Source organism: Cinclus cinclus, chromosome 14 (genome assembly GCF_963662255.1).
Source record: "Cinclus cinclus chromosome 14, bCinCin1.1, whole genome shotgun sequence".
In the NCBI taxonomy this organism is placed as follows: Eukaryota; Metazoa; Chordata; class Aves; order Passeriformes; family Cinclidae; genus Cinclus; species Cinclus cinclus.
The window spans coordinates 12,707,368-12,851,546 of record NC_085059.1 but is presented as its reverse complement, the minus strand read 5'-3'; the positions used below and the strand labels follow the sequence as shown (position 1 = coordinate 12,851,546).

The 144,179-nt window shown below is 40.8% G+C and overlaps 1 protein-coding gene across 1 annotated transcript; it reads left to right on the top strand.

Annotated features, from left to right (window-relative positions):
• The first annotated feature begins 41,479 nt into the window (after positions 1-41,479).
• Positions 41,480-107,050, top strand: TRPC7 (transient receptor potential cation channel subfamily C member 7). The gene is made up of 12 exons (XM_062501912.1): positions 41,480-42,250; positions 61,717-61,899; positions 77,524-77,688; positions 83,692-83,908; positions 88,734-88,967; positions 90,677-90,941; positions 97,044-97,239; positions 100,229-100,450; positions 103,011-103,091; positions 104,755-104,808; positions 106,096-106,171; positions 106,908-107,050. Exons 1-12 carry the CDS (start codon positions 41,498-41,500, stop codon positions 107,048-107,050), a joined length of 2,589 nt encoding a protein of 862 aa, XP_062357896.1. The 5' UTR covers positions 41,480-41,497.
• Positions 107,051-144,179: the final 37,129 nt, after the last annotated feature.

Below are 144,179 nucleotides of genomic sequence, written 5' to 3'. Positions count from 1 at the left end.
TGCATTTATGCAGCACCATGAATTTTTTGGGTTAGATGCCTTATGATGCAAAGCAATTCATTCTTCATTATTCATGAAATTAATTTATACAAGCAGTGCCTAAACTTGCTCTCATAGAAACTGGAGGAATATTCTCCTTGCCTTCAAGGAGAGGACAAGCAGTTGCAATGTTATACATCTGGGAAGCATAGACATTTCTGGAAAACCTTTTATATCTTTATACAATGGAGTAAATGAGGACCAGAAAGACTATATTCAAACTTAAATGAAAAAAACAGTAGAAAAATAGCAATTCAGTTGTCTAAGAAGTGGGTAGTATTTTTTTGTGAAAGATCAGTAAGCAGAATAAATGGAATAAGAGCTGAATAAGTAAAGTTTGTACAGAAAAGAACTCCACGAGGGTATCATACAGCATTGAAGATGTGCTTTGCCAAACAGCTCTGTGGGAAATAAATGTATACTGAAGGGAGCCAATGAAAGGTAGACTGAATACAAAAGAATGTCTATTTTGTGTCCTTACAGACTGAATAAAGCATCCCAAAGCCACCTTCCTGTCCTTACTTCAGATAAATCTACTGTGTCCTAAGTATATTACAGCTGGAGATGCCAACTCACCTGAGCTGGAATGGTAGAAGCCCCACTTGGGGAAAACCTCTGTCACAGTTTCCTACCATAAAATCCTAGACAATTCCAGAGGATATTTGTTTAAATGCTAGATGTGTCCATCGTTGGTCAGTCTGTTTGGGCTGTGAATATGGCTTGTCTCCTTCCAGGGCTCAAACTTTAGGACTTGGAGACTTTAAATGGAACTTAAACAAAAAACTTCAAAAAGTCTTTCCTTGGGTCAGTTATTGGTCCAGTAATAGACCAAACCAGTTTCATGGCATCATTTGCTTGCTGCCTGAAGTCAGATGGGGAAAAACTTGCTTTCCAGCATTGTGGAATTACAATCATTTCATATATTACCTCACCAGAAAGTCATCTATTCTCTCATCCTGCAATTAATCTTGCAAAAGAGCAAACAATGACATAGAATTAATCAACCACTGTGACAAAAAAATTGTGATGGAAAGATGAACCCAGCTAAAATTAATTTTTTGAGTGACAGCTTGAAGCTCAAACAAGTGGAAAACATGGTGCAAATTGTACCTAGCTTCAAGAGAAGGATTTTAATGAGAAATGCAATGGCACAGCAATACTAATCAGCTATAAAAACACAATCCACCTTGGACTGCTGAATGAGTATCATCCCCTTTCCTGCTTTTTCCCTCTCCTGTGCACCACACTGGAGGGAACAAAGAACCCAGGCTGAGAGGAAGTGCTGGTGCATTTGAGAGAGCAGCTGAGTGGGTTTGTGCTCATGTGCAAAATGTCTCTGGGAAAGTCCTTTGACAAATGCTGCAGGAAAATATTGCTGTTACTGAAAACAGGAGATGATTGAACTTTCCATGTATGCTCTGTTCGTTACTAGAACTAAAAATAAATAGAAAGTGCCCTTAAAGCTAATTTATATCTGTCCCACACAGACAATTGCCAGGTAAGGACAGAAAGGTTGGGATCCTGATGCAGGCATCGTTCTGCAGCTGCAGACAGGACAATCATCAGGGAAGTTCCATGAATGCTAGCTCGGGCATTAAACCTTGGTTCCTGCCTGAAATACAGCAGACACCATCACCTTCTTATATTTAGGAATGTTCAGCTTTGTATGTTTTGTTCCTTTGGGTTTTTTGAGGTTTTTTTAGAGCAGAGAATTTCTTATTGATTTTTCAGAGAAAACCAGGCAACTTCTCTCCCCCAAAATACAAGGTTTTGTGCATTGCCAGGGCTGATGGAAGTTGAGGAGGAGCCTGGTTACTCCTCCCATGGGTTCCTTGCTCCAGGTAAATTCATTCTCCCCTACTTTAATTGAACTTCACTTTAGTGAACAAAAGAGGTGTGTAGAACCCAGCCACTTCTCAGGTTCTCACTAGCTATTATTCAGCTGCCTTTACCTGTGCTAATATTTTCTAAGTAACTGAAAAGCTGCTGATTTTATAGCAGCGAATAGCAATTTTTTATACTTTCCTTTGCAAGGGTTTTGAAAATGCCACTGTGGCCTTTTGTCTTCCAGATTTTCGGAGCTTGACTAACATGTACAAGGGTGCAGGTTTTATTCAAGGTAACTGCCTAAATTTTCCATTTTGGAGCTAAAAGGACTGGTTCACCTACAATTTCTTTGGCCCTTAATTTTATTTTACAAGTGGAAGTATAAAGCTACTAAATATTTCTGTATTTGCAGTGGTGATAGTCATTCAACCTCTCTTGGTTTTCAAATACGATTTCAGGATTGGTTTTTAAACAACAAAACCAAGCTCACAGATTCCCTAGGTGTAAGCTGTCTTCTTATTTAAGTGTTGCTGTTAGATTTATTCATTGAAAAAATACTTGAGAAAAAGTACTATGAAATACAATAATTTGAATACTTTGTAGGAATAACACAGTACTTTACTGATGAAGTGATAAAATATGATTGCTTGGCTTGAAGAAGACTTGTTGTATGTCTGTCTCAAGTGGAAGGTGTATCTTCAGTTGATTAATGATCATATATTCCTCTATGATTCCTTAGAATGGCAAACAATGTACTAAAAATATACTTTATACAGAGGTGAAGATGACCAGATGTGCATGAGATACCGATTAACAGTGAATATATGGAATCTTAGTTCTCCTTTTTTGCTTCCATCTTCCAAGTCCTTACTAAAAATAATGTCAATTGAATAGATAACAAAAAAATAGTGACATGTTGAGTGCTAGGCCTGACTCCCATGTAACACCCTACTTACGTTAGTGAGATTTTACTCACTTCTAAAGAGGTACAGTTAGGTATCACTAGAACAGGGCTCACAATAATCTCTGGGCTTCTGCAGCTTATTCCCTTCACTTCTTAACATTCTGTCACTTCCATTGAACTTTTGCAGCCTTTTTGAGTGATGTTTCATGCATACAATTAAGTGACAAAATCTATCCCTTCCCCACCTAAGGTGAAATGAGTTGTTAGGAAATAATTTTCAGACAAATGTGTCAACATTGTGCTGTATGCAGCTTCTGATTCTTAAGTCCAGATATTTGGGAGAAAATCAGATACAATTAATCAATTTCCTCCCCTCTTCCCTCCCAAATGGTAGTTTTCTTATTTTAATAAAAGTCACTGAAATCATACATAAAAAATGTTTGTCAAAGCAACACATATATTATGGCTGTGGAGCATGTCATGGTGTATAATTTGCTTTCTTTATCTTAGAGATATTATTGTTTTCCTTCGAATCTCTTATATTCAAGGCTAGATGATTTCAATTACTTCAGATCTTCTGCAGGTCATGTTTTCTGCTCCTACAGTCCATCCACCCTTTTCATTTTAATTTTAAAGAACTCAGAAATATGAAACAATAATTTCCGAACAACTGCAACTTTAACTCCTGGTTAAAACAGTGAAATGGAACAGTTACTTCTTTTTTCTGCTAAGGAAAAAAGTTTTTATGTTTTTTGATTATTTCTGCAAACAGCTCTCAGAATTAGATCTCAGGTTTACGTTGAAGCTATAGCTTTTCAGACCTATCTAGAATTCATCAATAATCATACAGGAGAATATGTGTAGTGTATGGGCTCACAGCTCTGTACAGGCACTGGAAGTGTATCCAGTCTTTCTGAAAACTGTAATGGCTACAAATGGCTCAGGAATAACCAGCACCTTCAGACAATCCTGACAGGGTCAGCACCCTTGGCAGAACATAACTGGAGAAAAGGATGGTCAGAACGAGGTGACCAATTGAGTTTGGAGGAAAAAGTCAATTAATGTTGATTGTCCAAACCACAAACTACAGGACAACACGCAGCTGTAGATTTCTGTCTCTCCAGCAGTGTCAGTACTTTGGAAGGGAGAAGAGAAAGAAGGACAGGGAGGTCCCAAAGGAGCATGGGAAACATCTGCTGCTCCCGTCCCCTGTGACTCTGGCATATGGACCCCCTGAGAACTGAACATTTTGGTCTGCTTTTCAACACTTATTTAAGACCTCTGGGGATCTCCTTGCTCCAGTGTGCTGCAGACACCCAGCTGTTCCTGTCTTCTGCAACAGATGTGCTCTCCAGATGTCTTTGAGACTCAGAAGTACATGTGGTGCAGCATCCAGCTTTGCTCAGCTCCAGGGGAAGAGGGTGTTGATAAAAAAATAAAAAAATGTTCCAGGAATTTGACCTGGTTCTGGCTTCAACTCAGTGTTTTTTTGCTCTCATTGGAACACTCTGGAAGGTCCTGTGAAAGGAGAGACTTTTCTCTGCAGTGTCCTTAGGAGCCTAAACACATCCTACACACTGATCACCACTAAGCTGTGCTAGTGCAAAATAGAGGTCTCAGAGCTAGTTATACAGCTAGTTATGGGCTGATGGGACAGTGATTGAGCACCACATAATCCTTCAGTCCTTGTTGATTTCCCCAAAAAAGTATTTTTGAGGGAAATTTTCTAGGGGTTAATCATACATGGAACTATAAAAGGTAATTTTGCCTCCTAAAATGAAGGTATTCCTTGGCAAGCCTATTGAAATCTGTAGTGAATCCATCCAAATGTTTATTTATTAGTAAAAAAGCAAACATAGCTTGAATGGAGTGAGTGCAAGGGTCAGCTCCCCAGGCAGCAGACTGCAGGCCCTTTATCTGGTGTGTAATTCTGTGCATGCTACTGCTGCACTGCACCCAAACTCTTCTTGAAGAGACTTTTTCGGAGCCTCTTGTCCAGCCTGTTGGTATTAACACCTCCTGACTTCTTTGGTTTATTTTTTCACCTATTTTCCATCTCTATTACTCAGTGCTTTTCCACCCACCATACTCTGGTTCAGTATGCATGCAGAATATAAATGTTTTGAGGAACGATTGAGTAGAGAAAGAACAATGATAATTAATGGGAGAATTTGAGTGACATTTATTGCTTCTTCTCTGATCAATATATTTATAGTTGGTGAACAATGATGCAGAAAAATTAAAAAGCAACTAGCATATGTCCATTCTCTCTAGGCAAGGAACTTAATCATGCATCTTAGCTCTACATCTGTCATGAGATTGTAGGTGCTGACAACTTTGAGTTGTTACTTTGCTCTATAATTTGCTGAGTATTAAATCATCCCTTAGCAAAAAATATTAATCTAAAACATTGTTCTTGGACTTTTACATACAAATCTTATAAGCATATTCCTGAATAAGGCAACATTCAAGAAATTATAAATGCTAATCCCAAGCATATCGTTATTTTTGTTGTCCTTTTTACATTCCTCTAACTTATTTTCTTTTAAGAACAAGTAAACTTGATTCTATTAAGAGAGGGGAAATACCACCACACAACCCACATAACTCACACACCACAACTCAGAACGTCCACACTACAGACAGAGGATGGGTGAAGCAAGGAGCTGGCTAATTTTTTTCTTTTTTTTAGGATGCAATTTCATGTGAGATGGTCTACATTCCTGCTGTGTCTAAATGCACCAATACTTATAACAAAATACAGACAAAGAAAACACAGTTCTAGCCCAGAAAGAGTTTAGTGGAGTAATTTTGATTTATGATTGCTACTTTATTTTTCATTGTTGTAAGTCCCCATCAGCCAATACGACCAATCCTCCTACTGGAGCATTTTTCTTGTCAATTATCTGCTAAGAGTTTCAGACTCCAATTTTAAAAAGTGGATCTTTTGTTATCAGAAATCAGCTTTATCTTGTAAACTCTTATTTCTTAAATTGCCATCAAGGGGGGGTGGACTGGAGAAGGTTTATTTTCCAAATTTTTTCTCCAAGAGCTTGGCTTTTATGCACAAAGCCTATGGAGGAAAAGACATCGTTAACATAGCATCAAAGAATCCAAAGAAAGAATAACCTTTTCTCAAAGCAGGGGCGACTATCAAATGAACAGTTAATTTAATTTTTAGTCACCTTCTGCTTTCAGATGAAAAGCAATAGAAAAACATGTCAAAGAAACCAATAATGGTAAAAATCTCTGCAATAGGCAGACTCTAATAGAAAGAGATGATGGTACAAAGGACTGAGAAAAGCAGCTCTTCTTTCTTCTTCTGTCTTTTGTTGTGAACACCGAGGTAAGTGCTTGCAATCAGATGACTGTAATGAACAATCCAGTTGTTTGGTCTGGATGGTGTATTTCCAGATGCAATCTGTAGAAGATATTTGAATATGAATAGGTTCCTTCCCAAACGTTCACTCCCCTGGCAGGAGCTGTCAGGGCAGCCCTATTTCAGTGGATGTGCCTTCTCCAGAGGGTGCAGGCAAAGGGGTGGGAGACAGCCCTTGCAGGAAAAATGGTTTTCAGTTCTTCCTGGCTCCCCCCTCCACACACACACTGTGCAAGGGGTCAGTTCTACAACGTTTCACAGGACCTGTCTGATTTAAGTGAGAAGTTCCACCTGCACTGAATAGAATGCCTGTGGTGATTATAAAAATCCCTAAGATCTGGGGCTAAACATTCTGCTGCGTGCAATCAAACTAATACACAAATATAAAGGCACAAGGTGAACTTCTTTGTTGCAATTCTTAGCTTGTTTTGGGAATGTCTGTGTGGGAGGCCAGATGTAGAAGTGGGAGACAGGTCACTGGTAGGAGTAATTGAGCATCATGTTACCAGGAGATTAAACTGGTAAGTACACAGAAAGTCTTCAATATTCAGTGAAACTACCTGGCAGCAAGATGCTTGGAGAAATCATATGAGGGGTGTTTTACCGGTGACATTAACAAGTCTCTTAAGATTCCAGGTAAGTTTTGAGCAGTCCAGGATTTGTGGACAGCATTTGACACTAGTCATGGGCCTCTTTCCCCCACATTTTGTTACCACAGTCTTTGTGATGATATATTTAAAAGATCAGGCCTCAAGCTGTGCTTTTTCCCAGGAGGGCCTGCCTTTTCCTGCTTTTCATTTCTTCAAAATCCTAAGTATTTGCAAGACCTGAACATTACATCTATGCAATCAAGTCGATATTTTCTCAAAAGCAAAGTATAAAAAGTAGCTCTCTTTGCAGAGAAGTTGAGAGGACTCCTGTATGTGAAGAGCACCTATATTGTAAACAATAATTACAATGTTGCTTTTCTTTCACTAATAGTTCTATTACTTGTATTATTACTTCTTTTGTTGTAGAATTAATTATGTCTCTGCAGCTTTGTGAAGGGATTCATATCTAATATCTAGACCTGGGGAGGAGAAGAAAAATTAATATTCACTTAAATCTCATAGTGAAATATGGAAATAGTAACTAGTTGGAAAATTCAAGTGATTTCCATGATTAGTATTTTGTGTGTAGTTTTGACTGTGACTACTAATGGCTCATGTTGGATCTAAATATATAGCTTTACTGCTTTATGCCTAAATGAAAAATATTAAATATAGGTGTTAGAGGTCTCCTGGACGATTAAGCAGTTGTGCTTAGCTCTCATCTACTGAAAAAAAGATGTATTTTCAGCACACAGTTTCAGTAATTTAGTAGTGAGTGTGCCTTTCTCTGCAGGACTGTCATGAAGAGCACAAAGAGCACTCTAAGTTTCATAAAGTAAAGTTTTCTCACTCTCACAGCTGGCTGTATGGAGGAATTGCATTTGGAAAAAACTGACATCTCACTGTGTTATTGTACTACTTAACATTACAATGTACAGGTTTAGCTCTGCAGCCTGTACCTGATGGTGACTTCCTATGAGTTTACAGAGATGGAAAATCCTTGGAGGTTTAGGAAATGTCTCCTAGGAAATTGCTGCTAAAGGAAGCTAAGATTTGTATTATTATTTCTGTTCTTTTGGGAATACATATTTATCTGCCCCTTTACAATCAGGGTTCTTGTTTGATGGTTTTTCTTCAGCATGAATCTTGAACACAGCGTAGTACAGCAAATGTGGATTTCTATTCTTTGCCTTTAGGGACATGCCCTCAGATTTCTAGCTGGAAGACTCTAGGGACTGATTTATGACATTTTCTTGAGATAGTAATCCAAAGTAATTAAAAAACACAAGTCACAAATAAAAACAAAACTGAAACAAAACCCAGAATTGAAATACATATTTTATCCCCTTTTTAATCTGGCCTTCTTATCAAAATGATAGTGCTTTGTCTAGCCTGAAATGTTAATTGCATACTATAGGTAAAGGACCAAGGGAAAGCGTGCTCATGAAACTGTAGCTTTGCAGGTTATGCCTGATCTGTATTTCCTTACTGTGAGTTGCACTGAGCCCACACCAGACTTCCTGGTACAAGAGCAATCCTTGCCCCTCAGCTCTAAACTAGACCATGCTCCTCCACCTTCCATGGAATCACAGCATGGTTTGGGTTGGAATGGGCTGAAAGCTCACCCAGTTTCACCCCCCTGCCATGGGCAGGGACACCTTCCTCTAGATCAGGTTGCTCTAAGCCCTGTCCAGCTTGGCCATCTTTTCTTTTTCAACCTGAACAAATGCATTTTGCTTACAGATGATAAAATAAATTGATATTTAACATAAATAGCTTTCAATTTATCTTGCTTTTTTCTTATCCCTGTTTCTGTAGTTCTCAGTTGGGAAGATCTTGCATTAAAACTCCTTGGTTCCTTTCCTAATGAGAGAAATTAAATTCAATTTATGTGACCTACTGTGAACTCACCCAGCTCTTTTGGGAAGGGGAAGAACATCTAAAATTCACAGCTGTACTGGTCTCTTGAACAGAAAAAGACAATACCTGCAAAAAATATAATTTTTCCAAGAATATGAGTGCTGGATATGATGGATGTTGACAGATGATAGTAAACAAGGTAATAGGAAGATATTGTCAGTATGACAGGGGCTGATCTTCACATGCTCGAAGGCAGACTCCTGTCAAGAGCAAAAAATCTTGAATCTCAGTGAATGGTAAAAATGGAGGGGTCGAGAATAAACAATGAGATGATCTAGCAAAGTTTTGGGGAGCTCACTAAGGAAGAAGGATGATAAGCAAGATGGTGACGTGTCTTTTGAAATCTGCCATGCAGAAGGGAGGGCGTGTGGATGGTTCAGAGCTGTGCCAAGTGTTCTGTGCTGGAGGGATGAGCTGGCCTGGAAGGGACCAGGAAGGCTGGACACTCAGGTTATGCCAGCAGAGACTGTAGTGGGGAAGGCAGTAAAACCTGTGGAAACAGAATTGTCACACTAAGGCCATGCAAGGAAAATGATCTTGCAGCAGAATTCAGAGTGAACAAAGGGGGAAAAAAAACTGAGAGAAAAGTAAAGAGATGAAAACTTGAAAAAGAGCTTTTTGCCTTGGGAAATCTAGGAAAAGTTCTATTTTCTGGAAAACTTTTAGTTTTGGAATTAAGGTGCATAATAATCTCTGTGACCTGGAAGGGAAAATGAAATTACTGCCTGAGAAGTAGGTCTGGATGACTGTTGTCTACAGTGAGAGAAAACAAGATTTGGGAAGAGTATGGACATTCCTGGGCTTAGCTATACTGGCCTTGAAGCAGTGGAAAAAGCCATCAAAGGAAGACTCCATAAAGGTCACTATGATGTTTTAGAGAAATAGCAATTAGTTAAATAGCTAAATTTTCTCATTTTTGGGAACTGTATCAACTTTCTGTCTACAAGTTCCTACTTCATATGTACAATGTGCTGCCTTGCTTGATGAACGGGAAAATACATTTGTGTTTCTGCTTTTAGTACCTGAAAGTTATTTTACATTTGTCTTATTATTAAAAGCTAAATGTTGTTTATGTATGTAAATGGCAAACCTAAGGATAACTCATATTTTCTTGTCCTTTCATTCCTCTGTTCCACAGCTCTCTCTCCTTTAATTCCATGGTCCTTTCTCTCCCTACATTTACCTATGCACAATAATTTCCCAAACTATTCAAACTCGCTAGGATATTTAAGGCAAATGCCTACAAGCCATCTCAATGAATTTTTCTTTCAGCATAAAACAATGTGTGTGTTTCCCTGTCCCAAAACAACATCACTGGGCTTTGCAGCAGGGATCTCATGGTGTTAGAGAAGGGATGAGAAATTAATAGCAACTTATTGACTCTATTTTTGTTTTTTGTAGAATGAACTCTTTGTCTCCATCTCAGGAAGACATTGTGTGTTTACATTAAGAGGTCTATGAGGACAGATCTCTATAGTGAAGCGGCTCTTGCTGAGGACTCAAGCCATGCACTTCAAATTGTTCAGGAGCTAAAAGCTTTGATATCCTTGAGAAAGACCAGCTCAGTCAGCTAAAGAGCACTCTACTAATGTGGGGATTATATGTAAAGTGTGACTTTTATTTCTGCCTTTTCCAGAGCTGGGTGGTGACTTTAGAAGTGTCTCTTTGTCATGTTAGTCAGATGTCAAAAATACTTCAAGTAACCTTTTGTACTAATAGAAGTCTTAAAGAAAGAGAGATGTGTGTGACATCTTAAACATTCATAAATTATAGGTGGAGACTACACAATGCTGTGGTGTTCTCCCACGTATGGCATAGAGCTGTTCTTACATCAGTGGTTTGGATGAGTCAGTCTTGCATTTGTCTCACAGGGACTGCAATGTTTTGTTTTGGATCTAGACATCGTCATTCAGGAATGTTTATATAGTGAGGTTTTCTAATTTAAGTCAGTTTCTATTTCCTTCCTGGCTATATTTAAAGAATATTTATTACTACAGTCCATTTCCCCAGAGTAACTGGATGAATATAGTTTTTATAGCATTCCATAAATTAGAAGTATCTTGTTCTTTATTATTTAGTGCATGCAGCTGTTCCATTTATTACCTTTTGTTGGGGAGAAAAATACTTTGGGTCTTTTATTTGCAAGTAATTTACTGCACATTGGTTTATTTTGTTTTATTCAGCATTAGCTTCCAACATGGCAGCAGAAAGAATTAAAAATTTAAGGAGACACATCTTGGCATTGCATAAAAATACTGGGTTTGTCTTGGCTCCTAATTTCAGTTTCAGCTCTTACTGTTGCTACTGTATGATAACTAGATCAGAATTGTCAGAATTTCTTCTTTATTAGAGGTCATGGACAGGGTAAACAATTGCTGATGTATTTCTAAATTACAAAGTTTGCCTAAAAGGGGTAGTCATTCAGGCCTACTCTGATCAAAATATAAGCAGTGTCCTTGTAGCAGATCTCTCAGGTCATTTGAGACACCTTGGGAGAACTGAGAGATCCCCTGTGCCTTTTCTGTCTCTGATTCCCAGCAAGCAGGAGAACAGAAATACGACATAACCTCATGCTTTAATTTAGATCAACTCATTTTGCACAGGGGCCAAGTCCTTCTAAAAAAGATGCAAGATGCTGATATTTGAACTTATTCTAACATCTCAAAATATTTGTCTGAGTGATCTTGGTTTCTGTGTTCCTGCTGGCGTCCCAGCAGTGACAGAGGCAGCCAGCAGCAGCACTTGTCTTTCATCCCTCTCCCAGGGTTTCGATCCCACCTTGGCTCTTCCAGGCAACTGCTCCTTCTGTGCCCTTTGCAGGACATTCTACTGAGCCAAATATCAAGGGCAGATATTTGAAACAGAATCTTCTGGATCACTGTGGTCTGGAGTCCCGAGTCCCAAATCCCAAATCATTGCTTCCACCTGCTCCTTCAACTCTCAGACAGTGATGGACTTAGAACTGGAGTCCAAAGAAAAACCTGGCTTTATTAGTCAGGAAAGGTCTGTTGCTGACTTGTATAGAGCTTGAACTATGAAGTTCTTTTCTTATGGAGTCAATGAATATCTGACTGGGCCACACTTACTAAGAAGTTTAAACTTTTTTCTCTTAGAAAAAAAGGTGCAGGAATGCTTAACTTCCAGTTTGAGAACATTTGGTTGCAAAGTCAAGCAACAAGTTTAGTAAATGCCATAAGACAAAGCCATATTCTGTGCAAGCTCAGGGATTTTTGAGGGATGCTACTATGTCCTTTCATGTACAGGCCGAATAGTAATGAAGGCAGAAATTTTTTGAAAAGGAAAACAAAGCCTTCTCTCAAAGCAGAGCCCAAAAGGGTGTTCCCATGCTGGCTGTGTCAGTACAGCACTGGGGTGCTGTGAGGAGTGTAGAAGTGTCTGAGCCTGGGGAGGCTGAAGCGAGATTGCAGGAACAGCTTCTTGCAACTTTTTTGCGTGTCTGTCTTTAAATAAAGTATTTCTGTATGCAATTTCCTATATTGGTTTAAAAGGAACAGTTTTCATGTCTGCTGCACTGCAAACTCCTCCATCTATCTGTAACTCATCTGGCAGCGCAGCACAAAGAAACAGCCCAGATTAAAAATGCTTTCATACATGGAGCTGATGGAGATTTGTCAAAGTCTGAAACTTTCCCTTCACAGAAGATTTTTTTTTTCTCTTTTCTTTGGCTGCCACTGGCTTACATTATCATTCCTAATATTTTAAGACTCAAAAAAAAAAAAAAATCCCAAAGAAGATAATTAAAGGTTTTTTAGTGTAAAAGGAATGAAGGAAAGTTACCATCACAGTCTGTCCTTACATGGTTCCTTGATTTTCCTGCTCTCTTTAAACAATATGAATTGAACCCGTAGTTTGATTTCTTTCCATAGACTCGTTTGTGGCTGTTATCTGTTTCACAAGGAAAAGCCATCAATTCTGACATAATTTAATTTACTTTTATTGGAATACAATAGTAGAAACAGATGCTTATGTGTGGATTTGATTATACAGAAAATAAATCTTTTTTTATGCTTACAATAAATATGAATGGTTGCCAAATACTTCTCATTTGATTGCTGCGTTTTCAAGCTCCCTTTGAAATTACTTGAATTTTGTTTTTTATCTCAAGGTGACAAGTAAGCCTGGAAATCCTCTGAGGGTTTTTTGTTCTTTTGCTTAAGGAAGGCTACATGAGTCTCAGGGATGTAGCTAACACAGAAACCACAATCTTACAGATAATTTCTTAAAGTACAATTCTATTGTGTACATCCTATTACACAATGGAAACCAAACCCTTGTTGTTAGAACCTTTCACAGTTCATTTTTCAACTTAATACACTATGAACTCATGTTCTTCAAGTGTTATTAAGTTGTCTCTTTAAAACTTCTTTCCAGTGATCACACACAAACACAGAATGACAGAATATCCTGAGCTGGAAAGGATCCTCAAGGATCACTGATGTCCAACCCCTGCACAAGAGCCTGCACAGGACCACCCCAAGAATCACACCATGTGCCTGAGAGCCCATAATAGCAAAAAGATCACTAATAGTACTAAATTAGAAAGTAACTGGTCACTCTGCAAACCTTCTAAAGGCACTTTTTACTACAGGATAGTAATTATAGCTCGTTTCTTGCAGATTCTCATCCACTGTGCACAGGGTATTAAAACTGACCTGTTGTGGATATCAGGAGTGGACATTTCTGTTTACCAGGGGACGGCTGCCACTCACCTCTATTCTAATCAAAGCATGACCAGAAAACCTAAATTGCAAAGTGGTTAATATATTTTAAAAGTAGAAATATTATGCTTAGAGGCCTAAGCAGATATTTATCCTTTTAAATTTGTATTCCCTCTGCAAAGGATAGTTGAGGCTGCATGATGACATTTTAGAAACTTCTGTTTTAGCACAGGAAGCACCACTGGGTATTACGGTGTAACCTATTTCAGTTATTTTGACAGTGTGAAGATTCTGTAGTTCCACTGCGTGGTAACACACTTCTGTCAAGCACCAAATGTCACCATTACAGACTCTAAACCTACAGCCTGCTTTTCTGTTGTGACTAGACTGACACACAGCAGACAGTGTGGTTGGGGCATTCTGAGCTCACTGAATGGCAAAATGAACAGTGCACATGATTTGCAAAAATCGTGTGGGCAAGAGCAGCAAAAATGACACATCAGGTCTATTAAAGCTGATGTTGGTGGCAAACTGTATTTAAATCCTGTCAGGGAGAAGCTATATAAATTGCAATGCCAGGTGTTGGTCTCTTTTACTGTGCTAAAACTTCCTGTGGCTCATGAGTTTTGGGCTAGGATTCAGCAGGAATCAGGCTGTTTGTCCTTTTACATCCTCAGAGAGCCACCCATTATTCAAAAAACACCATAACGATGATGTAGCCCTGTGTCAGGGAGGTGTCATCTTCTGTCTCTTATCAGCCAGAGCCTGCAGATCCTCAGCTTACAGAGGAGGGATCAGCTGGGAGAAAACCTCCTATAAAATCACAAACTTCTTGCAGGGATGCATCACTTTTGACTGGAATTCCCATGTAAATTTTCTCAAAGCAGGGAGGTGTGGCTTACAGTTGCCTACAATAAACCTCCAGAGTTGTGAGAGATTCAAACTCTTGGGGTTGGATTTGTGACCTGATGAGCTGCTGACCCTCAGCCCTTTCCTCAGCAGCACACCCAAATCCCAACACAGCCTGGCATGGGTCTAACAGGAGGTACATCTCCTCTTTCTTGCCTGTCAGAAGCTCAACAGGGCTGCTGTACACATTCAGCAAGGAGCTGGGGAGGATAGGAAATTATCCCTAGTGGTTTGGGAAAAGCCAAGGAGATTACTGGTCTCCTTTCTATTATGTTATTCACTACAAACTTCCCTTCTGCAGGAAGAGATTTAATAAGGTAACTTTTTAAGTCCATGAGAGAAATTAAATAACACTGGAAAATATAGAGTTCAAGCCTTCCTAAAACTTTAGATGTGATACCTGGTATTTATTCAGTAATAACCTAATTAAGTACAGCACACAAAAACCCCATAAGAACAACAAAAAAAGACCACAAAATACCCCTTAGTTCAGAAATTGCTTAGATTTTTCTGTTCATTTTTGTGGGGTTTTTTAATAGCAAAAATCTGCAATCAAGCATTATTTTGAATACTCCTATTGCTCTGGTGGTGCTCAGCGTGATGGGAAAATGGTTTGATAGGAAATGAACTGCTAGTTGTACCTAAAAAAGGCAGCATCTCTTCCATCTGCATAACATGATTTGTATGGTTAGAATAACACAACAATCCTCTAAACAGACAGTAAACATAGTGTTTATGAAAACAATCTTGCCTTGAAATTGTGAATAGAGCAGGACTTTTTGGTTCTGAACAGAATTTTTACCTTGGAGTAGCTGATCCCTTTGCTGGGAACCAGGATGGAAGTGGAGCTGGAATTGCTTAAATGAGATGGGGAAAGGAAAAAAACCTTTGTTAGTGACTAAGAAGTGTGTATTGCACTGGAAACTGTTCAAACTTCATCTTACATAAAGTGTATTGTCAATTACAGATAATCCTTGGTAATTAAGTATTGATCTCCTTTGATTTTCATGTATGGCAGCAGGAACAAAGCCTGTCCCCATGTAGCTGCTCCAGCTCCTTTGGCACTTTAAAAGGCACAGTCCATTTGAGTAGCACTCCCCCTGTGTTGGTAGGTTAGATGCAACTCCCTGTGGGTCAGCTCTACCTCTCCAGCTGTGAATGTAGGTCAGCTGCCTGCCGTGAGTCTGTTCCTGATCTGTAAAAGCACAGGTCCTCACACGCAACTTCCCAGCATGCTGCGTTTGTCTGTCCTGTAAGAAAGCTCATTTTTCTGGAGCAGAGAGCTGATTTTGTGCCATTAGCAGTGCTAGCAGCCTCCTTATATCTGCCCTGGCCCATCTCTGTCACCAGCCCCCTGTGACACAGCCACTGCCAACATCCTGCCTGCTTTGGCACAGCCAGGATGTCCTCAAGGCCAGTGCCCATCATTTGTGCTGCATCACTGTGATGTGGATGTTTTCTTCCACAATTCAAAAGAGAACAACTAAGTTACAATAAACCCCCAAACAGCAACTCATTAAAAAAATTTAAAAAGGCCAAAACATGCAAGAAAAATAAAATCCCACCAACTGGTAATGCTGGAGAGGCCAATTAAGTAACACCAGTTTAAAGGAAGCAGCTCAGCAAAGGTTAAAAGACTGTTAAAAGCAGTAGGTCCTGTACCCAAATTTCAATCTGTATGCAGGACTTGCTGTTGAGATTTACAGGTGTGAAAACTCTGTTCTGAAGGAAAATGCATGGTGAGTTGATTGAAAGTAATATTTCACACCACTGGAATTAAAGACATGTCCACTGCCAAGCCATCTACAAGGGCTGGTAACGCACAAGGAAATGAATTTTTGCTGTGAAGGTGACTGAGAACTGGCACAGGTTGCACAGAGAAGCCGTGGGCTCTGCAGCCTTAGGGACACTGGAAAGCTGTCTGGACACAGTCCTGGGCACAGCTGGCTCTGGGTGGCCCTGCTTGAGCAGGGGCTTGGACCATATGAGCTCCAGATGTCCCTTCTAACCTCAACCAGCCTTTTACTCTGTGAATTCAAAAAAGCATAACCTAACAAGCACGGTAGTCCTTGTTAAATTTTTTTTCATTAATCGCATAGCTGTTGTGACCAGACTCTCTTGGGTTTGTGTCTTGCCTCATTTTTTGTACAGCCAAGAATTTGTTTTTTTTCCATTCAGGCTGGTGCTAAAACATTTCTGTGATTTTTCTGCCCTGGGAAACCTCGGGGTTTTCAAACCTGAAGCCAGCTTGGTTTTGTCCTCAGCATGACTGCCTGACTCGTGCACTTCTGACCACCTCCAGAGCAGACCATAGGGGAGCATGTCCTAGAAAAAGCCCTCTTGTCACTGTAATCACAGTTTAAGAGGAATCTGATTTTCATATTCTTTCCAATCTCTGCATGTTTTCAAGTGGATTTTTTCTTTTTGTTTTGCTGTTGCTTTTTTTTTTCTTAGTTTCAAGCATCATAAAGAAGCCCCCTGTAGTTTTGCCTCATCTCTCTGTGTCTGCTGCTGTTGCTTTATAGAGACAACAGTGATCTTCTATGATCCATGTATTTATCTACCTAAAGATGATTTAGGAAACTATTTTTTCTCTTAAAGCATTTAAGTTTCTCTCCTTAAGAAATATGTTTACTCTCCTGTATCACTCTAAATCCCTCTAATTGGCAAATTGCTTTCTCTTTCATTAAATAACTGCTTCACAAACTCCAGAATACCTGTTTTAACATGAAAAAAGCCATATTTCCTGCCCATACCAGGGGGGTTGGAAGTCCCTTCTAACTCAAAATATTGTATGATTCTATGAAATTCATTAGCGTATTTTCTTGCTCCTGTATACAAACCCCTGTGTAGCTTCTTCTTCCCAGTTTCCTCTGTTCCCATCATTTTGCCTCAATAGAAATCCACCAGCAGTACCTAAGTTCAAATACAAAATATGCTCTAGGAGGGAACAGTTTTCTTTTTCTTAGGCAACACATAATAATCCACCCCTCAGTTCATATGGAACTTGTGTTCCCACTAGGCTTACAAGGGACTGCAGCTGTGTATTTCCCTTCAATGTCCCAGAAAAAACACTCAAAAAACCCTTAGTGTTGGATTTGTTTTCTGGTCATTTTAGAAAATATTTTCAAAGCAAAACATCACCAAGTTACCATATCTGGAAACTGCATTCTGATGTTTATGTGCCTACAGAAGTGGCTCCAGTCTTGTGGCAAATATTGTGTTGTTCTTGTGATGCCTTAAGATTTTAGCCTTTATATTTTTCAAATCCTGTACTGCATTAGTGCATAACTCTAAACTCCATATAGAGTGCTAGTTAATGGTCTTTGTACTAGATTTTAGTCAGAGGAAACAATTCCTCTAGGCCTGAAATTCAAGGACACTCTATTGTCTCAGGCCCTGAAAAGTATAAACAAAAGTGAATTGGGGGAAGCAGACTGGGAGAATATGACTTCATTACCTGAAGTTTTAACTGGAGGATTAAGCCCTGCTATGTAAATAGACCAAATTTATTTCTGTCTGAAAAACTTGTGACCATTGTCCATCTTGGGTATAGCCTCTGTGAGGCATTTAACTGCTCAAGGTATGCCTATTGAAGGCCTTCAATAAATACCTATTTTATTCTCTTTACCTTGTCCAGCCTCTGTTCTAGGTAGCCACTCCAAGGCATCACTTGCTGTAGTGGAAGAGAGGGTTCTGTACCCAACATGGTGAGCATCACAGTGCTCTGGTCTTGTCCCCAGGAATAACGAAGCTGCAGTAGTGATGTGTTAGATTCCTTGTTCTGTGTAACAAAATGAAGTATACAGACAAGCTTGTTTGCTCAGGATTTCTGCTTAAAGGCAGGAACTGGCTTGGCAGCCACCTTACAACTAACAGACTCAGATTTGATGTAACAAGGATTTTGCCCGTGCTGCAAAAACATTTATCTTTAAAACTTTTTTATTTTAGGTTTTGACAAACTAAAACAATCTTATGGTCTCTGCATTTGTATAAAGAAAAATTACTCTTCTGTTCTTTATTTCTGCAGTCCAAACAGTGATGTTTGAAAGATTTTTTTGTGAACAAAGCAGGGAGATCTTCCTTGTTTAATTAAGTATTCAAAGTGAGTTGGGGCAGAAGTTTCTCACCCTTCTCATGGTTAAAGCAGCAGACTGGAGTAGCAGGTGGTGTGCACGGTTTCTCAAAACTGAAATAAATCTGAGAGCATAAAGTTGCTTCAGTGACCTCTGTCTATACAAATTACTCAGGTTGGTTTAGCTAAAAAATGCTCCCATTTCCTGAAAGAAAACCCTTTAGAAAAGGGTTTTGAAAACCCATTTCCTCAATGTGAGCCTAAGCATGACCTTCTGTGCTACCTTCTAAATCTTTCCATGGAAACCTTTCAGAAGAGGAAGTATTAGGCTCTGAACATGGTTAGCCTTTTTCAAAATAAACATGAAAAAACACTTTAAAAAATTTGAGCATGTTGTAAATATGAACAAAAATAGATAACTCTGTCTCCAGTTATCAACTCAGTATCTTTATTTATGAGAAAAAGATGGAAAGGAAAGCTTCAGGAGGAGCATCATTCACAATATCTGGATGTGCTGTAGGTAATCAGCCTCAAGGGAAGCCCTGTAAACTCAGTGCTCTTTCTGCTTACTGGGTTTAGTTTTACTTTAGACCTTTGGTCATTTACTGGTGCCACTGAGCCAGAGATTCTGCTAACTAGTCCCCTGGGTTCCTATTTACTGTGTGCACTGCACAGATGGACAAAGCCACTGGTCATACCTTGAGTATTCTCTTAAAATTCTGAACTGGTAGAGGAAGTGGTGCTGAATTTCCATTAGAACTTTGAAAAAAAAAGATTTCTCTCTTCTCCCAATGTCACCCTGGTAAATCTTTGTAAGATGCACCTTCTCACCCTTCCAAGTTTCTCTGAAGAACAGCATAAGGCAAATGGCTTTCATAAATCATCTCTTATTGACAAGACTGTCTACCTGTGTTTTGGGGAGATAAGGGGTTTTTATCTGGCTATCAAAGTTGGTTGTGGACAGAATGCATATGGCAAAAGTATACAGAAGATTCTTTTTCCACTGTTTTAAGATGCACAGATGTTAACAAATAAAACTGATCGTAGAATTATGATCATAATTCATTATTTAATAATAAATTTTACGATTCTTGGCCACAAGCTTTGTCTTAGTACAATGAAGCACTTCCTGAAGATTAAGATGAGTTGAAAATTACGACTGATGAAATCAGCATTTTGTAGTGGTGTTGCTGACATGGTTGACACTGTTTTCCAGTAATGGTTTGGTCCAGCTCTATGAAGATGACTCCAAGAACAACAAAGAATCATTTTGTTTCCTCCAGGAAGCATTGGTTCTTGTCTCTACAGTGGCATGTTAGGGTGCGACAGGCTGAAGCTGTGTTATACCATCAGGTTATGATGCTGCCCCAATAATGCTCAGTTGGTGTGTGATTATCAGATGATTAAAAAAAAATAAACTGGCTTCATTTGAAACTTTACTGATCTCAGAGATTTTGTCACAAAACTCCTGCTGAATCCAGACAAAGCACAAACAAGCCTTGTAAAGATCAAGAAAATCTGACCTCCCTATTTGTTTAAATGATCATTATAAAAAGGATTTTCATTTAATAATCTTTATTACAATCACCACTGTGAAATCATGATAATAGATAAAGCATCAGCCATCATGTGTTATTCATTAAGCTGTGCAAGCTCAACTGCAAGTGCAGAATCCACAGTAATTACATTTGGGTAATTTTTTCAGGAAATATTTTTGCACAGCAGACATCTACCCAGACAATTTATTTGCAAAATACTGACTTGTTGCTGGTTGGCATAAAAGGAGAGTTAGAGCAATTAGGTTTCGTGCTCACACAGTTTGGTCTCACTTTTCTAGAGCTGAGACTGCAATTTCTTTGGCTGAGCTTGAAAGAAGAATTTAAAAGTGATGGGTCATTGACTTCTGGCTCCAACAACAAGGACTGAAATCAGTTTGAGGTTCAAGGTGCAGTATCAGGACTGAGAAAGATTTAGGGTGATAATATTTTTAAGGAAAGTCTTCTAAACAAATCTAAGGTTTTGGGAAAAAAGCCAAGGCAAAAAGGAGCTTGATTTGGATCTCCAAATCCAAATTTCGGTCAGGCTTGATTTGGGGCAAGAAGACAACAGGCTAGGTGGACTGTAAATTATCCAGCCCTTTGTTTGAACAAAATTTAGAAATTAGGCAAAACCCCTAAATACTGAGTTCTGAAGTTAAGGAAGATGAAAGACGTGCTCATCTGGTAAATAAATTTATTTCTGAAGTTAGTCAGCTGTTAACCCTCCAAATTCAGGATTATTTTGCTGGATGGATGCATGCAAGAATCACCTTGTGGCAAGTGTTAAGTCTGAGCCTTATCTACTACAGGTTAGTAACTAATTAATAGTAACTAGATTCTTTAAAAGTGGAATTTGTCCTTTTTTACTCAGATGTCTGTAACTTTATCTTAAATTATTGTCTACATTAATGTCTTGTCAGGAGGAGAAGAGGTATGTTGGGAATAGATTTAAGGCATCTAAACAAAACACATCTCACCCTAGGAGTGATTATTTTTTTCCTTTGACAGCAAAGAGAATGTATGTCCAGTTCAGACTCCCATTACATCCTCTCCCTCTAAACCCCTAATGCCAGGTAAGATGAATCCCACCCCCAGGAGGTAAAGAAAGGAGGCAGAGATTTGCTACAGCAGCAAGCTTCTCATGTAGAAGGGAATGTGTGGAAAAGCAAAGCTCAAGCTGAGTTGTGGGGAATCAATGGAAGCTCCCTTCATTGGGTGGAAATGACAGAAGGAAGGATGACCTGCTGCAGGTGAGTAATTGCTGGGTAATTCCTGGGGGATCTCAGTTAATGGAGTTGCAGCTTAATTAAACCTCATCATTCATAGCTTCCCTTGATTGCTTCTCTTGAACAGTAAATAAAGGAGGGGGTGCAAATAGTACAAACTCCGACAGGTAAGTGGGCTGTTCACATTAATGAGTGTGAATTTTGCAGTAACTGCAGTCAGTAGTGGCATCAGGCTGGGGAGGAAAGGGGATTCTTACCATGACTGTTCTCCCCAACAATTAGGAAAGGCCTCTTCAGGAGAGATTTTGTTTTTAAGCACAAAGTGAAAACAAAAATTATGCCTAAATTGTGATCGGAAGGGTTTTAAAAATAATACAGAATAAGAATGCTCCCAGATTGGCATACCAATATTTGGGAAGAGCACTGTGCATAAGAAGCACGTGTGATGCTATTTATTCCACTCTTAGAGCTTTGCTTTAATTTGAGGAAAAATTAAATCCTGAGGTCTAATGTGAAAGCTCATATATAATCAAAACAAGGTAGGTTAGAAGATGGATCCATATGTGGTAAGAGCAGGAAAAAGTGGAAGAAGATTCCTTTTACACAAACACAGGTTGGGCAGATGACAGTCTGATAAAGTATGCATCAGTTTTTCAGTGAAAACTTCAGAAATTATGAGGTTTATTTAATGCCAGTCATTGCTTTTAGACAGTTTGGCTTACATTCCTCTAACCTACTTGGGTGGTTGTGGCACTGTTTGAAGAATAAATAGTTATCTGATACCCGAGTCCAAGCTGAACAGCATGAGAAAGGAGAAAAGAATGAACCTACTTTCCACCTGTATTTCAATGATCACATTTTTCCTTCTAAATAAATCTCTAATCAAAAACAGAAGAGAATGTTCTCCTACCAAAGTCTTTTAGCTGGTACCATCCCTTTCTGAAGGGCAGACAAGGTTATGTGGAGCAGAGATATTAAATAACCATAGATGTGTTCCAGAAAGAAACTAGCTCTGTGGGTTCAGTGCATACTGTTTTATATTTCATTGTATGCAGAGTGCAGTACGCTTTAGTAATGATGTCTGACAAAAAAACCAGCATCACAGCTGATCTTGTTTTGCTGGAATATTGGTATAATTTTTATCTATCAACAATGGAGACAAAATTACTCATAACTTAGTCACCTCATGCAAATTTCTTAAATGTCACCATTGATTATTACATAGATTAAAATCAGAATATAAACATAGGGTATTTATCATACCACTCAGATTCACAAAGATATGACATGAAATTCAGAATGTAAAAGGCAGGAGAGATTTCCAAGCTTTTCAACATTGTTTAAAAGGCATGTTAAGATTTTACTGCTTTCTTGTGTCATGTATCTGTTGCTCATAAATCCTGTTTTCTTGCAACCTTCCTTGCAAAATAGGAGCATATCAAGTGTAACTTTAAATGACTTACAGATATATTCAACAAGGTGGAATGAAAGACCTATTTCCCTGCCTTTCAAAGATGACACTATTGACATTTTATTTACATCATGAAACAGGTATGTGGTTTCAAGAATGCTCAAATGCTGCTGCCTTTAAAAAGAAGTGCATATCAAATGCTCTGAGGGAGTGATTCAAAAAACTCATTTTCCAGTGTAGTAAAGATCAAGATATACGTGCTCTAGGCACATGAAGAAAACAAAGTAGATCAGGGTATAATATAATATAATAATATGTAATATAATATAATACAGTACAGTATAGTATGTAGTAGTATAATGCAATGGAATAGAAAGGTATTTGAAGACAATTGGCACACACTGATTTGCTGCAATAGTACTTGGGTTACATCTGTCTTCTTCTGGACTGATGTTGAAGGAATTTTCAGCATTGAACCCCTCAGTCACATAGATGCAGAGAGGCTGTTACGTCTTTGATTTGTTTGGGTACCAAGCAACAATCCCAGTGAAAATATCAGTGTGTAGCTGATCCTGACTCTTTAGAATTGTAAAGTGCCACGCCTAATATTCCTGATTAGAGAAGTTCCATGTAGTTTTTGAATTGTTATGTTATATGTTATGTTATGTTATGGTCAAGTTAAATAACTCCCCTTGCTGAATCTGATACTTCACATCTCCTGTGTCATACTGGAATTTATGTTCCAAGTTCATCCTACACATTGCCTGTGATGAATCCACCCATGATGAGAAATGGAGTTGGTAATATGAGTACTGCAGGGCATGGCATTGCTGGGTGCAGGCCTGGTTTGGAAAGGCTGGAGAAAAGATGTTCTGATTAGGACTGCAACCTAATCCAAATATCAAACCTCACGGTCAGTTTAAAACTCCTATCTCTGAGCTCACTTCATATGTCAGGGACTGCACCGAGAGTGATAAGAGAAATCTCATATAATTGAAGTATTGGTGTACAGTACGAAAGATGAGGTAGAGGAATAAAAGAAGTTTTTTCTTGAGCTTTTCTTATCCAAGAGGAAGCAAAGGCAGTGGCCAAACTGGTAATAGGCATTTAAGGCAAGTAATTGACTGTTAGCTTTCAAGAAGGATCTGATGTGGGTTTATTATCTGCCGTATTATTCTTACAGCATATCATAGAATTTAATGTTGAAAACCAGGTATCATGTATTGAATGCTGGTAACTTTCAATTAGTCTCCACATGAATGTTAATGTAATACCTTCATTCTTTGAATGTGGGGTGTTTTTTGAACAGATAAAAGGTTATCTTACTGAACAAATAAACCTGTCCTCGGAAGAAAAACAGACTTTGCCGAATTAGAGAATATGCTCAGAAAGATACCTATCAATATAATGTGTCGCTCAGGCTGATTTTTTATCACTGAAAGTAAGAACTTTGTTAGGCACATCTGAAGCTCACAGTCTGGCTGGCATGACATGGATAATCTTTATTAATGTATTTCTGAAGGCTTAGCAACTGTCTCTTTTCTGAAAACAATTTCTGATCATTGGTTACTTGGAAGACACTCCTCTGTCTTTACTGGGATTCATCCACAGGCAGGTTCCATTTTGGCATCTGCTTTCTACTATTATGTTCGTTTAACACAAGTATTTAATACAAGTTTAGGGCACTCTTTGAAATGCTGTTGAGATCTAGTTTTAGTTTCTTGGGTTTGTTTTTTTATTTTAATTCTACTATGCCAATCATATTTCATAGCACAACAAAGATGACATTAACACAGATTTTACTAAAACACACTTAAGTCACACACACAAAAAGTATTTGTTTCAGACACTTTTTCTTCATCTTTTCTTCTGTGTTAAAAGGCACAGAATATGAGAAGAAGGATATGGGGTACACACAAATCTAAGCTTCACGACGAACACAGTACAATGTTATGCAGAGTAGCTTTCTCTTGTGGATTTTATTTAAGGAAAGAAAAACTGTTAGGGATTAAAGTGTTAGGGATGGAAGATCAAAGAAGGAACAAATTAAATAAATGCAATGTGTGGAGTATGTTGATTTCATTTAATATCCTGTGGACAAGGAATTTATTTGTGGTTTTGTGAACTAAGCTGTCATCTCTGTTAATTTTCTCATTTGTTCAATATTTGACATATTATGTCAAACAAATGCATGGGATTCCTCCAGGCTAAATTTGGTGCAGTTAATAAACGTTTCACTCATCAGCTTTCAGTCATTAATCTGGATTGTTTTGCCTCCTCCTGTTGACTCTAGAGGCTGCTGAGAGGGACTTTATTCTCCTGTGTAAAACTGTGTTATTTCAGGACTTGTTTTCTTCAGATAGAGAGATTGATCTGTGCTTGAGCCAATCCTTCATCTCCATCACTGTCTCAAAGCCAAAAGAAAGGCCATTGTGTGGCCTTACTCTGAAATGCTGCTGATCACACTGTGCTAGTTCCAGGAGCAACTGCTTGTGAATGGTTTCTAACAATGGTTTTGGTTTTGAAATATCTTAAATGGCTTTTTTTTTTTATTTTGAGATTTAAAGTTTTCAAAGTACTGCTGGAAGGTTCACCTTCAGCCAGTTGGCTTTAGTAGATCTCTACAAGAACATTGGCATCACATCAGCATCCCTAAGCAGATGGGCTTTAGACAAGCTTGGTCTGGTGATAACACTGTTTACAGAATTGCTTCAGACAGGAAGGAGGGCCAAAACCAAGCCAGATTCAGAACAATGTTGTGAGATGCTGACTTTCAGGCCCAGGACATATAGTGGGATGCTTTAGGACAGACTGGCTGCTAGCTACAAAAATTCACAGCATTGGTGCTGTACCAATGTTGCTGCCATCCACACAGTCTGAGCTCTCCGTGTTTGCAAGGGCTCAAGTACAAATTTAATGGAAACCCTGATTTCAAAGACTAAGCTTTTCATTTTGTAGCTTGCATTTCAGGCCCTTCTCAACTAGACTAAAATTGAATGAAGCAGATCATCATCTGTCCCATGTTATGGTTTGCAGTGCAAAAACATTTAGGCAGAAAATCTTTATACAAACACAGTTAATCTGGGTTCTGCTTCTTGGCTTCTTCAAATGCTTGAAAGAATTGAAAAGTTATCCTAAAGTGTTATCTAATTTCTGCTGTGAAAGAGAGGAGTTGGGAAGTGTAGCTGGCCTCTTGGGACCTTGTTGATGCTCAAGAGGCTCATCAGGACCACACCTGTCAGAAGGCCTTGGTGATAGTTCTGAGATGCTCTTGAGTATCCCACAGCACTAAACTGCTCTAAATGAACCCTGATGAGAAGTGGGTGAGAGAACACCAGCATTGATATTATCACTGATAATATTATTAATCTGACTGTTCTGGAAACCTACAGGATATGCATGGCACAGCTGAGGGTATGGATTGTCATTGGTACAGTTTCTGTTCATTCCCTAAGATGTATCAAAAGCACAGTTTTGAAAGGGCCAGGAGCATTGCATATTTCTGGGGAGTGAAAAGTGAAAAAGGTTTTTGTGTTTAGAATTTGTACTAGAACTGAGATCTTAGTGCTAACATAAGATTTTACATTAAGTGTCCATTTCTCTAATATGTGCTTGAGCACTTGCTTTAAAAACATATTAAAACATCAATATTTTGCATTTTTTATTTAAAATGATGCCATATTTACAGATTATACTCTAGAATCAGATCGTGAAATTAGGCATAAAATATCTTACCTTGAAAAAGTAAAAATATCTCTTACTTTAAATTAATATAATAAAAAATTAATTTATTATTTTGCACTTTTCCAGATTTGTTTTGCCTCCTACTCCCTCCCCCCCCCCAAAAAAAAAATTGAAAAGGGAATTCCTTATTGTGTTCTGATCCTTAAATGGAATATTTTGGTTTATTTTATGCCTTTCCCACATTCTCAAGTATTTGTTACATAGAGATTTTTTAAATTCCAAACAAAACAAAAAAAAATTCATCTTTTTGGGCCTCTTGTTTCAGATGTTCATGTGCATTGATTCCCATGAAAATGAATTAACAATAAGCCCTATGCTGTGTTTTCTTTAGGTACAATGTTTTAGTGAAGAGCTTTATCAATAATTTTGCCTTTGGGAATACTTTTAAAGAAATGAAAATATTGAACAATCATAATTCTGCGAATTCTCTCTAGCAATCACAAAATTGTATGCAATTTGGTACCTTGTGGGTTTCTTTTCCCTTAAGTAGTTATTTCATTTCAGCACAGAGGAAGATTTGGCATTAACCGATGTAAATATTCTGTACTATGCAATTAGAATAAAATTCAATTTCCTTGAAATTCTGCCAGTCTACAATATTGTGAACAGAGGAACAAACAAAAATAAACTATGTGAAAATTATAAAAAATCCTGAGAATGTTTGAGAGAGTAAAAAAGTTAATGAATCACATAATAAACTCTGCCTGTACACATAATTTATTTTTCAAAAATTACTGGTGAGAGATACCATATTTCTCCTCAGTTTCTATATCTTTCTTCTTCCAGAAAAACTTCACTGGTCGAAATCCTTCCAGATCTGTTCTGTTCTATGATACTTCAGGAGGGAGTGGCATTTAATTGAACTATAAGTAATACAGACCACATCAGTAGAAACGTTGAGAGTGGATGGACAACACCGTGAGAGCAATATGTATGATCTGACTGACATCTAAATACAATTGGAATGGGATTCAGAAAGTGAAAGTATCCTGGGGGAAATTGGCCATGAGGTCTGCAACCAAATGTGTTTGGGAAATGTGCAGGAAGTGTCACATAAAATCTGATTACAAAAGACAGCAGAGGGAAAGGATTCAGAAGGGAAATGGGGAGAGTTTAGGGCTAATTAATATATGCTCAAGTGTAAGCATGGCCATCTGGCAACTCATCCCTTACCTGTATCCTCAGGAGAAAGGAAACTATAATGAGTAGAAAAGCTGAGCAAAAACAATTAAACACTTGAGAGAAGTGGGATAAAGAAAATCATAAAAGTTCTAGAAAGCTTTGGCAAGGGTTGTGAAGCAGTAAAGCTTGAGGAGAGTAGAAAGACTACTTGAAGCTTTTTTAAAAAATAAATATCTGAGGTTGGCAATCGTTCATTATACCATCATCCCACCAATGGTTTGGTGGGAAACAGCAGCAAAACAGCAGCAAAACTTCAAACACCTCAAACACAGTGTGCATTCACTTCTATAAACAACAATGAATACACAGCCAGTAAAGTCCCACACAGAAAATAAAGAACTGTCACCACTGTTAAAATGTGCATCAAAAAATACATCTACAATGGCCTCTGCAGCCAAAATATGCACAGAAAACATGATTAGAAACGTCACTGGTTTTGGCCCTGACAAATCCTCATAACTTTTAGAGGGAAGGCAGTCTTTAATATAAGGAAAGAAGTGGTTATGTTTATTAAAAGAAAGGGGCAGATTTTCTATTTCCAATTTAAACTTCTCCAGATTTTATCTTGTAAATTATTTTTTTCTGTATTTGTAACTTTATAATGACAATGAGGTTCTATAGGAAATTAAACATTTACGTGTATTCCAGCATTTCTTCTGATTCAAGTGTTAACTGTCCAATTTATTAATTGAAGAACTTTTTTTATATATGTAAGGGTCATGCCATTATAATGAGAAAAAATTGATCCAGATCTGATTATCATAGAAATAGTTCTTGAAGTAAAATGGGTTAAAAAGAAATAAGTTCTTGTCAGACTGATCATATTACTGTTAGTATCTTAATTGAACCCATCACATTTGTTCTCTTTGAAGCTTTTTTTGTCTGGGGCTTATCACTTTTTTGTGATCAATTTTTCCATTTTTAGGGGTAGACTGCTGCTAGTCTTAGTAGTTATCCTGAAGCATTTAGGTCAGTAAAAGAAATTTCAAGAGAAAAAAGGCACTAAAGTGAATAAAACTGTCTTCAATATAAAGGTTCACAGCTAGACAGAGTGAGTAATAAAAATGTATTCTGGTTATTATGTTTTCTAATGTGAGGAGACTTTGGCATTTATTTCATTTTTTATGTGGAAGGATATTAGATGAGATTGTACAGCCAACAGGGTTACTATTCATAGATACCCTTGTAAGCTGCCAGTCATCACAGCCAGTAGCTCTGGAGAGTGGAAAATTGATGAGATGGTGGAAGTATTATAAAGATGTAAAGCAATATTTTTGTCCTTCAATCCTGGGTCAAAGCTGGTTCAGGTGGGTACCATTTCAGAAATAATTAGGATGTCATATAAGTTGGAATTATCTTCTTGAATTTTAAAAGCTTATGCAAGATAGGTCTATGCAGTAACATCTAGAGGAGTATTAGTCGTAGGATGTTGGTACAGCTGGTTCTGGGTGGGCTTGGAAGGAAATTCAATGTGCTTTTGGTTGCCCATGTCTTTAATGAGTTAAAAGTACTGACGAGTTTGAGCCCTTCCTCCTCCCCCTCCTTTCTTCATTGGCTTCTCCAAAAGCTCAGCAGAACTCTGCTGCTTCTCTCCTTCGGTTGTTTTTTCAGGTCTGGGGATAGGAGAACTGAGCAATGCAAAAAGGGGAGGGGAAAGAGATGGAGTCTGACCAATCTGGTTCATACTCTTAGTGTTTTTATCTTTATTATTTATATTTTAGCTGAAGTGGTTTGAAATGTTGGTGCTTAATACATGCATGTGTTTGAAGGAAGGACCAAATCAACTTTTTCAGTGACTAAATGATACAGTAGTGTCTAGACAAAATGATTTATCAATAGTAATGACAATATGTTTATCAACAGAAGCAGAAGTTCTTCCAACAAATCATTGAACTTCCATTTGTCTTCTTATTTTGTCTGGTTGCGACAGCAATAAAGTGGTGGAAATTTTTAAAAGACAAGAGAAATTACTCTGATGAGTAACTGGGCAGTTAACTACTCCTACATCAACAGAAAGTTTAATATTATGATTTCTAAACATTTTTTTCCCATTTAATTTAAGCCTTCTCCCCAAAAATCTTTTTTCAGTCATTTTGTGGTGGTGCACATAAAACTGCTGGAAACACCAGACATAAGAAAAAACAAAAAAAATTACTTTTGTTTAACATGAATATATTAGGAAGTTGCAATTCTCTTCCTTCAATATGTCTGTGAATACAATAATATTTGAGGATTAGAAACACTGAACCCAATAGCAACTGAAAACCTTTCAAAACTACAAACCTTGAGAGAAAATTTGAAGTCTCAATATTCATTCAATGTCATGACTTAACTATACAATTCTGTGACTTCTGAAATTGCCTAATTGTGTCCATGTTTTTGATTCTGCAGAGAAATGTGCACTTGCTTGGTTTTTGTAGGATGCAACAAATACCATCTGCTTTCTTTAGTTAAAGGCACAGGTGAGATGAAAAAAGTAACAACTTGATTCTTTTATAAAAGAATTGTTCTCACCTCCAGTGAGGTAAGAACATTTTTGTTACACTCTACAAGAGTGCAAATATTTGATGATTTTTAGGAAAAAACCCGCAAGTCTTCCATGATTTTTTAGTCAATACTACTTTAGTCAGAAGAGTTTTGTATAATATTAGAAATAGATTCCTCAGCACACTCTTTTCATATGAAACTGTTGCAATAGCAAAATGCAAAGTTAATCATGATGAAAGGCAAGTTGCAGAAGTTCCGAACCTTCTGCTAAATGCTGTTTTAAAGAACCAAATATAAGATTTCTTGGTTCTGAAGCTGTGGGTTTCTACTGACTCTGAGCTGGGCTTACCAGAGACCTACAACAGTACTTTGTACACTTTTAATATGCATTGATAATAACAGACTATGTACCCCCCCTTTTTGCCTCTCAGGTTTTTTTTTTCTTTGCTTGTTAATCAGGCATAATTAATTGCAATTGGGAGTGCTGTCAGTATTTTATCAGCTGCAGATTTATGAAGTAGATAAGATGTTGATCATTGAGATTATTTAGAAGGTCCTCCTGATAACTCAGTGCTAGGCATTGCTGGGGCTTTAGGAGTTTATGGTTGGGTTTTGGGGTTTTTTTAATAAAACGGAGGGGGGTAGATACGAGCACAAAAATAAAAATGGTGAATGTTTTCCAGTGAAGTTACAACTCGAAAAGATCAGGAGATGTAATTCCCATTGTACAGACACATGGAGCTGAAATGCAGTACATTGATTCCATACCTCAGTATTTTCCAGGATATATGTGGGAGAAGGACTGCATATATTTAGTCAAATTAATTCCATGCTCAATCCTAAAATTAATATTTTTCAGATTACCTGGAAAAACTGGGTATGAATAAGATAAATGAAAATAAGCTGGATTTGTCTAACCCCCATTTCCCAACTACCCAATTAAAACCCCCCAAAAGTGAATAAATAGACCTTTTGTAGGCATTCCCAAACCTTAGAAATGAAATATAAAGGAATACTTTAAAGGTAAGAGCCTATAAACACATTTGATTTTTAATTACCTTGTTATGGTGACAGACAAGTCAATGGCAGAAAAAGAAAACCCGAAGGAGAAAGAGTTTCACTACTATGGTTAAATCCTGGGTGACAACTCATCCCTGCTGCTGCTCATTCACTCCCTTCCAGTGGGATGGAGGAGAGAATCAGGAGGGGAAAAGAGAGAAAATTCACGGGAGCAAATAAAGACAGTTTAATAGGTCAAGCAAGAACCATGCATGCAAACAACCCCTCAAAAAGGGAATTTAATCAGCACTTCCCATGGGCAGCTAGCTCCTCAGCCATGTCCAGGAAAGCAGAGCTCCATCCTACATTACAGTGACTTGGGAAGACAACCTCCACTACAACCCACCCCCCCCTCAATCCTTCCCCCAGCTTTATATGCTGAGAATGATGCCATATGGCATGGAATGTCCCTTGGATCAGCTGGGGTCACCTGTGCTGATTGTTCCCCTTCCCAGCTTCTTATGCACCCCCAGCCCCCTCTCTGGGGGGAGCACAGTGGGAAGCTGCAAGCACAGCTTGCTGACTCTGTAAGCACAGCTCAGAAGTAATTAACACATCCCCAAATTATCAACAGTTTTGATAACAGCCCAAACACAAAACACAGCCTCATACTATGTACTATATATATATATATATATACTTTATATTAGTATACTAGATATTATATACATATTCACTATATACTACATCTATACTATATATACTATATACTGGGAAGAAAATTACCCCAGCAAGACACAGCACCCAGACAATGATGAAATATATGCAATATATGAGGGTTATATTTTTGCTTAGCCAAAGAATAGTCCAAAAGCAACAGAGGCATGTACTCCAAGGTATATTTGTTACCTAAAGCAGAGATTTGAGTCTTTGCAGTATCATATAATTTCAAAATTATCTCAACAACATCCATGAGTATGTAGTTGTGGAGTCTTTATTTTGTTTTCTTTCATTTTATTTTCCAATCTGCACAGGTTGTCTCTTCCCACACAATGCTGTCCTCCCATGAGCCTGGTAACATCCACAGCCCTCTTGTACATTTGCCAATTCAGGCCCTCATTAATTTCTAAGTGAACTTCAAGAAGCCCTAAATGGGGTAAGACCAAAGCAATGGGTGTGTTTTACAGAACAGGAGGTGCTGACACTGTCAAAACAGAGTGCAGTGAATCCTGCAGGCCTTGCTGCTACCCATGATCATTAGAGGCTAACACTCTCTCCCCCTTATTCAAGACAAAACCTCTCAGTAGGAAAAGATTTCACCTCCTCGCAGTTCTAAGTACAGCTCAGGCTGGTGAAACTAACTCAATTGACCAAAGATGTGGGATTAAAGTCCTGCATCAGCCACCTTTAAAGGTTTCTGAAAGGCACTGTCTGAGATGCTTTTCTAGTGCCACTGCAGAAGTCACACCAGGTTCTCTGTGGTCCTTGCCAAAATGGTCAGTGCCCTCAGGTGTTTCAATCAAATAACATCCTCAGCTAATTACACAGATTTGAGACTGCAAGATGGTTAAAAAATTCTCCTAATCAGTGCTCTCACTTCATGCAGTGCTGTGAGGGGGTGGCAGAAGGAGAACTTGGGGCAAATCATCACTGTGCCGTTTTCCTATGTGTGCTGTTTGGAGAGCCCTGGTCTGCCTCCCACGGTCATCTCTCCAGGCAGAGAAATTCTTCCAGGATTAAACCCCCAGATACATAGCAGGTGAGGTGGGGTGGCATTATTTGGTTATTGCAATGGGGGGCATGATTAGATGGGGATCCCTGCATCCAGGTAAGGCAAAGCAAGTGGGCAGGGGAGTTGCATCAGTGGGGAATGACATGGAAGGTCATGGTCTTGGAGAGTCTTGTGTGACTGGAGCTGTGTGGAAAGCAGTGGGAGAATCCTGGGGGGTGACTGGGAGAAGAACACCTGTTCTTACCACTAAGAATGGGGTGCAGAATGTTGCCCCAGTGCTCCTGGATGCATCTTGAAGTTGTTCTGGCAGCTCTCCTCTGCCACACAAGGGAGGGGATTGATTGAATTGACTGATTATTTTGCATGCCGGTTTCACTCTCCCTCCACTCCTAGCATATGCATACACAGCTCTTCTCTGCTGCTTCCTATAAGACAAATCTCCCAGCTAAGGGATCAAACAATCTCAGCTTGGCCATGGCAGATGGGGAGAAGCGGCTCCAACCACTCCCAGCAGTGGGGCGGCACAGCCGGGTGAGGCAGGAATGTGGCATGTGAGGGGGAAAGCCCCCGACGGAGCCCCCCACCCGCTGGGCAGCCTGCAGGCAGCCCTGCCCTCTCCAGGAAGGTTCTTTCGCCACGCCTGCTCCGGGACAGCCCCTGGGAGGGCTCCGGGGTACTCGCCCACCTCCGGCTGAGAAGGGGGCGAGCCCAAAACAGCATCGAATCCACACGTACGGGAGGACAACGAAGTGGGAAGAGGGGGAGGGAAGACAGGGAAGACAACGCAACTCTCATGCCAACCTTGCAACCGGCTCTTCCTCCAGAAAGCGAATCCCGGGCGCTCCCGGGCAGCTCTGTCCCAGCAGCGCCGTGGGGATAAGGATGAGACGCGTCCTCGGCCGCGCCGGCGGCGGCTGCAGCACCGCGGACAGAGCCCGGCCCGCCCGGCGGGGCTGAGCGCTCCGGTACCGCGGACAGAGCCCGGCCCGCCCGGCAGGGCTGAGCGCTCCGGTACCGCGGACAGAGCCCGGCCCGCCCGGCGGGGCTGAGCGCTCCGGTACCGCGGACAGAGCCCGGCCCGCCCGGCAGGGCTGAGCGCTCCGGTACCGCGGACAGAGCCCGGCCCGCCCGGCGGGGCTGAGCGCTCCGGTACCGCGGACAGAGCCCGGCCCGCCCGGCGGGGCTGAGCGCTCCGGTACCGCGGACAGAGCCCGGCCCGCCCGGCGGGGCTGAGCGCTCCGGTACCGCGGACAGAACCCGGCCCGCCCGGCAGGGCTGAGCGCTCCGGTACCGCGGACAGAGCCCGGCCCGCCCGGCGGGGCTGAGCGCTCCGGTACCGCGGACAGCGGCTCCGTGGACATGGGCAGCCGGCACTGAAGCGGAGCCAGCCCCGACGCGCACATGTAAGATACTGACCGGGGGATGGTGCCCCTGCCCGAGCCCTTCTCGTCTCAGCTCCTCCGAGAAGTGCCCTGGCTCTAATGCCGCTCCTTACTCAGGCACTGGGAAGCTTTGTGGGGGTTGGAGACGTCTCGGGGCGACTCGGTCTCCTGCAAGCCTGAGGATGGGCTGGTGAGAGTGAGGCGGGTTGGCTGCATGTGAAAGTGGTTTGGCTTTTTACCCTTGGAATTTGCGCTTGCTTTTGGTGTAACGCAAGGGGTTTGTTGTTTGCTACCAACCACATGGTTTGGAGCCACGCTGTTGTCTTTTGTAGCTGGATGAAATGTTTAAGGGTTTGGGCTTTTTGTGAAAGCAGTGTGGACAAGGAGAAATTAAAATTATAAATTTAAAGAAGTGAAAGGGGGACACTGTATCATGCCTGTTGCAGCTTGCAAGGTCTAATGTTTTTCAGGAGTCCTCTCCACGTTGTTTCCTGTCTTGAGATAACTATGAAGTGAGCGTTGAAAAGGGTGCATCAGTAGGGGAAAATTAAATACAGCCAGAACAGAGATTACCAGTTCTTTTCAAAGCTTTTCTCTCTTTTTTTTAATAGAACTGTTTGTTGAAGATCAGCGTTACACTGCCCCCTGCTTGAACAATTAGAGATATTTTGTTGCTCTCATCACTAGTAAAAAAAATTATGAATGAACAGGTTCTCTGCTGTATTCTCTGGTATGATCCAGGCCTGATTTTTGAAGTGCTTCAACAGGGTGAATGAGGGTGATTCCTGGTTCCCAAAGCCAGATTGAAAAAAAAAAAAAAAAAAAAAAAAAAGAAAATTAGAACTCATTTTTCTTGTGACAATTCATTTGGTGGTCAAACATATTAATGAATGAACAATGGGATAGAATGTAAAAATAGCCTTAATTTTGGTGCATCTATCTCATGTGTTCTGTGATATATTTGCAATAATTAGTCAACTTCACAACCAAAGATTGAGGGAAAACAAGGAAGGAAGGGGGAAAGAAAGTAACCTAGTACTTATTTTATAACACATGAAGAATTTGAATAAAAGAACAAAGGTGATTATTTTTCAGTCTCTCCTGCTGTAAAAGTCTTGTATTGGTGTATGACATTTTATGGGATGGGAAAGAGAATGATAATGATTAGTTTATAGGAAAGGAGGGTGAGACAGCTGAAAATCAGTGTTGTGTTGTTTTGTTTTGTTTTGTTTTGTTTTGTTTTGTTTTGTTTTGTTTTTTTCTCTGCAAGATAGCTGGTAGAAAGCCAAATTCCATTTCGTTTTTTGTTTGTTTTTTTCCTAAACCACAAAGACAGAGCTGCCTCCTTTCTAGCACAGACCAGGGAGGATTTGAAAATATGTATGCTGTTAATGATCTGGTGGTCTGTAGTAAATGTTTCTAGGCTATTATCCTCAGATCTTATGCTTCATGTCATGAAGATGTTAGAAGTGCTAGTGTGTGTCACTGATCAGCGTTTTTTAATGGCACCAGAGGCCCTCTTGAACATTCTCATGCTGCCATTCCCTAAAAAGATTTGAAAAGGTGTGGTTTTGCTGACTTTTCTTGTAATTCCACAAGGAGAGAGACCTCTTTCTAAATTTATCTTTTATATGTATGAGCAATGGGAATGATGGGGAGGAGATATTACTTCCTGCATCTGGTTTGTAGGGCTACTCTGCAAATTAATGAATATCTGCCTGCAGAGGCTAAAAATTTCTATTCATAACCTCTAAAAATCTATTAACAAAAAATCTAATAGTACATCCTACACATGTACTCAACTTTTCATGTAGGAGAATGACCACATTGCTGACAGTATTGAATTGGGGTTTTCAGTGTTGGTCACAATCCAAGAATAAATGAAGTGGTAGTTCAGCTGTTCAAAGCACAGAAAACTTCAGAATAAGCTGCTGTCAATCAAGGCAGCCATCCCAAATTATACTCAGTCTGTTTACATAGTAAACCAGCAATATGTGAAAAAGGATATTTAAAAGTCTTGTCTTACAGGTTAAAAAAGGCTTGATTTAAGGTAAGATTTAGAATGCTGATTAAGATATTGGAGGGAAAAGGGCTATCAGAGGACTCTGGCAGTATGAGCCTGTGCAGCATTTGGAATGGCAGAGTAGCCTATTGTATACAGGATAATAAATGTATGCTGTTGTGTTCAGTCTGTGCTCCTTGCCTGAAGTCTGGAGTGTACTTCAAAATAAGTTGCCTTTTTTAATTATAAGATTAAACATCCTAGTATTTTTACTCTGAACAATTTGAATTATTTTTTTAATTGATTGACTTCTATATCAGTTTGTGTTTACTTTTAGAACCCAATTTCCTTCTTTTTTGTTCATGTTTATAGCATGTCTTGTCTGGCCAGGTTTTCTGTGTGGAACCGAGGGTTAACAGAGAAAAATGGTCCTTTGATATATGAGAGCTGTGTTAATTCCAAAGAGGCCTCAGGAAGTCTGCAGATTCTTTTCAGAAGTATTGATGTAAGTAGAAAGAAAAAAATAAGTGTCAATTTGACAGTTTCTGAGGCTCTGCAGGAACTGAGGGCAGTACTTTCAAAATGGCTTTCAGAAACTGAAATTTTCTTTTCAACAAGGCAGAGTCAATGTCTCATCAAAGCCTTCTCTGATGGGTTCTTATAGAGCTTATAGAACATAGTAATGGTTGTATATCCAAAGTCTCTTCTGTACTTTCTGGACAAAGGGGGCCTTTGAAAGGGCACAGGGAAACACCTGCCAACCTCTCCCCACATAGTGAAAGCAAATCCAAAGTGTAGTCAGAGGCCATACATTGCTAACACTGCCTCTGCAAATGTTCTGCTCAATTTTAAGCTTAAAGACAAGTAAAGGTCGACATAACCTGACAATTCCAAAATTGCTGCAGTTCCTAATACCTATTGATTTCATTATCTTTTATAGACTTTAGATGTTTTAAAAGCTCGGGCAGGTACTATTCAGCCTCTTCTTTTAAAGTTCTGTTTCAAAGCCATGTGTAAAAACTCCAACTTTTTAAGGCACTTGAGTCTTTGAACATTTTCTCCAAGCCCCAGCTCCAGGTGGTAACACTGCCCTTCCATAGGTTTTGGTGGGGACTAGAGAGGCACCAGAAGGTCTTGAATGGCAGAGTCTGGAGCACTGTGGAAAGGAAGGTCAAGGAGAGGCTATTTGCTGGAATAAGCTCAAAGTGAAGCAGCTCAACTTCATTCTTATGTCCACCCTGTCCTACATGTCGGCACTCAGATCAGTTAAGAGTGTGGTTGTGAAAAAAAGGGAGTTTCAGCTTCAATGTGTTTCTAATGCCACCACATTAAGAACAAATCTCATGTTATGCCATGTTCCCCTCTCTGATGCTGAGTGTCTCAGCACCATTAGAGCCAATTGCAAGGGCCTGCTCTTCATCACTTTAATTAGAAACTAAAATGCTCCCAGAGGAAGATTTTTTATGAGCTGTATCACCTTTCAGAAAGAGCGATTCTTCTCCATTCCCTCAGGAGTCAAGACATCTTGTGGCTCCCTCAGCCATGGAAAGCTGGATGTGCTTTGCTGCAAGCAGTACTCAGGCTCTGAAATTTTAAATTTTCTTTTCCTGGACCATTTTGTCTCCACAAGCATTGCATGCATTGGCATCCTTTCATAGAAAAACACAGTATTTAACTGCAGTGCCTGATGACTTAGATCACTAGCTGTCTCAGTAAAATATGCAAATAAAGAGTAATTTCAATCCCAAGCACCTTTGAAGAAAAAATGGTAAGATAAATGCAATCAAGTCACAATTTCTTTTATTAAGTGAGTACATTACACATGCTCAATAAATACAGTTAGTTCTAAATCTGCCTGCGTATAACTGAAAAGCAGAATGGAACAAGGTGTTGAATACAGTCGTGACATTGTGGTAGGGTCCAGTTTCCAAGAGTTTCAGCTACTGCATACCTTGCTCTTTGCACTACTCTCTTGTCATAATTCAGCGCTCAGGTCAAGCATAATTGCAACTTTTATTTCAGAAGGGGGTTTGACAGCTGAGCATGTCTAATGAAATTATTCAGAGTTAAAAGTGTATTTTTAAATTTATCTCTACATCTCTATGAAGATGATAAAGTGTGATAGCTGAGATATCGATCTTCTCTGCTGATGAGCAAGAGGGGGGGTCATAATTCATCTCAGGTGAAGCCCTCTGAATGATGCTTTTGCACCTACCTGCAGGGAGTGGAGATCATCTCTGTGCTGTAGAGATCCTGCAGAACATTTATTGCAAGATAAATATTGGATAGCCATGATCTCTTTGAAGGGCAGGTGTTCTTTCCTGTTTCCTCTCCTTCGGATGCAATTTCTCTTGTTAGAAACTGTGTATGAAACCAGTGTTCTCTTTGAATTGAAGAAAGTGAAATGAAGGTCCTTTTTTCTGGCATGTTATTACATCTACAACAAACAGGTGTGAATTAGCTCTAGGCCAAATTCTAACCTCTTTTTCAGGCAAAAATCTTAACTAGGCCAACAGTAATATTTTATGTGGGTTTATGTTCACTTTGGGTATGATTATAAGGCTATCAGTCCTATCTGTCTGGGTTGTCCTTTAGAGGAAATAACATACCTGAAAAGTTTGTCTAACAAAAAAAAAAAAAAAGGTGTACTTCTGCATCAGGAAAAATATCTAATCGATTCCTCACTGTTGGAAATTATAGGTATTTCTGAGTTGCTTCCAGTATTGACACTTAAATACAACAACAAAATAAGATTGCCAAATGTCTTAGCCTACATGGGTTTTGAATATCAAAAAAGCCCAGTGTAATTCCTCCAGCTTGAAATGGCGAATAAAATTACCTGTCCTAAAATATTCAGGCATGTGCAATCCTACTGCACTCATGGGTGATTACTGAGCACCTGACCTGACCTGGTTTCCACTTGATCTCAGTAATGGTGGCTTAAGTCATCACCAGTTCGTCTTTTCAAGTTGCTTAACATTTTAAGAGATTTAGTTCAACACTCAGGAACTCCCAAGCCTGTAAATTTTTAAAATGTTTTCTGGTTCTATAACTCCCCACTTAACAAAGTCACAGTTCGGAAGTGTTTATTTGCATGTGTAGTCCTTGCTTGAACTCAGCAAGGTTTCACTGCATGTTTAAAACGTAAATGCTGTCCTGAATAGCTAAGGACAGGAGCTCCAGTTTAGGAAAAGATTTGTGCAAATGGTTAAATGCTTCATTTTAACCAATGTTACTTGTCCTGGCCTTGCTGAAACTGCTTCTGAGATGAAAGCTAATTGCTGACGAAAAATGTATGTGTGTATGCATATATGTTTCCAAAATTTAGACTCCACTGAAATCAATGAAACCTATAATGTTGACTTCAAAGGGCCCCCAATTTTACCCCAGGCATTTTTTGACTTTAGAGGACTCTATACCCCTGTCAGATATGTTAATTGCATACTTTATTTATTTAACTGTTATTGTTTCCTCTTAGAGTAAACTTTATGCAGTCTAGGGAATTAACTCACTTAACCATATCTCCTTCATTATTCTTTTATCCCTCATGTCTATGTGCTTCTTCAACTTCAAACCATACTGGAAGGAAATAGTTTTAAGATTCATACAGCACTTTGTCTCTCAGTGGAGTCTGGGATGATATGTTGAGTTCCTACTGGCTTTTAAGTTTTTTACAGTAATATGTCAAAGCTTAGGGGGAGAGGTTCTTGATTATGAACCTCTGTTTCAACCTTGTGTGGTCACAGAGCTGATTTCTTAGGATTTGTTTAAATTTTAATACAACTTTTTAAAAATTGATGTAAAATTTGTTTGAAACCCTTCAGTCCAAATCAGCACAAAAGTGATGAATTAAAATGATAGATACATATGTATATGTTAGTTCCTTAAGAACTGCTGCCTTGAGAATTTGGGTGTCCTGGATCTTTAGGTATTTTGAGTTTCTGATAACCCTGTGTTTTACCTCTTTCTTGCTGATTCCTTTACTCCTTTGTTACTTATTCTTGAAGGAAATGCACCTACTCCACTTTGTTTCCTGGCACAGTTCCCTCTCGTCATTCACTGCAGCACTTTCCAACTTCAGTAGTATTTTTTTCATAGCAACTTTCATTGACTGAAGGTCATAACTGACTTGGAGAACAGATGGAGTGTGGAAGGATGAACCTTTGCCACCTACCGAGTACTAACGAATGCTTACTTGTTACATCTGTCCACTGCAGCGTAGAAGCTCCTGAAGATTTTACCCAAGTGATTTAGGACTTGCTATTGGGCTGAGTGCAAATGCTGTCTGTGAAAGAGGTTCGGGCTGCACATTCTGTGGTCTTTGTATGGCACTTAGACTCTACTTGCTTAGACTCCACATGCTTAGACTCTAAAAGGCACAATGAATGTGTTGAAATGCTGCTGCAATAATTTTTTTTAAAGAGCAACATTGAGACAGTGCTGAATGCAAAATGTTTTAAAGGAACAGATGCATTTAGAATAAAACTCCATTTTCTCACCCATGAGACCAACTAAATATAGCATAACTTTCTTTGGGACTTCCAGAGAAAGTGGAATAAGAACAGTTTGCCTTCATCTCACCAGCTCCAAGTGAAGGGCATTTCAGCCACATAATCAGTGGGGAAATTTATGACCCTTTTTCTCCTGCCCTCTGTGGTGAGAGACCTGTGTCTTGTCTTTCTGCAGGAGCTCTCTGAAAGATACTTACTGGAGACTGACGTGACACTATATCAGGACTTATTCCTGTGTTTTTCTAAACTCTGCCCTGGATTTGGGCACTTGTATTTTGAGTAGCAGCCAACTATATTTCAGAAAGAAACTAGACAGATCATTATTAAACTCCTCTAGATCAGAAAACAGAAAAATGGTATTATGCACCTTGAAAAAAGCAGGGAATGAATAGGTGGTTTCCTTGTACCAGCTGAATCTTAGCAGAATATGCAACATCATTATCCTTGTTAATATGTGTTTAAAATTAGACACATGGGTTCTAACTTTATGGAACATAGTTTATTGGCCTGATCCAAGATCTATTGACAAGGGAGAGTCCTGCTAACTTTCTTTAGGGCATGCGCCCTTAAGAACAAATTTCAAGTCTCAAGAGAAATATTGTCTTGTCTATATTAGTCCTAAAAGTGGTGTAATGATATTCTAAACAATACAAATGAAAAATTATGCACATGCATTTCTTTTTCTATTTATCAAGTCAAGAATGTGCTGAGCATCCTTGTTACAATCAGGAAGTGTGAACAAATCACAGGAGGGCTTGTCTTTTGTTCAGAAGCTAATCTTTGTTCCATGTGTCCTAAATGATTTTAAGCAATTGCTCAAACCGTATAAAGCTAGCCAGATCTGGTCAAAATGACACATTTCCAACCTTATTTCAGTTCCTGTGAAATGATAACTCTGCTAGGATGTAACCAACGTTCCTGTCTGGTTTTCTGCAGGTTGAGGCACAGCAATTCTAAAGACATGCATCGGAGGCATGCGACCCTTCGGGAGAAGGGCCGGCGCCAGGCCATCCGGGGCCCTGCCTACATGTTCAACGAGAAAGGCACCAACCTCACTGCAGAGGAGGAACATTTTCTCGATTCTGCAGAATATGGCAACATTCCTGTTGTGCGAAAAATGCTGGAGGAATCCAAAACCTTGAACTTCAATTGTGTCGATTATATGGGACAAAATGCCCTCCAGTTAGCGGTAGGGAATGAGCACCTGGAAGTGACAGAGCTGCTCCTCAAGAAGGAGAATCTCGCTCGAGTAGGGGATGCACTTTTGTTAGCCATCAGTAAAGGATACGTGCGCATTGTAGAAGCAATATTGAACCACCCAGCCTTTGCGCAAGGGCAGCGTCTCACACTCAGCCCTCTCGAGCAGGAACTGAGGGATGATGATTTTTATGCTTATGATGAAGATGGAACTCGGTTCTCCCATGACATTACACCCATCATACTTGCTGCCCACTGCCAGGAATATGAAATTGTTCACATCTTACTTCTAAAAGGTGCTCGGATTGAAAGGCCACATGACTATTTTTGCAAGTGCAATGAATGTATGGAAAAGCAGAGGAAGGACTCCTTTAGTCACTCTCGCTCAAGAATGAATGCTTACAAAGGATTAGCCAGTGCTGCTTATTTGTCTCTGTCCAGTGAAGACCCTGTCCTTACTGCTCTAGAGCTTAGCAATGAATTGGCCAGGCTAGCCAACATTGAAACTGAATTTAAGGTAACTCATCACTGTGTCTTTTTCTTTGGGCTGAGAGTGTTCAGGCTACTGTGTAGTTTACATGTTTGATCAAATTTTGGGTTGCTGTTTGGGGGGTGGGGGAGTAAGACTGGCAGAGGCTGCCAGATGTGTTAGCTATGCATAGATTCATATCGCTGTCATTCTCTAGGTAATAAATGCTTGGAGCTGAACATTGCATATTACAGCAGAAGCTTAAGTTTCTGTGTTGCACACTGTGATTGCTTAGAATCTCTATTTTGCAGCAGGAATAAAAATTAGAATATTAAATAAATGAAGACTCATTTTTTGTAAGAAAGGTAAGTCTTGTAATTGAGCAATCTATTTCAGAAGCAGAGTTCTAGAGGTTGTTTTAAGAATCCAGTACATCTAGTTCTGCTACAATGATAAAAAGTATAAATTAAGAAATTTTAGTTCTCTGTAAAATAATTTAAACTGCATAGCATCTTATTGGTTTGGTGCTGCATCTAGACATGATGAAGTTCGTGAAAAAGGAAAAGAGAAACAGCCACTAAATTTTTTTGAAGTTTATCATCAAGCCAAATATAAGAGTAGAGCATGTGGAACTCTCTTCTAAGTTATTTGAGATTTCCATTATCATAATGAGTTTGTAAATGCCCAATGCCATTTGCAGTATTTCTCTAAGTCATTTACATGACATAAAGAGTATTGTCTCCCTTTCTAATATAAATTAGTCATTAAACCCCTCATTTTTAGTGGCTCAGCCATCAACATAAGACTTGTTTCTGACTTATGGCTATTGTGCAGCTACAATCATGATCAGTGACTCGGGTAATAAAGTCCATGTTGTGAGTACACTGAGGTAGGATTCTCACCAGGAATCCATTATTTTTGATTTAGAACACTATTCACAAGCTAAAGCATCTGTTTCAGGATTTGTAGCTCTATACTACAAAGGACTAGGGAGGATATCATCTCCCTGCACCAGGCACTGGAGAGGTCGCCTTGAATCTCAGGTTCAGTTTTGTGCCATTCACTCCAAGAAAGACATTGAGGTTCTAGAACAGGTCCAGAGAAGGGCAACAGAGCTGAGGAAGGGTCTGGAACAGAAATATGATGAGGAGCAGCTGAGGGAGATGTGAGGGCTGAGCTTTGAGAAAAGAAGTCTCAGGGGGCACCTTCTCACTCTCTACAACTCCCTGAGGGGAATTCATAACCGGGGTTGGTCTTTTATCCCAGATAACAATCAGTAGGAAAAAAAGCCTCAAGTTGTGCCGGGGGGGTTTAGGTTGGATAACACCAAAAATCTCTTCACAGAGAAGGAGGTCAAGCCCAGGAAGACGTTCCCCAGTGAAGTGGCTGTGTCACTGTCCTGAAGGGATTTAAGAGATGTGTAGATGTGTCACCTGCGGACATGGTTTAGTGGTGGCCTTAGAGGGCTTTTCTGACTTAAATGGTTCTATGAATCTATCCTCTCCAATTTAAAAGTAAGAAGAAAACATATTCTCAAGTTTTGCAACTGTTTAGCAACTAACAGGAAAAAAATTCGAAAACCACTGAGATCTTTTGGTCAATAAAATCAGGATAAAATGTTGCAAACTCTTCTCCCCCATGTGCATCAGAATGCAAGAACACAATAATTTGAAGGGGAAGTTTTATTTGGATTTATTCTGACTGAAGCAACCTGCCTGGGCTCAGTGAATCCAACTGCTTGAGTGAGGGTTGCTCCAGTGTGAAAGCACTGGAGGCTCATGCCCACTCTTAACATTAATCTCTCATTAATGCTCCAGCTTCTTTGCATATAAAACTGTATATTGAGAGGAGCGTCAGCACTGCATGCCTGTCAGTCCTTGTAAGTGTCTTACTGCAGAAGAGTAAATATATTTCTACCAGAATTCTCCCTTTTGTTCCTGGAGCTGCCAGCAGGGTCTACACTGGCACTGGAAGGTACATGAAACCTCCAGGAGCAAACCAACAATCAAATATTGCAAAGTTTAATGGTAGCTATATCTCTTCACTGGCAAATGGATGGGAATAAATCAATACCGGAAAAAAAACCAAAACATTAGAAACCACTTGACAAATGACTGAATTTCCAAGTTTTCCAAGTTCATTGCCTTATTGGAAGGGTCTGTGCAGCATACATCCATATATGTTAGTGAACCACCTACCCATGCCATTAGTTTGTTTCAGATTTCTCATTCCTTTAGTATGTTAATTCTTCCAGAAATAAGAAATTTCTCAAGATACTAATGTATTCTCACTATAGCAAAAAAACCCCAGAGGTATGTATTTATGTAAAAATATTTATTCTTATTGACATAATCAGTGTGATGTGAAATAGGGTATTAATAAAACAGTGTTTTTTGTGGGTTTTTTTCACAGAACATGACTATTTCAGAATTTATTTTGAGGAAAGAACACAATTTCTGAAAATGTACTTAAGAAGCCCACAAATGAAGAAATTTTATTAAATTAGACAAGTTCTAGAGAGCTTTTTTTGTGACTAAAATAGTACTTTCCCAGAATTGTAATATGTTTGATTCCTGAAGTTCTATAATTAAAACTGACACTCAACAGATTTATAAAATTATCACTTGGGATTATTTAAAAACATTATTTAAAAAGTATGTGCTATTGCAGAAATACAGTTCTCAGGAGGTTTTCAGGGGGTACAAAGAGTCCTTGAAAGGGAAAGACACAAAATTTTAATAATGTAGGTGGACAGATAATAATTTAGTAACCTCTGAAGAAACTGCTAGCATGAGCTAATTAAAATATAAATGCAGTGCCTATTGCCTGCTGCTTGCTGCCCCAAATCTCTTATGCAACAGCACCTTTCAGCACATCAAAAGGAGAAGCCAATATGTGTGCTATTTTTTTAGAGAACATGAAATTTTTCAAGCAAGTTGCCTCTTCGTACAGAGAAATGTGAAAAAAACAGCCACATGGACCACTTTAAAGAAAAAATCTTGTGTTACCTGTGGTTGGCCAATTTACCCATTCTTTTGTTTTTTTATTGCGGCAGAAGCTGAATAGATTTTTTATCACCCTAAATTTCTAAGATTCAGTAATATGCTGCAAATGTGAGGAAACAGCTTTTCAAAATGTTGCCCAAAATTTTTTTCTCTTATTATAAAAAAAATTGCTATGAAATGTGTAGTCTGCTGCTCTAGAAATAAAAACAAAAAGGTTCCTTCCCGAAAGTAAAATAAAAATATGGAACCTATGAAAAAACATGTAGAAATGGGGTAAGTGGGAAATCCCTGAGATGGGTTTCAGAAAAGAGAAGTAAACATCAGAGTTCCTGTGTATTTTTCCAGGTCTTTATGCAATGATATTCTCCTACAGTGGAGGCATCCCAAGTTGAAAGAAAATAATCTTAATGAAGTGCTTTGTCATTTTTGTATATCTCACTAGAAAGCTCTAAATTAAGACCTGTTCATGACTTTCTCACTCCTCCTAGTTTTAATTTTGTTTTAAAATCCAAACCAACATCCTCTGAAGTAAAGGCCATACAGTTTGGGGGCCTCATTTAGTCTGCTGGATGAGTCCTTTCTTCTGTATTGCTCTTGGAAACGCAGAGAAAGAGAAGATCCTGTGTAGATTGAAGGGCTCCAAGTCACCATGCCTCTGCGGAATGTAGGAAAAGCCGAGTAGAAAACTGAGGGACTCATCAATTAAAAAATCAAAAGTACAATTAAAATAGAAATATAGGACAAAGTTAATGTGTTGTGTAGTTTTCCATAAAGGGTGGAAAATGGACATTAGGCTAATGATTAATATGTGAAGCTGTTTTAAGGGAGAAAGCATTTATTGTCAACCTAGCAGAGCTAGGAACCCTCTAGTCCACACAGGAAGAATTATCCCCTCTCATTCTCCCTTTTTTACTCAAAAAAACCCCATCTCTGTACATTCCAATTTCTTTAAAATCTTGCAGATCTTGGGTCTCAGTAATAAAGCAAATAATCCTTCTACCATCTACCTGAGGATTCTGTTTGCTTTGCTCATATAAATGAGTCTGATGTTACTTGCAGTATGAATAACATGGCCAGGATTTGTCCATCTGAACCAGTCCTCACCCCTGAGCCAGGCTGAGAATTGCTCTCTTTGGTCCAGAGAAATCGATCTCCCTCATGGCAGCTTGGTGTGAAAGCATATGCAGATGTCTGCACAGTTACCAGCTGTTCACAGCCAGGTAACTCATTTCCAAGACTGGAATATTAAAAGCAGAGTCAACAGAATTGTCTTTACATGTCCATCGAAAACCTTAGGAGATTGAATTGCTAGCAAACAGCCGGCAGGAAATGCCTTTGCAACTGTCTTTAATAGCAGCATCATCTTAATTTTACTGTCCACATAGTGGAAACTGAGTGAAAACCCAGAATAATACTTTTCCTAAAGCAGTGACTGGGTACTCCTTTTTCTGGTGAGATCCCACTCCACAGCCAGGACTGTTTTACAGCCTTGCATGCTCTCAAATTAGACCGCACGCCTGTGTATGTCAGGAAGCATCCTTGTGATGAAGTAAATCGGGTAAATAATTTAGCAATCCAGACAAATCAAATTAGAGACTCGCAAAGGAGGCTTAGAAAAGATCTCACCAACCATAAGTAGTAAATCAGATCTCATCAACTCTTGATTAAAATGCTACTAAAAGCAAGATCAAAATCACCGCCTGGAAGACATATGGTGTGTAGTCTTTGTTTACTGCTCCCACCAACATTGTCAGTGCATTTACTACAATGCAACATGTTTTGTTCCTCTCTTACGTTTCTTAGTGTCTCTTTTCCCATTAAACACTTTGTCTAAAAGCTGCTGGGATCCAAAAGCAGGTCCTGGCAGTCAGGCTGCGCTCAGGTGCAGGTGAGCCTTGTGTCCAGGCTGCTGTGGGGCAGCAAGCCAAGTGTGTGGATGCTAGCAGGCATGAGCCTGCTGGAACTGCCTCTTGTTCCATTGGGGCTGCAGTGATGCAAAGCAGCTAAGGCTCAAATTCCTCCTTTCTCATAATGTTGAAGGAGTAACAAAACAGCCCTTGAAATTCAATGACTTGTAGCTCTTAGGGATGATCTGGCATTCTTCTTGCCTCCGTAAGTCACCTCCAACTTTTATTCTACCTAACTAACTAACTTCACAGAATACACTTAAGTTAAACTTTTTAAGCGGAATGACTTTGTCCATTTTCCCTGTATTTCTGGCTCCATGCTGCAGGGAATGGAAAATTTCATTATTAGACTCTTGCTATTTTGAAATGAGTGATTAAAAGATAGAAAATGGCATGAAATGTTTAAGAGTAAAATACAAGGGAAGGGAAATACTTTGAGAGAACAGAGGATAGCAATGAACTTGGAAAGAGAAAAATACTTAAAACCGCTCAGACTGTAAACCAGCAAGTCTGCACTTAAAATCTCTGCTTCCTACCCAGGCTGAACAGACTCTTGGATTTGTTTCCTCTCAGGACTGACTGATGGAGCTGGTGCCTGCAACTCATCTCCCACTGAAACCAGAATCTGGCATGGGAACCTCCCTAATTAGCCTCATGAACATTCTTGTAAATCCATGACTTAATATTTCCTCTCTGAACCATTCTTCCTTGACTGATCTTTTAATCTTTCTTAACCTCTGCCCTCAACACATTATCTGGCAGACATCTTGCTTCTGTTACGTTTGTGAATACTTATGACTCATTTATTATTTCAGCAAGCTTCCTTAAAGGCTTTTGTGTGTTTATATGGCATTTGTTTAAGTTTTCATTTATTTTTTTCAAACATTCTGTTTTCTTTATTTTTCTTCCAGACAGCATTTGCATATCTGAAAGAGATGTATTTTTTTACTTATGCAGCTTTCATTTTTTCCTCAAGTTTCACTTTGCTGGATTTTAAGAAGAAAAGGCAGAAGGGAACTTCAGAAATTTGGTCTGGTAGGCAGAATGTATTCATTGCCTTTTGCTACTGTTTTTATTTTCTCTTGCACAGCTCTCGATCTTACCAAGTGCCTGTTTTGAATATTAAGCATCACCAATACAAATACTTATGAATACATGAACAGTCACTTCTCCAAGTGTTTGTTTTTTAGATATAATTTTTTCCAGGTCAATCTTTAGTGAGAATATTATTTTTTATTAGGGATGGAGTCAGGGATGTGGTATGGTGGTTTTTAACCTTTAAAAAGAACTGTTCTTTTTTACCCTCTCTCACCTATAAGTAAATTTTCTCCACTGCCAAGAAAACACATTTAGAACCTACAATTCTTTTATTTTAATTTTCACTTGTTCAAAGCAAGTGCACAAACAGGTACAACCAATTACCCAACTCATAATAGAGGAAAGAATCAAGTCCCAGTAAAGCAGCAAAACAAATTTCCATTGTTAGAAATTTAACTTCTTGTTGGAACAAATTAGGTATTAAAATAAGAGAGGAAATTAAAAGCAATAATGGAAATAGCCTGGGAGAAGGAAAATGTATTTAAGCCTCGTAGTGAAATTAGTTTTTGGCTCACTGAGTGGGACTTACTCTGTGCAGAAGGAAGTCATTCTCTATGCTGTTCTTTTTCAGAGACAAATTCACTAATAATAGATGCTACACCAGCTTTGTCTTGAGAGCTAAATTAATTAATTGCAGTTACATTTTAGCATGGATATATAGCAGAGACTGTGGAAAAAGGATATACATATAGTCTTTCTGCCCTGAAAATCTACCAAATTTGTGACTTTTGTGTTGCTTTCTTTAAATATTTGTAAATTAAGAAATATCCTTTATATTTTGAGAGCTGTTATGGTAAGTGCTCTTTTTAGGTTCTGTGATTAAATAATTTTCTGTCTGGCATATTGCCCAAGAAAAATGGTTTTAAAATGTTGCACGAGAAGAAAATCTTCAAGCTTTTCAGAGGGGTGTAGAACCACTGCCAAAGCTGTGATGTCTGGAGCTGTCTCGAGAAATCCAGATTTGTATCTCTGTGTGTGAAGGTGTGTTAGCATCTGTCTGTGTCTGTTCACAGTCAAGCAAAGTAGTAGGTGCTATGATTCATAGTGAAGGGTATAACTCAGTCTACTACAACCCACACCTGGAAAAATTAAGACCATTTTTCATGGAAGTTGTGACTGTTGGCAGCACAAGCCACTGAGCAGTCACATAAAATTGGATAACATCCACTGCCCACAAGGTTATTTCACCTGCCTTAGGAGTGACATTGTTAAAATCTCCCAGCTAAAAGTAAACCTCTTCAAAGTTATCAAAATACTTTATATGCAAAAAAATATTTTTATTGCTTTCCTGGGGAGCCAACCCATTCTTTGTTTTGAAAGAGTGAAAGGGGACCTTTCACTGCGAAAAGTGAAAAGACCCTTACTACACATCAAAGCATGGACAATTCACCAGTGTAAAAAACTGTAAAATTTGAATTAATGCCTCAAGCTTTTCAAACAACCCTGGAGATGCTAATTCAAATATTACATTTTAACAACCTAAAGCAACTTCCAAAAATTAAAGGCAACTTTCAACATTTGAGGAAGGGAAGACAGATGCAACCCTGGAAATACCTGACTGTCCCAGAGAGTACAGCTGGGATACTTTTGTTTCCTGTGACGCTACTGCAAGTGAGACTTTTGGCAATGCCAGTGTGCATACCATCAGTGCAATGTTTATTACCCTTTACAGCTCCCTGGGAAGTCATTTTAGTCCTACTCAGTTAAGGATGAGCAAAATTTCAACAGCAGCACTTAACATCTTACTGCTTCCAGCTTGATTGAACACGTCCCTGGAGCAGGATTTTAGTTTAGGTGAGCAACAGACATGACCATAAAAACATAAAATAACATGGAATCCTCTTATAATCATTAATGGGAGAAAACATCTGAGAAGTAGAGAGCAATAGAAAAGTGTCACATAAGGGAATAGCACAGCAGTTGCCTCACCACTTCCGAGAAATTTAGAAGCATTTTTACATATAAAGCTTTTGAGCCAGTCACTGTGATATTTTAGCCAGGTAGAGAAATAAGTGTAAAGTCTGGAACCAGTTGAAATTGTTTTAAGGTAATTTTCCTGGGATATCAGTGTTTCCTTACAAATAAGCAGCCCATCCTCCACCAAGAGCGCATTTCTGAGGAGCTGGAAAATCCCTATAAATATTTTTAAGGCACCTGAAATGCAGCAGCTGGTAAGGGTGGTGAGCAGAGTGAAGTCCCTTACACATAAATAATCCTGGGATAAAAGTGTAACAGAATAAAAGGGGGGGGAATCCAGCAATATAAATGTGTTTGTTTCTCCCCTGCCAGAAACATCTGATATCAAACTTCTGTATCTGAAGCTTCAACCTTCCAGTAAATGGGTTGGACTGGGACTGTCAGTATGCTTCTCTTTGAATACATGGCTGGTGACTTTTACTTTTTCCTTTTGTAGCCTGGTGAAACAATTATATTAAGTCCAGATTTTCCATATAGTTCTTAAATTCTGGACGAGGAATTTGGAAGTTACTTTTTGTTATGTGAGATGACTTTTGTAAACCATTCTGAGGACCTTGTGGCAACTAATTTTATGGAACCGTGATTTTCACGAAATATATTCGTGTATGTGACATCTCATATACAGTAACATGGAGCATATTGAATATATTTAGAAGAAGTTTAGAGCTGAGGGATCTCCTTTTCATCCTTGTTAAACCTAAACTTCTGTTAGTGAATACCAGAGTCATTTACCTTTGATACAGGCAGTTGCTGGATATTCTGTAGTTAGGGTGATTTACAACAAAGCTTGTAACATGTTACTTGGGAATGTAAAGGATTTTTAGTAAACAGAAGGAAAGTAAACACCTGTCATTTTGAGATAATTTGTTGTGTTTAGAGGGGACTAGTGTGAAGGTAAGGTTAAATACAGTTATATTAATTAGTGTTACTATGATATAAGGGAAGATAAATAAGAACAAATTAAATTAATATAATGTCCCTGTGTGCTGTGGGGTCATGTATACCACATATGGCTGAGCAAAGGACAGCAGGTCACTGCTGTGAAGATTTAAGTGGCATTTAACTGGCTAATGGGAGCTCTTGTAGCAGAAGTGATGCTGATACCTGCTCCTCAGCCAGCTTCTGCTTCTCAGCCACAAGGAGTTAATAAAATTATTTGGTTTTAGAGATTATTTTGAGTTTAGGAATGAAGATGATCTGCCCGTACTGTCTTTTGTGTGCGAGCACTACTCTGCAACAACTTTTTTGAGTACAGATGCTTAGAAGGTTGTCTCTAACAGATACAACTGTCACAAAAGCAGCAGAGAAGCAACAAAAAGTTTAGAAATAATTTCAAAATTTAAACATAAAAAGTTCAGCTTACCACAATCTTATTGTCACATTTTGATCTCTATAGCAGCTTTAACATGGGAGAAAAACTCAGTAGCTGGCAAAATTATGACCCATTTGACCATAGAGTCATCTTCAGATTTTTTGAAGCCAAACATCCTCACCCTTTGAAAGAATGATGTGCAGTGGAGCAGTGGGCTGACCAGTGGGTCTGATCCCTGTTCGTGGATTCCTCTCTTTATGCAAATGAGGAATAACATACCATATCTTGGATCCATCACAGCAAGGTATGATCAGCTGGTGTATCAGTAGGTGGGATTTATTCCTACCTCGATCTCTCCCAGTGATCTGGATTCTCCCACAGAATGAACCGTTGTGTCTCCAGTCTCTAAGCAATAAAGGTGAGACAAACTCCTCTGTGCCACCTCCAGCTGTCCCTTTGGCTGCCCTGTCCCAGTGCCAGGGTATTTCTGTGGTGCTTGGCCAGAGCCCTCACTGCAGCTCCAGACTGGAGCATCCCACATTTCCCTGCCACGTCTGCTTCCAGCTGCTCAGAGAGCTCTGATCGGGAGGGAGAACGATTTGGCCTGTTGCCTGTGTTTAGTTAACAGTGACGGAGTGTTTTCCTTTCTTGCCCACTGAGTGTGGAAAACGAGTCCTGGTGCTCAAATTGGTGCATGCACTCGATGGCAGTGCAGCAAGGAGAGGTCCTGCTGCCCTGAGCTGGCTGTTGAAAAGGAAAGAATTATTGGGCCTTTCCATCCTGGTCACTGGGTCCTCTGCAGGGAGTACAGAGTTCATCGGACTTCGAACTTGCCCTTACATGCTTACATTCATCTAAGAGAATTTTCTCAGCGCACTTACTGATATAAAATGACACAGCAACACAATTCCCCTTCTTCCTTCCCTCAGCAATGAGAGGTACCAAGAAGGGTCCACCTTAAAGCACCAAAGATGAAGATATTCTTCAGAAAGCCAAAATCCAATTCTTGTTGAGGAAAACAGTCAGAAAAGGCTGTGATCACTACTGTGATATCAGCCCAACACAACGCTGGTAAGCTTTGCATTTAATTAGCACCACCAAATGGCCAACCATTCAGCTGGTATCAGCACTGGAGTTTTGGGAATAGTTAGGAGCTGGGAGGTTTATTATGAGCAAGATGACTGCTTTCCAAAGAGTGCTGCTCATCATTCACGTTGGGAAGGGATATCTACTGGAACTACAAATGAGCATAATTAGGATGATTGCTCCGAATAGAATAATGATGTTAGATCAGCAGATGGGAGAATGGAGTCAGGTACGTTTATCCAAGGCACTGTAGGGAATCAATATCGTATTAATGAATGTAAATTAAGTAACACATTTTGAGGATCTCAAGTCTGACATCAAATAGGATGCAGATGGGAAGTGATTAAGTTTATCCCTCATTATGTTGTTAATTGTTGTTATTGTAGATAATTATGATGAACTTATCCTCACTGAGTCCAGGCAGACTATTAAGAGAATTGTGGATAAACAGTAGTGGTATACAAACACTTCCATATTTCTTTTAAATGGTGCTAGGTACTGTAGTGTCTATGTTTTTCTGGCATTTACATGATCAAAAATGGCAATTTTCTGGAATGTAATTTGTTGCAGGGAAATAGTCACCAGTGCAGCATGGAAACAGCTCATTGCCCACTGGGTATCTTTTCATTCTCACTGTCCAAACCCCAGGATCTGAACTCATTTCGGAACTAAGAAATATAATTACGCACTTTTAATATTCATATTCCTGTTCAGGAAGGGTCTGCAGCACGACTTCAAAGTCTGCTCTTCATAGAGAGAGGACAATTTCCATATGGTCAAAAGTGCTCTATGCCAGGGCTCAGCAGCTGGATGTTTCCAAAGTGACTGGTTGCTGCTTATGTGCTGTGGGAACCAGAATTTCACCCACTCTGATGCTTGTGACCAGTTTTATTAGAAGCTCTCCTTTCTGGACATTAAGAACTGTGGTGGTTGGCTGTTTGAGACCTGGAAAACATAAGGTTATTTTAATTATTAATATCACTTGCATTGTGGCTCACAGTTAAGCCAACGTTCACCTGCAGGATGGATTTAGGAGTCTTTTTTTTTTTTTTTTTTTTTTTTTTTGATACACATGTGCTTCTTGTAGCCAAAATTCCTATGAGACAAGGAACTCATAGCACCTTTGAACATATAAGTGTGTTGCTTAAACAAGTTGAAGGTGCCAAATTTACCTCAGCCTAAGGGATAAATGAAGGTATCTTGAGCAAAGAATTACTTTGAATTTAAATACATTATTTTCTCCTGGTTTTTTCCATTTGATTTTCAGGAAGCACAGAGATTTCTCACCTGAGCTAAAGAGAGAAATGAAATTGAGGTAGAGCAGCTAATTCTTTTAGTGCAAGGAAACTATTTATTCTCAAACTGTATAGAAAACAGAAATCTTTCCCAGTGAAGCTTCCAACAAAGAGATCAGGAATGTGATATACGTGGGAAAATGTCAGAGAGAAAAAGTAGGGGTGGCATGAGGAATTAGAAGCTTGGCCCAGAGGTAACTTTGTGCTTGGTAAATCTCTCACATCAGAGCTGCAGAATGACCTAAAAGAAGGTCGTGGTGAAGTGGGGCTTGGCTTTTTCTCCCAGGTAACCAGTGATTCTCAGTGTCATAGCCCCAAACAAGGAGCAAACACATGTTTGAATGTCATGGAGAGGGATTTGGAGCATTGCATGCATCATCATGAGTTTGATTTTACTGCTGATGTGAGCAGATCCTAAACTCTTCTTCAATCAGAAAATTATCAGAGTATTATTTTGAAATGCATGATTTGCATTTAAAGAGAAGGAGGACACAGGAGACAGACCCTCTCCTTGGCCGAATTTGTGCATTCCCACATTTGGCATGCACATTTTGTTAATAGCTCTGTCTAGGCTGTCCTGTTTATGTGACATCCAGGGACTTGATAGTTTATCTTCTGCAAACAGGTGTTTCAGCATAAACATTCAAATGAGCTAGGGAAAATCTGCAAGAAAAGAAACACGGTTCACTTAGTTGAGGGATCAAGAGCTGTGGCTTATTTGTGATGTGTGTTTGAAAATGAGCTGAGGTGATAGGAAAGAGAAATACATCAAATGCCATCTTATGTTGAAAAGCTGCTATGCCAACCTTAAGACTTTAAATACTCTCATTAGGAAAAAAAGTAAGCTAATATAATTTCTGTTCTAAGTTAATTAAATATTTTCAGAGACTTGGAATGAGGTGGTAGCTCTCTGCTGAATAGCACTGATATTCCTGCACAGGGGTGCTCAGTAATGGCACCAGTCGGGCTGGAGGTGACTTTGGGGGAAAGGAGTAGAGGAGATGGAGGTGTTTTTCTGGCACCTCATTAGGTATGTAAAGAATTATTGTATTCTGTTCAGGGTGAGAACTTTGGATAAGTTAAGGCATCCATTAATTTCAGTGTAGAGGGAGATCACGTGTACAATAGAAGTATTAAAAAAGGTTGAGAATAGACTGATTCTGGAATTTCTTATACTAGGGAATCTAAAACTTTGGCTGAAGAGTCAGGAATTGTGCTCAGTCTCAGTCCTGAACTTTCTTTAATGATTATGTTTGATTCCTGCCTTTGCTTCCCCAAATAATCCATCCTTTAACTTTAGATTAAAAAACCACCCAGACACCTTATAAAGGACTTGTTCCAAGGGGAAGTCAAAGTAAAGTATTTTAACTTTTCTAATGTTTTTATTGATGGAAGAAATGCTTCCAAAATTTATTCATTAGTTTTGGTCCCACAGAAGCTACATTTATCAAAAATATGAGTAATTTCCCAGAAAAAAAAATATTGGTAGAGTTGGTAAATTTGTAAGAGCTAGAACAGAAAAGAGCTAAAGTGCAAAATGTAGAAACAAAACAGGCAGGTGCCAACCTGTCCTTTCTGTTGCTTTTGACAGTGTGGACTGCCAAAACTTCCATCTTAACATTTTTGCAATGTTATTGCTGAAGATTAAACCAAAACCTGGGCCTGCAAATGACGCTGCAAAAGCATGGTAACAAATCCTAAAGGATTTTCAACTCCACAGCGAGAATCATTACCACTGTCTTGTCGAGCTTCTTTATGAATTTGGTGTATTTACCAGTCAATAGGCATAAGGTGAAATCCAAAGTCAGTGGTTTGACTGATTCCTTACTGCTCTATCCCCTTGGTGGAGGGATATACTCTCTTAGAGATGAGCTTCTGTAGGGAATATGAAGAGATGAATTGAAGCTAGAAAGCCGAGGAGAATAAAGATACACCAAAAAAAACAAATTAGTCTTACTCTAAATTGGTCAGTGCAGCTGCCATTGAAATCCTTGCAATAATGTAAGGGATGGCTTCATGGGATATTTCCATTGCGTGTTGGAAATCAGAAAATTTTTGGTCCTCAATCAAATGATCCTGTTGTTTTCTGGGCTTCTTTGGAGAAGAATATGTCAACACAGACAGCACTCTGGTTTGTCCTTGGGCTCTTATATTGGCCACATCTCTTAGTGTCTCCTGACAGAAACTAAAATCCCCTTTTGCCTGGAGGCCCCTCTGCTCTGCCACGCTGCAGCCTGGAACTGCTCAGAGGAAAAATCATGGGCATGTTTATCTTGGCTCCGTTTAGAAGGGTCCAAATTGCTTGGAAAGCAACAGAGTCACACTTCTGAAACGTCAAACTCTTGTATGTTAACAGATGGCTTATTATATTACGCTCGCTGGCGATTAAGAAGTCAAGGTCTGGATAATTTTAAAAATGAACAGGGGCATCTGTTCCTACCTCTAGAAACATTTAGCAACTTGCACCTGAATAGGGAAATGTTTTTATCAAGCGCTGGGCTTTAAATTCTGAGACATGCCCACAGGTATGGCACAATATACCCAGAGCTCCAATAATTCTCTGATGTTCTGCCACTTAAGAAGCACGAGAACACAAACTAACTGGGTGTGCTTTCTGGAAAATTAACTGTACAGCCTTGGCATAGACTGTGGATGTAGGCATGTAGCCTAGAAACGATAAGAATGTACTCAACTGTATTCAAAAGTGTCAGCAGTTGGAAAAGCTCTTTGGGAGGGGTGCTCAGAGCATTTCAGAGGTTGACAAAGTTACAAGGTCAGAATCAGTGCAGGGCCCTTCCTCAGCATCTTCTCTCATCACTTTCCCTCCCACAGGCCCTGTTCTTTTCACTCCCAAACATACAGCCAGCCAAAGACACTGAATGCCCAGAAGGAAATCTGTCCCACAGCTTTTCTATACAGGCTCGTGCATATTTCATGTGATAACTAATTGGTAAATATTTATAAGCATTTTGAATATTTGGCATGATAGTTTATTTGACAATTTCATTTCAAATCTTGCATGAAATATTTCTGCTTTCCCCCTCCCTCTCCCCCACTCCTTTCTCTCAGCTTTTTTTTCTTTCTACAAGAATTTTTACCTGGGGGAGTTTTCTGTTCATATATACAGAACTACCTCTCCATTTTTTTTCTGCTGTCTCCTCTCAAAATGCTAATCTAAGCAATACAATATTTCTCTCCTTGATATATGTGTTTATGTGATGTAGATTAAATACAAAGAGCCAAGAGCTCAAAGAAACATAAAAAGAGACTCTGTGTAATGCATCTACAGCTTTCATTTGCACAGCAAATTTAATGCTACCCAGAAATGCCAGATAAGTTCCTGGTCTTAGTTTTTTCTAATTTCACTTAACTTTTTACTCAAACTCCATCCCTCTGACCTGAAACAGCTCTTTTTTGAAAAAATCTGGTTGGTTTTGAGCAGATGTGGAGACATGACAGAGTTCATTTAGAACATAATCAACAGATAATAATAGGGTACTCAGAGAAATTGCAGTGAATGACAAGTACCATCAGCCTTTTCAAAACATCAAAATTAGACATTTTTAACTCCACATGCACAACAGTGTTAGAAGAAGCAGGAAATGACTAATTTGGAGTCCTTTTATTATGTTCTAGTTTTTAAAAATTATATTGTAATATTCTCAGGCATTATCCTGATCTTTCTCTACTCACTGCCTCTATTGGAAATAAAGTTCTCTTCCATGTGCTGTTTGAAACAGACTGGATTTCTTGCCTATTTAGTTGTATCCCTCATCTTCCTCCCTGAGGCTTGACAGTGCTCAGCCTGTCAAAATGAGACCCCAGCATCTCTCATGTGTGATTTGCAATTTTCATTACTGTAAAAATCCATCTGGTTTATGAGCCTCATAATCCTCAGACTTCCATAATATGGCACCTAATTGGGGTGCTTGGAAAAGTTTGGGTTATTGTCATTGCCTGTGTCTGCTTCTGCTGCACTGCCAGGAGAACTGGGCTGGATTTTGTGTCTCCAGCCCTGAGTTTCTTGTTGTGGTACAAATCTACACCCCACTTACCACCCAGGCTTGCCACCAGGATAATTCTCCCCAAAAATTATTTAGTCAGGAGGGCCATGAAGTGCCTGGTTTAGGAGTCAAAGCTGGTTGGCAAGGCAGTGGTGAAGCAGGGACCGTCACTTTGCACCCCAAGACACAGTTGCCATCTGCTCCTCTGTTTTCTGGCAGAGGGCTATGATCTTCAAAAACCTTGATGTAGCAAGAATTACAGGGAGTCACAGAATCACAGAATATTCTGAGTTTGAAGGGACCCACACAGATCATCTAAGTCCAGCTCCTGGCCCTGCACAGAATAGCCCCAAGAAAGCCATCACATTCCTGAGAGTGTTGAGCTCCTTGAGCTCTGTCAGGCTTGGTGCAGTGACCACTGCCCTGGGGAGCCTTTTCCAGTGCCCAACCACCTTCTGGGTGGAAAATATTTTTCTAATATCCAACCTAAATCTCTCCCGACACAGCTTCAGGTAATTTCCTCAAGTTGTGTAACTGCTCACCAGTGTCTGGAAGTATCTGGAAATGTGTCCTTGTTCTTCTTCACCTCTTCCTACCATTCCTTGCTAATCTCTGCCTGGGGGTGCAGCCTTCCATCCGCTGTCCCAGCACCCCTTCCTGCAGGGAAAGCACCACCTTGGATCCTTCCAAATGTGTGAAATTCCTGCAAGTGTGTGAAATACACAGTGCTGGCACAAACACCGGCAGAGCTTGAATGCTTCTTGTAAATAAATCTTCTTGGCTTCCTTGGTATTTTTCCCGTGTTTCAGAGTGCACAAATCAGGATTTTAGATGCAGGTACAGAATTTCTGCTTGTATCACCAGAACTGTGCTTTGCAAGCCAGGACCAGGAGAAGATTAGCTCTCAGACCTTTGTTAAGCTCCATCTTTAAGTAAAGAATAATGTGTGCTTGAGAGAAATACCCTGACATGAGGAGAGTCATTGAGTGTGCTCTCACCATCAGGGTGATCAGGATTTTCTATGATGACTGTGAGCATTAAGGAAACCAGAAAAAGATGACAAATGGTTTTGTAAAAGGAATAATCAGGAGACAAAGCAGGTTTAGTGATCTGTGAGACTTGTATTAACAGATGAACAATCTCCTGAGAGATGTACTCTGCCTTCCTGCCTGTCTGCAGAATTGCTAGAGGGAAGTTTTGGTTTTTTTTTTATTTCATTCTTCCTACATCCTGTATCTTGGATAGGATGTATGGCTGTTTGTGTCTACTTAAAAATCACAGTAAAAAACTTTGAATGAGGAAATCATCCATAGTTTCTACAAAGGTTCAGAACCGGCAAAAACATTAAGCTTGGAGATGTGCATAAAGATGGGTCTTGATAGAGTTTGCCAGATGGGAACCTGCCATTTGCAGATGCTTTGGAAGAACTTTCCTAGTTCCTACTAAATGTCTTTCCTTAAAGAAAGGAGAAGAGGGAATATAATCCAATTTTATACAAACTAGTTGCTCAGATGATGTGGAAGTGGTGATGAGAATTACCTAAAATGTGCTGGTTAAGAGATAAGGTTGTGAACATTGCAAACAGTACATAGAGAATGGTATTAAAACTCAGCAGAGTTATCATCCTTGTTTTTTTAATGCTGCTGGGCTAATTAAGCATCTCCATTACCTGTGGCAGCAAGGCATTTCATTCCTACCCAACACATGTTTTCAGATCTATCTATATTTGCTGTCCTTCTACTGTCCTTCTACTCCTTCTACTGCTGTCCTACTACTATTCCTGTAGTTATTTTGAGGCTGGTATTTTTGTTTAGCCATCTATTCTCTCAGTGAAGAGGCAAATTTTCAATTTATTGAAATTCACCTTGGTGTGGGGAAGATTAAAGCATGGAATTGATATGAGAGGAGTGCTTTGAAGCCATTAAGTACAATCGGTCTTTCATTTACACTTCAGACTTTACCTCACCCTATATTTCAAAATATTACTCCACAAATCCTATCTATCTCCACAAAATGCTCAGGTACTAGATTTAGATGTAAGTGGACCATCATTTTCTGCCTGACCCATCTTAAATCTTAGTGCTCTATCTTGGCACATTTATGGAAGTCTTGGTGCCTCAGCTTCTGTAATGGGGCATTCACCCCAATAAAGATCTGCTTGTTGTACTCTTATGTCTCCTCTTAATGAAGATTTGAAGTTCTTGCTCCTCTCCATTAACAACCCAATTAGAACACCTGGTCTGATTACAGCACTCAAGGACAAAAAGAGGAACTGAGATCTAAACTTTTTTGATACATAAGAGGATGTAAACATGCAAGTTTCATCTTGCAGAAGGTGTCAGCAGTAAAATCCCTGCTATTCCCTAGCTGACTTCAGCCCCTTCTACTAAACACAGATCAGAAATGGCTTCTTCCCTTTCCTGTGGGAATGCCACACTTACCCCCCTTAGGGGCTTTCTGGTTCCCTGGGATTATTCTGTGCTCTTCCCAGCTCTTCCATGCATGAAAAGCAAAGCTGGGACATGCACACACATTCAAGGTAGAAGTAACCTCAAACCCATGACAAAGTCATTAAACCAACTGATTTAAAAATTCATTATCATCTCAGTTCTGAAGAGGAAAAACTGACCAGAGAAGTTAAGCCATCTCTAATTACAAATTTTAGACAGTGCTGTTCAAACTAATTAATGAATGTTTGTACAGTTCTTAGAGATCTTTGTGTAACAAGGAAGGCTAATATGTTGCTATGCGTAAATGATAGAATTGATAACTCAGAAAATATAGAAGCACAAAAACAGGCTGCCCTTATCATTTCATCAAAGCCAGGTTTAACTTCTTCTTTTGGCTGCTGACTTAATTAGATAATTTACTAAATTTAATTAACTCATCAAACCTAATTTGAAAAGACCTCTCAAATCATTAGAACTTTTCATATGCTTATTATTCCTATTTGTTGCATTGAGCCTTTAATATCACCATTTTGTCATGATGTTAATGGTAGCCTTAATTGTGTTCTAATTTACAACATTTACTCAGATGGTGGCACTTTCCTCACTTTTAAGTGTCAGCATGTGAAAATTAATCACAATATAATTTAAGTCAGGGAACTTGCTCTTCTAGCCCTCTGTCCAGTCAGGTAGAGGTTATCTCCTTCCTCACAAGTGTAATTTGGGTTTGTAAAGTGCAGTTATTTCACAGGGAATCATGTTGAGTTTCTGAAGTTCCATTTCCTGGAGAGATGTTGTGACAATGATCATCTGGATGCTGTTTCAGGAATGTTTAACTTAATTCTAAGGTTTGAGGCTGAGGCTGGCATTGCAACTATATAATTCATTTGAACACATCTGTGTGTGATGCTCTAGCTTGTTGTACTGGTCTGAAACTGAAAGTTAGGAAAGAAAGAATTACTAGGAAAGTAATTGAAAAAAACTGAAAAATTTGCTGTATATTTTAACCAGTTACCAGGACCTTTTTTTTGGCCACATTTTTACATTTCTAGAGATAGGCCACAAAGAAAGCAAAGATCAACTAATTGCTTAAAATCATAATTTCCCTAGGAATTATTTACTTGTTCTGTAGAACTTGTTCTGTTCTCATGCAAACTACACTGCTGATAGAGACATTGGTAATTAAGTCTGGAGGAGCTCCTATACTTCTGTGAAAAGCCATCCACATGCTGTGTAAATCAAATGCTTTCTTACTCTTCCAGGCAGTAGTTTTGAAGAAGTAACCTTGCTCACAATTGCTCTCTCATCCTTTTTTCATTTGCCTATCTGCAGCCCAGCTTTCCAGTGCACAATTAAATACCATTTTTTTCTGTTTTCCCTCAGAATGACTATCGGAAGTTATCTATGCAATGCAAGGACTTTGTGGTGGGGGTGCTGGACCTGTGCAGAGACACTGAAGAAGTGGAGGCTATTCTGAATGGAGATGTGAACATCCATTTGTGCCCTGAGCACCACCGGCCAAGTTTGAGCAGGATTAAACTTGCTATTAAGTACGAGGTCAAAAAGGTAAGCTCTTTCTTTGGTTCTCTGGGGAATATGTCTTCACACTTAATTGTGCTTCCTTGATGCCACCTGAAAAATAAACAAAAGATAGATTTCAGTGGGACCTGGACTATCCCTAGAACTTAAGCAAATTGTGGGTTGATTTGCATTTTCTCACATCCTTTAATATGGAGAAGGTTTTCTGCAAAGTGAAAAATAAATTCTTCTAGAAATATTTGAAACAACTATTCAGCCCTACAGAAGTGTGTTGTGTGAATGGAAAATGTTATTCTGGCAAATTCTAGGCCTGGGTGGTCCCAATTAATTGCTCCTACAATATGCGTTGATGGAAACTGGGCTCCTGCTGCAGGACTCAAAGAGCATTCCAAATTTTCAAGCTAACATCTGCTCTTTTTCCCCTCCCAAACCCACCACCTGCTTCATTTTGCCTCTTGATTGTGCTGCTGTGCTGGCTGGAGAAGGTCTTTTCCTGTTACCAAAGCCATTAATTAAAGAGAATCTTAAAACATATTTGAAATTAAATGCTTTCATTCAGGAACACATAGTATGGAGCCAAATATTTTCTTCTAGGATATTCTGTCTCTGCTTTCTTCCATCACTAAAACCAAGCTGAACATCTCAGTTCACTCTCAGTCAGATGTTCAACAAGCTGGGTCAAGTTTAGTTATTGAAACTGTTGCTGTGGTAATTGGGAGGCCAAACTTGCTCTGGCGCTCTTTCAGAAAATGAGCTAATCTAAAAGACACAGATAGTACTTCATCATGGAGCAGTGCCCAGAGATCCATGGCCTGGGAATCATCAGTCACAGAATCACAGAACGTTCTCAGTTGCAAGGGACCTTTGTCAGAACCTTGAGCCTTTTCAATGTGTGAATTCTCCTGTGCTACTTTACTCACTTATCCTTCTAAAAATTCGTATCACCCTTTTGATACCTAGACCACAAGCTGGAGCTGCTGTGCTGCTCTGAGCACTTCCACCCTGGCTTACCTGGTTGCAGAGGGACATTCCCCCATTTCTTACCTTGTCTAAATGTGCAACTTTTCACAATGCATGAACGTTGACCTAAAGCACCCATAGGAGGTCATGTACAGTTGATCTTTTAATGAATAAATATCTTCCTAAGTCCAGGAAAGCTGAGCATCCTTTCTGGATCAGAGCAACTTGTTGCATACTGGTAATAACTGTTAAATTAATTACAAGATATGAACATGAGCATTCAGAAGTCTCATGAGGACTCTCAGGTCAGCACTTTTTAGCACATTCTTTTCAGCAGCTGCTGTGTGTTTCTATATGTAAGATGAGTATTTAGTGCTAACTTGAAAATAAGATAGTTCCATCTGTGGGAGACAGAGACACACTCAGATAAATGGCTTTGGGTTTTGGCAGTGACATGGTAATAGACCAATACTGGTCACACTTGCCATAACAAAGGTTGTGGTAACACATTAATTAATTCCTTAAGAGGCAATGCATTTCAGGTGCAAGCTTTTTATTCAGTTGAGAGATATTTAGGTTTATGTGTACAAATCCTGTGCTCTGAAATCCATTTTCATTTTAAGGAAATCCTTTAATAGAGAGGGGTCAGAGGGAGGGTGAAGTAATATGCACATTTAATAAACCAGTTCTTGGACAGATTCTGTAAGTTTCAAGTCACTTTTTCAAGGCTAATGGCTCATCCTGACTAGACCTTGCCCAGTTCTGGGCTCCTCAGAGCAGGAGAGATGTGCAGCTCCTGTAACAGGTCCAGGAGAGAACAAAGGTAAATTAGGAAACTGGTGCATCTTTCTTATGAGGAAAGGCTGAGGGAGCTGGGCCTGTCCATACCTGGGAAGGGAGACCTGAGAGGAGACCTCATCAATGTCTGTCAGTGTCTGCAGGGAGTGTGTCAAGGGGATGGACCAGGCTCTGCTCAGCACTCCAAGTAACAGGACAAGAGACATCACGGAGGAACAGATGCCCGGGAAGTTCCACTTGGATATGAGAAAGAATTTCTTTGCTGTTCAGGTGACCAAGTACTGGAACAGATTGCCCAGAGAGCGTGGAGTCTCCCTCACTGGGGATATTCAAGAGCTGACCGAACATAAACCCTGTGCCATGTGCTCTGGGATGACCTTGCTTGTGCAGGAGTTTTATACAAAATAACTTAAGGGACTTCAGAATGGTTTGACAAAGAAAAAAAAAAAGGTGATAGTGGTTATGAGTTATTTTTTAATTAAGTTCATATTCAGACTAAATATTTGCACTTGCATGGGAAATTTTAAGAAATATTTGATGTTTAAAAAATTTATTTTTACCATTAGGTTCTTAATTCACATTTCCATATTAATACTCAGTGTCTACAATAGGCTTTCTTTGTTGAAAAAATTGCAGAGAACAATGAAACGCATTGAAAATTATTATTTAATATCCATTATTTTTTCTTTTACAGCTGCTGATGCAGTCTGTATTTCATCACATTTTTATTTCTAGACTCTGGGAAAGATGTCGAGGACTCCTACCCTCAGACAGAAGAGCAATTGCATCTGTAGAATTTCAAAAGGCCTTTGCAAAATCTTTTAAAATCTTCCTTGTTCTTCCAAACTTCTTTGTTACTTCACTGTCCGCATGCAATGCAGTTACTGCAGTCACAGCTGTCCAAGGAAAATCCTGTGTTCACATTAGGGCTGAAGCCTTCTTACCTCCTCTGCTCAGTAAACCTGCAGCTGGTACCTACAGCAGGTTCTGTCCATGCCCTATATGATATGTTTCTGCATTTTTCCTTCTGTGCTTCCAATTAAAATCTCCTGTTACCTTGTTAATTTTCAACTTCAAAAAAGCGATTGTCTGGTCAAATGAAAGGACACGGTTTTATTGATCAGCATCTTTTTTCCTAATTTACAAAGTTTGAGATGAATCTTGTAAAGTCATTCAAGAAAGCATCAAAAATTACAGGCTGCACTTGTTGGCCTCTTTTTTCCTTTTCTTCTGCAAAGCATGCTGCTAATACATATGAGAAGATGGTGAGAAGCTTAAGGCTCTAATTCAAGGACTTTCTATAAAAGATATTTGAAGAATTAAGAAACTCTGCTTTTACATATTTTGCATCAAGGAGAAACCCAAAACTACAGTAGTTCACAAAGTTGTTTATAAAAATGATGTATTTCTGTTATTCTTCACACTTTTTGAAAGAACAAAATAAACACTCTGTACCCCAGGATTTCTGGAAAAAAATCACTCAAATGTCCTCTGCCTAAGTTTTCCAGAGTTTCTAAGTTTCTTTTAGATCAGCTGTCCTAATGATTCCTTGAGAATTATTAAAATGGAGACAATTTGTCAAGGGCAAAACAAACCATTTTCAAACACTTCAGCATTTACTGAGTCCTGGATTCCTTCCACAAACTGAACTTTTAGCCAATGTTATGGGATTGTTGCAAATTTACCATTGTCTCTCCTGGTTTATTTAGTGATGCTTTGCAATTGCACACTTCAGCCAATAAGAGATTTATCTTTCTTCCAGCGCTGCAGAATCTGGGGCACAGGGAGGAGGAGGAGGATTGGGTGCAGGAAGAGCAGCCAAGCACTTTGATGATGCTGCAGCCAGACTGTTCAGGTGTTCACTTGCCCACTGGAGCAGAGGCTGGGATCTCTCACAGTGAGAGCAAACTCTGGTGGAGTCCAGCAGCTGCTCATAGAAGTGGCAAAATAAAAAGCAGCATTAAGGTAGAACAGGTGCTTTTGGTGGATTATAGCCAAAAGTGGCTAGAGTTGCTAAGTTGAAGCTCTGATCCCAAGGACCATGAGCTCTGTGGGCCATGGATACCTGCAGCTGCTCCTCATGTAGGTTTCCAACATCTGAAAGCTTACTGTGAAAATTTTACATTAGGTTTTTGTTTTTTTACTTTTCTTGAAACATTCAAACCAATTTGTTTTCACTGAGGTACTTGAAATGTAAGGGTAGCATACATTTTTTTTGTGTGTGTGAATTAATTTGTAATTAAGCCAGAATATGATTTCTACTTTTGAGAGGCAGAGGTACAGAAGTCAGAACTAACCTTAGACAGCCAACAGTGAGAAAATTAAAGTTTTGATGTCTCATAACAAAACCATTTTGCTGCTGTGTATCAGATGCACAGATGCCTTCATATTTTATGTTCTCATTTTAGTCTGTACCAATATGATCCTTTCTTGTCTCTTTAATGTTGGCAGGGTACTTGTGTCAACATTTATCTTTAGGTGTAAAGCTGTGGCTTCTCTGTAGGTGTAAAGCTATTGCTCCTCTGTGGGAGGTGGCACTCATTTCCCTTCTTTCCCAATGGCAAAATTATCGTTGCTCTATTCTTTTAATTGCAAATGTTGAGTGCCCATCTCTGTCTTCTCAGCAGCTTTGTTCATAACTATAGCAAAGCCAGAGCACCTTTTTCTTTCATGAGTTTTAATTTAATTAACAGTTAGACACACAAATTGGGTTGGGAAAAAAAAGAGAATTAAACAGAACACCAGATGGCTGTGTAAATCCCATTTAAGAAAGAGCTGGAACAGGAACTTTTTTCATAACTCATTATTAATAATTAGCATACAGAGGAAGCTCTGAACAGAATACTCATGGCTGCATTAGATTATAACTTTCACTGCGTTGGTCACACGACTCAGGTACTTGAGGGCATGAGAAGTCCCAGCTCTCATTAACTGCTGCAACAGCTTGAATGGGAGCTGGAGAAGGTCAGTCCCTGAATGGGCAAGGAACCAGCCCTGCCTGTGCTGAAGAGACAGTCTTGCCCCCCAAAACGTGCAGTAACAGACACTGCCCCAAAGAGAGTTCCACTAGAGCATCCTTGGGAAGGTTACCTGGGACAGCTGGGCTTTTGCCCAGGAAGCACAGGAAAATAAGGTGGAGAACAGAGGGCAGGAGGAACCCAGAACTGATGAAACATTCTGGCACTAGGGGAGCAAGGAGTGTATCTGTGCCACATGCCATGGTGGGTGAGATCTGTGTGCTCTCAGTTTGCAGTTATCCTGCAGAATCCTGCAGAGGGACTGCTGCAGGGGAAAGTGGAGAGGGTACACCAGGCCCACAGCCTGCACACCAGCCTTAATACCAATGGGAAACTACATTTGGGTAACCCAAATGAAATTATTCACATCCACAACTTCAGTTTAGGAATTTCTCAGGGGACAAACATTGATGTTTCAATGCCCCAGTGCCTGTAGCATGCACAGATATGGTTTGGAACAGGACAGGGTTATGGTTTAGCATCTAATGAGAAGCCTCAAGGAGAAGAACTCCTCAGTCAAAAGGCCTTCCAGAATGTTGTATTTTTGTTTATGCAATCCCTCATTATTTTTTTCCTCCCACTTTTTAGTTCCAGGAATATTTAACTGAGGTCTTGTGAAGTCATTGATGTCTTGGACAGGGGTGGTGGGAAGAAAAGTATCTCTTGCTTCTGTCAGGAGAGATCGAATGAATACTGTAAAATGTAATTTAATATCAGTGGAAACACTGTGGCCATTCTGGACACTAAACCTTATCCGTGTAATTTTTCCTTTTATATTTTAATTGCATGTTGCAGATGTTTTGACAGAGATTGGAAAGGGGAGGAGTTGCTTCCCTTCCCCACAGAATGCATTTCTATATTGGACTATTTCATTAGCAAGGTTCCTTCCTCCCACTAAAATCTGTAACTCTGATGATTTCCTTTCCCCCAGATGTTTTAATTTCTTTTCTTTTCCTTGACGAATCTCATTTTGTTATTTCCTGCACGTACATCCATCCTCTTAAGGTTTCAATGAATCATTTCTCCATCCTGAATATTGTCTGCAATATTCCCAGTTTACTGAAATATGCAGACTTAATTATTTTCATTTGCAAATTGTCACAGGGTCTTAAATGTCCATCAAGATACAGACAAGTGAGCACAAGAACACATCAAAACCATTGCATGGACGTACATCACAGATGAATGGGCTTAAATTTACCTTAATTAATAATTAATAACAAAATTTCCATGGAAAAAACCAATTAATATGGTTTGCTACAAACCTGAACTTAGCTGACTCCAATTTTGACTTTGCCTAATTCCCATAGGCAATAAACCTGCAAATGTGCATTTGGGATAGAAAGTCAGATATGGATGAGTAGAACACTTAAAATCAATATAAATAAATCACTAATTAAAGTTATTGAGGGTCTTTTCCCAAGTGTTGTTCAAATGTGGATCTGCATGGATATTATCCCGGGGTGAGGCTCTCCTGTGTGAGCTTCTTGTCACACACCTGCATATGTCTGCATTAGGGCACATTTTTGGGTCTCTTTACCTGAGGGAGAGAGAAGTCTCATTCTATGTGTGAGTTTGTCTTCCCATCAGCCCTGCTGGGAATAAATCCATCTACACTAGAGACATCTGAAATCAAGCACCATTTCTTCTTCTTCTTCTTCTTCTTCCCAATTTTTTCACCATGTAGCCAAGGGAAAATAGTTCCTGGCTCTCCTGGGGGAGGAAGAGGCTATGGTGTTTTCAATCTCTTCTTCTGTGCCCTCTGTGGCTGATTTTTAGATACCAAAGGGACATTGTTGTCTGGTAGTTTTTTACTGTGGTGTGTTTTCAGATGAATAATTCAATAATAAGGATTTTCAAGTGGTTTTGATTTTGCACAGATATGAAAATCCTGGAACGTTAAAGTCTGAGACTTGTAATTCAGTTTCTTGTTTCAGATAAATAATTCAGTGATAAGATTTATTCATATATGTAAAAAGAGGAGAAATCAGACAATAACAATAAATCTTTTCAGAAAACATGCAGCTCAGTAGAAGGAGAAATTGAAGTTTTCCAAAGAGCCAACCACCTTGTTCCCTACCCTAGAGAAGAATGTTGAGCCCAAAAAACCCTTATCTTTGTCTCAGAAAAATCAAATTATAAAGAAACTTAAGGCAAAGCAAGGTTTAAACTAAAACAATCAAAGAATTTGTGTAAACTCTACATTTTCTAGTTACACATATCAAACATATCAGACTTTCCTTTTCATTTCAAATGGCATAAAATTAACAAAACAACAAAAGTCCCTTCCACTATTATTAATTTTGCCTTTCCAGTTAGCACTGAAGAACATTAGTGTCAATGGGAAAATTGCATTTACACTGGTCTTGGCACTTTTATTTACCCCATTATTTTTGTTTTCTATTAGACAAATTTGTTTTTACTGGGTTTTTAGTTGTGCCTGAGTTTTAAGTGGGTTTTAAGTTTCCACCCTCATCACTCATCCTAACAGGATCATGCCCTTTACAGAGCTGAGCCACACGGGGGCTTTGGGGCAATCACACCAGCACTGGGGTCACCTTCCCTGCCCTGGTTCTGTCCCATGTCACCTTTGCATAGTGAGATCCCAGCCCTGTTAATGCACCCACTGGTTTAGCAGGGAGCAGATTTACCCCCAAACACTCTTGTTTTTATAGTGCAGAATGAGTCACAGGAAGGAGATGGGGCTCTAAAGTGCAGCTATGTGAAGGTTTTAAGTGTTCAAAATTATAATTTTGTACAGGGTAACTCAGGTCAACAAGCAAGCGGACCCAGATATTGGATTTCAATAAAACTGGGGAATGTGTGAGTGTCCTGGGTTTTGATGTATTTGCCCTCTGCCAAATAAGAAAGATATTTTGGTTCAGAAGGAAATAATGTTAAAGGTTTTGTGAAAGGTGCAATTTATTACTAAAACTGTACTAAGTACTTGTGGGTTTGTGCCCTAAAAGTAATTTACAAACTGAAGTTGCACAATTAGTTGGAGTTTTTTCCTTGATAATCCTGGTTGATCTGGGCCTTGCTTACAAATACAAACCTTTTCCCTTTGCTACAGGTTTAAAAACGCTGAAGTCAGACTCCAGATAGCAGGACTGAATATTCACCAGGCCTGTCACAAAGCTCATCTGGAGGATGAGCAAGAACCTCATGAATATTTGTGTGGTGCCATTAGACAGTCAAATGAACCCCAGGGACAGAGGGAAAGCTGCAGCAATCCTCAGGGCAGGGACATTTCCTTGTTCTCTGGGTGTCTGCAGCAATATCTCAGAGGACCTTTTGTCACGTAGATTTTTTCCTTTCATGCCACGGTTAGACCCCATTGAAACACAACTTGATCAATTGAATTTTCTTTCATCCATGAAAATCTTTCTTCTGCATCTGGACAAAAGGAATTTGGACCTGTTATTACTCTCTCTTGTAAGGTTAGTCTGGTGCAAAGTGTTTTTAAAACAGGGTCCATGGCCATGGGTAGCATTTAACTCTAATTAGAGTAGGTCTTTTTTTTGTGAAAAGGTCCCCAGTGTCACAGCAGGGGTCTTTGGAATGGAACTTTACTTGTTATTTTTAATTCATTAGCAGTAGGGCATGTACTTTTTTATTTCTTTCTTAAACTTTCTGCAGTTTTATTTGCCTCTCTTGCAGCCACAACAGCAAAGAGTGAACCAAGTTCCAGCCATAGTTACCCTCTGACAATTTCAGCTGTCAGAATTAATATCACATGCATTTGCTAAAGACAATATTTTTTTGCATTTCAGAGCATGAAATAAATACATAATATAATATAGAATATCCCACCTGCTTCTGCTAAAGTCTCAGAATAGTCTCTACAAAACACAGGGCTCTTTGTTCACTTGGAGCCTCCCAGAGCAGAGTACAGAGTGGACGTAAGGAAAGGCTTCTGCCTATGCTGGTCTTTCCCTGAACTGTGTTTTCCAGCAAACTTCAGGAATTTCCACTGAGCTCTCTCATCTTCTGCTCTGCATCAAGTGAAATGACTCTGTAACAGGTCTTTTACTGGATAAAAAAATGTTTTGACACATTTTCCACCTTTCCCCCCCACCTCCCAAAAAAAAGTATGTTCCAGTTCAAGAAAAGTATTTTATTCAGTGTAAATGCAGACCCTTTATATAGGCTTCAAATCTTAAAAAAGCCTAAAACATTAAAGGAATCTTCAAAAGGGAAAACTGTTATAGAAACAAAGAAACTATGTTTTGTTTTAATATGTTCATTGATTTTTTTTCCCTGTCATTTTCATGTGGGCATAAGTTTACCTCTTAATTCATCTGATCCTCTTTGGTGAAATGGCAGTGTATTTTTCACCCTTCAGGGGAAGAGCAGTAATATCCTGCTTTGACCTTTCCCTGAGTTTTTTCCACGCCTGCCAATGTTTGCTGATACTCCCACAGTCTTCAACGACCTGCTGAAAAAGGATGACTTCATTTCTCCTTTGGTGAAAGCTTTGCTGGGAGAAACATGGCACTATGCAGCAAGGCCAGCTTTCCCTCCCTCCCTCCCTCCTTCCCTCTGGTTTTGCTCAAGCACAGCAAAGCTGCCAAGGAAACCTCAATTCCCCTTCCAGACCAGCCCTGGCTTTGGTCCTGGTGGGAACATGGACATGGCAAGCTCAGCTCAGGCTGTGTTTGTCTTTGAGGTGTCAGGAAATCTTCATGATAATTCTGATTTAACCTTACAGAGCACACAATGTGTGTGGTTTGGATCCCACCTGGCTTTTCCAATGTGTAGATCCCTGCAGGAGGACTACTCCTCTGTTCCTGTCAACACAGAATCATAGAATGATTTGGGTTGGAAAGGGACCTGAAAGATCATCCAGATCCAACCCTCCTGCCACGGGCAGGGCTGGCAAAATGGGGAAAACCATGTATGCAACCCATTTGCTGCCACCTTTTCACTTGTAATTCAGAGGCACAAGGTGACAATTGAAACCCTTTGGATGACTCACTTGAGTCAGCATTTTCCCTCGGATTTCTGGCATTTGAAGCATTACACACCCAGCCCAAGATTCCTGTGAGCAGGTGCTGAAGCCTAAAATGTGTTAATAAATGTAGGTTTGCGGAAGCTAAGAGCTACATCAAAAGATAAATGCTTAATAATGAACCCAGAAAGGTTGTTCCAAGGACATAAATGCAGCTACATGATGGAAAGAGAAATTACTCATCCCTGCCCCTGCCAGTGTCTCTTGACATCCTCAGTGCTCTCCTGAAAGTCTACTTGTGCAGCTCCTTTTTAGCTCACACTCAGTGATGAAACATACTGAAGTTTACCATAAGGCTGAAAGGGAAGGCACAAGCTGAGAGGACATGACAGGAGCCCCTCAGGACTTTATAGTCACAGGTTCATGTTGTTAGTTCTGATATGCAGGGGTTTATCTGCTTTCACTGCTTCACTGATGAGTTTTGCCTTCCTACCTAGCCTCTGGCTATGAAGTGTAGGGTACCTTAGCAAAGTGAGATGATCCTGTCTCAGTCATTAACTCTTTTGCCTCAGTTGTAGATTTCTGTACTTTTAAGGGAAATAGAATTATTTAAGCAGTAAAAGAGATAGTGGTTTCTTTCTGTACAATTAATTTCAATCAGTGGAGGCTAACCTCTGTTTCTTCGTTGTCTTGCCATGAGTTTCCTTATTTCTGCTGACACCATTTTTCTGTCCAAGATAGAGACTCTCCTCTCCTCTCCTCTCCTCTCCTCTCCTCTCCTCTCCTCTCCTCTCCTCTCCTCTCCTCTCCTCTCCTCTCCTCTCCTCTCCTCTCCTCTCCTCTCCTCTCCTCTCCTCTCCTCTCCTCTCCTCTCCTCTCCTCTCCTCTCCTCTCCTCTCCTCTCCTCTCCTCTCCTCTCCTCTCCTCTCATTACAGGCTCTTTCGCTGTTCAATATAACATAAAATAAAAAGTCTCTCTATTACAGTCTTTTCTATCAGAAATAACTTTCTATATGTTTATAAAATATAAATGTACTTTATAATCTGTGGAGTGAAACTCCTGCTTTCATGAACAACTATGCTAAGGAAAAAGCTTTCATTCTGTCATAAGAGCTCAGAAGTGTTTCCCCACAATGCATTTAGCATGGTAAACTACCAGAAAGAGCTGTCACCATCAAATTAGATAGAAATGTGGAAAAGTGATCACTCAGTGGGGTATCCACAGTGGTCTCTGAAGCACCCTCTTTATTCCTGTATGTAAAACTCTTCCTTTGGGTCCTTTCAATTCCCATTGAAGTCTTTGAGAAACTTTTTTCCATACTCCAGATAAATATTCATGTGTCTCATTTAATCCCCTTTATCATAGGACAGGGGCTTTTGGAGGTGTCAATACTTACGTAAGTCTTTTACTGCCTCTAAAAATGCTGCTTTGGTGGCTTCATTATTTGAGCTGATTGATGTATGGTTTTATTATGGGTTTTTTTAGCCTTTTTTTAACTTAAAAAGCTGTGTGACTGATAGGCTGGAGGGAAGAGCAATTTCCTTCCAATATCAAGAGGTGTGCATGGTACCAGGAAAAAACACTGCTATCTACTGGGATCCCAGCAAAGCTCCCACCCTGGCTTCTGAATGCAGGAACACTGGAAAACATTTTGCTTGAGCTTGCAGATCCTGATTCATTCCCTTACTGACTCTGCCCAGGAGATAAAGCACTCAATGCTTTTAAGTGGCTGGTTTTGGAGCCAGGCAATCCCCTCCACTGCCAGTGCTTCCATTTCAATCAGAGATATCCTGCCCTTCTGCACAGCCCTGGTCACACCGCTCTTTCTTGTCTGCAGCACAGGAGCATCCATGGTTTGTCCCTAAAAGCCTCCTCACCTCATTTTCCAGCACTGAAGAAAGGAAAATAGCATTTAATGGGAACATTGAAAAAGCACTGCAGCATTCAGTCTTCTGAAATTCAGTATCACACATCACCATTTGTCATTATGCTTTGAAGCATTCTGCCTTGGAGCTTTTGTCTCAAACGTTGTTCTTCTCCATGCCTAAATCACTAACCAAAACATTAATGTAATCTTCAACCAGGTGTCAGGGCCCATTCCCAGGGAAGAGAGAAAGTCAAATGGCTCTGTAACATCTCTGAGGAGATCTAAGATCAGTCTCTGCAATGTTGATAGAGGGCTGGCAGTGCTCAAGGATCACTGTGTGCTTCATTAATGTCTGATAGAGAAAACAATGAAAACTGTTCTGCTTGCTGTAAGCAAATAACAGATCAAAACAAGCAAATAACAGATCAAAACTCACTCACGTCTGATCTTCCTGATCCTTAACTTTTCTCTCATTTTTGTAATAATCAGAGTAAGGTGATGTCCTGAGGTTACTTTATGATGCTGAATTGTATCCCCATTTGTTCTTTTAGCCCAGAAATAAGTTTTGTGCCTTTAAAACTAGATCTGAGAGACAAGAGGGAGAGAAGGAAAAGCAGTGGATTTTTTTGCAGCTGTATTCAAAAACATAGAGATAAGAGTTTCAGCTGTCTCTCATGGACCGTGTTGTCTGCAGCAGGGACAGTGAGTGGGAAAGAACTCTGATTTTAGTTAGGTTTTTTTAGTAAGCTGAGGACAGAAGGTTTTTTGGAACTGCTCAGCTATTGTTCAGTCCAGGAGCACCAGGACTATTGTCCAGGGGTCCCCCAAGCTGCACTGCAGCCAAACACTGAACCTGAGCCCCAGAGAGACTGAGAGAAACTGAGGACACACTCCCAAAAATGACTCTTTCTCTCTCTGATCCACAGAAGGACTTTCTGAATTTTCCATCTCTTCAGAACCAGAGGTTCCATTGTTTAATATTATTCATGTTTTCATGTTTGAGAAAACTTTGGTTGTTAAATAAACAGTTTTTTCCACTTTTCTCCAAGAAAATATTTCCCAAACTGAGGGGAAAGGGGGTGGGGGGGCAGCACTTGAATTTACTTTCTAGAGGGGCCCCACTCAGAGGTTTCCTCCAAAGTTTGCCCTAAACCAGGACAAATACTCTTTTGGTGGTTTCATTTGCTCTGTATTGGGACAAAGCAGTCAGTAGCCAGGTTGCTTGAATTCATAATGTCTCTCTGCATGGAGGCCTTCATGCATCTCTGGTCCTTCTGCTCTTTTTGAGCTTTTAATACCTTTCTGGTCCCTAGGCTTATTTTCTTATCTGGAGATAGCTCCAGTATTGTCCCTGACACGTGGCTTTTACAGTACAGGGGCATGGATTCAGGTTGCTATTGTGCTGGGCTCAATGATAATGATTTATAGGGAGTTTACAAAGGTACTACAGTTTGTTCCAGGTATGTATGGTTTATGGTTTCTTCATCCTACCCTGCATCCCAGTTCCAGTAGCATGTTTGGGGGTTTATTAGTAATTGCACCCAGTTTGTTAGAGGAGCAGGGGATGAGGCTTTTCAGCTTTTCCTTTTCTTCTACTCCTTTGAATCCATTACAACACTTTTTGAAAATGTTCAGTTTCCCCTGAGTGTTCAAGAGACCACTTTCCTGGTATTTTATCAGGTAAGCTTCCTCTATAGGGTCTGCAGCATGTCTAGAGTGGGGGCTGGTATGTCCAGAGGAGCTGATTACACCCCTGACCTAGGAGTGGACCCAGTCGTGGATCCTGAGTGCTGTGGGGAATGGGATGACATGGGCCAAACAGATGAGAATTGAAGACCATCTATGCTCTCTGGCACTCTACCTGTCTTTATTGCCTTGTACAAAATAAATTGTTCCACTGAACTGGGTTTTATGGAAATTCCTTCTCAATTTTCCTGTGTTTGTATTTTCATTGTAGCTGTTTCCAGACAAAGTGAAAAAATGGACAGATTAAAATGTCTGATGAAGTTTCTGAAATGCCAGCCAGAAGTATTTGACTGTCTCATTGCCAAGGACAACTGAATTTCTTTGTTTGAATCAATTCTCATAATGCAATGAACAACTGCAACAGGAGGAGGAAGTCTGAATATTTCTTGGCCCCTTCATCCCATAAGTCTGCACATTGACATGTCATTTCCCTTTCCATGAGTCACTAGAAATGTGGAATTCATGACATCTAAAGTTTGCAAAAGGGATCAATTCTTTACTGAGCTTCCTTCCACTTCATTTTTCTGTCCATTTGCCAGGAAGATAACAAACCCGAGTAGCATTAGGACAAACATAAACACCAGGCATTAGGAAATGCCTCCCTGTAATACTGCTCATCACCTCAACCTTAAACTTTAAATGCTCAGAAGGACTAGGACTCATGATTTACAATTAACTTTTTTAAAACCTTTTTTTTCTGTGAAAGCAGCTTAAAAGAAATAATATTAAAATATTAGTATTTCCAGGAAAAAATTCTAAAGACAAAGGAGGTTAAAAGTACCCATCAATTAAATTTGTTCTGGCTGATTTATTCAGTAGAAGGGGTAGAATCTCATTTTCTTTTATTTTTTTCTTCTTGAGAAACACAGACCCCAAAACCTAATTTATCTCAAAAGCATATTTTAAACAGCTGGTAATGTACTATTAATGAAGGAAAAGTGTGCAGAGCAATCCTAATTATTGTGCAACTGTATTTCCTCCTGAACAGCAACAGTTTTGTTATGCAAACATCTCAAAAAAGAGTCCATTAACTTCCCAAATGGATGATGATCCTTCACAGTTAGTGAAGATGAAAGCACAGCTAGAATTTACTCTGCTTTTCAGTCTCAAGAAAACTGCAGATGACAGCTGAAGTCCTCCAGCTGGGTGACCTTAAAGGGCTGATCCAGGGCAAGGGCTGGTTGCCAGGCATGGTCCTGTCTCTACCCCCGTGGCCACCAAGCCCTCAGCAGCCTCTGCTTTCCTCCTGTCTTTTGTTTCTTGACTCCCTTCATCCTCCCCTTCACCTTCAGAAAGTTCTGCTCTTTGAAAGAGTAGAGCATTTAACATTTCCCTCCTAGGAACATTTATTCAGTTACTGAACTAATAATTGAAACTTTCTGTTCTACTAATGCAATTAGCTGCATCAGCAACTTTTTCATTTTTAATTTTTGTTATTTTGCATTTTAATTATCCTTCTTTATTCTAAATTCAATCATCTCAAAGAACTAAAGAAGTTTCATCTCTTGCTATAAAACTGTTAGGTAGGATCTGGTGGTGCTGTGGTGCTGTAATTTTGCCATTAAGAAATTACCCTTTTCACTTTTCTGCAGCTCACTTTTTTTTTTTTTTTAACTTCTGAACAGTAAACTGGAGAAGAGAGAAGAGTCTCAGTTACAGGGTATAAAACAGGTACTTTCTGTACCAGAGCACCACAGCTTTTCCTTCTGCTTTTGAATTTGTCTTTTTGTCCTATCAGTAAAGAATGAGCTGTCATATTTTGAAAGGTATTCTGAGATAAAGCATTTAAAGTAGCAAAATACCAGCCAGACCTCATAGACCTCATAGCCTGCAGAATGGCTCCCTTTTGGTCTTTACAAAGTGAATAGAACAATGTAATATTAGTGCTGAGTTAAGCTGCTGTGTCAGTGGCCTCTGTCCTTAGCCAGGTCATCACGGTGTTTTCCAGCTTGACCTCCAAGCACCTCTGTGACTTTTCTGAATCTCAGGGTGCACTGTCTTACCCCAAGAGGGAACTTGCTCAGAGGCATTTTGTCAGTGCTGACCATGGATGGATTTTGGGGTTTGGCTCAGATTCTGTTTTTTATCATGTAAAAATAGCTTTTCTCTAGAGAAGACAAGGAGCAGAAGCAATTCACATTCTGCCAGTACCTGGGGATCCTGTGTGCCTGGTTTTCAGTTTTCTGTTTGTTTGTTGGACAACAAAGACCTGACCTGTCATGTTCCATGGGCAAATTCAGAAGGTTATTCCCTGAGATCTCATCCTCTTCAGACAATGCTACTGATGTCTCTATTTCTGGTTTTCTTACAGTTTGTTGCTCACCCCAACTGCCAGCAGCAATTGCTCACCATGTGGTATGAGAACCTCTCAGGCTTACGGCAGCAATCCATAGCTGTGAAGTTCTTGGCTGTCTTTGGGGTCTCCATCGGGCTGCCCTTCCTTGCCATAGCCTACTGGATTGCTCCCTGCAGCAAGGTACAAACTCCTGATGGTCTGTAGGGTTTACAGGCATTTTTACCCAGGGACTGGAATGAAGGCCCAGATTTTTCCATAAAGATGTTGGGAAGTGAGTCATGGTATCCTCTAAGATTGACCCAGGGGAGAGCAAGCAGACACAAATGGAACTGCTATGGTTTGAGATTCATCTTTACAGGGAAAAAAGGAGTGGTGGGCAAAGAGGGTGAGGGAGTGGGTGACAAGAAAACAAAAGGAAAAAGAAATGTATAGAAGATAACAACATAGGAGTGGAGTGAAGAAAAAGTAGAAGAGCCACCAAAACTGGAAATAACTAAAGGAGAAGATTCTTGTTTTTGTTAACTCCGGTGTTTAAACCCTTGCTCTTTTATGCACTTTTTGTTGTGGATTCCTCTTATCTTCAGGGCTCCTTTTCTACCTTTCCTCCTCCTTTCTGAGCTCATGGTCTTATTTAGTGGAGCATTATTGTGGTTTTAGTAAATAGAGCATAAATGTGGTTGTAGTTAGTGGAGCATTATTGTAGTTTTAGTTAATAGAGCATAATTGTGGCTGTAGTTAGTGGAGCATTATTATGATACATGTGCCTGAAGCTCTGGGAAGCCCCTAGAAACTTTGTAATGTTGCAGCAAAGAGTAGACTTAATCATAAAATGTTTATGGTTTTGAGGGAAAAGATGATGAAACTTGGAATACTGCTGTATACCTAAATAGAGACCAGATGGAGGAGGAGATTTTGTTGAGACCTAGAGGTCAAAGGAGCCAATCATTAGCTTAGGTAAAATCTCAAGTTGTTTGTGGTATGAAATCTATAGAGATTTCATCTGGAAATAGTTTGCTCAAACAAGAGGAGATAAATAGGTGTGTGGCTGAGTGATAAATAACTTTGTCACTGCTCTTGCCACAGAAAAAGGGGTGGCAGGGGAGAAGATCATTTCACATTCAGCAACAGCCAGCAACATCATCCCTTACAAGGTAGATGTCTTTTACAGGAGGTTGGTCACAGGTACTTAAATTTGATCAAAATTACCCCTGGTGCTGGTATTGTATTAAGTCTTGAAAGTATCTTCTCCCATTCCCTCTAAAAACCAGTGAGGAATCCTTTCTAAATTTATCAAACTCAAGTATCTATAGATCCATCAATTAGTATTGAGGAAAGACAATAATTTGAAACACATATTAGTTCAATCAGCAAAACAGTCCCTCAGAACAGTCCTTCAGTCCTCTGTATGTCTCAGATGATAAAATTCATTTAAGTCTTAGTCTCCTCCAAAATAGCTCCAAGAGGAGTACTTTGTGTTAGAGTATATGAGGATGTAACTTCATCTCCTCGAGCTCTGTATCAACACAAAGTCCATCATTTTTCATGGGTACCAGACAGGACTCCAGAAGTGCTCACAGGGAAGTTCATGTGAAAGCCAGGCTGTGCTGAGGGTGATTTTGCCTGGCTTGTAGAGGGAATTATTGCATGGAAATACCACCTTGATTCCCTCATGTCAGACCCCAGGCTAGCAGGGAATTTATGAAGCTCTTTAATTTCCTTCACTTCTGCTGAACATGTTGGGATTTGGCACACCAGCCAACAGCAACATTTGGGGTGCTGTTGAATTACAGAGGCCACATTTGAATATGGCAATATGTGGGAAGAACCATTAGACTAGAAATAAGTGAAGAAATTAAAAGGAAAAAAAAAAAACTAAGGGGAAAGAAACTGAGACAAAACCTCCCTAAAACTAAAAAAGTTTTATAGCAGAAGTAAGAAATTATTGAGACAGTTACTTGGTTTTAATTTTTTGAGGTAGGTGTATTAAAATTTAAAAATGGAGGGAGGGAGGCAGGAGATTTTCATCAGCTTTGATTTCAGTATCCTAAATCTTTCATGCATTCTTATTTTTCAACGTTCCTTCTTTTTCATCCAACTAGACTGTGAAAAACCACATGTAAGCTTCTAGCACAAAGTCCAATTGAAATTTCTTCCAGGCAGGTATTGTCTTTGAATGCATGATTTGCCTTGATCAGAACAATGTCGTCTTGATTTTTGATTGGGACCTGTGATAGAAATAACTGAATAACACACACAATTTTCCCCCTAAGAATTGGTACCTCACCCGAAATCATCACTCTTAATTTCAAGGACTTCAGGTTGATATAAGAGCCTAGTTTCTCCTCAAAGTGTTATTGCAGAAAATTCTACACAGGCAGTGTCTCCACTCTGAGCAGCCCAGTTTTGTCCTGGTCAACTTTATAAGTGTTTTATTGGGTTTTTACTGATGGAAGCAATCTTTATGTTGCACAACCGGGCAAAGAAATAATTTTTCCATAGTAATTATCAGTTAAAATATTTAACTTAAACCAGACCTGTCTTCAGAGACACACAGGTGCCCAGGCATGAGTGAGGGGCTCATTTCTGGACCAAGGCAGTGAGAAAAATGGAGGAAATCTCTAAGGTAGAATACTGCAATAGGAGCTGTCCTAAGCAACACTACTGTATATCACATTTTTACGATGATTGAAATCTGCAGTTTCACATAGGGTAATAGAGGAATTCATATTCAAAATTCCTTCACTGGTGTATCTTAGCTAGGCACATATTTTAAAACCTATCCTCCCCAACAAAAAATTTTCTTTAAAAAAAACCCTGTGGGGTTAGAATGTACTATACCAAATACTACCCACAAAAATTTGGTACATGTTATTGACAGGAGTTTGTACCTCACCTTACTCTTTTTTTTTTTTCATTCAGCTGTACAGAGCTGACTTTATTAAAACCAGTTTTAGTGTCAGTCAGTCAGCCATTCATTTCTGGATGCACAGATGGTTGACATGACCCATGAAGTTTAAACATGTCCTATCTTGAAATATCTTTGCTGAATCCATGTCTTAGAGGCTGTGAAATAAACTGTTGTTTTATGTGTTGGTCTCTAACATTTTTTTTCATTGGTGATCAAAAGAGAAAAGAGATTGGATAGAAAAATTGCACAGTCTGTTGCCCGAAAATGTAATGACAAGAGCAAGAGGGGCTGTTTGGATTGTTTGCAGATCTACAAGTTGTGCTTTCTTTCTCTCTTTCTTTCTGCCTTTCTTTCTCCCTTTCTTTCTGCCTTTCTTTCTGCCTTTCTTTCTTTCTTTCTTTCTTTCTTTCTTTCTTTCTTTCTTTCTTTCTCTCTATTTCTTTCTTTCTTCCTTTCTTTCTTCCTTTTTTTCTTCCTTTCTTTCTTCCTTTCGGGCTGGTTGAAGTGCATGTTCAAACACTGCAACACTGAGAGGTCACTCATACACACCCTCATTGTCTGGGCTCTTCTCTCCTTTTCTGAAGCCACGCTGAGGATTTGTGGACTGCAGCTCCCACTGCAACAGACTGCACTGTTCAAGCACTGCAATTTTAATTGTTACCTCTGCCTATGCTGTATCGGTACCTTTTAACCCCTAAAATACATGAGGTCACTACAATACTATCCTTCATCCTTCTGCTATGGGCATAGTGCTGAGAACAGTAATAGAATGCTTTCCTTATGATGTTTCTATCCTTTTTTTTCCCATCTCCTCAAGCATTTCGAAAATTTTGTAATGATATCAAACTGTATATTTCTGTTTTAGCATAAATGCTTCATTGTTTTCTTATCATAGAGATAGGATACTAAGTAATGAAATTATCTACTCTCTTAAGAATGAACCTTTGTATTCACAGTCAGTGTTTCTAGCTTAGAAGCAACAGCCAGACACTACCCTGCAATCCTGGTTTGATGAAAGGTGATATTCTGATTTTCTAAAAAATCAAGATATTGATACGCTCATACAGTTACACACCTTGAGTTTAGCTGTATCATGTTGTTTGAAAAATCTTATTGTTATAAAGCATTAGACTGGCTGGAGGAATTGACACTTCAATAATTTTTTACAGAATATTTTAGTCAACACTTTCTGTAGCTCTTAGCTAAAAATCAGATTTCTGAGAAGATATAAAAAGCATCAGCTCAAGAAAATAATGGTAAGCTTTCTGCAGTAATAAATGGGACAAATGGCTGATGTAATGCTAACTAAATGCAGATTTCTGTTAAATCATGAGAGAAGTGGGAGAAATTACCCATAGAATTCATTTGGTTCTGTAATACACAGAATTATTTCTCTGATAACTGAGATGATGCTACTTCAATATAAGGCCTTTTTTTTTTTTTTACATTTCTATAGATCTATAGACAGCAGAAAAAGTCTAATAATGAGGAGAGGAGTCATGATTCAATAGGTAGTGTTTTTTCTCTTTTAGTGAGTTCAGGGTAGAAATGAGCCTCGTACAGATTGCAAGTGCACTTTCTTAAAAATTTCTTGCTAAGGATCCATGGTTGTTGTTCCACTTAATGCTTGCAATCTGAACTCTCTCAGGTCATAGGAGGAAAATATCTGAGATTATTACTGCTCTGGACATTTTTCAGACCTATCCCATCACCCCATCAGCTCAGTACTGAAATTATGAATTCTACTACAAAGCATAAATCTACACAGCATCAACCATAAAAAACTTTGAGAACTACACCAATGGTGACAGCACTGGAGGTGAACCAGAACTGCAAGTGTTGAGTCTGGTTTTAACACACTTCATCCACTCCTATGTCTGCCATATTATTCCTAGACAAAATTAAACAAACTTGGGTTTCACGTGGGTGAAATATCTACCCAATTAAACATGACTTTACTGACCTCAGAGAATGTTAATAAGGACCTTGGGAAAGAGCAGATATTTTAATTTTCTTTAATGGAAAGTCTCTCCAGTATTTCGAAACATACACATTTTTCAATAGGATTTTCTATTCTGTCAACTTTATAAAATATTTTATTGATGTTTTAAAGACTCTGATAAGAAAAAGAAATAAACCCAGAATCCTAAGACTTCCTTTGAATTTCTGCTAAACCTAGAGACCTCTGCTTTTGAAATATTTCCATTTCTGCCATAATCAGAGACCAGGGCTCCTTGGAATTAATCTGCCATTGGAGAAAACTACGAAAACAAATAATTCCCTTTTTATGTACTTTTTCCTATGAAGTTTTATTATTAAATCAGTGGATATAAAGAAAAAATGGGTGATACCTTAGCACCAAGTGGAATGAATCAATGAGTAATATACTGAATAAAAATCCAATTGGCTTTGAGGAGAGTTTTGGAAGGCCCCATCCAGGCCTGTTCTTCCATTGCTCCATTGTGTCCAACACTACAGGATTCAGCCCTGGTGCTCCTGAAAATGTTTCTCTGCTTTCCATCTTTCTGCAGTAATGTTTTCTTGATTCACAGAAAATTTAAAATTAAGACTGATATTTAAATGTATTAACAAAGAAAGCTTTTCGAGAAGAGTGGAACAATTATCTGTAGTGAAGTGGAACAATTATCTGTAGTGTAGTGTAGTGTAGTGTAGTCACCTGCTGCTCTTTTTCTTGGCTTAGTGTCTTGAAATAAATCCTTGTGTTCTGTGAGTAATTCTCCAGCTTTTGTACTAATTATGAGAGAAGACTTCCATACCAAAGCATATGAAAAGCATTACTAAAGAATATTTAAGCAGAAGGCTATTTCTCACACATTGATACTGAACCAAGAATTCACCATTAATAAAAGATTCTAACATATAACCATGATTTAGGGATGAGAATTGTGTCCATCATTAGGATTTGTATTGTCACATGAGTGCATTCATATAACACATAAACATAAAAACACGTGTCTCATCTAAATACCCTGTCTCTTCATTTTCTGCTCACCATATGGCCAGGAAAATTAGATATTACATGTGGGTTTAAGGGGGCACTGTAAGACATTGCCATGCATAGAAATTACCCAAAGCATAATGTCTAGTAATAGCAAGTAACAACTTGAAGAAATCTAAACCCTATTTAGCTAATGATCCAGAATAAATTACCAAATCCTTTTCACGGTGGGCAAAAGGTTTCAAATTTTTATAGTGAAAAAACTTCTAGGAGTTGAGTAAATGAAAACCTCATGACTGTGTATGTTCTATTGCAGCTGGGACGTACCCTTCGAAGTCCTTTCATGAAGTTTGTGGCTCATGCAGTTTCTTTCACAATCTTCCTTGGACTGTTAGTAGTGAATGCTTCAGATCGGTTTGAAGGAGTCAAAAATCTCCCCAACGAGACCATCACGGATCATCCGAAACAAATATTCAGAGTCAAAACAACCCAGTTCTCCTGGACAGAACTACTGATCATGAAGTGGGTATTGGGTAAGTAAAACCAAAATGTCTACAAGTCTTCCCTGGAAATTCAATCACATTAAGAATAGCATAATACACAGTGACAAGACAAAGGAAAAAATTAAAACAAAACAAAACAAAAGCCAAACAAAACCAAAGCAAATAACCCAACCAAACAAAGAACAACAACAACAAAAAGCCTAGATAAACAAACAACCCAAACCAAGAAAACTTCCCCAAAACTGAAACAACCCACTAGGAGCCTAGAGGCTGATGTCAAGAGTTTTGATTAAAATAGGAGCAAAGATCTTGGTCTTTGATCTTGGTCACCACTTTTAAAAACATTGAATGATGCTTAGCAAATTCTCATTTACCTGTTTTTTCCACTTTCCATTTTAAATGCTATAGATGTTGCCTATTTACCTCTGTTGGTTTAATCATTGGATCTTAAAGAAAGTGATATTATAATAGAAATATTCTGGCTTGTGGCTTCACTTTGGGACAAAGTGAGCAGAAAGGAATGTGGTGAATCTGTCTGATTTATTACCCTGCCATTGGATCATACTGTAATTCACTGAACCTCAGTGTCTTTGTCTGCAAAAAAACAAGCATAATGTCATTTGCTTTTTTTGTAATGCATTGCAAGATCTAGTGATGAAACCTGCTAAGCAAATAAGAGCTGGATTTTATGAAATTCATAGTATGGAATTTTTACTTGTGAGAGCACAGTGCAGTGTTCAAATCTTATGGAAGAAATAAAGTTATTCAGCAATTACAAAGTATGGATTCATGTGGGTGAACCCGTTAAGTGCAAAAGTGTGTCACATGCACAAGTTAAATTTCAAAGGAGTTTCAGAGAAATTCAGATGTCTCACTTTTCTGACTGCCATAATTTACTCCTGGCAGGTCACTTAGTTTGAACCACTAATCTAAACAAGCTCAAGAGGATTTATCGGGAAATTGAGCTTATCAACTGTGTAGAATCTTTGTCTGCCTCTTCTGTAGCTATTTTTTCTCACCACCATAATTTTGATTCTTTTCTTGCAGCAAATAATTCCACTGTTCTATAAGTACTGGCATTAAATTCCCTTGAAAAATAGGATACGGCTGCTGTATCTGATGACTTCCTGGCCAATGTTTCTTTGTTCCCTGTCCTCGTGATAATCAGAATCCCATACAGGATATTGGGCTAGAAAATACTGAATAGATGCCAGACTGGATAGAGTAAGACTGGAAGATACATTTTAAAAATTATATTAAAGCAGTTGGACAAGATGATTAGATTTTAAACTAGGTATTCTTTTCTTATAGGCAGTAGGTATCTGTCTGCTTGTTGAGTTCTTGAGTGATGGAGAAGAAAACATTTCATTTAAAGCAAAGGTTTTCACTTTTCTGGGAGAAGAAAGGTGATTCATTGTACAGACTCCTGAATATAATGAGATGTTCTAATGACTGCCTACATGTGCACTGACAATCCTCTCTGGCCACTTTATCTGCCTGCCTCCGTAAAGTTCCAAATAATGTTTCAGCAATACTGAGGTGAAGTTTTGGTGCACATGGCCTGCAGACACCTGCACTTGTTGAGCCCCATGTGTGACCCTGAACTTTAAGGATTGTAAAAGCAATGGTAGCAATTTTGGTTCTAAAATCTTACAGGTATTATGAATACCTATATCTAAGTAGAAATATAATTAAAGTGGCCAGTATAGACCTAATAATTAATGGCCTTCTCTGATGGAGTGACTGTGTAAGTGCACAAGGACAGGCTGCAGATGTCATTTAACTGGACTTCTGTAAAGCCTTTGACATGGATCACCACAACATCCTTCTCTCTAAATCAGAGGGAGATTGATTTGATGGATGGACTGATAGATGGATAAGAAAGCTGCTGGAGGGCTGCGTGGTCAGTGGCTCAGAGTCCACTGATGGACGTCAGTGACAAGTGGTGTCTCTCAAGGGTCTGTACTGGAACCAGTGTTATTTAATACCAGAATTAATGACATAGACAGAGGATTCAAGTGCACCCTTAGTGAGTTGGTAGATGGTAAATGCTGAGGCTGATGCACCTGAAGGATGGGATGCATCACCCAGACCAGTTTAAGGAATCATGGGAGTCTCATGAGGTTAAACAAGACCAGCATCCCCGTTGTACGTGGCACACAGCAATTTTGGCTTATGCATCCAGGGCTCATTACATGCCTTGGCTGCCTCTTCCCTGTGGCGAAGTCTTCCCATCTCTTGCCTTCAATTGAGGAAGGCTGGCATTTTCCTTGTGAGCAATATGGACAGAAATGTGCACTGAAACCAGGGGAGTTTATTTCTAAATCCCACTGCAAAAGCAGGCAGGGTAGCAGATAAACTCTGGGTAGATGCAATATGAGCACTCTTAATCTCTTAATCCAACTGCCTTTGGTCCACCCAGGAAGCTTCAAAGGCAGCTCTCCAACATCAGCTGCTCCTGATTTATGTACCAGGCCAGAGAATACAAAAATCTAACAAACTGTTCCTTTTTGTGCACAGGTGGTGAGCAGTACTTCTTGCACACTCCCATTTTTCTTCTAGATGGGCTGTGCCTGTATCTTAACTCTCCTTCCCCTGCTGAAACTAGAATTGCCTATCAAGGTGACATTTCTGATTATCCCTGCTGTGGGAACAAGAGACATGCAGAAGCTGGAGCCTAGGAGCTGCTCATATCCTGCATCTCTGAGCATCAAACTCAGGGAAATACCTCCTGCCAAAGCCACTGGGGGCCTCAGAAACACCACACTGGAGTGCAATCACATCCTGGCAGAGCTGGCTTTGTCTAGCTGCTTCTCCTTGCTTCTTACACCTCATCTTATGTCCCAGCCACTGAATTTTAGCTGATTTTTCTCTTCTGAATGCTTTTACTAAGGAGAAGCTTTGAATTACTCTCTCACAATGTATATACAATTACCAGCAAGTAATTACTGTAAGTTTTCTACTTGTCCTCAATAGACATTTTTTAAAAATGATTGCCACAAAGCTGGGGAAAAGAACAGTGGAAATTATAGGTCAATGTTACTTTCACAGAGGGATTCTAATTTTAGTTAGACTCCTCAATTTTAGACACTTCTTACTTCATTAATCTGTGATTTAGGTATATTAAGTGAGCAAGATTAGAAATAAATCTGGGAGTAATTTCTGGTCATCAGTGAATAAGTGCTTCGTTGGGCAATGCTACCATGCATGTGATATTTCCTTAAGTGTTTTAGTAACTTTATCAACACATGTGTAATGCACAGGGCTAATGGCTCCTATCCATCATTTCTGGAATGCTTCTTTTTTCCAGGTAGAAATGTTTCTTTAATATTTCATCCTCGCTCCAGGAAAGTTCCTGAGAAACCAATTTTTCCACCTCCTCCCTTAGGCTATTTATTATTAAATCTCACTTATGGTGAGTGACAGTGTGGTATGAAGTTCCTGCATTTACTCAGCCAAGCACCATCGAGCAGGAGAGCTGGCAGGCTCCTCACCTGCCCTCCCTCTGCCTCTGCTCAGCGCTTTGCAGATCTCAGGCTGTCTCCCAAGACAGACCATTACTGGGCACAACCTGTACCAGGTTACATCTCCAGGGAGATTGCAGGGCTGTGGAGGTCAGAGGCTCTCTGTGATCTTGGCTGGTAGTGCTATGGAGAGCTCAGCTTTCCTTTTTCTCTTTAAATCCTTCCCCATGCACAAGGACTCGCAGCAGCAGTTCTCCACTCCTCCACCCTCGGGCTAAATTCCCACTGACCTGTTTCCCTCCTTGTAACCCGGCCTCCCAGAGCACCTCTGGGGACACCCTGTGCTTCTAGGAGGTTCAGAAGTAGCCAAGCAAATGCATTTACATGCCACACCATGAGAGCTTCCAGCAGAGAGGATGAAAGGAGTTCACAGAAAGAATATTGCAGGAGGTTACACGGAAATTAGCAGGCACTGCTCCTTCTTGATTAAATGTGAATTTTGCTGCTGCTATGGAAACAGGACTGGGTAGAGTGCAGGAAATATTTATCAGTGGGTTAAATATTCCAACTTTAGCTATTCAGGAGCAAGATTTCAGCCCTGCAGCCCTGGGATTGAAAGTTGGGCAAATTGGTGAATCTGACCTGAGCTCTTCGACTGAATCCACTTGTTCACCCCAGTTCTTCCCAGTAAGACATGGATGTCAAATATTTGAATTCACTGGGTTTGGCATTTTGGTTTATTTATAAGTCTTTTGTCAGAAATCATAAATTTGGGCTAAACTCAGTGTTTTCAAAGTGTTGGATCACACTTTAAGATATGGAAATTCATTATTTAATACAGAAAGCTTTATGAAATTGGAAGGACAGAACTCCTGTCTTACCCTTTTTTAATCATACTAACTTACTCTTGAACAGTTCTGCTTGCATTCTCAAAATGGGCACACCCACTATTTTAGGGAAGGAGGAAAAGTGCAGCAGAGCAAGCATTGCCATCTTCAGTGCCACGGTGTAGGAAGGTCATTTTGGGGACAAGAGAGGAAATCTACTTTTTTTTTTTTTGCTGCTAAATCAGCAGTGGAACTTTCTAGTGTCATCAGAATATCTGAATGGTGTTTTTAGTGTCATCATGAGAATTCAGCTTTTCCGTGGACTTATATAGTGACATTTTGAGATTTCTTCTTCATAAGCACAAAAGGACATACAAATTAAAACATTGTATTATTTTTAAGAAAAGATGACATGACCCATTCTCAGTAATTTTGTTTAATTAAAGAGACTTTTTCTTCGGCCTTAGAAGAAAGGAAACAGATCTGCAAACAGGAAACAGATCTGTCTGAATATGAAAACACCTTCTGTGTTTGCCATTTAAAGATGCTCTGATCCCTCCACAGGTATGATATGGTCAGAGTGCAAGGAGATCTGGGAAGAGGGTCCACGTGAATATGTGGTGCATCTCTGGAATCTGCTGGACTTTGGGATGCTGTCCATCTTCGTGGCATCATTCACTGCCAGGTTCATGGCTTTTCTTAAAGCATCTGAGGCACAACAGTACGTAGATCAGTACGTTCAAGATGATGACCTTAATAATGTCACCCTTCCCCCTGAAGTTGCTTACTTTACCTATGGTAAGATGCTTTTTTCTATCTAATACTTCCTGTTATTTTAGGTTAATGTGTGCCAGTACTGAAAGCAGCTTTCTTTTTGTGATATTTATATATTTTTTTCTAAATCAACCAAATTATTTTCCCTAGAACTACCCATTCCAGCCATCTTCCTAACCAGTCAGAAAGGATCTGAACCTCCTTCTCTCGTGCTACATTCAGGTCAATCAAATCCTGAAAATGTAGTTTGAGCAACAGATAATCAAGAACTCAGAGTGAGCAGAATTACAGATGCATTAGTCTACTTGGTTTTCCAAATGAGAGAGGAAGGAGATGTGTGAACAAGCACAGACTCTGAGTCTGAGGTAACCCTGCATTTCTGTTACCTCCAACACGTCTATTAAAGTAAATAAAAATAGCAATAAAAATAGCTGCTGCTCATCAAAACCTACATTTTTGTAGACCCTGTATCATCTATAAGTGCTGACATTGGGAAATGCAAGCCACAGCAGTGCCTTGAAAATGTTATTTTGGATGGCTGAAATGGTTTTCCTTTGCTATACAGAAATGAATAGAGCTTCACACACGTGTGGGGACTGGAGATATTGCACACCTCTTCAGGTTCTAGATGTCACCCTAGGCAGAATTCATGGGGATTTCTGCTCGGAGGGGAGCTGCAGGAGCTCCAGGTCTGGGCACCAAGGAATACCACTAGGGCTGTAAGGTGGTTGCTCTAGTGCTGTGCTTGGGTTGGAGAGGAGAGCTGAGGCAGCATGTCCTTCACTGTAGACAAGTCCCACACTGCCCCAGAGCCACGTGCCTGACCCACAGCAGTTCCAGAGCCACAGGTCTGGGTGGCCCCACCAGCTCAGCCTCTTGCATCCATCTCTGTCCACGCGAGCAAGAGGCCACGGAGACAATGTTGTGGCTTTTCCCTCTCTGGCTTGCTGCTCACCCATTTAGAGTGAGTTCATGATACAAAGGTGGAAAAGGTCCAGAACAGAATATCCCAGTGAAATCCTATGAACTCCTCCATTGGCTGCTTTCTATTTGGTTCAGATTATTGCAAAAAATGCTTAAGTTTACTGCTGTGACCCCGAAGATGTCACGTTTTGACCGTGAGTCACAATCTTTCCATCAAGAACCTCAGTTGATGCAAGGACACTTATAAGCCATATTAATATAAATGTTTATATTTCCAACAGATTAGTTGAATTATGCATATCTGGAGCTCTCTAAAGTAAAATATTAGAGTAATTAGACTTCAGAAACTGGTTTTAATTTAAAGATAACATGAAAATGGTACACAATGTTTATACCTGCTTTATCTGAACAAATCCTAGTATCCAAATTTACACTTATACTCCACTGTGTTGTGGTTTTGGTTCTCCATCTCAAGAGCATCAAATGGAGAAGGCACAGCACAGTTAATATTCAACTAGGAAACAGAAAATACCAAGTTTGTTTAAAGCCATGCTGGTTTTTTTCACTTTGTGGCTTTAGTAAATCCCAGTGACTTGGTCATTTCCTGCTTTTACCACATGGAAAGTACAACTAATTCACCATATTTGTACTGTATGTTGTGGTCCAGTGAACAATTGCACCAAAGTTGTTTTTTTTCTCTTTAACTCCCACCCAAATGTAAGATTGAGTCTGGAAAGGTCATTTATCATAGTAGCTTCCATCTAACTCTGTTTGTTACTAACACCTAGTGTGTACATGTATTGTTTTAGCCAGGAACAAGTGGCTTCCCTCGGATCCTCAGATCATTTCAGAAGGCCTGTATGCAATAGCTGTGGTACTCAGCTTCTCCCGCATTGCTTACATTCTTCCAGCCAACGAAAGCTTTGGCCCCCTGCAGATCTCTCTGGGGAGGACAGTGAAGGATATCTTCAAGTTCATGGTCATCTTCATCATGGTGTTCCTAGCCTTCATGATTGGCATGTTCAACCTTTACTCTTACTACCTTGGTGCAAAGTACAACCCCGCGTTTACAACGTGAGTACCCACGGGAAAGAGGCAGTTCTCCAGGACTCAGTCCCTTCTGGCCAGCTGCTGATACAAGGTCTGTTCAGGTAGTTTCTGCTGCAGCTGTGTGGGGAAATCACACCCAGGTTTTGACAGGGAAACTTGTAGCACAGCTTTCAGCCCTGGCAAGCCAGCTCTAGGCCTGAATGTAGGGAGAGCAACAGTTCCGAACTGGTTATTTCTGGAAATCAAAGTAACAGATCAGGGAAATATTTTATGAGATGTTCAGTTCAATGTTTCAAGAGAAGCAGTGGAGAAGTTAAGATTACTGTACTTAAACCTGTAAGATGAAATGTATGGAAAATAAGGAAGGCTTTTGCTTCTCCAAGAGCCAACCTTGTAGGTTCAATTCCCATTGGGACCATTCATTTAAGAGTTGGACTCGACGGTCCTTGTGGGTCCCTTCCAACTCAGAATATTCTGTGATTGTGTGATCTGTTTTAGGATATCATCTGAGTGCCTCTGTGATTATCTGGTGCCTTTCTGCAGAGCCAGCTACTGGTCATGGTGCTCAAAACAGAGCAAAACCACACAGGGTGCCTGGGCTGTGGGGTTTAGGTCCTGACTGGCAACTTTTCAGCAGAAGCCATGTGAAAGCTGCACAGAGCATCACACCAGGCTGTTTCTGTCTGCAGTGGGTCTGCCTGGGCCATGTCCAACTGCCAGCACTCACTGCCCTGCAGAGCTGTCTGTGCTCGATGTCCCTCCTTCACCTTGTCAGGGATGTTGGGAAGAGAAAGAAGTTGGCAAATGCCAATGGAATGAGGTTCAGAGTGAGGCTGCTTTTGGACTTAAAACCCTTTGGTGGCAGGACAAATATAGTCTCAATTCTCCAGGACCCCAGGAACACAAGTCCCAGTCCTGTGGGGGACAGCTGAGGTCCTGAAGGAGTTTTCAGAGCAGGGAGCAGTTCTGCTAAGTATGAGGGATGTGTCCCATACATCCAGGGGAAAGACTCCTTCTTTGCACTGCAATGTGGTGCCAGCACAGCGCTGGGACAGTCTGTTTTGTGCCTCACAAATCCAACTTGTCTTAAGGACACAGGGAAGGCTTTCCCTCCCACACATCTGTCTGTGGGAAACTTGGCATGATGTTTTCCCCTTGCTGTGAGCTGCATTCCAGGAAAGCACTCCAAAGCCACAGTGCCTGAGCCCACAGTGGTTACTGTGTGCACAGCAGGCATTTGATGTGCCAGTTCTGGAACGTGTTACACGGTGAGCCTGGGGCTCAGCTCATCACTCCTCTTGGAGAAATGACCTTTCCAGCACCTTTACTCTCCAGGTTTTTGTTGTTGCCTTCCAGTTTTACCACACCACCCTCTTGTGTGACATGTAACCCATAACACAATGTTTACTTTCCTTTGTTGAGCCAAATTTGACTTCTAGACCTCTCCTAGAGCCTCAGGGTGTAATTTAATAAAAGGGATTTGTGAGACCAGATGCATTTACATCTATCGGTGCTCAGTAGTTAGGGAGAACTGAACTGAACTGAACTGAGACGTGACTTGTTTCAGATTTGTAAAGAAGATGCCCTTGAAGCCAAAGACTTAATGAGAATCAAGTCAGTACCATCCTTGACTGCCTGGTGGCACAGCAGCCCTCACTTATGGCATCCCCCCCGACACATCCCTGGAGAGCAACGCTGAGAAATTCCAGTCACTGGTGCAATTCAGCACAGTAGCTCTCTTATTAGCACTCATTATATAAGTGCATCTTCCAATAGTTACTGTCTTTTGATTTAAATAATGATCAAACATTCACTAAAATGATGAGTGCTCACTGGAGTAAAGATTACTTTAAATACCCAAGGGGCATTTGGACTGAGGGGAGATCCTCCTTAACTTCAGCCTGCTGACTACTTGTCCTGGAGGAACTTTATGTTGTTATAAAGTGAATTTTCCACGAGCATAAATTTTCCTTTCAAGAATTTGGAATAGACTTTAAAAATACTTACTTTCTTCTGATTATTTTTACACACAGGAGTGGGAAATGATGATCAGTGAAAATGAGCGCTTTCATCATGTGAAACAAAGAGAATAGATTTACATTCATTCTGAAAATTCTTCTTAGATATTCCATGCAACAAACTAGAAGCCCTGAGGTAGCCAGTCTCAAACAATTGTGATAAGCTAATTACAAGGTTATTTTGGCAGATGGACAGACACCAGTTGTAACAATGCTTCCTGCTCTATTTTTTGTGGCTGCTTGTTGACCTTGCTAAAGGTGGTGATGTCCTGATGCCATTAACTTATTCATGGAAAGGAGGAAGATTTCAGTGTTAGAGCTGGATATATAACTCAGCTGTTCATTTACTGAATGAACGAGTGAGGTTTGTAATCAGAAATGTGACTATTAAACTGTGGGACCTGCTTCTCAGAGGTCACTTGGATAGTTGTGACAGAAAAAGATCCATTGGCTTTGTGCACATAATTGGCTGTGGCCAGCTCCAAACAGCATTGACAGCTCCCTGGAGTGCCTCAGTGGGAAACCTTAGACAAACAGCTGCTCACTAAAATAATTTCAAATTACACTAATTTAAGAAAAGCACACCTTCTCAGGCAGTATGTAAACAGAAAAAAAAGAATGTACGCTGAGGTAATTGCTTGCTTTGTTCTAATGATAATAGCTGGTGAATGTTTGGTTGAACTTTCACCCTCCCTTGCCACTGTACTTTGAAATGGTGTACTCAATTTCTCCTCAGCTGTCATCTACAGAGCAAGCACATAGCACCCCAGTGGCCTCTGATTTAAGTTATACGAAGTCTCTATCATTTCTTTTGTTATGATGTTCTGGAAGCAAAGGAAATAAGGATGCAGTTGTCTTTATTCCACAGAGTTAAATATAGAGATTATTTTAACTAACTATACTTTCAAAAATTTTGGAAGTTCTTCAGTGCTGAAGAGCAGCTAGATCATTTCCACAGCAGTTTCCACCACGCCAGCTATGTTTATCTGTTTATCAGATGCTGTGTACAGCACACAGCTCTTGAAAGAGCCTGTAATTAAGAACATGCTATGCAAACAAAATCGAAATGGAGGCAAGGTTGATTGTGTTCATCTTGCTTTCTGCATCAGAAATCAGGCTGAAGGCTACAAGGCAATGTTTTCTGTCTCTCTCTCCCCAAAGAGCAATGTGACTCACTGTTCAGTGCCAGAACTACCTTGAGGCTTGAACGCTTTTTTTTTCTACTTATTTTGTTTTGCCAAAACATGATAGTTTTGTAGATTACATTGACTGCACTGCTTTTTTTGGCAGAGTTAGTTCTCAAACCCGTTCAAGGAGATAAATCTGAAAGGATGCCTTAAGGTTTCCTAAAGAGGAGGGCATAAGATTGATATTAAATGAGAGCCTTGCTATGATACTTTTTGATGAACAGCACACTACAGTTTACAAAAGCAAGGAAAATCTTCAGATAGGTAATTGGCTCTAGTCCGTTAGGAAGCATCACCTTCCTCAATGCAAAATTTTTAAATTTTACTGAAATAAGCATAATTAAACAAATAAAAAACTGTAGTCTCCCCAGTGCAGCAGTCAGTTCTACATTGCTTTGTACCCAGCTCCACAAGGAGCATCAACCAATCTGTCACTGCTAGACCCTCCTGCTGCCAGGAGCTGTCACTCTGGGCAGGACTCCTGACTTCCTAAATCCTTCATTTGTTTGCCTTTGAGAAGGATAAAACACCTGCTGACCTTGCAGAAAGGGGGTAAATTGCTGAGCTGGCAACTAGGAGACACATTGGCATCTTGGAATCTTTGAGAACTTGGCTCTCAACGTCCTCCTCTCATGTTTTAATGAAATGTTCTTAAAAAAAAAATAAAAATAAAAGAAAGAAAAAGAAGCCCTGATGTTCTCTGCAACCTGTGCCAAATCTCGTGCAATCTGGCAGTAATCTAACAGGGAGATCCATCCTTTTTGAAGGGTAGGGATGGACTAGTACAGGGTTTCCTTAAATCATTACCTCCGACAAAGGGAGACCTGCATCTGCCTGGGGGCAGTGCTAAACATCGTGTTGGTACTAGAGGTTAGGTCAAGCTCTCCACCAGCCTCCCAGTCCCACCACCACGGGCACTGGTCCCTTACATGACACTGGAAATAGTGTTAATGGACATTACAGAGGAACCTGGCACCCCAGCGCTTACCTCTGGGGCTCGGGGTGGTCCAGGCTGCTTGCCGCTCTCAATTAACTTTCCATGGGGAATCTGGCCCCGCTCTAGTACACAGGTTAATGTTTAAACTGCGGAAAAGGAGCAGAGCTGACACATTGTATTAAAATCTGCCGGCAGGGGGAAACAGAGGGAACCTTTCTAAATTAGAAAGGGAAGTTAACAGCACGGCGCGGATGGGCTCAAGGCTGGAGGTTATGATTTTCACTAGTTTGGGAAATAATTTCGGCGGTGGGTTTCAGTGCCAGAGATCATAGGTGGAATATGTGTTCCTTAAGTGGAAAGTACAACATCTATCGAAGAAGCCGTGGCCAGATTGCTACTGCACAGTGGGGGGAATCTGACACATTAATGCCGGGCTGCAGATGAGGGCAGGAGAAAACAGCAGGGTTACAGGAGAGGAGATGTGCAGCAGGTGGAAAAGTGATGGCACCTGAGTGAGCACGGTCCGAGATCATCCCCCAAGGGTATCTTTGCAGCCGTGCAGAGCAACAGGGGTCAGGGAGTGTGCTATCAGTGACTGGGGATCAGTGAAGTTGTGCAACATTTATTTGAAATATCACTCAGGGTTACTCCCCAAAAGACAATATAAAGAGTAAATATTGCACTCTTTACTGCAGTTTTCCTTTAAATGAAATATGGATTAACACAAATTATAATGAGAAATAAAAAACAGTTTGCTGGCGCAGAAAGGAACTGCCCAGGAATCTGCACCAGCCTTTCAAAGGGTTGAAATTAATTTCTCTTGCTTTTATGAATGGTGTAATTGAATGGTGGAATTGGTGCAAAGTTTGGTTTTGCTATTAATTATGGCATGGCTTGTGTCTATAAACTGTTTTTATAAACAGATGTAGCAGGATTAATCTGCCACCCTAGTAAAAAACACTTAATCAAAATAATTTTTACATGGCATTGTTTCATTTGAAGGTGTTGCCTCCTGGCAGGCAGGAGGAGAAAGGAGGCAATTGACTGTTAACAGGCTAAGGATTGCCCGGCAAAGGCAAAATGCCTTCTAAGTTAAATATTAGGCAAAAGGCTTTCAAAATGTGCCATCATCCCTCCTCTTCCTCCTCCTCCTCCTCCTCCTTCTGCCCTTCACAGCTGTGGCTGCTCCCCTTCCCAGTTACAGCCCCGACTCCTTGGATCAGACTGTCCTTTTGATCTGACAGTCCAGCCACATTCTTTCCAGCTCCTCTTCTCTTTATCACTGGTTTATTTCCCTTTTTCCTATTTTTCAACCTTTTTATTTTCCTCTTGTTCCTTTCTACTTTCAAGCAAGGATAATAATCAAATCAAAATGCCCCTCTGCAATATCTTCTACCACTCCTTAAATCCAATTTTTTCCTACAAATGCTTGAGCGTCTGACATGTTTGCAGTCCCAATGCAGGATGAAAAGAAAATCAGACAGTGGCCTGACTATATTTGCACTCTGTGTTCTTTATATTAATGCCACAATGAAGAACTTTTCAATCACTTCTACTGGGTAAAAGACATGCTTCTCTTCTGCCCTGGAAGCTGCATAGAAGGGGGTTAGACTTGGTTCTGTCTTCTTGGGATGAAAAAATGAGTGAGTGAGTAGAAGCAAAAGCCCTACATAGAAAGTTTCAAACTGCAAGTTGCCCATGGATTTGTCATCCCTATTAGGGATGCAAAATCCAAGTGTAATGCACCTGATAAGAATAGATGGAGCAAATCAGGGCACATTGTAACTTTGGAGTATTAATCAGAAATCATATTTCTTTATCAAATCAGGAAATATGACTTAGCATATCCCTGGGTGATGGACAGTGGGTTGCAATAACTGTGCCAAGACATATTTATATTTGTGCATGACTGCTTTTATTATTAGCATGTGGCCTGGTTAACCCAGTGTCAACTCTATAAAGTGATTGTTTGTTTTATTTTTAGGGTGGAAGAAAGTTTTAAAACCTTATTCTGGTCAATATTTGGCTTATCTGAAGTGATATCTGTGGTGCTGAAGTACGACCATAAATTCATTGAGAATATTGGATATGTACTCTATGGAGTATATAATGTGACTATGGTAGTTGTGCTGCTTAATATGCTAATAGCCATGATCAACAACTCCTATCAGGAAATTGAGGTAAGATAAATCAGATTGCAATTCAATGTTCTTAATTATTACTGATAATGAAAATTCTAAAAACCCAGGGCAGCTGTATCTTACTCTACACCCAAGGTTAGAATCCTGAAAACAACCAACACCACAAACCAGGGGGAGTACAGAACAAACCATTCAATGCAATACAATAACCCCAAAACCTGTAAACAAAACAAACTACTTAGTGCAACACAACATTTCAGCTTCCTTGCTTAATGATCCTCTGTGAATAAAGCCAATTTCCTTTACATGGATTTCATTAAAGTGGTTTGCGATGTTTTTTATTCCCTTTGTTGGTCATGATAATTTATCCATGTGTGTTGCCTTAGCTACATTGTTTGCTTATGACTGAGTAATATTTCTTCTGACTTTTTGCCCTGTTCTCTACTACTTAAACACTCCAGCCCATGTAGATCTGAAGCTCATGTGCATTCATGAAAATGTTTAGAAAGTCCATATTTTCCAGTTACCAGGCATGAACTTGATACAATTTTTTTTGAGGAATCTCTAGTATCTGCTAAACATGACTTCGTGGACATTTGCAAAACCCATCTTGTAAAGCAAATAAACAGAGCCCTCAGGGAATATGAATAGGTTTCTGCAGAAAGGCATTTGCAGGGTTTACCCAGCCCTTCTCAGTAGTGTGGCTATTAGTAGAGTGGATTTGCTAAATGCTTTGGATATAAACAACTCTCTGCTAATCTAAATAAAGGCAGAAAAAAATTACACTGTTTGGATAATGTTAATTTTGAGTCACCTTTTTCTTCTGATTTGTTAAATGTGAAAATTCTACCACTGGGTTTGTTTTAATTACTTGTACTAACCTCCCCTCAGAACTTGACATTGAAAAAGACCAGGGCTGAAAATATTTTCTCAGTGTAATGTCTGATTCATCCATGAACTGTAGTACAAATATAACTCTATCCTGTGCATGCTGTAGCTGACCTTATATGTCAGAGAGACCTTACATATGCTCTTTGCCCCAGAATTTTTCAGGATTGCAGAAAGCAGAGTCATTTCTCCAAAGGTGCCTAACCACTTAGGATCAAGCAATTCCCTGAATCCTATTCACCTGAAACAAGTTTTACTTCAGAAGGGATCTCAGCCTCTTACTGCATTTTCTAGTTTATTGTAGTAGACAGAGATTCTCTTGAAGAAAAAAAGATCTCTGAAAATATCTGAATAGATGGCCTATATTAACTTTCCAGTTTAAATTTTGTGATGGCCATTTTCTTGGCAAAATGCTTTGTCATCTTTCTGGAATGCACAGAAATTTTCAAAACTTTTTAAAATAGTACTTGTAAGTATCAGGAAGCAAAACAAGTGTGAACTGTTTGGCCCAGATCCTCCTAACTGAGGAATAACTAGTTCTTCTCATACTAATTCATTTCAGTACTCACTAGAAGTGAGATTAAAGAGAGTCATAGAATCAGACTCATGTAGGTTGGTAAAAATCTATACAGTCATTGACTCTAGCCAGTCATCCAGCACTGCCAAGGCCACCACCATACCATGTCCCACGGCCACATCTACACATCTTTCACTATCCCCAGGGATGGTGACTGACTGCAGAGAAAGTCCCTATTGCCAAAGTGTTTGTCTGACAGAGCAATGTCAATAATGTCCTACTATGGACATTACTTAGGAATTAAATTCCATTATGGTCAGTGGGCAGATGGTTTACCATTAGCTGGAGTGACAAGACCATATTTTCCTGCCTTCCATTTAACATCTCTGTTCAGCTTCTTCTGGTTTTCCTCTGTTTATGCCTCAAGTATTGGTGCTTACTGACAAATTTGGGTTTATGGAAAGAAATCCTTTTTCTTGCCATAAAACAGAACTGCTCCTGTCAGTAGTACTTTTAACTGCTTAACAGGAAAGCACTAGAACTCTTCACTAGTGTTTTCTTCTGTAATTCACCTTAAGGATTCTGTGAGGTGCCACCCCAAACCATGAGAACAGCAAAGGGCAGAAGTGAATGCTGCTGCTCTGGTGAAGACACATTGCTGTAACTGTGGCAGAATTAATCTCCACTGTGTCATGCCAGTTGCTGACCAGGTTCCAGAGGTACGGGGCAATCAGAGGTTATGAATTCCACCACAACACAGATGTACAGATTAGTACAGGGAGCTGGTAGATCCACATCTCTGTTGCTGCTTCTGCCCTCCATGTAAACCACAATGAACACAGTGGGATAGCATCTGTATCTCATCCTTTCTTCTGCCTGATAAATGCTCCTGGTACATGGCCCTGATCATCCTCCTTTATAGATGCCAAGTGAACTATTTCCTTTATAAAATATTTGCAAACCTTGCCCTTGGTTACTTGGAAGTGATCCTGGCCCACTTTGACAATTCATAAAGCAGATTCACAGGCACTGAATGATGGAGTTTTTCTCCACCTTCATCAGTGGCAGGAGATGAATAGTAGGAGAATTAAGGTTTATAGGGATACATGACGGTGCATGCAGACATGATCCAAAAGGAAATCAGCTGGTGATAGAAGAAAGCAGTGTCTGAGCCTCCCTAAGGGGATTCCTGGCCAATGCAGTGGTAACAGATGAGATAGAAAATTGTAGTTCATCACACACAGTCTTTGCTGCTGTTGTGCTCATAAAAGTTTCTTCTGCTTTCCATGTCTCTGTGTTCTGACACATCCATTTATCAGCATAGCAAAAAAACCCAGACTGTTACTGAGATATTTGATATACAAAGAAATAGTATAATATTTGGAAGACACATACGCTCTGTTTATGCATCACTTTGTTTAAATTTTCCTTGTTTTGAGATTACCACAGAGAAGCCTACAAATACACATTTTGTAGAGGCAGAATCTGGCTGTAGTTAACTCCTACCTGTATGTTTGTCCTGGTCATAGCTAAATTCCTTCCATGTTTGTCCTGGTCATAGCTAAATTCCTTCCTATTTACTAATTTGGGTGTTGGTTTGTTTTTCCTTCTTCCCTTTTCAAGGAGGATGCAGATGTGGAATGGAAGTTTGCACGTGCCAAGCTCTGGCTATCCTACTTTGATGAAGGAAGGACTTTACCTGCTCCTTTTAATCTAGTGCCAAGCCCTAAATCATTTTATTATCTCATACTGAGAATAAAAATGTGCCTCATAAAACTCTGCAAATCTAAGGCCAAAAACTGTGAAAATGACCTTGAGATGGGGATGCTGAATTCCAAAAAACGGGTATGTTATATCTCCACTTTTCAGCTTCTTTGTGGAAAGGACTCATGCCAGGGAGCTTCTGGAGGGGCTTGCGTGGTACACAGGGACTGCAGAGACAGCACAGCCTCTCACAGGATCTCATCAGTGCACCTTGTTTGTACTACATTGCAACCAGAGGGTGCTTCCAAAGATGTGGCGTCATTGAACCAGGCACCAGGGAAAGGGCAATCTTTATAAAAGCAGGCACTTTTAAAACTTTTGTAAAAGCAGGCACCCCCAGGCAAAATAAGCAAGATCAAAGAGAGGGGCAGAAGCAGAGGCACAAACTGGCTCACAACTTGTCTGGCTCAAGCCCATTGCTCCAGGCTCTCCCAGCTGAGCTGTGTGACTCTGCCCAGGGAGGGGAGAACAGGGTGACACTCTCCAGCTGAAATGTGTGCAGCCCACCCTCAGCTGTAACCTTGAAAGACAATGAGGAGAAGGGAAGGAAAGTTGGAGGAAGCTTTGCAGAATTTGCCTTTGGGAAATGTAGGCTGCTTTAAAGTCTGCCTGGATCTCTTGGAGGAGCAAACAACTGAGCCATCCAGAACCTGGTGAGCCATCCAGAACCTGGTGAGCCCTCCAGTCCATAGTGAACCATCCAGTCCATAGTGAACCATCCAGCCCATAGTGAGCCATCCAGCCGATAGTGAGCCATCTAGCCCATGGTGAACCACCCAACCCATAGTGAACCATCCAGCCCATAGTGAGCCATCCAGCCCATGGTGAGCCATCCAGCCCATGGTGAACCATCCAGCCCATAGTGAGCCATCCAGCCCATGGTGAACCCTCCAGCCCATAGTGAGCCATCCAGAACCTGGTGAGCCACCCAACCCATAGTGAACCATCCAGCCCATGGTGAGCCACCCAACCCATAGTGAACCATCCAGCCCATGGTGAGCCATCCAGCCCATAGTGAACCATCCAGCCCATGGTGAACCATCCAGCCCATAGTGAACCATCCAGCCCATGGTGAACCCTCCAGCCCATGGTGAACCCTCCAGCCCATGGTGAACCATCCAGCCCATGGTGAGCCATCCAGCCCATGGTGAACCATCCAGCCCATGGTGAGCCATCCAGATCCTGCTGAGCCATCCAGCCCATGGTGAGCCATCCAGATCCTGCTGAGCCATCCAGTCCATAATGAGCCACCCAACACATAGTGAGCCATCCAATCCATCCAGCTCCAGACAGATCCCATGGCCTCCAAAGAGGATCATCCTCCCAGGAGTCTGAGAGAACTGCTCAGGTCTGGTGTTCACTCAGTCTCTGCCAGCACTTAAACTGTAGGGAGAAATCTGTCCATGGGGTTTACTCCATAGTGTCAAGTAATTTAACTACTAACGTTGCCAAGATAGGCAAGCATACAAGTCTACAGATTCATTTAACACTTCTATTGATTACTGGAAGAACAACTAAAACAGTGGAGTCTCAAAATGAAAGAATTGTTTCTCCTTTAATTACCTCAAATAATGATTTTAAAATGTTTTTAAAATGTTATTTAGAATCAGACTGCACTAAGCTCACTTTGTTTGAAATTTAATTTCTGCTTCAAAGCCTAAAATAAAGTAAAAATTTCTGTAATCCTCTCCTTCCCCAAGCCAGATGAGTGAAAGTGTCTGGCTTGTCCTTTTCATGGAGCTCATGCAAAATTAATATTTTCCATGGCTTTAGCATAATGAATTAAGAGTATCAGTCATTTCTTGCTTGCCTATTAATGAATTGTTCACATATCATCTTTAAGAGTCTCTGTAAGCTCATGACACACCTGATGAGTAAGAAAGAATTTTTTTAAAAATTACATTATTACTTCAAAACCAGTCTGGATCTCTGGTTCAAACAGGGAAGAAAAGCCCTTACCCAGGGCTTCCCCTCCACAAATAATTGCATATAGGTGCAGAAGTCTATGATAATTTTTCCTCTGAATAAGTGATTTTTTTTTTGTTAATATTGGATGGAAAACCTCAGAGGTGGATTACAGTCAAAGAAACCTCCAACAAATATTGTGTGTAGTGTCCAGAAAAGTCTCCTTGGAAACTTCTAGAGCTGTGACGCCTCTGATAAAAAAATTGTCTATTAAAGAAATACATATTTTTCTTGAGCCAGAAGAAGTAGCAAAAAATACTGCTGTTTTAAAAGGACCAGTGAAAATCGATTGTGTTTCAGAATTTGGTTTTGTACCACAATGTTGTTCTTTCCAAATACAAGTAGTTATCTTTTTTTAAGTGGTGTTCTAAATTGATAAGTATCAGCCTCATTAAGATAAAAGTATTTTGTGCCTCTTAACACCTTGCAGTCTAAAACATGTATGTGAATGTATTTCTGTCTAGATAATTTAGAATCTAGATTTCTCCATTAATTTGTGTATTTTTTTGTTCTTTTCTGTCTTCCAAAAATTTACTTTTTTGGCCTGAATGTTCTGGCTTTTACTGTGCTGTACATAGAACCATTTCCTACTGTTTTTCTAAAGTTTAGTTTGGGGCTGCCTGGGTATAAGAAATTATCATTGATTTAATCATATCATGATGTTTTATATTTTCAGAAAATTCGTTTTCACTCTAGCATTCAAAACACAGAGAGTTTTTCTGGGAAGAACGCTTATAGCAAGCCCACAAGATACCAGGTAACCACAGCATGAAAGCAGGAGCCAGGGGAGAGGTCTGTCAGTGCCCAATTCATTCTGCAAAGGTCACGTTTGCCTTCTCCCAGTCGGTGCTGCCCTGGGATGTGTCAGGCTGGGGCGCTGGCACAGGGTTGGGCTGGGGTATTTCGGGAACAAAGGCAGCCTGTACCCCGTGGAAATAGGCATGGCGTTAGCATTTGTCACACAGACATCACCCAGCCTTTACTCCTCCCATCTTGTACTGACAGCATTTCATTTCCCAAGGCTCAGAATCATCTCTCCAGCTGCTGCATTAACATTTGCATGTGCTTCTTCTTGCAGTGGGTCATCCTGCCAAACTAAACCTGTGATGTGCTATGGTTCAGAACCCCCTTGTGGCTGCAGAGGTGGCACAGGGAACAACTGTCCTCTGTCCAGCACAAGTGTTGTGCCAGCAGATGTGTTATTTCTTGTGCAAACTTGTCCTAGGGCAATATAATAAACAGAATGTGTCCCGCAGGATTTTTGCCTTCTTTTCTAACATAAAGTGAAAAGGAATCTGATGGAAAGTGATGTGTCTGAAAAGACAGACATTAAAGACACATAAGGAAAATAATAGCTAAATTGACTGAAATGTGCAGTGGCAATTCTAGAAGTGGTTTATCTTGTGCTGGTACAACTTCCAGCACAATGGACTCCCAAGCTATTCAGCAGACCAATAAGAAATTTCTACTGGTTTTAAAATGTTCAGGCTTTTCTGCCACAATAGGAGGTGTGTCAAAAGACCTAGGTTAGAAATGGGATACATTCACTCTGGCATCTGGAGTTAGTTGGCTTTGTTTCATCAAAGGAAAAGGAATGAGAGTTTGTGTCCTGCTCAAAGTGGCATTTCAGCACTTCCGACATGTTCCCATCCATTCAAACCCACATCATCCAAAAGGTGATGTGTCAGCCTCTGCTGGACTGGCTCTCTTCCTCTAGCTATTATTTTTCAATGAGACCACCTAGTGTTTGTGGTAAATTAGACCCTTATTTCCAATATTGAAAAAGCCAAAGGTGAAAAATAGATAGAAAACTATAAGTACCTGTTATTTTGTTTAAACAATGCCAGGTTTGTTTTCAAACTACCTTAGAACATTTTAGTTGCTGCAGGAAGAAATTGCCCAAATAGTGTAAGTAGAGTTTAATAGTCTCGATTATCTAAACATAGAGAAGAAGGAACAGTGTAATAATCTAGCTGGCAAGCTTTTCTTCTACAGCTGAGAAAACCTTTGAAGCAGTTGCTTCTTGCTGAACTTTTTCCTTTAGCAGTGTTTATCAAATGATGTATCTGCAGCCTCGACTGTCTGTATACTTAAGACTACATATGGACATATGCTCTAGAGGGATAACAAAAATATACAGATTTTAAACATGCAATATTTTGAAAAGGCATGAGGAGCGAGTCAACACAGATGCCATGATTTGGAAATAAACTTGTCTAGGAAAAACAATACCTATATCAAAGAGAATATGGGAACTGGCATAAAGAGAGGTTATTTTTTTCCAGGTAATGAGAACCTGTGTTCTGATTCCTTGGTTTTCTCTAAATTTCCTCTGACTTCTGCTCTGGAAAAAATTACTTATTTTTGGATCCAGGATTTCCCTACTTTCCCCAAACATTACTTCATTTATGTTTTCTCAGGTGACAACCCTACCTCCCTCTGGATTCTACTACCTTGGCCATCTCCAACACACCGTACGTGCACTGTGCCTCATCTCTGTTGCCTTAGTGACTCACCTGCTTAGCCAGATGCCTCTGACATACAAGGACAGTCTTAGTCATCCCACATTCCATGGCTGCATGGCATATACAAATGACTGGATCCTTCTTTGATCTTCACAAGCCTTTTGCACTGCTATAATGATTATTTGGCTACTCAGAAAAAAAAGAGCAGGTGTACTGCTTTCTTAATCCGTATTTCACACCCTTTGTAGCATTTTTCAGATGTTCCAAGTAGAGACATGATTGGTCTGTGAAGAAGTGAGTCCATGCTGGGAGAGGATTCTCCTTTAACACTGGACATCTGGTCAATCAAAGACACTGAGCTCTCCTGTGTTTGCAGAGGATGTGTCTAAATCTCTGTCGCTGAGAGAGCAGTTCTTTTTATGTTTATATATTTTTATTCCTTTTTTCTTTTATGGGTTTTTATTATGGGATTTTTTTCCCCACTGGGGTGTCTTTTCTGCAGTGAAGATGAGGCCATCAGCTGTATCCCAGCATGCAGCCCATAACTGCCAAAGTTACTTTCCTTCTAGATAAATGGAACTAAGACATTCTTGGAACAATAGCACATTGCAAGCTCATATCCATAGCCATCATCTATTTCCATATGTACTCTTCCTTACTATCAATCATCTTCCATTTTTTAAGTTTACATGGCTCTCTATTTTTCACCATATGTGTCTCTTAAAATCCACCATTTCCATAAGAAAGTTTTCTCACTTAAGCCAAATTCCCCACCTTTGTTCAGGTTCTCTTTTCTCTGTCCTTCTCTAAATGAATTTTCTCTTAAAAACCCAATGACAAGGCTAGCAATCTTTTTGTGAACCTCTTTCTGTGAACCTGCATTGTGAGTGAATTTGCTAATATCATTAGTTAACCACTTATTTCTTCCTGTAAAGTACTCTTATACAGAAACATGCTAAAAGAAGGTTTTGGAACCCATTTCCTTAGCTTTCTATTGGATCATCTGTGTTTTTCTTCTGTTTGTGGGACATGCTCTACATTCATATACATCCCACAAAGTACCCCAAAGTGCTTCATATGTGGGGTCATGGTTGAGTGGCTGTCAATCAACTACTGTAGTATAATGTTCTCAATATAAAATGTAAAATAAATGGGAAGTAATAATAAATAATTAATAATAATAGCAGTAGTCGTAGTAGTAAATTATCCCTAGTGAAATCAGATGTCTGAATTGTTCATAATAAATCTGGAATGTAGACACCTCCCACTAAAAGAGTGTTTCTGTTCTCCTTTCAGAAGATAATGAAGCGTCTGATTAAGCGCTATGTGCTGAAGGCTCAGGTTGACAGGGAAAATGATGAGGTCAATGAAGGCAAGTGGAATTTTGTATTTGATCCACCTAACGACCATGTGCTGTTATTGCTTCTGATCTGGCCAGTACGAGGTTTGAGCTTTGTTAAGATCCTCTGTAGAGAGAGCTTGCTCGTGCTCACACTCAGGTTGGCAGTGCTGACTCTGAGCCACTCTAGTGCCCTTGAAATTCCAGGTTCTTATTTTTCCTTAATAGAACACACATCTCACAGGATCTTCACCCAGCCCTGCTCACCCCTGTAGCTCTAATTCTCCTTCCTTTACAACTACCAGGGTATTGCCAACACCTAACCTTACCTTGGTGCCTACGTAAAGCATTTTCTGACTGTACTGCCCAGGTCTGGCCCAAGGACACTGTTTTGAATGGGATCCAGATTCATATTGCTGTGGTGGCATGTGGGATTTGTGTGCAGATGGAAAAGAACCTGTAATACCTCTTAATTGCTACCTTCCTGCAAATACCCTATGTAGGTGGAGATCAATTTGTGGACAGAGAACAAATTTGAGGAAAAAACATGACCTCTCCACACGTTTGCTGTTGCTGTTGGTACCACTACTGCAAGTACAGGTTATTCCTTATAAGTACAGATATTAAGTGTGTAATGCAGGGAGATCAAACTCAGCTCCACACACATTCCTGACCAAACCCAGTGAAATTATTGCTCTCTCAGTTCCTGAAGCCATAGGGATTACTGACTTGGTTCAGTACAGCTAACAAGAACATTTTCCTCTTTCAGGAGAACTTAAAGAAATCAAACAAGATATTTCCAGTCTCCGCTATGAACTCTTAGAGGAGAAGTCCCAAGCTACTGGTGAGCTGGCAAAACTAATACAGCAGCTGAGTGACAAGTTTGGGAAGACCTTAAATAAGGACATTTGATGGTGAATACAGAGAAAGAGAACTTTTTTTCTAAACATTGTTCATTCTCAACCAGCATCTTAGGAGGGCAAAAGACGTGAAAGATGGGTAAGGCACACTCAGCTTTTGCTGACAAACAAATGCTGGTAGGAGCACTTTGAGTTTCTGCTGCACTTGGTGAGTGACCAGCTAAATCTTTTCTGATACAGAAGGGACTTAATGGTAAAAATCTATTCCCTTTGATATTGGAAACAGATGTACTATAGAGAAGGCATCTCCAATTAAAAAAGCCAGATCTTCATTCATCTGACTCCAGAGAAGACAACATAACTGTGCTCATTAACATCAACAGAGCCTGTACTGACCAGAAACGGGTGAAGTCTGAAGAAAAAAATGTGCCAAGCATATTCCCTCCAAAATTTTTAAAATTCCTATTCTTGGGTATGTACTCTTCTTTTATGTTTACAATGGCAACCCTGAATATAACTTTGATCAGCACTGTGGCTAATGAAAAACTAATGAGAAATCATCTGTTGTCGTGACCAACGCAGTGAATAACCAGTAGACACTGACAGCACTGGAAAAATGAAATCAAGCTTGTGGGGTAAATTATCCTTTAACCTGATGCAAGGATTTCCAGCCAAACACTCCTATTCACCTTTTCCAGCTGTTTTAGCTAGTCTGCTGATGGATATGGTCTCTTTGTGTGTGCTTAGCCTCTCTTTTATCCTTAGTCAATCCCATCTCTGACAACAGTGTACTGAAATATTTGTAATGATGTGGAACTCGCTTCCCAGGAATACCCAGAGATTAAAATACCTTGTGCTAATGTGTTCAGTTCAAAGAACAGCATTAATCCTGAGACAGCGATGCAACTGAGCTCAGCTTTCAGATTCCAGAGGTCAAACTGCAAGCCATAAGGAGAGATCAATCACGAAGAACATTGCCCAGTAGTTTCCAGCCTTGAAATCAATACAAAAAGGCTCCAATTGAACATTCTGACCAAAAAAGAAAAAAGGAAATAAAGGAAAAATCATTGTAGAAATTGTTGTCATGTTTTTGGCTCTTACAGAGGATGAGAAAGGGACTCAGACTGTTCTAAGCTGTGGTAATAAGGAAGCTGTAAGTCTGTGCAATACAACTGCAAACATGACTAGGGTTTTCATGGTTGGCTACATGATTTCAACTACTTAAAGCACACCTTACTACTTGGGAACAATGGAACTGGACTATTTGTTTACACGAGACACCTATAAAATGAACATGACATCTAGGTTTCAGCTGAGACAAACAAGCAGAGCCAGAAGGTGACCTGTGATCAGTTCTTAAGTGCCAGATGAGAATACATATAGCCTATTAGAATAATAGTTATATTCGTACAAAAATAAAACAAAATAAAGAAGTGTACTGTACGTAGATCTGTTTAGAAAAAAATACTGTATTTTTACCTTTAATAAAATTATCTTGTATACTGTAATATTTTTACCTAAAAAATTGAGCAAAAAAATAAAATTACCTCATAATATTTTGTTGTACATTGAGTGAAATACTTGCTTGATCTTTTGACTGCCTATTACATGGCCTTTTTTTCTTTTCTGCCATATGTGACGAATTAAATCATTATATGAAGTAATTTTACCATAGGAATTCTGAAGCCTTAAAGAGCCAAAATGCAACACTTAAACTAAAATACACTTAAAATAATAAAACTAGGGAATTAAAGGCTCCATGACCAGCTAAAGCCCACAAAAATGACTCCTCATTTATGCTTAATTTGAAATTATGGTGTCATTTGTAAAATTAACATCTAAGAAGAGGAATTCAGCTCTGCTGGCCTCAAACAAGCAGTGGTAGTACTGAGTGAGCAAACCAAAGTCAAATGAATAAGAAAATATTTGTAGACTTTAGCTGGTAGGACAAGAGGGGGCATCTGCCCTGATCACCCAGTCTGGGCCAGTGGTGCTTTGCTGCCCCAAACCCGTTGTTTGCAGCTGTGGGAAATTTGTCCCATGGTGTGACAGCTCCTGCAAAGTGATTTTGGGATGAAACACTTAACTGCCAGCATTCAGCAGAGAATACCCAACATCAGTGTGACAAATCAGACACTGCAGGTTTCCTATATATATTCCGTTTTCCCCATAAGAAGAAGGAATATATTTTACGGCCCCACCTTTCCAGCTACTGTGTAAAACTTTTTTTTCTATTTGAAAAGCCAGCCCTGTTGTCACAGCACCGTTTTAAGATTTAATCTGATTGCTGCTCTTCACCTGGCTCCTGATCAAGGTATTCCTTCACCCTTCCTGTTTAGTGTTTTGGGGATTAAAGAAAATTGTTCTAGGCAGAACTTACAAGAACCACCATCATTTAAATTTCTAATTATATTGAATGCAAATCCTGCAAAAATGTTTAGTTGAAATGATAAGATGTATTTATATTTTGCATATTTAAATGAAGCTCAGCAAAATAACTGATCTACAGTACAGCAACTTCTGCAGGAATATTCTTGTACTGCTAAATATTGCAATCAGTGCATGCTCTGGCCAGCACAAACACCATACTATAGATAACTTTGCTGAATTTTGGGGTCCCAGGTGGAGGTAGAGCTGTGCCCATCAGCTCCTGTCCTTTCAGTCTCCGCACAGGTGAAACAGTGCAGTCCTGCCACTGGGAGTTAGAATGCTGCTCTCACTCAGGAGTCTGCCAAGAAAGAGCACAATATTCTCTAGGACTTCAAAAGTAGACTAAAAGATGTATTGGAAATATTGTTTAAAAAAAAAATCTGCTTCCTCCCCTTTAGCATTTACATTCTTGACAGTATCAAAGTACAGAGATTTTATATAAATATTCCCAACAAACAAAATCCCACTACATCAGAGCACTTTTCTCTTCTGCTCCCAAGTAACACACCCAAGGAAGTTGCTCACTGTGTATTAATGGGCTGTTGACAGAAGTAGAGTTTGTTCATCAAGGTCAGTTTATAAGAAGTTAAAATTAAAAAGTTTCACTGAAAGAGAAGCCTGAGAGAAGTTAGAGAGCTTGAGGAGGAAAAATCAAGGTAGGTGAGTACCAGACTGGATTAGACCTGAGATCTGTGAGTCTCCTGCCCCATTTCCCATCACCAGGGGTCCTCCTGGCAGTGCAGTGTCACATCAACCACCTGCTGAGTTGAATTTGGTCCAGTCTGTAACATCTCTGACCTTTGGCTTTGTAATGTAGGTCTTAGTATTCCTTGGACAAATTCATACGGTGAAGGGATGGAACTTTACCCAAATTATTTGTAGATACAGAAGTATAACTTTTTATGGGAAATAGGAGAGGTCACATAAAAATGAAACTAATCTGAAGTCATCCACACAAAGGTGAATATTCTCCAAGAGGTCATCACAAGTCTGCAAATACCACAGGCCAATCAAACTGGAACTTAAACAGTTACTGAGGAAGATCAGAACAAAGTCATTCACTAGCCAGTATTGATTTATTGACTGCCCAAGTCTCTAGACAGTTGTTTCACACCTTGCAAAGGCCAAACCAGTCAGCTGCTGCTAACAGAGAGGAAAAAAATATCAGGAAGCTTTAACAGGACTTGATATTTCATGGGGCTGAACTGCCTGGTGTTAAGCCAGGGACGCCTGCTGCTGCTCAGAGGTACAAGTCCCAAAACAAAGGAGCTGCCCAAGGGCATCTGGCAGCATGCCTCTTCTTTCAGAAGCAAGGGATGGGCTGTGCAGTCGCAGGGAAGATGTGATGCTTCATGAATATTTTTGCTCTCCAGCTGGATTAATTCTGCCTGTAACTTTGTGGAGAATGACTAACAAATACTGTCCTCAGTTCCCAAGAAACATAGTTTCAAAGTAAATATTAAGAAGAATACAAATGGTGCAATGAATAATGGGTTACAAGACTGCCTGCATCTTAACCAGAGCTCATATTAAATTGTCAGAGCTAGGCTTTATTTTAAATTAATCTATAAGAGGAAAGCATTTCCAGCAGGCCAAAAGAAATTGCCCTAATTAAAAGATACAGGAAATGAATGATCACTCAGTAAGGACAAGCCAGGACACAGTCCATCACCACGAAGGCAGGAGAGCTGAGCAGCATGGACAGAGTTCCAAACACATCTCTAGCTGAGAGCAGATCTCTGCTGCACCACGGCCGTGTCTGAGCTACAGCCCTGGGCTGCAGGTGGGAGGGAGGAGACAGGACCAGTCCTGCAGCAGTGGACAGCACCCTGCCACACAGCACCTCTGCTGCCTGCCGGGCCCCAGCAGGAGCCTGACAAACAGGGCACTTCATTCCTCAGCTGGCTTCCCTGACTAACCCACAGGCAGGGAAGGGAAAGCCACAACTTCATAGCCAAGGCTGGCAGGCTGTGCTCAGATGGGGTGGGTGGGTGTTTCTTCTATCCAGACACTGGAAATACATTCCTTGTGACCTGAAAAAACAGTTCTGCCCTTACTTTGGCCACAAATGTCTCACCACTCCAGTGCTAGATGCTGCAGGCAGCAGGTCCCATTACTGCCATTTCACCTTGGCTGTGACTGGGCTGTAAACCCTGCAGGTACCACACCTGGTGCTGGACAGCAGCCTGCACATACAGCCTTAAGGAACTTACATTTTTATAGAGAAAGGATGAAGATTGCACAGAGGAAATGAAATAGCCTTAGTTTCCAATGAAGGAAGGCAGATGCAGAGATATTCAGTGGTTTGCCTTTATAACCTGAAAGGAAGGGGCCAAAAACAGGGCTGTGGCTCTGAACCTTATTAGAATGAAAATATACTCATTAGCTTTGCCCTCTTCTAGTCCCTGTTCTGCATCTTTGTAGGGCATATATTTCTCAGCGAGGGATAAGATCTGCCAATGCCTGATGACAGCAGCACAGAACAACAGAAAAAAAAATGATTGCTTCAGTGATCATATATAATTTTGGGAAGTCATTCCCTTTGATCCCTGGGAGATTTTAGTGGCTCTGTATCAGTGATATGTCTTCAGTATTGTTGAATTCAAATAAAGTCAAATAGAAGGGGAAACAATAACCAAAGGAGCAAAATAACTAAACTAGTTCTGAAATTTGTGAGGCCTTTTACAGCAGGTAAAAAGACACTCACTTCAGGTCATTTTAGACAGACATTAACACAAATCTACTGTATGACAAAGGGGATTTTGAAGAGCTTAAACAGTTAATGAACAGCTAACGATCCTGTTAAAATACAACTAATATTTACTATAATACAGGCTAATATTTAATTCCCTTACTAACGACTAATTATTGTGCTGCAAGGTTTTAATTAGGCTTACACAGCAGGAGCATAGGGGATCTGGTGAGGAGATGGATTTCTGTGTGAAGTCACTGCCCTGACTCCCGACTCTTCTCCAGCAGCTGCCCCTGTGGTGGGCACAGCTTTGTCAGCACAGCATGCCCATGTGGCAAGGCAGCAGGAGACGAAGGTTGTTCCCTTGTACATCCAAGTGGGTGGTACACAGACACCATAACAGGTTGCTTTTGAAAACAAGCTGATAGAAACCTGTCCCTGTGCCCCGTCAGCTGAGAGCATCCTGCACTGTGCTGTGCTCTCCCCTTGGAGCAGGGCTCCCAGCCTCCTTGTGCTGGTACCCAGCATCCCTTCTGATGTCAAGGACTCTGGAGCAGGGATTGCAGTAACTCACTCCAAGATTTTCATTTGAAGATGAAAGCTTCTATGAAATTAAAAAGCTCGTTTGGTATAAAAGTGCTCTCTGTACAATAATATGCTTTGGGCCAAATCATCATCATGATTCCCAAACACAATTAAAAAATTGAACTCATCCTAGAAAGAAGCTTGTTGGGCTCTTGTGTTTAAAAGCAGCACTGATTGGTTTTGTCACTCATTCCTGCAGCCTGCCAGGACAGATAGACAGGGCTTCAGCAGGATACTCGGAAAACCACACTCCTATTCCCAACTCTGCATTTGCAGCCAGCCAAGTCAGCCCATAGTTTAGGGACTTTTATTTTTGCCACAGATCTCAGGCTAGCCTTTAGGTGATGAGACACCAGCAGACTGTTAGAGGGGCCACCTCCAAGCACACCTCGGAGCAGTACTCCAGCAGCTGTGCTCCAGCTCCCAGCTTTCAGGCAAAGCCTCAGTGAGATCGAGTATGACAGGGAATAAATAACAGACACCTAATCAGAAGCAACATTCACTGCATAATGAAAAGGTACAACTAGAGGGACACTTTTGCACTTATTAAACACTTAAGTGTGTGTACCTGGTAATACCTGGTTTGGTCTCTGCTGCCATCTAGGCATCACACCCGGACCACATTTGTCATGATGCCCTGCAGCATTCCTGCTGCGCCAGGAATTCTTGTGGGAAACACAGTGGAGGGCTGTGACGGCAGAGGCAGCCCAGCACAGGCACAGGAGCTGCAGAGAACAACAGGTCTTGGAGCAAAAGTGCTGCCACTTTCCTCCAGGGCAGGATGGAAGGGATGATATTACTGACTTGAACCACAAACTTAGAGCAGGTTTTGCTTTCAGAGCACAGCAAGGTATCTGCAGGCAGGGGAAGGATGAGAATGAGGGAAGAAGTTTGCACTCATGATAGCTGAGCTGTAGCATGGAGACTGAGGTGTGCATCACCTGCCTGTGCATCATTACCCTTTAGGGTGAATTACAGTCCATGCACTCCAGAGTTTTACTGCTGGGTTTCTTCAAATATTTAGAAAAATGTGGGAGGAAGGGGTGGGGCTCATGTTCTGTATCCATCCTAAAATGAAAATGATGAGGAGAGAAATGTGCAACTAAAAATATAATTAAAGGACAAAAAAAAAAAAAACGAGTGTCAGCAGGCATAAGAGAAAATAATAGCCTTTTCTAACTGGAGTTACAGCCTCCAGCACAAACTGCTGCCTGTGAGCACCTTCACCCCAGCTGTGCCGGCTCAGAGCTAACCCCTGGGGACAAACCAAGCATGGATGCACCTACAGAGTCTGACAAAAGCCACTCCTGAGCCCAGACACCAGCTTTGGCTCAGAAACAGCATTGTAAGGTGGTGGGAGCTATCGTGCCCGGTATTGCCAGTGGATGCCACAGCCTGCAGTAAGCCCTCAGCCCCTAAGACCACCAAATACCTTGTGCTCTGAGAGGAGAGAAAAAGTTTGCTGTTTGTTTGATTGTTTTTGGTTTTTTTTCAGAAGTTTTCCCCTGGCTTTTAACTGTAAAAGTTCAAAGCTCCTGTACCTGCAGAGAGCTGTGAGGAGTTTCCCTTTATTTTCTCCATGGTTTAGAATAAGCTGTGGATGTCTCATAGGGATTTCAGTGGGCAAGTGCATTCACGAGGGGCAAACACAATTCAGGGCACTCCCAAACAGAAACTGCTCTGAATGGGAGAGAAGGGAGAGGGACCTGTGCTTCTTGCTGCTGGTCGCAGCGGGAGCCAGCAGGTTGTGCTCAAGAACAAGAAATCCACAGCTCTGCCTCTGGGATGCTCCGAAGTAAAAGCAAAGCTACAGGGAAAAAAAAAAAAAAACAAAACTTTCCTCTTTCTGCAGGGTTTTTCTCCAGCTCATTATAGCAGCCTGCCTACATGTTTTAACAACCCATAAAGCCACAAAGATCTGGCACTTATTAAACTCTGTTATTAAAAAATAAAAAGAAATGTTGAACTGATATTTTCTTGTTAGAAAGTCAATATTTCTTCAGCTGACTGATGCATTCAGAGAAGTTTTCTGCTTTTTACCTTCTTACTCTTACTTTTAAAATCATTTTTATTTTTTAAAGTGTCTTCTTTCTCCCAGGGGCAATACCTTTCAGTATCTCTCTCGTACCTGCACAAAATATAGATGTAGAAAGAAGAAAAATTCCCTCTTCAGCTGAATTTTGTGTGTAGGATCTACTGTGGCCAGAACTGATGCTTCCCTAATGTGGGGATTCTGATATTGAAACTTATTTAAAAATACAAAGGTTAAGTTCTCTTCCAATATGTACCTACATAAGCCAACACCAAACTGATTTAAATTAGAAAACTAAAACATATTTCTGCTGTCATCTCACATGCAGGGTTTCCCTAATCCATTCTTCCAATTTTAGTAGTATTTCTAACAAAAGGTGAACAATTCTTACATCTGAGGTACCCAGATGTCTATGACAGCAGAATGACTGACAGTTTTTTCCAAAATCTGATGGGAAATCCCTCCAGCATTTGTCCTTCTTGGAGATGGACTTGAGCCTTAAGCCTCTTTCTTGTTCCCCTTTCTAGGCACAAAACCTTCCCTTGATTAGAGACAGCCCTTCAGTCATAACCTGAATTCCATAAGTGCAGTAGTTTATTTCTTGCTAATCTTCTTGCAGCAGTGACTCAGAAATCTTTGTGTTTCAACAGCTTAAACCAACAACCTTGGTGCTCCCCGAAATATAAGAGCCAGGTGAAAGCTCAGCAGCCAAGTGCAGCTCTCCAAAGCCAGCATAAATTTATTCCTGGTGTTCAGGTCTTCAGTGATACCTGAGATGCTTTATCAGTAGTAAGGGACTCCTGTGGAGCTGGTGTGATACAGAATGATGGGGATGACACATCCATCACACATCAATTTAAATTAAATTCACAGTAAAAAAGCTGAGCTGGCCCAGATAAAGAGCTTCAACTGTTGCTTAAAAAAAAAAAAAAAAGAATAAAGCAGACAAAAAAGCATGCTGTAACTGAATTGGTGAAGATCAGAAAAATCAAAATTAGTTTATCCCACTGCTCCCAGTGCTTCCCACAGCCCTGAACTGCAGGGACCTGGAGCCACCCCCATGCAACAGGCACCCCCTGAATGTGATGTGCTCAGCCTGAACTGCAGCCTGCATCTTGTTCAGGCACAGGGCTGTGGTTCAGAAACACATTGTTATCTAAGTCAATCCTCCCAGCCAACCAATTCCAGCAACGCACTTTGAAAACACCACCCACGATCTGCAAAAATTCAGATTTGAGATGCAGCCCACAGAGATTAATGAGGGCTTAAATTTATGCCTCAAGAGCTTCCAATGGTTTGATTTTTCTGCTGTACCATTATAATGTTCCTATACATGAAGGCTGCTCATGTACTTCCAGAAAGGGCTTGATTTCACAGCTAATGAAAATTGCGTTCAGGAAAATTAAATAAATAAGGCAGTTGCTATTACTCAAGCTGTATTTTAGCATAAAGTCTGGTGATACAAATTGGTGTGCAGTGGCCAAACTGAGTTTCGGGTGGTATTTTTCTCAGCTGAAGCTCTCCCATGTGCAGGGGTCCCCATGAAAGGGACCCAGTGGGGCGGGGGCTCTGCACGGCCCCTCCACCTGTCCTGGCATTGGGGGGACACTTTCCAGCAGCCTCCAGAACATGATGGGGGTGTTCCCTGTGGAAAACTTTTCACTCGAGGTTTGAGGAATGGCAGAAACCAACAAGACCCCTCCAGTGCTCCTCAGCTTAGTGGCAATTCCTCTCCACTTAGGCACAAATGCTGCTCCACGCCATCCTGCTGAGTCCAGCCATAAAAAAGCAATCAAGCACAGCTCTGCACCTACCAGGCACGGCAGAACAAGCACTAAACAAGGTGTTAGCTTGGGCACTGCAGCTGGAAAACACCTCTGTGAATTTATAGTTCACTCTATTGTGCCACAGCAGACTCAGGCAGCCCTAGCAGACCACCAGAGTTCTGCCTTTCTTGTGAGTGTTGCTTTTCAGATTTCATTTTTATCAAGTTTGAATTGGATACTCTGGGTCAAAGGAGGGGCCAGAATCCCAGCACTGGCTGAAAAGCCAAATAACCTTGTTCACACAGACTATCAGAAAATGCCTCTATCCTGTCCACCTCTCCCAGAAAGGACAAAGAGAACCTTCTCTTTGCACTATTTCCTCATACATATTTCTGAGGGATCCAGGAAACCATAAAGCTTTAGGAAAGAAAATGCATTCTTCCTTTCTACACATTACATGTGAGACATTCTGAAAGAAGCTCTCAGGGTTGTCCCACAGACCAAGCCCAGAATGACAGTGTGGACCTCCTCTCTCTGTCACTTGTGATATTCCTGCTTCTTCATCTTTTTGAACCTCATTGTGCACAATCCAGCACAACTGTACACACATTTCATGGTTAATGTACTCAAAATAAGCATTACTCAGACTGATGACTACGTCTTCCCTTACAGCCATCAGGATGGTTTATTTTAGAAATTGATTTGGGAAACAGTACTTTATTCATAATTATTCTGAGGGCTCTGTTAGAGAGCAGGGGCTGTAGGTATCCAGCTCCTGCCTGTGTCTTGCTTTTCTCTCATTGGCCTCCAGCTTCACATTCCCCTCAGCAGTTCCCACAGTTTTTGAAGGAGGAAGGTCACATTTATCATTAACCACAACAACCTCTTATCATCAGACTTTGAACTGCAACACCTTGCAGGTCCCAGAGGTGACCCACCATAACCTCACTGACCCAGAGCCACCACACACACCTCTAGCACATGTCACTTTGCACTGGGCAGCAGCCACATGACAGAGCTGTGCTTTACATAAATCCAAATTAAATTCAAAATTCAAATTGCTCACTCAGGCCTTTGCTGGCATTGCTACCTTTCAGTGTGTGTCGTCTGCTGTGCTGGAGCCATGATGGGCAGTGGCAGGTTCAGGATGCCACCAATACAGGTTCCAGAGGCTGATGCCATTCTGACATGCAAAAATGGAGAGGCACTTTAAATTTAGGAGATGTTCTTGTTTATTTCTTCCAAGCCTCATGGTACCTAAATTATTTATTGTGCATTTGCTGCATTATTTATTGAGTCCCTTTTGCCCATACATGCAAGGAGTATGAGCTAGTGGCTCTGCCACATATTTCACACCCCATCCTACTTCCAACAGTTCCTTCCCATTTTCCTCCAAAGGTCAGATTATCATGCTATTTTCAAGGTAGATATGTTTTCCCTTGGGTGCAGAGTTCTCCTTGGGTGCAAAGGTCCCAACCAACCTTTGGAGAGGCAGGACCTTGCTCAGAAGCTGTGGCAAAATGAGCTGAAATTATCCCACAAGATGACAGAAAGAGTTTTTCTATAAGTGTTCTGGTCACTGTGAATAGGGAGCCATCTTGCTACCCCTGGGTATTCACATGCCCTGACTCTCCTGCTGTGGCTTTCTCTTCCAGGAAGCCATCCCAACCATGAAGCATTTCCCACGTTTGAATCACTGAAGCTGTTGGGGACTGGCATGAAGCTGTGTCAGGGGAGTTTTAGGTTGGGTATCCTCACCCAGAGTGTGGCTGGGAACTGGAACAGGCTCCTCATGGCAGTGGTCACAGGACCAAGCCTGGCAGAGCTCAGTGAGTGCCCAGGAAACCCTCCTGGGGACAGGGTGAGATCTTTGGGGTTGCCCTGTGCAGGGTGAGGAGCTGGACTCAATGGTCCTTGCGGGTCCCTCCCAGCTCAGGATATTCTCTCATTCCATGACGGGCTTTGCTTCCCCACATCAGGGCAAAGCTTCTGTCTGCTATTTCACCAGAGCCAACACTGCCTTTTCAGAGAACATTTCCATCTGTAATTACTGCACAATGGGACAAAGTGAGGGCGCTTTGATCATGTATTCATGATATCTCCCCTGCTTTGAAGATAACTCTGCAGAGTGACAGCAGCTGCTTTAATCTCCCAGGTGGTGCCAAAAAATACAGCAACTAGTAGTTTAACACAACGCTACCCGTGTTCTCACATTCCTCCAATATCTAACAATAGAACAGAACTATGAAATATAGCAGTAATCCCACAGCTGCAACTACCTATTAAACTATGACAAGATATGTAAAGGATGGCTGTTAGCACCCTTCAAGCCAGTAAATTGTCAAATTCCCACCCATCTGCAGAAAGGACTGAAGAATTCATTTATTTCTCCAATACATTTCAGAGCGAATAAAAAAGGAATTATATTTTAAAAGGGTATTAAAAATCAACACTGTCTGGACCATGATGGAGCCTTTTAAATTGTCAGATTTCACAGCAGAGTCTGCATGACACTTCTGCAGGTCTTTCATAATCCTGCCCTGTCAGAAGGTTATACGGCTGCTTGTGATTTGATCTCTAATGTAATTGCTAGTTGGGAGAAATAAGCAAGACCATTCATTATATTTCACAAAGAACAAAACAAAACACAAAAATAACAAGATAGAGGACAGATTTGGCTTGTTGAAACAGATGGATATTCTCTCAACTACATTTCAAGGGCAGGAAGATGCACCAGTCTCTTTCCCACTGTGGATTTTTAATAAAAGAAGCAGAAGCAAACACGGAGGGTTGATACCATGAGGCAGCAAAGCAGCTGCAGTCTCAAGAGAGGTAATTTTGCCTATAGTTCATGCTGTGTGGTCTCTAGGGATGTATTCTTTGCTGGTATTAATTGGCATGGAAAATCAATACAGCCACATGTATAAGCTGCAGTTGTTGCCTGGGTCTTCCTTTCCTTTGCCTCCCCTCACAGAGATGTGCTGTATATTGACAAATTGCACCTTGGGATGGTATGTGCTATCTCCACAGTTCCTCAAGTAAACTCATTCCTCTCTAATCCTCTCTGGTGCAGAAGCTTATCAAGGTAGTTATGATTCCTGGATCTCTGCCTTTGACTACACCTGTGATTGGCATTCCCCAAGTCTTGCAGATTTGGGATTTTGAGAATATGGTGGGAGAAAATGTGAATTTGTCAGGCCCCAGGAGTTGAAAGTGTTTTGTGTCAAACACTCCCTGTGTGGCATTTGATTATCCCCATTTACACATTATTTTTATCCAGACTTTGCATTTCAATTAATGATTCTTGAGGAGTCCCTTGAATCCATTTTTTGTTAAGGATGAAGAAACACACTGAAGTTTTTTTGCTGCTCTTTCCCTTGAGACTTCATCCATTCTTGACTATACTCTCCTACATATACTTCTCTTATTTAAACATGAATAGTTTACTCTTCTTTTTTATTTCTACTCATCTTTTCACTGTTTTATTATTGGTTTTTGCATTTCTCTGGTGCTGGTGTGACGTCCCAGAGAGGAAAGGATGGATGCCCTGCAGTCCCAACAGAGCTGTCCACTCTTGCTGAACCTCTGGAACTGAGTACCATTCCTTGCTCTTCACTGGAGATCTACTAAGTGCTTAAATGCCAATAAATAAATAAATAAATCCAAATTGAGACCATACTATACATGCTTAAGGGGAGTTAAGCTGGCTGCTGGTTTTCCCTCTCAGTGGCTTTCTCTCCTGACCAGCATCAAAGAGATTTGCTTCACAGCAGCCAAGCAGATAGGAACCTACAGTTCAGATAAATGATATAAACAGGGAAACAATAAAATAATTACATGGATTGCACTCACACAGGAATGAGAGCAGTAACAGGGGTGTAGCCAGGATGAGGCAACTCCACAAGCAAGAGTTTGTTAAGTGTCCTGAGGAAGGGACTTTCTATTCAAAACCTTCTGTTCTCCCGGAATTATCACCTGGTCTGGAAAAATCGGGTCTGCCTTTCCCTAAGGATTTGGTGTCAGTTGTAGATGACGTTTGATGCCAGGTTGAGTGCTAGTCCTCAACTCTCCCTGTGTGAAAAGATGCCCCGGTTGGTGCCCCCACAGACATGGGCCAGAGGAAGAACATGTAAGGCTGAGAGAATTGGGATTGTTCAGTGTGGAGAGGGAAGGCTCTGGGGTGGCCTTTTTGTGGCCTTTGAGTATCTGAAGGAAATCTGGAGAGAGGCTGTTTATAAGGGCTTGTAGTGCTAGGACAAGGGGAAATGGCTTCAAACTGAAGGAGAGCAGGTTTAGATTGGATAGCACAAGGAAATTCCTCCCTGTGAGGATGGTGAGGGCCTGGCACAGGTTGTTCAGCGATGCTGTGGCTGCCCCATCCATGGAAGTGTTCAAGGTCAGATTGGGCAGGGCTTGGAGCAACCTGGGATAGTGGAAGGTGTCCCTGCCCTTGGCAGGGGGACTGGGATCAGATATCTTTAAGGTCCCTTCCAACCCAAACCACTTTGATTCTATGTCCAGGCCTGACACTTTGACTCTTGCCAAGCAAGGACAAAATGAATCCAACTTTGTGATGCTTTTCAAAAAGGAATTGCTCATATCTCTGAGAATTTAAATTATTCTATCAGACATTGCTGCTGGCACGAACTGTTGGCATGGAGACTGATGCGAAATTTAATACAACATAAATAAAATATTAATGTCATAGGAGAAACCAGTAGTGATTTAAAGAGATACTGAGCTGCCAACCAAGCTATGGTTTGGAGCTCATCATGCAAACAGGAAAAACAGTGATTAAAGCTACAAAGGGCAGTGAGGAACAGCCTCATTCTGCCAAAGTCTTCTGACCATCAAAAGCACTCAGAAAGGTGTTATTTGGTGGATGGATGAAATAAGGAGCTTCCTAAAATATTTTTTTTTCCCCAATAGAAATCAATGGAAGGTCCCTGCATCAGAAGTAACAAGGCCTGGCCAGCAGGCTGTGAGACATGGCTGAGAGTGCACCAGATTCATCACAGCACTCACTGAGGGCAGAAAAACTCTTGCCTCAGTGTTGGGTTGCTTTTACAAGAATACCCAGAGGAGAGGAGAAAGGATATTACTAGAGTGGGGTGGCCAGAGCAAGGAAGCATTGCTGATTATATTAGCATGGGTATAGTCCAAGAGATTAAGGTTAAAATCCTGTTTCAATAATAAGATTGTTCCAATAGGTTCAGCTGATTCAGATACCAACCCAGATTTGCAAAGGTCGAGTTAGAGTGTTTACTGGAGGCAGTTTGAAAAATGTATCCTGTTCTCCAATACTCTGAGCAATCACCTTTCCCAGTACAATTCCTGGGTTTGTTGCTGCATTGCCAGTTTGAGAGCTCTTTTTCTTCTGCAAAGTTATTTCACAGAAAAATTCCCAACAACCCCTCATTCTGAACATTTATACTAAGTTATATTTGTAGTCACACTCTTCCAAAACATGCAAAGATAATGAGCACTGAATATAACCTAGAACATGATGGGAAACACTAAATGAAATCAGATACTTATATGAGCTTTTCAGAGGCTCAGGTAATTGAAAAGCTGTTGGTAGGCTGTCAGAGAGAGTCAGTAAAAAGGCAGGAATGATCATAACAGGTCCTGAGCTGGTGCAACCAACACAGAGCTCAGAGTCAGACCAACCTTATTGAAATAGATGGTCTCGGTGGACATGGAGGCAGAATTTCATCCCAAAGCAGCATGTTTATTATTTATTAATGCCTAAATGAATGGGAAGTAAATCCTCTCTGCCCATCTCTTTTCTCTTTACAAATCTCTGTTACCTACATCCCTCAGTTCAGACCCTGTTGCTGGTCATATATAAGCAATATTAAAAAATAAAAAAATTCTCTGAAGCCCGGTAATTTTCCATTTACATATATCATAAAAATTTCTGTTGTGTGGATTGGAAGAGAAAGGCTGGGTGGTTTGGGAGTAATGTAGGTACATCTGGGCTAAATATCTGAGAGAGACCTGGAGATGAAAGACTCCCAGATACCATGTATTAGTCGTAATTTAAAAGCCCTGTCTCCAGGAGATAAAATTGTCCCAAGTAACTGCTATAAATGCTGACTTTCTAATACAGAACTTAGAGCACTTGTTATTGAGTGCTCTGTGCATCACAGAACATCATCACAAAGAGCCACAGGAGGACATTATGTTGGGTGACAATGGAGTCCACAGCATAATCACTGGGGATTTGTTCTCTATCATTAATTTACTATTCAAAATGAACCAGAGAAAACAAGAGATACACATCCGCCGGAGCCACAGGGCAAAAAATTCAAGGGCCCTTTTCTGTCTGCAGGTGCAGATCAATCAACTGGGCATCTGTGCATGTGCGAAAAATTGTCACAGTGCCTCTTGCACAAATTGGTACAATTGTATCTGAAATATTTCAAGCATAATCTCTTTGTAGGGAGCTTACACAGGCACAGGGATTAGTGGGAATAGTCACTGAGACAATACACACAGCACAAAATCAGTTCACATCTCCATCAATTATTCAGTGAATGAGTGCTGATGTTCAGGCTGGTCCGTGGCTGTATCAGTTTATTGCACACAATCTAGAAAGCTGCATGAGGTGCTTATTGACTCATGGGGATGTGGGGAAATGCAGGAGAATGGTGTGGAAGTGCTCATTAAAGTGTTTAGCACATGCACCTATTGTGCTGGTTTTCCTTCTATTGTGTCTTGGGCAAGCCAGGAGGCTGGGCTGTGTCACAGAGAGGATGTCTGAAGTCAACATCAAAAATATTTTCCTGGGAAGTGGATACTGATTTATAAACAAAAGTACTCCCGGGCAGAGGCCAAATGTCCTCATTGTCTGGTTAGCATTACCTCTGCACCTTCCATGGTCTCACAGAGGATAAACCTCCAGTTTTACCTGCTGGGGAGGGCTGTGCCCTGCACCAGTGATGCTCAGTACCTGTTCCTCTGTACCTTCTCCACAGAACTCCCCTCTACGGGCTCTGTATTCTAGACTGAAATTGTTTTTATTCAGCAATAACTACCCTGCAATTCTCACATCTTTTTAGGAGAAAGAGACAGGGAAATCTAGGAGCCTTATTCAGTCACTTAAAGAAAAAGGTTTCTTTCTGTCAGTGCCCATAACCCCTATAGCCTGACAATGCTTCTAGAAGAGGGTCCTGGTCTCCTGCTGTCCTGCATTCTCTTTCCTACATCCCTGCCATCTCCCTTCTCCCCATGCCCCTTGCCTGTCCACACTTTAGAGCAGTTCCTTGCACTGGGAGTTCCTAACTATGCACCTACAACTGGGGTCTTTGATGTTAATCCCTCTCAGATCAGTCTTTTTGCTGATGTTAACATGCTATCATGTCACATTACATTTTCATTACTATAACCTCAGATGTTACTTTAGCCCCAGTAAGTGCTAACAAAATTGTTTGTGAAAGAACTTGCAATTAGGTAAGTAATTATAAACACATTTCTAGTAACTCACCTAGAAGACAAGCATTAGGCTGCTCAGGAAAAGCTCTTTTCCAGGCAAATAAGTGAGTAGAGATGGATACCTGGGACAAATGATCCCAGCTGTGCTCCCAGCCTGACACCCTGTCTTCCAACCTCGGTGAAGGCTGTGGAGAGCCAGCAGAGAGGGCAGCACCTCCACTGCTGGCCCTGGGAGCTCATACAGCCCTGGGATATATTTTTCTGGGGCAGTGTCTCACAGGAGTGTGTTTTCCTGTCTACCATCTGCTGTACTGGGCAGAGTATCAACGGCATCCATCAGGGGCTGCTGATAAAAATCAGCAGTAAGGCACAGGATTAGCACTGGAAGAGGAAAAAACAGCAAATACTCAGTTTTAAACAGAAACAAGGCCACAGTATGTGAGAGGTGCAATTTTTCTTATTTTTTTTAACATCATGCAAAAGCAAGATCTTTCAGCGACCCTACCAGAAAGCATTCCCTAAGCTGCCTGCTGAGCAAACCTTAGAGACACAGGAAACCCACAGGAGTCAGCTGCCACTACTTCCCAAACAGCAGAGGGGCTGCTCTCTTCAGGCATTCACCATTGTGCTGTTTTTAAAAGATGACTAAAACACTTTAAAATCATCTGTGTTATGCCAGATTTCTCCAGAGGAGACTTGCCTAGAGGAATTTAAGTAGTTGTATGCATGCTCTGCCTCCACCCCAACCCTGGGGCTGTTTGCTGTTACCTGGAGATGCAGACACTGCCTGCACACCTTTCCCCCTCCCATCTCCTCCATCCTAGCTCAGCTCACAGGGTTTGATTACTAATTGTACCAATGAAGGTTGTTAAAATAAACCAGCTGATTTTGTGCAGAAGCAGTAGCCTTTATGTAATTTTTGTCAACTTTGGCTGTGACAGTGTTTATTATCAGCTGAGGAGTTGTGAGCATCAAGTGGAGATGTTTTCTGCAGCTGCTTCAGCAAGATCACAGCCGACCTCCTGGTGCCATTTAAATGCTTCTCTCATTGAACATTCAAAAGCTGAAGGGCTCAGACACATTCTTTGCCCCTCATTTCATCACAGCTGACCCAATAACACACAAAGGGAACTGATTTGCCTTCGGAATGCCAGATTTTGCAACCATGGAAATACGTAAATGTATTTCCCTTCCCCCTTCTCAGGGAAGCTAGCTGAAGTACAAAAGCCCAAGAAGAACAGAAAAGTTTGCCTGCTCAGTGAATCTGGAATGATCAGGCAGCATCAGCCGGAAGGGACTTGCCAAGAGTGCCCAAATTGCCCAATACAAATCCTATGCAAGGGATTGGCAGCTAGCAAGGTTCATACATGTTAATCTACTTAGCTGAATTTGCTAAAACCTTGGCCCAGCTTTTAAGGTTTGCTATAAGCTACCAAACAACCCTGTCTGATTAGTTTTAGTCATTCCAGCACAACTTTCTGAGTCAGAAAGAAGAATTTAGTGTTTCTATGGCAGAAAATTATAAATTCCACTTGGACGAAGCTTGTGTGCAGGGAAGTTCAGAGCCTGAGAGGAACCTCAATATAATTTTCACTTTATGCATTCTCTGAATTTCATGGGTTTTCTTCAGTGATAATATACTGATACTTTAACAGCTTCTTTAGTGCAGCAGAACAAAATAGTCACACCTCCAGTGAAACATGCTCATGTAGCCTGTGGCTCACTTTGGGTGCTCATCTCACCGGTGATTCCTGCCCTAATCTTGACACATGCCATTTCTCTGCGTGATTGCAGCCTATTTTCCAAAAGAAATAAAAAAGTCTCCTTAAGACATGCAGTAAAATCCCTGCAGTTAAATAGGAAAAAGCTTTCATGGCTGCTGTGTGGCAGTTCTCCAGCATTTCTTTCAGCCGGGCCGGTTGCACTGTGAGCAGGAGCTGCTCTTTGCTGAAGCTGCTGCTGCTGCTGTGCAGGGTCCCACCCTCCCACACCCAGCCTCTCCGTGGTGAGCCAGACGTGCTGATACCGGGAAGGCAGAGCAGATGCTGGGCTTGGTACCCCAGCTGGTTCCTCATCCCTTGGTACCCCAGCTGGTTCCTCATCCCTTGGTACCCCAGCTGGTTCCTCATCCCTTTGTTCCCCAGCTGGTTCCTCATCCCTTGGTACCCCAGCTGGTTCCTCATCCCTTGGTACCCCAGCTGGTTCCTCATCCTTTTGTTCCCCAGCTGGTTCCTCGTCCCTTGGTACCCCAGCTGGTTCCTCGTCCCTTGGTACCCCAGCTGGTTCCTTGTCCCTTGGTACCCCAGCTGGTTCCTCATCCTTTTGTTCCCCAGCTGGTTCTTCATCCCTTGGTACCCCAGCTGGTTCCTCATCCCTTTGTACCCCAGCTGGTTCCTCATCCCTTGGTACCCCAGCTGGTTCCTCGTCCCTTTGTTCCCCAGCTGGTTCCTCATCCCTTGGTACCCCAGCTGGTTCCTCGTCCCTTGGTACCCCAGGTGGTTCCTCGTCCCTTGGTACCCCAGCTGGTTCCTCGTCCCTTGGTACCCCAGCTCACTGAACAAACGAGCAGCCTGGCTCCAGCCCCATGCCACCCCACCTGCCGGTGCTGAGCCCGGTGTTTGTGACAGGGAAAGGTGAAGCCGGCAGCTCTTCTCGTGCTGCTTTAGTCATCACGGCAGAAAGCATTTCCGTCTCCCTGTACCTACTGGGAGCAGCTGCAGGAACACACTGGCAGCATCCTGTTGTTCTGAACTAGAACTGCCCCACAAGTGCTTTCCCATATTACCTCACCTCTTTGCTATCCGCAGTGTCTGTCTGTCCTGGCTGGGAGGAGTGGGACACACAGCAGGGCCCTGAGCACAGGGCTCAGCTGCACTTACCTCTGCTCCTCTCTGGCTGTCAGGCACATCCCTGGCTGACAAAACGCCCTGTTTTGCAGGGAGATTTAGTGGAGGTTTGCAGAGGATGCCTGACTCTTGCACGGGTGAATCATGGTAGGAATCATGCTCTCCCATCTCTCCCACTGACCGTCACCTGCTCTCCTGTACCAGCCAGTTCCTCACCGTATAGACCCCACACTTCCCAAACCCACGCATAAACCCAATCCAATAATGAGCTGTTTAAATGCACTAACACACTCTTACATGCAGAAGTGGCAGTTGCTAATAGAAACAGATGCTCCATTTCTATAGAGGCCGTTTACTCAGAAATTGATGCCAACACAGAGCTTCATCCTGCACAGAGCTGTTGCTCAAGGAGAGCAGACAACCACATAGGAGGTGCTGAGCATCTTTCCATAAACACCTTCTTGAAAACAGGCAGTGTCTGTAGCTGTTTGGAAAGCAGATTTTGATTTCCCTATGGTGCGAAATAGTTATGGGAGGAAGGAAGGAAAACATTCCCTCATCAACAGAACATCTGAGCAAATGTTCTGAGAGTAGCCACTAGTTTAGAGCACATAAGCAATGCCAGGCCTCTGAGCTCACATTTGATATTGTGGTGACTCTTTGCTACTGCTGCCCATTAGCTTCAACACCAAATATTAGAAACCCCATGGGAGATAAATACTGCTAAGGAATTTATCTAAGACTTTATCAAATGGCATGGAAGCTACACAGATCAGGCTGTGACTGTACTCACCTGGGAATCTCAAGACATCCCTGAGGGCTTTTCTGCAGCAGTGGAAAATGATGGAAACTTGTTCAGTTGTGAGATGGATGCATGTACAACATGGGGTTCCCTGGGCTTGAAGGTCCCAGGGGGTTCAGAAATGAGAATGAGCAGGTGGAAGTTGGAACGCATGAAATACCCTGTCATTCTGGGGTTGAGGGTCCTTGAAATCTGTGCCTGGCTACAGGATCTCCAATCTTCCAACCACATGAGCATCTCAAGCCCTACACTCTCTCAGGATGTCTTGTGCCCAGCTCCAGGCAGGAGGCAGCTGTCCAGGCTGCAGCCTGTGTCCCCAGATCATGCAATGCACAATCCCATGCCCATCCCATTAACTAGAATATCCCCCTCTGTCAACTGTCCAGAGGTGGCCAAGGTCAAGCCTGAATTTCTCATTTCCCTCCTTGCCTGTCTCTCCCAGCCAGCAGGCACAAAGCTTACAGGAGCCTGAGACACCTTCAGAAAAACACACAAGACTTGGAGGCCTTGAGGAGACATTGCTCTCACTGCTTACCAGTACTACAGCTGCTTCTTTCCCTCCCATCATGGTCTAAGAGACACACAACCAGGTAAGCTCTTAACAACTGCTCTCTCTTCCTATTTCATTTTGTAGGCTGCTGTTCCTACTTACAAGTACTTGGATGGTGAAAAGCCCTCACAATTTTCTTGTGATACCAGATCAATTAAAGAAAAATTCTCTCTGCCTACAGACCTTGCACTCTCTACACATGGCCTACTCTTGATTACTGGTCAGTATAAAATCCAAAATTACGATATTAGCATTTAATCTGGTTTCAATGGTAGGTTCTCCTCTGATTTCTATAGGTGTACCATCAAGTAAGAAAAGTTGTGATTTTAGGAAGTTGTGGGTTTTTTTGTTTGTTTTTGCCTACAGAAATGGTGAGAAACTCTATTAGGTTTTCCTCCTTCTGCCCTCAAATCTGCCTTATGCCTCCCATAAAAGGGCAGCTCTTTATTCTGCTAGGAACTAATCAGAGAGCAGTAACTCTGGCTAAGTGCAGGCTTGTCTCTCCTGTAGCCACAGGAGAGGACAGAAGGATCCTGCAGGACCACAGCAGCCACCACAAAAGCTTATTTGCTCAATGAAGAAAGCCTCTGAGGAATGAGGGTTTGAGGTTGGAGCACTCCCCTGACAGCCCCTGCACATACAGATGCTTTATGAGCATGTTTTATGGAGGTGCCTGGAATTTCTACTCCAATCCCAGCAGAAAGATGTGTTTTCCTGGTATCTGCTGCCAGATAACCACAGCAGGACAAGAGCAATACATTCTGCAGCTGGCCCAGGGCCCTGTCTGTGTGCTCAGGATGGAGATGATGTTGGCCAGGCAGGAGTCTCCAAGCCATTCCAGCATCTGGTTGCCTCTTGTGTGAAATGGCAAGAGACCCAGGAGAAGATCTGACCTGTAAAATCTCCACATGCAGTCCATCTGGGTGAAGGGAGGGCAAGCACAGAGGGCCATGGGGTGCCTGAATGCAACCAGAGCTGGAGGAGACCTCCAGGGTCCTCTCATCCACCTCAGAGAGAAATGACCACAGCAACATCATGCCTGGCAAATTATTCCCTAGCCTGCCCTTAGAGACTACAGGGACAATGTCTCCAAACCCACCTCCCCATGAACAGCTTCATATCTGTTCTGTCACCCCCACCAGTCACTTGGCTGTCTTTTGCCACCCTCTTTCCCAATCAATCACATTTTATCTGTCTTCTTTGGATTTTTTTCTGCTTCTTTTTCTGTTCCCTCCCTGCCTGTTCTTTCTCTAATTTCTGACATTGATTTCAACACCTTTTGTTCCTCCTCATCCTTGTCTTCCTTTCCCAGGTCCTCTTCATGCCTGGCTCAAGCACAGTCCAGGCTGTGCACAGTAATCAGCTCCAAAAACCTATCCAAACTGTATTTTCCTTCTTAGAAAGAATCTCAAAACCAAATAATAGATGTTTATTTTAATTAATGATAGACCACAGCCTAGTATTAAAATCATCTTCTGCTGACAGAATGCACTTAACTGACTCCTGATTTGCTCAATCAATGGGGCTGCTGGATTCTTTCATTAATTCCAGCCAAGAAAAGTATTCCACAGTAGACTTGGCTCTGAACATAAACAGCTGTAATTACAGAGCACATCTGTAGTTAAGGCAGTCTGCTTCTGCAACCTGTGATTTTCCAGGATTCTAACCAGGCAATGATGGGACCTGCTGAACCAAAACTTCTGCACTTTGCTCCTCAGCAGCACTCCAGAGAGGCAGGACTGCCCTTTTTAGCCATATAAACTGATAATTGACAAGCCTTCCCACCTTTCACGTTAGTCTTCCCATTAGATAACTGCAGCGAATCAAGGAGCTCAAGCCCTCAGTCCTGTGAGTTCTGTGCAGTCACATCCCTGAGACTGAAAGAAGTTCTTCCCTGATATCTGGGTAGACAGAATGCCTCGGGTTTATCTCAGGCTTCTTCCATCGACAAAGATCAGTTATGACCCAACTGAATTTTCTTTGACTCTCTAGGGCAGGACAAGTCTCTCGTTTAACCTTTGCAGGCATCTTCTCTTAGTACCACTACTTCATAGCACTGTAGAATCACAGAGTGGTTTGGGCTGGAAAGAACCTGAAAGATCATCTTGTTTTAATCCTCCTGCCATGGGCAGGGACATCTTCCACCATCCCAGTTTGTTCCAAGCCCCATCCAACCTGGCCTTGCACACTTCCAGAGATGGAGAAGCTACAGCTTCTCTGGGCAGCCTTTGCCAGTGTCTCGCCATCTTCACAAACAAGAATTTCTTCCTAACACCTAATCTAAAGCTATTCCCTTTGTGTTTGAAGCCACTGCCCCTTGCCCTATGGTTATATGCCCTTAGAAATTCCTTAGTTTCTCTATGAAGGTTTTTGATCTTTTGGAAGGGTGGTTTTTTTTGAGGTAAATATGTAAATAATATTTTACACTGAGAATGGAGTTAATGGCTAGGAATGTCAGCACACTGCTACCCCCTCTGCCTGGATAAACACACCGATGTATGTTCCCAGTGGTGGGTAGGTATCTGGAGTGCCTTGCTTTTGCCATCCCCATGTCACATTCCCACTGGTGACCTTTATCATGACATATTCATCGCCATATCCTCCAAGCAGTGGAGGATTCCAGGTGAGGTGCTGAGCAATTGTTGCTGCCAGTTCCTTGCGTTCCTCAGGAAATCTCCATCCAGCGCTTCGTGGTTTTTTCTGAGGGCATGGGGAAACAGAATTCATTGGCCGAATCTGATCCAAGAAGAGAGACAGCCCTGAGATGGGAAAAGCAGACAGACTTGCTTCACTGCAAGGCACCATATGCTGCAGCTGCCAAAATCCCCGAGGGGAGATGACCCCCAGAGATTTATCTTCAAGCCTGGCAGAGCAGGGAGCTGGGGAGGTGCTGTGTGAGCGCTGGCAATGGAGCAGCCCCTTGGGCAGCGAGGGACAAGGCCAGGAAATGAGCAGGGCTGTGTCACTAAACCTGCCCCGTGCTGCCTCAGGTGTCATCCTGGCTGAAACATCGCCAGTGACACCCCTCAGAACAGCTTTTCCAGACAGTGTTTGCAATACACCCACTCGTAAAACAGGCAATGCTGCTTTTGGCAGGACTGCTGCAAGCTCACATCATGCTGCAGCAAACCTGCTCACAGGCAGAATATTTCTAACCTGGCTATTAAAGTGCTGAAGACAGACTTAAACAAATATCCTTTCCCCATCTCCGCACCCCGGCCAAGTTTGTTTAAATTACACGCTTTCTACATTAGAATCTCCTGTTGCATATTTCTCCTTTTTAAAACAAAAAGCCTGGATCTGAGACATCAGCCAGCCTTCTCCTGGCTGACATATCCCTAGCGAGGCTACAAAAGAAGAACAAAGGTCTTAAGTAGAAAAATTATTTTAAAATACAGGCAGTTTGGTTTTTTTTCACAATGAGCCGCTCTCAAAAATCAAATGCCAAATTTCTATTAAAAATGAAGCCTTTTTACCAAACACCAGTCAGGTCCCAGCCACATGCTGGGGAAACTATCACTCTCAAGAATCAACAGAGAAAAGTCAGCAAGCACTCTGCCACACGCCCTCAGGGAAGGAGGAGGATTTCCAAGGCCGTGTTTGTGGCTTGCCTTTCCCACAGCCAGGCACCAGGTAATATTTGGGAACCAGCAACCATCAGGCTGAACCCTCTGCTGCTGACAAGCTGCTGGGAAAAGGTCAGTGTCTCATTAATGAAGCCATACCCAGCACTGGAAGAACACAAATTACGCACTGCTGGCAAGCAGCGGCCACTGCACTGCGCTGGCCACTGAGCTGTCAGCAATGGCCCCGGTTTTTAATTTGTCCTGTGCCCCAGTGAAGAGGATCAGAATAGACCAGGAGTCAGGATGGGAAGTCATCTGTCTATGTTTCTTCAGTTCCACATCAAAACAGAACCATACGTGAGGCTCTCTAAGAAAAAGGTTCAGACAGGATCACAGTCTGAAGCCACTGAGCTTCCATCCTGCCCTGGAAACTGGGACACATACCCAAGGCTGTGCCATCCCCTCCCCACTCTGGTGTCTCTGATGTCTGATTTCAGTCCCTTCTTGTCCATGGCTTGTCAGGAAGGAAGCATCACTTCTTTTCTTGTGAGCCAGCGGAGGCAAGTGCCTTGATGACACATCTGTGAAGATGGCACACAGGGATAATGCCACATGTCACCTTGCAGCAGGTACAGCTGTGATGCTGTCCATTGCTCTGATGGACCTGTGCAGATCCTCACTGGATCAAGCATCACTCCGTGAATTATCTTTCTCCTGATAAACATATCTATATACATATGTATATGTATATATAAATGCATAAATACATAGATTCACACGTTATACAAAAAATGCAGGCGTATTGTATAAAATAACTGATAGCATTGGACATGAGGATAGGTTACTGAATACCTGAAATAGTCAAAGAAGGCAACAATTATTTTTTTTTTCCCCTACAGGAGAAGGATATTTAACAAAACTACAATTTAACATTATTCATAATGTAACCTTGTCACCAAAGACTCTTGCAGTGGAAATAAATTAGGGCTTATCCATCGAGAGGAAATGCTGCTGTTCCAGTCTGCTCTGGTTCCGTTTCAAACCAGACTAAGCAATTTCCCAGCATTTCACCCAGCACCTGGAGCTGATCCGATCTCAGCTGCCTTAGGCTGTGCTCCGTGCCTGGTTAATCACCTTTCTGCACGAGCACTCCAGATGAAGTCAGCACCACATTAGGGTAATCCGGAGTTGCCTGATTCAGGTAATCAAAGTCATAACCCCAGGGCTTGCCACCATTGAGAAACCAATACGAAAGAGCTAGGATGTGAATTATCAGTGGCACAAGCCTTTGCCTTAAGTCCTCCTTCTCCCCACCAAAATTAATATCTCCCTCTTCAGCCTAACCCAGTTACCACAGTGAAGTGGGCTCAGTGACCCGGAGGTAATTTCAGAGTGGAGGAAGATGTGGTGATGGAAATTAGTGTGAAAAGCTGCAACTCGGCAGTATCAGCTCTGCTGCTACTTCAAGCGTTCCAGGTGGGTCTTTGGACATCTTTTCCTTTGGAGGATAAGGAGGATCTTTTTCTTCACTGCCTACCCCTCTCTTATAATAATAATAATTTTCCCTCTTTTCAAGTCCTTCAAAATTCTGGACTTTTGCAATATCAGCAGCAAATAACCTCTGCTGCTATGAAATATTATTTTATCAATGTAAAGTGTAATTTGTCATAGAAGAATGACACTTCTGATTTCTTAAAACGTTCCTCATGCGAAAGACCTTGGTTTCCCCCTAATTAGCAAGTTCCTTTCTGATAGTCAGAAATAAAGAACATATTCTCTGAAATTTCAGGATTAACTGGAGGTCACATCAAGCATGGCAGTGAACCTCCTGAACCACAGAAGAGGTGAGAAGACTGTGGACAGTGTTGAATCATTTTTGCCAGAGAAAGATGATTTAATAGACTTTTATAATAGAACACAAGACCTTGGAAATTATTTCTGTTCGAGACAATGACAGGGAAAAAGCAAACCAGCAAAACCAAAGTGCCCCAGAGCTGACGGCTCATCCCCAGAGCAGCGTGCACAATGTCCTTCAGCTGACAGCAGCTTCATTAGCAGCCAGGCACACTGCATTTGCTCCAAGGTGCCTAAAACACACCCTACTGACTGCCCTTCACTTGCTTTATTTGGCCTGTTAGCATAAGGAGTAGGCATTCAATTAGCAGACAGGCTAATTAAGTTGTATTCGACAGTGTGGACAAACATCCCAAAGAGACTCTCAGCCCTCTGTGGGTGCTGGACCAGCAGCCCATCACCCTGAGGCTGCAGGAGCTGTAAGGGAGAAGTCAGAGACAAACAAGGACAAATTTGGGCAAATTGTGTGAGATGCTGCTCCATTGTGCAGACAGATCAAATAAATCCAGTCTATCCTATAGAGGAGGGATTTGCTGTGGGGCAGCTCTACCCACAGCCACCTGCCAGGACTTCCCACCCCATCTTCACGTTTTTTGTAAAGTTCTTCTCATCCTCACATATTTTAAGGTTCTTCCCTGTTGTGAAAAACCTATTTGGATTTGGGGGAGAGAGTTTTCTAGTTGAATCCTAACAGCGAAGCGCCTTTTAGGGGCAGTAAATTACTGTCCAGCGTGGAAAAAAAAAAATAAAAACCCAGGAGGAAACAGAAGGTAGGAAATCCAGGAAAATAATCACCCACATGGCCAGACTGAAAAGAGGAGATTGCCTTGCAAACTTATCCAGACCATATGCAAGTATCCAAGATTTTTCCCTTTTAACTATAAAGTAATCAATACCTACCCACTTGTGAACTTTAGCAGTAATAATGAACTGGCACATATTTATAGCAAAAGTCACGGCACATTAGGTATTCCAAAGGACTTATGTAAGCATCACTTTCTTTAATACAGCTTTAGAGAAAATGCTTTAAGAAGCTTTATCAGCATAAAACATATTTTGAATTTAATGGAAATTAGTAATAGGCATGGCAAAGTCAAAGCCATCTGAGCGGGATGACTTAACCCTGTTGGACAGTATATTTCACTAACTATAATGGTTAATCTGCCAGTTGAGATAGAAAAATTCTCTTCCATTGTCAAATGCAGTGAAACGAAGGAGGAAATTTCTGCAATTGATGGCGACTTGTAGAAATAAATGGAATATGCTAAATTCTATGGAATAAGGTGCATTCTTCAAAATAAATCAAATTAACCCTAAATTGAGGAAACTGAGTCAGAGCAAAGTCCCTGTGACTAAACTAAGCATCTAAGCAGTAGAGCTTAGTCTGGCCTTAGCCTCTGTCTCCTGAGCAGGTATTTTCTTCTGACCAGGCTCCAGGTCACTGGTGTGAATTTCCCATTGAAGTCCTCTGCTTTGAAATATTTTTCACCTTTTTCACAACCATTCAGTGGTCGACTCCAAAATACATTTTATATGCAAATGGTAGAACCTAAGGCTTGTATTTCCTTTCAGGAGCTGATAGCAGAGTCTAGGGCAGCCTAGTCCTGTGTTGTTTCACATTCCTGAATATGTTCAATTAAATGTATAAATTAAACAGACATTTACATATGGAGAAGCCTGACAAGGATTTGTGGGGTTTAATTTATACCCTGAAATTGAGCTTTATCTCTTACCCTGCCATTATTGCAAAGAACACGCAACCCCACTTACCACAGTAGATGAATTTAGAAGAAAGAACCCCTCTCCCGTCTCAGGATAATTTTCTCATTTGAGGTAGTTAAGGAAACCTCAGGCTTGGGATGAATCCTTATGTAGCTACAAGCCATCTGCTGGCAATCATTCCTCCAAAAAATTCACTTCCCTGCTATCATCAAATATATTCCTATTAACTGGAAATGAAACTCCCTAAAAAAAAAACCAAACAAATGAACAAAAAAACAAACAACCCAAACAATTTTTGCTTAAAACCAACAGCACACCCTCAAACTCCCATCCACAAAGAATGAGTCAAGACTCTTATTTATCCTAAATTCAGCCAACCTGTGGGTACTGCTGGGCTGGACTGACTATAACCTCCTCCTAACCAATCCTTCTTGCTGAGTCCTGCAGCTCCCTTAGACTGCAGTGGTTTTATAAATCCTTCCTGACACAATTTAAAAGGAGATCATTTTGGATTACAAGACTTTGCCTGAATTCTTCTTTTATCTGGAACTTATCACTTGCTGAATTTTTGGATTCTTCATTAGAAGCAGCAACCATATCAAAGCAAAAGTAGCTACCAAGGGTTGTTGAGCTCCAAATGAAATCCCAAATCCCACAGGAGTTAGAACAGTGAAGATTTGTAGCCTACTAAAATCTAAGATCTAATGAAATCTCCAGCACCTCTATGCCACTAAAATGAATCACTTCCCTTCAACAAAATGAAACTGCCATACCTTCAAGGTTTTCTTGTAGTGTACACGGGCAACTGTAATTTCTACTTTACATATATATAATTTGCTTTTGTTATAAAACTCTGAACTCTGAGAAATATATTGTCCACCTGTCACTGTCTTCCAGAACCTCCAGCACTGAACTGATGATGCAACCTTTCGTAGAAATACTCCTTACTCTCCACCATGAACTCCTTGGGGCAAGAAATTATTTTTCCCCTTCTTTTTCTGTGTTGTGCCTGACACAACAGGGGCCAGATTCACATTAAGCAGCACAAATAGGATCTACAGCACAATGAGTGGTAACAAGCAGAGTGGTAAATGATGTCATTTAGTGGATACTGTCCCTGTGGTTCACTGATGGCAGTTATTTATTGAACAGGTTTTTCTTCACAGTTTCTTGCTGATCTAAGAGTCTGTCTCTATCATTATTCCTGCCTGGGTCTCTATTTAATGCTTTCCTGCTACAGCTCCTGTTTTCCTGTCCCTCTTTCTCAGCCTGCTTCAGAGAGCTGGAGACTCTGTTCCTGTGTATCCTTTTCTTTTCCTTTCTTTTCCATTTTCACTTCCCAGCTCGGTAAGCAATGTGGACAGTCAAGTGCTTCTGAAGGCCACAGTGGGACTGCTACCACAGAGAGCCAGATTTTCCCCTAAGCCAGAGGTGATCCTCACAATCACACACTTCAGAACATGCAGCAGGAGCTCATACAAGGCTGCTTGGTATATTTCTATTAATCATCTTGCCCTCATCCCATCTGCCACCTCTTTGCTTTGGTCTGGCTCATCCAGCTCCCAGTTTAAGAGCACTCAGTGCAGAAGAGCAAACCAAATCCAATCTCTCAGCACAACCTCCAGCATCTGCTGTTCTGTATTGGGATCCCAGCTCAGGCTGCTCAGTCCCAGCCTCATCTCTCTTGTTTGTACCACAGCTCCCATTAGACAAAATGAAGAACATACTAATTAATTTGTACCTGAACTTGGAAGTTTCACATGCAATTGTTAGAAAAAAAAAATAAAACAGCTCTGCTCTCTATGGAAACAACTTTTGACTACGTCCTCTCATTATCTGCAGGGCAGCAAAGCCAGGAACCCCAGCTCACCCTGAGAGCTCATGTCTGCAGGTCAGAAGCAAGTGAGACATGCAGGTGAATAAATGGAGGGATGGGAAAGCAAAACAGGGAAAGATAAGCAAAATCCCATGGCTTATACTATATGTTCCTTTGAATAACACTTCTCCACTTCTGCTTTCTTTTGGAGGATGGTACCTCAGGCATTCACTTATTTGACATTCATTACTTTGTCTGGAGCCCAGCTGTATTGGCTCTACCCCTCATTTATTTTCTTCACAGCACAAATAATTTTGATGCCTGCACAATTCTGAAACAAAGCAGTCATTTCTTCCTGCTCAGCTCAGCCTGGTCCTTCTGCTTGCTGGACATAATTCAAGTGCCCACTGTTCTCATCCATCCCTGGAAAGGGGGAGGGTTGGGCTATGTTTAATAAAAAATATCTTACACTGTTTACTGACCAAAGAGTTGTTCAACAGATGCTGCATTCTTAGCCGTGCTTAAATTATTCCCTAAGCAAACAATACAAACTGCACATTTCATCTTACCCAACACAAAAATAAACAGAACACACCAAATATATGGTTCTGGTTTAAGTTCCCATATAAAGAACACTGATTTCTACATTGCTAAAATACTTTCAGCATAATATTTGCTTGGTAATTTGTTCTTTCACTAGCTACAACAAATTAAATGTCAAAACTTGTTTACTTTATGAATTTTTAAGACTAATAGTTAGTCTCCTCTTTCAGCTTAAATAATGTTGTTGATGAGCTACTACTTGATGGATTGTATAAATAAAGCCAGATACAGAGATTAAAAGGAACAAGATCTAGGTTTTTTACCCCATTTTTCTTAGTTTACCAAAGCGGCAAGTGAATAAAGAGAACAGCTCTATTTCCCCTTAAACTGCTCAGGCGTTTGGGTCTCTTGTAGAGGTAAAAAAAAAAAAAAAAAAAAAAAATAAAAAACCACCAACAAAACAAAACACTACCTGCAAGATCACTGCAGATCTGCTTTGCGGTCCTTCCTACAACATCCCACTGTGTCCTGTCTCAGATGCAGCCAAGAGACCAGAGGGAATGGGGTAAGGCTGGAGCTGGGGTGTCCCAAGGCACTGGGACCAGCCCCCTCCATCTCCCAGTATGGCCCAGGCTGTGAGAGCCTCTGGGAAACCAGACTGGGAGCCACTGAGGCCAGTCCAAACCACAGAGCCCGTGCTCCTTCTGGCCAGGGCTGTCCCTTGAGGGGCTCTGCCCATCCTCAGCCCAGCCCCACGGGTCATTCCTGCACAGCAGTGCAAACACTACCATGGAGATGGATAAAAATCACTTTGCACCCTGACCTTTGAAATATGGAGCTATGTTAGACCTACCTGACACCAGATCTCATCTGGAGTGAAAATGTCCAAGGAAGGATGTGATCCATCATGGACCTTTATCCTAGGCTCACTCTGGGCTCTCCAGAGCTACCACATAGTTCAGAATAAGATCCTCGCTGAAGTTTTCACATGCTCTTAGTGTAAATATTTCCCACTAATTGAACAATTTGCTCACAAGTTGTAAATGGATTACACCTGGCAAAGACCTTTTGTATCTCTAAAGCCATCTTGTTAATTCACAAACAAATTATACCAATTTGTTTCACATGAGAAGGCAGAGGGCGTAATAATCAATTTAGAAACACCCTGGCACTGCTGGGAGCTTACTGTAATTTTCACTGCAAAACCAGATGTTGGGCTGTTCTTTTGCTTTCTTGACGCTAAAAACCACAGAAATGTGTAACACAAGTCTCCAAAGCCCAGAGCTGCCATCAGCTGTTGCTGAGCTCTGCTGTTCCTGTTAGGATCAAGGGGCAGCCACAGTGGTTCTTGCAGGGGTGCTGGGATCTCAGCAAGGGCAGAGATGGGTGATGGGGAGGGATGGGGAAAAGAGATGCTCTCAAGGAGGGATCAAGAATGCAGCTCTTCAGACAACTGGAGTCTTTCTCTGGCTCCTGGTGAGGGTGGACCAGTGAGGGTGGACCAGTGACAGACCCTTTAGTTTATGTTTTCGGTCTGAGGATGAAAGGACATTTTTTGACACCGAAGGGGCAGGAGGGATGGCACGTACACCTTGTCAAGGAAGACAGACACAACACAAAACAACTGTTTCTAACATCAACGAATTATGAAACTCCACCATCTTATTGTACCACTGGGTTTTCCCAAACCAAGTGGAGCAATACTGGTCTGATTTCTCTCCACAGCCGGCCGGGTGCTTGTCCTGACTTGGCAGCAGGGGTGAGACAGCTGGGCACAGAGGTGTGGCTTCTGTTTGCCCAAGGCAAATCCGAATCCCACCTCTGTAAAACTTGGTGGGCTAGATCCTGACACTCTCAAATGAGATGTAGGTCAGAGGAGTGTTAAAGAACACAGAATTAGAGAATGGTTTGGGTTAGAAGAGATCTTACAGACCACCCTGTTTCAACCCCCTGCCATGGGAAGGGACACCTCCCACTAGACCTATTTGATCAGAAACAGTAAGAAAGCTGACAGGATCCATGCAAAATGGGTCCTTCATTTAAATAAATCTTTTACCAAAGTTCATTTCTTATGCAGCAGCAATGCTAAGACGGAGGGGACATCTCTTGGAGCTTCTCACTAAGAAAATCCAAACTCAAGAGAAAGGACCTGTAACTGAGACAAAGAGGATTTACTTCAGTTCTTTTTGTATCCATGTAGGTTGCTGTGTCTTTTCTCAGCGAATTACAATAGATCGTTCAGCTCAGGATCTCTTTACAGTCTTCTGAAATTAATTCCAGTAACAAGTGATGGAAATATTCCATTCAGGCAAAGGATTAGGAGAAGATACACACAGTGTGAAAATTAGCAGCTCATAAGAACAAAATTATTATTTCCTCTCCACCCTGTCACCAAATCTGCAGCCAGTAGCGGGTTCAACCAGCTGAGATTACGGGCTCTTTCACATTTTTGGGAGCTGGAGGAGTCACCCACTCTGCCTGTCATCTGTTGGGGGTCAGACCGGATTTGAGAAGACCTCAAGGCACGTGTAGTGTCTGGGATCCCAGCAAGAGGTGGGTACAGCCCTTGGGAAGGAGCTGAGGCTCAACCTTCCATGTCAGAGCACAGTTCTGTGCCTGCCCCAACCCCACACACAGCTCATGGCTGAAGGAACAGTGGCATCCTGCCGAAATGGCTCTGTTGTACTTCTCTGCTATAGTGAGGGGAAAGTTGAGCACACTCTCTCCTTCCTGTGCATTGGTCATGTCATGAAGCACTGCCATGGGTCTGCTCTCCACTGTTGGACTGAGCTGTGTGACAGAACTGCCAAACACTGCCTGAGGGTTCAGAGTTCTCATCGAGGGAAGTGGCACATTCAGGGGGTTCACTGCAACTCGGAGCTGGAAAATTCTTTCAAAATGCACTGAATAGAAACGTGGATCAGTAGATGAAACACATCATAAAACAACTCTTCGAGCATCACTGTAAAGGGACCCAGTATCACCAATGCTTTTATGGCAGGTTTGCTTGGGAAAGAGACTGTGAAAAGCATTATTCTGTGAATATTGGTATATTTTCTTCTGCAGGATGATACAGCACAGACCTATCAAAGCAGGCCCCAAGGCTGGAGCAATTCAGATTATCTAGAATATCAACATGTACAATCATGCATAGCCTGAAAAGGCAAAAAGATCACTTGGCATTGAGTAACTACAGCCTCATTATCATTGTAACTTAATTATTATTTTTACTGCAAAGCTTTTCCCAGTGTCAGATCCACAATCATCTCTAAGTAAGAGGTTTATATTCCTCTTCCTGTAAATCAAACTTGGAGCAAATAAAATTTCGTGAATTTTGCTGACCTCCTGCTGTTGCCTTTGCATTCGCCTGCCCCAGCCAAATCCCTGAGTGTCCTCTCGGACAAACAGTTCAACTCCTTCCACCAAAATTACACACTAAATTTGCAGACCCCTTGTTTTTCTCTATTCCATTACGGAGTAGAAACTGCCTAAGACTTACATAAAGAGTGATCCCAAAACATGAGAAACTTGCAACCTCTTCACAGATCATCTCTGAACTTGAAAAGGGGCTCAGTTAGTTAGTTAACAGAAATATTTACCCAGCTTGAGGGAAAATACTCAGCCACAGATTTTTATCTAACAGTGTCTCTAGTGACAGTTTAACATGGAATTTGTACTCAAAGGGGTAATTTAACTTCAACAAGCTTTTCCTACAAAGAACACTGAAAATTGCACTTTCTCTGGTCGATAGATGCTTTCATTGTTTCTGGTATAATGTTCTTTCAGCACATAGAAGACTACTCATATTTTGTTACATTATTTACAGACATAGGTCTCAATACATGCACAGGTATTGTGTGTACCACTGAGATGCTGGAAAGAAAAACTGCTGAGATTTCCACCTCTCCGAGAGAGAGGTTTGAACCAGTTCCCAGATGTCACATGACAGTTAAAATAGAACTCTACTCATGTTTTTATTCAAATAACTACTCTAAAATTACAAAAGATAAGTACTACCTTTCAGCATGAATAAACTTGAATACAGGCTAAAAATAATCCTACATTAACTTCTGAAGTTGCTGCCTTCTGGAAGGCGTAAATGGATAGAGTTTGCTATTAGATGTTTTACATAACCATATGTCAAAAAAATCAGTAGAATGAAAATTGCATATCTGCAAAGTGAATCTGCAGCATTTTGAGAGGTAGCATCTCATTGTTTTTTAAACAGCAACTCAAATCTTTTAACTAAGATGAAGATTTTTGAGGCAAATAATTTTTTTACTCCGGTGGCATAAAAATTTTAGGGGATGGATAAAGAGGTCTGAAACAGTCTAGGAATTGAGGTACAATTCTCTCACCCCCACTTAGAACTATTTGTACTTAAGAATGTGAGTAGCCCTGATGAAATAAATTAACTCCCCTGCTGAGAAAGGGACAATTCAAAATGAAGAGGGCAAGCATTCTGAGCCATTTCTAATAATTGTCCTCCAGTGGCAGACTCTGGTTTCAGCTATAAACCAGAATCCTTTCCTTTTTTATTTTTGCATATCCTTGTAGATTTTTACCTCAGCCAACTGGTAAGAACAGCACAGGACATCACCTTTTGGCTCTGCTTCCATGGAAGGTCCTGAGGCTCCTGCAAGCTCAGAGAGGAGTTATTTAGTGTATGTCCCTCATTTCTTATAAAGTTCCCCCAGCACAGTGTGTGGCACAGGGTAGAGGGACACCACAGCAGTGCTTCAACAGCTCTCTGGGAGTTTCTTGAGGAAGGGCAGCGCTGGGCTGTGTGTGCTTCTCATAACTCAGAGGACGATTTTCACCCTTGATTCAGGCATTGCTTTCAGAAAACACAGCTGCTGAGCTTCACCAGGAGAATGTCTGGAACTGTGAATAATGAAAGATGTATTAACTCAAGTTAATAACTCAAGCACAAACAGCTTCTTTCTATAAGCAAGGGTGAATTCTGTAAATCCAAGTAAAGCAATACCATAGGTAGGCAAAATACAATACAAAATGAATTTGTAGGTACTAAGCAAAGAGTTTGAGAACTATGGCAAATGGCAGCTTCTGAGTATTTAAAATGTGGGAAATTATGCCTTACTGGAACAGAATTCTTCAGGACTTATCATTTGGCCTGTAGTGTCAAACACAGGATCTCTAAATACCTTGGCCTTTACTCTGCCACTTCAATACACATCTTAATTACAAAGACATGTTTTCAGAAATTATGGTATATATTATTATGAAACAGTTCTACTTCCCAACAGTATAGTGGTATCCAAATTTCAAGTTAATAAATGTGCAGTGAGACTCCTTACTATTACTCAAAGTTCCAATGTCAGGGAGGAAATTACATACAGAACCAGTTCCCGGAGAGAGTTCATAAATTCATTCATGATCTCTAAACACTGTGCATATGAGCTGGTTTTCCAATATATTACTAGGCTCGATAACACTGAATAATTTAGGGGTAAAAAAAAATTCTGTAGAAATCCCGGGAGTGGACAGCCTTTCCAATACAGATTTTTTCCCTGTAGTGTCCAACTCAACATCCATAATTTGTAGGACAGACTGACTTGATTTTTTGTTATTAAGATCTATTCAGCACATAACTTCACAGTTCTCCCTGCTCTAAGCTGGTTCTGCTCTGATGACTTCACCCTCTGGAAGTATAAATGCCTGCTTCATTTGGACATCAAATACCACGCACTGGGGGTGGGAGGGTTTTGAAAGTCCACAGCTTACCCTTCTGTCTTCTGACATGCATCAGAAATTTTTCCTATTCCAGCTATAGCAAAGAAATCCCAGCACAGGCTTTCTTTCACAGCCAGTCCCTCCAATCATATATTTGTAAATCATTCTCAGCTGTGGATATTTATGATTCAAACATCTCTTCTTTTATCAATAAACATCTTTCATAGCCAAGCCTTCGCTCTGTAACAAATTTGAATTCAACAAGCAAATGTTATGCATTTTTTTTAAGATCCAAACAGTATGAATGTACAGTTAAGAATCTTTATCTTTGCAATCAGTCATTTGCCATAATTTTCTTCCTCTCTACTTTCAAGTTTTAACAGAACTGCATGATATTATGTCTTACATAATACAGACTGGATAATTACCAAATGTCCCACACGTTGCAGGTCATTCCCACAGCTGTTGATGCTTAAACTCTTGTCTCCTGTTTCTCCATGAGCAGGCATCCTGCCAAGTTTTGATGCACACAGTAGACTGGGTAGAAAAAAGGATTCCTTTCCATTAACAAAAGAGGAAAAGGAGAAAAAAAAAGAGAAAATTTTGAACTACCAGAGCAAAACATTTTAATTAGGCTGATAAATAAATCAGTCCAAAAAAGTGTCAGAATCTTTCGTGAGATGGCAAAATTTATCCAGGCATGAATTTAAGGAGTGGATGCTGAGGGCAGCCGGGAATCTGGAGCAGAGATGGGAAATGATACAAACAGCTGCAGGACAAGAGGAATTATTTTATATACATGAGACACAATAAGTAGCATGGCCCCTGACACAGGGATTCACAAGG

Bases quoted from the DNA above. Each gene is read 5' to 3' on its own strand.
- TRPC7 (XM_062501912.1), top strand. From the start codon at position 41,498: ATGCATCGGAGGCATGCGACCCTTCGGGAGAAGGGCCGGCGCCAGGCC. The intron at 61,900-77,523 runs GTAAGCTCTTTC...GTTTTCTTACAG, and splicing joins TTAAGTACGAGGTCAAAAAG to TTTGTTGCTCACCCCAACTG. The intron at 106,172-106,907 runs GCAAGTGGAATT...TTCCTCTTTCAG, and splicing joins AAATGATGAGGTCAATGAAG to GAGAACTTAAAGAAATCAAA.